At 40.6% G+C, this 143,398-nt stretch overlaps 9 protein-coding genes and 1 long non-coding RNA gene across 22 annotated transcripts; 7 read left to right on the plus strand and 3 right to left on the minus strand.

The window, feature by feature from the left end:
• Positions 1–34,649: 34,649 nt before the first annotated feature.
• LOC109204090 (uncharacterized) lies at positions 34,650–35,781 on the minus strand. 2 transcript variants are annotated; one of them, XR_003222307.1, is made up of 2 exons: positions 35,075–35,781; positions 34,650–34,902 (listed from the first exon to the last, which is right to left on the minus strand). It is a non-coding gene; the product is annotated as an uncharacterized LOC109204090 (long non-coding RNA). The 2 variants fall into 2 exon arrangements; XR_003222308.1 differs by lacking the exon at positions 35,075–35,781 and adding an exon at positions 35,038–35,054.
• Positions 35,782–44,239: 8,458 nt separating this feature from the next.
• Positions 44,240–67,331, plus strand: LOC102075674 (meprin A subunit beta). The gene is made up of 4 exons (XM_025911632.1): positions 44,240–44,247; positions 44,396–44,574; positions 45,138–45,356; positions 67,285–67,331. Exons 1-4 carry the CDS (start codon positions 44,240–44,242, stop codon positions 67,329–67,331), a joined length of 453 nt encoding a protein of 150 aa, XP_025767417.1.
• A 3,630-nt stretch (positions 67,332–70,961) lies between these two features.
• On the plus strand, positions 70,962–73,898 carry LOC102075759 (meprin A subunit beta-like). Its single transcript, XM_019364377.2, has 8 exons — positions 70,962–71,108; positions 71,277–71,507; positions 71,636–71,827; positions 72,279–72,518; positions 72,607–72,780; positions 72,904–73,009; positions 73,204–73,248; positions 73,658–73,898. Exons 1-8 carry the CDS (start codon positions 70,967–70,969, stop codon positions 73,731–73,733), a joined length of 1,206 nt encoding a protein of 401 aa, XP_019219922.2. The 5' UTR covers positions 70,962–70,966; the 3' UTR covers positions 73,734–73,898.
• A 9,121-nt stretch (positions 73,899–83,019) lies between these two features.
• Positions 83,020–92,043, minus strand: LOC100699674 (meprin A subunit beta-like). 12 transcript variants are annotated; one of them, XM_019365094.2, is made up of 24 exons: positions 91,908–92,043; positions 91,690–91,794; positions 91,329–91,347; positions 91,188–91,226; positions 91,041–91,066; positions 90,854–90,938; positions 90,353–90,470; positions 89,244–89,422; positions 88,725–88,943; positions 87,458–87,619; positions 87,047–87,277; positions 86,466–86,918; positions 86,205–86,378; positions 85,982–86,087; positions 85,713–85,757; positions 85,565–85,609; positions 85,389–85,433; positions 85,205–85,249; positions 85,028–85,072; positions 84,851–84,895; positions 84,674–84,718; positions 84,497–84,541; positions 84,320–84,364; positions 83,020–83,613 (listed from the first exon to the last, which is right to left on the minus strand). In XM_019365094.2, the coding sequence occupies exons 2-24, from the start codon at positions 91,756–91,758 to the stop codon at positions 83,535–83,537; spliced, it is 2,364 nt and encodes a 787-aa protein (XP_019220639.1). In that variant the 5' UTR covers positions 91,759–91,794; positions 91,908–92,043; the 3' UTR covers positions 83,020–83,534. The 12 variants fall into 12 exon arrangements, with proteins under 12 accessions (XP_019220639.1, XP_019220642.1, XP_019220640.1 ...); XM_019365097.2 differs by lacking the exon at positions 85,205–85,249; XM_019365095.2 differs by lacking the exon at positions 85,028–85,072.
• A 9,419-nt stretch (positions 92,044–101,462) lies between these two features.
• Positions 101,463–103,178, minus strand: LOC100711490 (apolipoprotein A-IV). The gene is made up of 4 exons (XM_003450491.5): positions 103,093–103,178; positions 102,936–102,987; positions 102,453–102,603; positions 101,463–102,335 (listed from the first exon to the last, which is right to left on the minus strand). Exons 2-4 carry the CDS (start codon positions 102,973–102,975, stop codon positions 101,759–101,761), a joined length of 768 nt encoding a protein of 255 aa, XP_003450539.1. The 5' UTR covers positions 102,976–102,987; positions 103,093–103,178; the 3' UTR covers positions 101,463–101,758.
• Positions 103,179–105,338: 2,160 nt separating this feature from the next.
• On the plus strand, positions 105,339–106,845 carry apoa4b.2 (apolipoprotein A-IV b, tandem duplicate 2). Its single transcript, XM_003450492.5, has 4 exons — positions 105,339–105,441; positions 105,531–105,582; positions 105,784–105,934; positions 106,049–106,845. The coding sequence occupies exons 2-4, from the start codon at positions 105,543–105,545 to the stop codon at positions 106,623–106,625; spliced, it is 768 nt and encodes a 255-aa protein (XP_003450540.1). The 5' UTR covers positions 105,339–105,441; positions 105,531–105,542; the 3' UTR covers positions 106,626–106,845.
• Positions 106,846–110,562: 3,717 nt separating this feature from the next.
• Positions 110,563–112,820, plus strand: apoeb (apolipoprotein Eb). The gene is made up of 5 exons (XM_005455259.3): positions 110,563–110,677; positions 110,940–111,005; positions 111,104–111,257; positions 111,351–111,638; positions 111,721–112,820. The coding sequence occupies exons 2-5, from the start codon at positions 110,963–110,965 to the stop codon at positions 112,064–112,066; spliced, it is 831 nt and encodes a 276-aa protein (XP_005455316.1). The 5' UTR covers positions 110,563–110,677; positions 110,940–110,962; the 3' UTR covers positions 112,067–112,820.
• A 3,406-nt stretch (positions 112,821–116,226) lies between these two features.
• On the plus strand, positions 116,227–117,481 carry apoc1 (apolipoprotein C-I). Its single transcript, XM_003450493.4, has 4 exons — positions 116,227–116,347; positions 116,829–116,898; positions 116,999–117,137; positions 117,226–117,481. Exons 2-4 carry the CDS (start codon positions 116,844–116,846, stop codon positions 117,284–117,286), a joined length of 255 nt encoding a protein of 84 aa, XP_003450541.1. The 5' UTR covers positions 116,227–116,347; positions 116,829–116,843; the 3' UTR covers positions 117,287–117,481.
• Positions 117,482–125,796: 8,315 nt separating this feature from the next.
• On the plus strand, positions 125,797–127,664 carry apoa2 (apolipoprotein A-II). The gene is made up of 4 exons (XM_003450494.4): positions 125,797–125,935; positions 126,155–126,199; positions 126,727–126,958; positions 127,220–127,664. Exons 2-4 carry the CDS (start codon positions 126,157–126,159, stop codon positions 127,374–127,376), a joined length of 432 nt encoding a protein of 143 aa, XP_003450542.1. The 5' UTR covers positions 125,797–125,935; positions 126,155–126,156; the 3' UTR covers positions 127,377–127,664.
• A 2,019-nt stretch (positions 127,665–129,683) lies between these two features.
• apoc2 (apolipoprotein C-II) lies at positions 129,684–131,135 on the plus strand. The gene is made up of 4 exons (XM_003450495.5): positions 129,684–129,799; positions 130,067–130,126; positions 130,524–130,683; positions 130,783–131,135. The coding sequence occupies exons 2-4, from the start codon at positions 130,078–130,080 to the stop codon at positions 130,865–130,867; spliced, it is 294 nt and encodes a 97-aa protein (XP_003450543.1). The 5' UTR covers positions 129,684–129,799; positions 130,067–130,077; the 3' UTR covers positions 130,868–131,135.
• Positions 131,136–143,398: the final 12,263 nt, after the last annotated feature.

The raw sequence follows: 143,398 nt of genomic DNA on the forward strand, positions 1-143,398 counted from the left end.
ACAGACAGAGGTCTTTTCCGAACAGCTCAATTCAGAATGGTTTCATTCATCAGGGTTATGCCCCTTCTCGCGTTCTAACAACATAATTTACATCTTAACAACATCATTTGTATTTTTTACAGACAATCATCAATTTTTAGATCTAAACTCAGACACTGAAGTTCCTCTTTCTAGCATCTTCTCCCAAATATGGCGATCATTTCAGGGCTTCGAGGTCCCCGTGGACTTGTCCTCCTTTTGGCCCCTCTTCTGTCACCTGTTACTAGGCAAGCTCAAATCCAGTTATAAGCTAAATGAATTTCAGGCCTTTGGCCTGACAGGTTTATGGATTCTATATGTCTGTAAGCATGTGCGGCCTTCTATGCTCTAAGTCTCCCTCAATATATCAACTGAGACATCGCGCTCAGTGAAGCTTACAACCCTCAATAGACTGGGCATCAACTCTGTTAATGAGCACAATCGCAATGTGTATAAAAAATCATTTCTACGTATATAATCTTCAATATTATTCATTTGGGTCAGCGACACTTCTAACACCCTCTTAAGAAGCTCTACCCTAGAAATAAATCTATGTACTATCTGTATTTGTAAGCCTGCATTATAACCACTTATTCTAGAAATCAAAAAGAAATCAAACATTTTCTACTCCTAAAATCTTCACTAGTTTCCCCAAAGCATATCTTTTATTCAAAGTGTTCCGCAATTCCCTTTAAGTTTGGTATACAGCTTCTTATCAACACCCCGCATTTTATCTTCTAAACAGGATTCAGTTCATTTTAATCCTTTAACTTAAACATGAAAATAACAATTTCTGCCCCAGAAGTCATAGAATGATCCTAAAACCCATTTCAAATTAAACCTTAAATCCCCCCTTTTTTGACACATCTTCCATCCATCTTCATCCGCTTTATCCGAGGCCGGGTCACGGGGGCAGCAGCCTAAGCAGAGAAGCCCAGACCTCCCTCTCCCCAGCCACCTCCTCCAGCTTATCCGGGGGGACACCAAGGCGTTCCCAGGCCAGCCGAGAGATATAATCTCTCCAGCGTGTCCTGGGTCTGCCCCGGGGCCTCCTCCCGGTGGGACATGCCCGGAACACCTCACCCAGGAGGCGCCCAGGAGGCATCCTTGTCAGATGCCCGAACCACCTCAGCTGGCTCCTTTCAATGTGGAGGAGCAGCGGCTCTACTCTGAGCCCCTCCCGGATGGCCGAACTTCTCACCCTATCTCTAAGGGAAAGGCCAGCCACCCTTCGGAGGAAGCTCATTTCTGCCGCTTGTATCCGCGATCTCGTTCTTTTGGTCATTACCCACAGCTCGTGGCCATAGGTGAGGGTAGGGACGTAGATCGACCGGTAAATTGAGAGCTTCGCTTTTACACTCAGCTCCCTCTTCACCACGACGGACCGGTGCAGCATCCTCATCACTGCAGCCGCAGCACCAATCCGTCTGTCGATCTCCGGCTCCCTTCTCCCATCACTCACAAACAAAACCCCGAGATATTTGAACTCCTCCACTTGGGGCAGGAACTCATCCCCGACCCGGAGTGGGCACTCCACCCTTTTCCGGCTGAGAACCATGGCCTCAGGTTTGGAGGTGCTGATCCTCATTCCCGCTGGTTCACACTCGTCTGCGAACCGTTCCAGTGCGAGCTGGAGGCCTTCACCTGATGAAACCAACAGAACCACATCATCCGCAAAAAGCAGAGATGAGATTCTGAGGCCACCGAAGTGAAGGCCCTCCGCCACTTGGCTGCGCCTAGAAATCCTGTCCATAAAAATTATGAACAGAACCGGTGACAAAGGGCAGCCCTGGCGGAGCCCATCACCCACCGGGAGCTAGTCCGACTTATTGCCGGCAATGCGAACCAAACTCTTGCAACAGTTGTATAGGGATCGAATGGCCCGTAGCAATGGGCCAGACACCCCATACTCCCGCAACACCTCCCACAGGACACCCCGAGGGACACGGTCGAATGCCTTTTCCAAGTCCACAAAACACATGTAGACTGGTTGGGCAAACTCCCATGCACCCTCAAGTATCCTTGAGAGGATAAAGAGCTGGTCCAGTGTTCCGCGACCAGGACGAAAACTGCATTGTTCCTCCTGTATCCGAGGTTCGACTAGCGGACGAACTCTTCTTTCCAGCACCCTGGCATAGACTTTCCCAGGGAGGCTGAGGAGTGTGATCCCCCTGTAGTTGGAACACACTCTCCGGTCTCCCTTCTTAAAGATGGGGACCACCACCCCGGTCTGCCAGTCCAGGGGTACTGCCCCTGATCTCCACGCAACATTGTAGAGGCGTGTCAACCAGGACAGCCCTACAACGTCCAGAGCCTTCAGGAACTCGGGGTGGACCTCATCAACACCAGGGGCTCTGCCACCAAGGAGTTGTTTAACTGCCTCAGTGACCTCACCCCCGGAAATTGGCGGGTCATTCCCCTCATCCCCAGACTCTGCTTCCTCCTCAGAAGACGTGTCAGTGGGATTAAGTATTCCTTCCACCGCCTGACAATTTTCTCAGTCGACGTCAGCAGCGCTCCGCCAGCACTATACACAGTGCAGGTAGAGCACCACTTTCCCCTCCTGAGACGCCTGACGGTTTGCCAGAATCTCTTCGAGGCAGTCCAAAAGTCTTTTTCCATGGCCTCTCCGAACTCCTCCCACACCCGAGTTTTTGCTTCAGCCACTGCCCGAGCCGCATTCCGCTTGGCCTGTCGATACCTGTCGGCTGCCTCCGGAGTCCCACAGGCTAACCAAGCCCAATAGGACTCCTTCTTCAGCCTGGTGGCTCGCTTCAGCTCTGGTGTCCACCATTTGGTTCGGGGATTACCACCACGGCAGGCACCAACCACCTTACGGCCACAGCTCAATGCAGCAGCTTCGGCGATGGAGACGCTGAACATGGTCCATTCGGACTCAATGTCCCCAGTCTCCCTCGGAATGCTGTTGAAGCTCTGCCGGAGGTGTGCGTTAAAGATCTCGCGGACTGGGGCCTCTGCTAGACATTCCCAGCACACCTTCACTATGCGTTTAGGTGCACCGGGTCTGTCCAGCGTCCTCCCCCGCCACCTGATCCAACTCACCACCAGGTGGTGATCAGTTGACAGCTCAGCCCCTCTCTTTACCCGAGTGTCCAGAACATATGGTCGCAGGTCTGGTGATACGATTACAAAATCGATCATCGACCTGCGGCCTAGAGCGTCCTGGTGCCACGTGCACTTATGGACACTCTTATGTTCGAACAAGGTATTCGTTATGGCCAAACTGTGATTTGCACAGAAGTCCAATAACAAAACACCGCTCGGGTTCAGATCAGGGAGGCCGTTCCTCCCAATCACGCCCCTCCAGTTCTCGCTGTCGTTACCCACGTGAGCATTGAAGTCTCCCAGTAGGATAACAGAGTCTCCAGGTGGAGCACCTTCCAGCACCCCACCCAGGGACTCTAAGAAGGCTGGGTACTCTGAACTGCCACTCGGTGCATAAGTGCAGATGACAGTCAGGACCCATTCCCCGACCCTAAGGCGCAGGGAACAAACCCTCTCATCCACTGGGAAGAACCCCAACGTACCGGCAGCAAGCCGAGGGGATATTAAACTACCCACCCCAGCCCGCCGCCTCTCACCAGGGGCAACTCCAGACTGAGACAGAGTCCAGCCCCTCTCCAGGAGACTGGTTCCAGAGCCCAAGCCATGCATAGAGGTGAGCCCGACTATATCTAGCCGGTACCTCTCAACCTCACACACTAACTCAGGCTCCTTCCCCACCAGAGAGGTGACATTCCATGTCCCAATTGCCAGTCTTGGTAGCCGGGGATCAGTCCGCCAGGGCCTCCGCTCCTGGCCGCCGCCCGGCACACAATGCACCCGACCCCTACGGCGCCTCCTGCTGGTGGTGGGCCTGCGGGAGGATGGGCCCATGTCCCCTTTTCGGGCTGTGCCCGGCCGGGCCCCATGGACTAAGGCCCGGCCACAAGACGCTCGCCCTCGGGCACCCTCCCTGGGCCTGGCTCCAGGGCAGGGCCCCGGTAACCCTATCCCGGGCAGGGTAAACTGTTCCCAGGTCGTTTTTCTCATAAGGGTCTTCTGAATCGCTCTTTGTCTTGTCCCTCACCCAGGACCAATTTGCCATGGGAGACCCTACCAGGGGGCAAAAGCCCCCAGACAACATAGCCCCTGGGATCCCTGGGACACACAAACCCCTCCACCACGATAAGGTAGCGATTCACGGAGAGGTTGACACATCTTATTTGTCAAAAACTCAAAATGCTTCACCCGAACTTAGGAAATTAAAATAAAAAGGTTAGTCATATCATTTCTCAAAACACCTCAGCAATCCTCCTCTCAGGTATATCTGCTCCGGCCCTGCAAACCTGTGTTTAAGGAATGAAATCAATTTAATCATCTTGTCACATCTTTTTGAACTCCTGGCTCCATCCAGAGCCTGCATCCTTGGAACTTCCTAGAAACAAAACCTGAACTTCACATTTCATACTCAGTTCTCCCCCCTTATGATCCAATCTGTGTTATAAGAAAGAAACCTAATACAGAACAGTTATCAGTCATGTGTTTAACCTTAGTCCAGTTTTTATCTCAGTGTCCAGTCGATCCAACCTTTAGTCCACATCGTCCTCCAGTCACCGTCCATTTACACACATCCATTCACACTCATTCACACAAGGTATTGCTGATGGTTGAGACTCCCGTGCAAATAATCAGATTCTCCACCCTCAGCAACATGAGCTCATTCCTTTGTTTTATTTTATTTTTTGTAAAAATGCTTCTTTATGCTTTTGGACTGGATTGGCTCGCGGTCCAACCTTTTAGACAGGGACTTTCAACCTGATCAGGTCCCCACAGGTAGCCTTCTCCTCAGCCAGTTGTAATCTGGAAAGCCCACCTTATACTTGTTCTCCCGAAAATTTTCAGCGCTGTTAATTCACTCTCTTTCAGGCCTGCTTAGAACAAAAATGAGAAAAAGAGAGCTGATTATTAGCTCATCAAAGCACAAAACAAAATCACCTGACAGGTTTTCTCTAAGTGCACGGTTACAAAAATAATGGGCCCCTCTAATACATGTCCATGTTTAATAAAAACCCCCTCTATTAAAATAAGAAAACAACCCAAACCTAACCGCCACAATCAACCCATCACTAAAACAACATCCTCAAACATCTTACACACAGAAAAGTTTTGCCACCGGTTCTTCAGGGTCCTGACACGCTTGTCAACTCAACTGACACAATTTCACCTGTTCAATACACCAAAAATCTTGTCAAAAGCTGCATCGTTTTGCACACCCTTAATATTCTCATTTAGCCCTTTCTACACACGTTATCAGGATCTATCATCACTAAATTCTAAATTTCTTCCCCAAATCTGGACTACTGCACTTAGTCACAGACTTGACCACCTTATTTAATTATCCTGTTACTTCACCATTATATATTTCACCAAATAATTCTCCTCAGTCACTGCTCTGTTTCCTCAATTGAAAGCCTCAGTCACACAGACACACAGGAAACTTCTTTGTCACCACTCACTTCAGCTAATTTGCATACTGAGTCATATCTCAAGAAGTTGCCGTGACAAGAGAAATACATGTTTAAACATTACCACATTATTCATTTATTTTCATTTTCTTTCTATACTAATCACTTGTTTTGATCAATCAGTACGAGAGCACTCCTAAGTCATTCTTATAAAAACTACTTTAATCGCTTTTCTTTTTTTCCATAACTCACTCCCTTGTCATATAGCTTCTCTGAGTTATTCCTCAACTTCAAGCTTTAAGTGTATCTTATTAAACATTCACACCATTCTATCACTCATAAAAGTAGCAAGCTGATTTTCATTGCGTATGTTTGTGTTCTTAGCCAGGATTAATCAATGTCTATGCATTAATCTTCATGAGCTCTCTTGTCTTTTTTAGGGTTAATGCATTTGCTGTTTGTGTGTGTATGTTTCTTTTTGCAGTGTTTCAGACCCCTTCACAATTCTCCACTTAAACAGTCACTTAAACAGTCAGTTTTCTCTTTCCCCGATTTGCTAACCCAAATTTTAATTTCCCACCTTAAATAACACCATTCCTTGTCCTCAGCCAGGAGTCAGAGCTTGCTTGTCAGGTTCATGGACACATCGCCCTGTTAACAATTCAACCAAAAACTTGGCCTCAACGTTTCTAATAATGTTAACCTATAACTTTCTTCCGACCGCTGCATGTGGAAATTTGATCCAGGTCTGCTTTGCCCCTGAAAATAACACAACTGAGACATTTTCATTATTATCATGAGTGCTTAAACGACCCGTTTCTCTCTCTCTGGTCAGAAATACCAATTTATGTCATGTATTCACATTGATAGTGTAAGCGTGTTCTTCCTTGCGTTCGTTATGTCTTCATGTTAATGTTCAGTGTAAGCATGCTTCTTCATTGCATATGTATTTTATAATCAGGTTTAATTCATGCATCTTTTCACTGAGTTTTGGATTCAAACTCTCTCACTTCTGATTCTTTCCAAAAACAATTTCACATGTAACAATGTGTATGTGTGTTTTCTACTCATTAATGTAATTGTTAGTTAGTTCCTCTCTTTATTTTACCTTTTCTTTTTTGTTTACCTCTTTTTTGTGATCTAGTGGACATCCCTAAACCTCCATGAGTTCAGCCTTCAATTTCAATCCGATTATATCCCGTACTCTTGCACTCGAACTCGTCCGGGCTTGACCTCTGACTGGTCCCTGTCCCTCTCTTCACAGTGTCCTGTATGGCCTTAAAATCTCCAACAAACACAGTCAGCTGTTTCTTCTTCTTCTCTTTTCCTTCTCCGTTGATCTTTTCAGTCTTTTCTTTTAGGTTAAACTCCCAGCATGGCAAAAATCAACTCAGTGTCCAGTGCTTTCACACAGTTCTTTGTCCCACTGTTCTTACCAGCCTGCAGTTCACCGTGCATGTTGCATCACGTGCTTTCTTTCATGCTGCTGCTGGAGTCGTCAGTGTTATGTTTCAGTTGCACTGTCTTTTGCCTGCTGTTAATTCTTCAAGTCCATGATGTTCTGTCGGTCTTCATCAGGAGATTAACTGTCCTTTAAGCTTCTTCTTAGTTTAGGGACAAAGTGAGAGGTCAAGCTGTAGAATTTTTGAGCCAAAGCCTGGCCTGTTTTTCATCCCAATTCTGTTAATCTATCCTTTTGCCGCTGTACTCAAGTTTCCATGTTGAGAGAAGTCCACCTGTATTGACACACTAAAGCATACAATTAATATCCTTTTCATTTCTTTTCTTAAAACCTCCATTTGCTTCATATGCCTAGAGTTTAACTCCTCTGTTTGTCTCTCTGGGTGCTCCCTTGACACAGTCAGTTCCTTTTATGGGCATGTAAAGTTCCTGTCACACACACAGCTACTCAGAGCCATATTTTCTGTTTCTATCTTTCCTGTTTTTACAGGCTAATCAAGCTCTTGTTTCTTTGTATTTACAGTCTACAAACCCTCTTTAGGTCTACTAAGTCTTGATCTAAAAACAATACACCCTTATTCCACGCACACACTTTTCTCTCAGACTTCATCTGTTCACGCACTTTCCTATGAACCCGTGTAGTGTGATTATTATTTATTTATTATTTAATACAACTCGCACAGAATCACTCAAAATACGCTTTCCTAAGAGTATTTTATCAGACATGCTTTTCAAAATCAGAAAGAGCAAGTCAAAGAAAAACAATTGAAACCTCTAATAATTCTCACAGCACACACATAAAAGAGAAAAAATAAAACACACCAGTATTTATTGCTGGAAATGGGTTACTATTGAAAGTAATATATTGATCTTAGGTGTTGTACAGTGCACTCAATATATATATCAAAACTCTATTGTGACAAAACTATTGTCACAATTACTACACATCCTGCAACAACTCAAAACTTTATTTATAGTCCTCTACTAAACATAAACGGCGTCTTAAACACACGCATTCAACAATGTTCGCAGCAGTATTTGTGAAACAAACTGTGAAGTGTGTGAAGCAAACCTTTAAATCCTTTTAGACCGGTCTTTACCTTTTGCTGCGATGTTCTGGACACTTCTCAACCTCCACGAGTCAGTCGGCCCGAATTTTGAATTCAATTTTCATGTGCTCTCACATTAACAACAACAGACTTCATTTTCCTTCCATGCTCTCTTCTCCCCACTTCTCACAGTTTTTGTCTCTCTCCCACATCTGCAGCAGCTCACAGTTGTAGCGTGTGTTACAAGTTCAAAGTATTGGAGATGGATACAAGAAGAAAACTAAAATAACAACACTGGTCCAGCCGGGTTGAGTCATACGATGATTTTTAATGAACACACGCGGGGGAGATGAACACTGTACGCAGACAGCATAAGATCTCAAAATGGTGGAGCATTGCTCAAACTCTTATAGCCTCTAGTGGCCCCCACCTAGTCATAAAAGCCTAAACATTCACATTCTTTCTCTCACACGGCGCCTAAGCTATGACCTTGGCTCCCTGTTTATCTGCTCCTGCTGAGATGGGGCAGAAAACCTCTCTGGTATATTCTGCTTTCTTCTAATCAGACAAATAAGGCGATGACTTTCTGAGAACAGTATTTCTTATAACTCAGCAGTATAATGCATCATAAAACAATATCATTCATTCACAATAAATCAGCAGTCTAATGTAATGCAAATCAGTTTAACAAATGTTATAGTTATCACCTTCTTCTAATTCAGGAGAATAATGCAAACTAAAACTACATAATATTTCACAATCTTTAATTACGGGTATAACATGGCATAAGGTAATATTATAATCCCACACGTGTCAGGGGCCGTTCTTCTTCAGCTTTGCCTTTTTTTTTCTTTCTCTCTTTTCAGTCTCTTCCTTTGCCATTTCAACTCCCAGTATGGCAAATGTGAAACTCAGATAGTCTTCTTAAGTCCATTCAGACACAGTGATGTAGCTGGTGAACATCCCAGCTTGTGATTGGGAGCGCATGCTTCCATTCACGATGGCATGCTGCTGAACCCTTTAAGGTTTTAGGGCAGTGGTGCTGTCTGTTTACCTGGTGTTGACTCTTTTAAGTTGACGCTGTTGTGCTGGAGCTAGATTTTGTCTTCAGGGAGAGATTGAGTGTTGTCGAAGCTTGTCCTTCAAGATGGGATGTTAAGATGTACATGGAGGTGAAGCTTTGGCAATATTCAGCCAAAACATGGGCTGGGTGTGGTTCCAATTATGTTAACAAGATTTTGCTCCGGCCGCTGTGCTCGTGGAGAGGGTTGATCCAGGTCCATAGCCACCTGCAGCGGACATACTAAGACGCTTATTTAATATTATTTTCATCACCGCTTAAACAACACATCTCCTCCCGTTGTTTGTTTTATTTATTTTTTTAAATTCTCCTTTCTCAAAAACAGAAAATGAGATTGTAGTAGTTCTTGGCTGAGAAACACAAAACCCTTTTTTTTCAAGACAAGAATCTAACTTTTCTGCCTTATCACCTAAAACAAAGCAGACAACCCAGCACTCAGCTGGCTCTGAACTTATCATTATCAAGGTCGCATGGTGAGAGCCACTTCAGATGTAACAGTACTCCTCACTCAAGCAACATGTCAAAAAAAAAACTCAGCAAACTACACAGAGAACAACAGCCACCAAATTAAGACAGAAAGGAAGGCACAACTGAAGATGCTGTTCTTCTTTGTTGTCCTTGAACTTTAGAATAAACTACGTCTGCATTAGTAAATCATATGCCTAATCATTATGTGCCACTGTGATCCACAAGTGTGATCACAAATTTATTTATTTTTCAACCCAACAAAACAAAACAAAACAAAAAACAAGTTGCTGATAGCATGAACACTTTACACACGAGTCAGGATGCAAAAAAGGCTGCTGCCAAAGACAAATCAGAAGTGTGAGGGAAAAAACTGAGCTCACAGACAGCTGCGTGTTTGAGCTATAATAGCTCTGTTTCCCTTCCTCTGTGCTCTCATGCAGCTCCTGCTCTGAAAATGTGTAACTTGCTCATCAGCTTAGCAGTGACCACATATTTAATTCAGCTTCTGAATTTTGTAGCTTTAGCTGTTGTATACAGGGTTTAGCTTATTAGTTGTTAGTATAGGTGTGCTCTATATCTCAACAATGTCTCATCTAGGATGACAGGTTTTCAAGCAGGTCAAGTGCCTCTATGCACTTAATTAGTTTGGATATTTCCTTTGTTTTCTTCATCAATAGTATATTACAATATTTTATTTGTATTTTATTTTGTTTCCATCAAGGGCTGCGGGTGATCTGCAGTTTCACCCTTTCCCAAGCTGGAGACATTTTCCTTTTCACAGCTGTGGGACTAATAAATCTTATCTTATCTTATCTTGTCTTGTCTTGTCTTGTCTTATCTTATCTTATCTTATCTTATCTTATCTAATCTTATCTTATTGTTACGTCCCTCTGCAGCCCCTAATCATCTTAATGTGTTCAGCTGGTGCTAATTGGCCACACCTAGTCAGGTGTGGATAAAACCATACCTGAGGCAAGCTTCCAGGGAGCTCACTTGTCTTTGCCTTGGTGGCACTAGTCATTTTAGCCAACCTGGTATTCCATTTTAAGATTAAACCTCTTCTCACCCACAATCTGGTGTTCATCTCCTTTTATGTTGCGGCTTTTGAGCCGGGTCGTAACATAAGTGGGGGCTCGTCCGGGATTATTTGGACATTTTAGTGGAGTCTAGACAGGTCTAGTTTTGTTTTTAGCCTTTTAGGATGGGAGTTGCTCACAGTTAATTAGTGGCACCAAACTTGGCAGGAGGTTAAGACATTCGTTAATTATGGTCTTGTAGCTGAGGCTGGTAGGTTGTTTTTAAGTTGGCATAATGTGTACTGTGTGTGCATGTGAATATGTCAGTGTTGATGGATGCTAATGAGATCCTCATGAGGTGAGTGTTTTGTGCTGTGACCTTTAGTGTTGTGGGGAATATGACTACTTTTGTTAGATCACTTGTGAGTGTTGCTGGCCAGGTGATGGCAATAACACTGTGGGGTGCTGAGCCACCCTTGATGTGATCATTGTGTGGCCATAGCTCTTCATTTTGTGGTTGGTCACTAGTGTGTTTGCTTTACTGAACTTTTTGGATTAAAGTAACTTGTTGTGGTATAGGGCCACTTGTATGTGACTGTGTGGTGGAGACATCAGATCACTTAGTTGTGATTATTTGTTGCTACTTTTGGTGTTGTGTTGTAGCAGGTCAGGTAATCATTTTGGGTTTGACTGTTGTGCTCCTTTGTGTTGGTCACATGTTACTTTTTGTGTGTTCAGTGTGGCAACTCCAAACCCTCATGCAGGGGCATCCATGCTTAAAGATGCCAACTACAATGTGAACACTGTGCTTCTGTTAGCTCTTACTTTTATTTCAGGTTTGTGGGTCAAGGACCTGAAGGCTTCAGAGGGGCTTTTAATAAATTTAGGGGTCCTAGAGGAACCCTTTTGAGGGAGGAGGTGTTACATCCCTCTGCAGCCCCTAATCATCTTAATGTGTTCAGCTGGTGCTAATTGGCCACACCTAGTCAGGTGTGGATAAAACCATACCTGAGGCAAGCTTCCAGGGAGCTCACTTGTCTTTGCCTTGGTGGCACTAGTCATTTTAGCCAACCTGGTATTCCATTTTAAGATTAAACCTCTTCTCACCCACAATCTGGTGTTCATCTCCTTTTATGTTGCGGCTTTTGAGCCAGGTCGTAACATAAGCCTCCTCCCGAGAAAAGATTTAGATGATGATGCTCGAGATGACGTGTGTCGGTTGATTGAGAATCATCTTGATCTTTTCTCGGACACTCCATCCTGTACTACCGTGTTGGAGCATGACATCGATGTGGGGGGCCATCCTCCAATCAAACAGCATGCCTACCGGGTGAATCCCACTAAACGTGCTCTTTTCCAGACAGAGGTCTCTTATCTGTTGGAAAATGGTCTTGCTGTTCCTAGCTCTAGCGCGTGGAGTTCCCAGTGTCTCCTAGTGCCTAAAGCGGACAAGACCCCACGGTTTTGTACAGATTTTCGGAAGGTGAACAGCGTGACCAAGCCTGACTCCTATCCTCTTCCCAGAATGGAAGATTGTGTCGATAGGGTCGGTTCTGCGAAGTTTGTCACTAAGCTGGACTTGTTAAAGGGCTATTGGCAAGTTCCTTTAACATCACGTGCAGCCGAAATCTCTGCTTTTGTCACTCCTGACCATTTTCTGCAGTACACTGTCATGCCTTTCGGGTTGCGCAACGCCCCCGCCACATTTCAACGGCTCATGAACATTGTGCTGGGAAGCGTTCGCAAGTGTGAAGTGTATCTAGATGATATTGTCGTCTACTCAGACACCTGGTCAGAGCATATGGAAACACTCGCTGATGTGTTCCACCGTTTGGAAAGGGCGTCCCTCACCCTCAACCTTGCCAAGTGTGATTTTGGTAAAGCCATGGTGACATATTTGGGGAAACAGGTGGGTCAGGGCCAAGTGCGTCCTATCTTGGCCAAAATCCAGGCCATACTGGACTTTCCTGCCCCTCGTACTAGGCGTGAGCTCCGCCGTTTTCTCGGCATGGTGGGCTACTACCGGGGTTTCTGTCGAAATTTCGCAGAAGTGGTCGCACCCCTCACTAGCCTCACCAGTGTGTTGAAACCTTTTGTGTGGTCCTCTGAGTGTCAGAGTGCTTTCCTGGCTGTTACAACTCTCCTGTGCAGTGCGCCAGTGCTGGCTGCCCCTGATTTTGCACGCCCTTTTAAATTAGAGGTAGATGCCAGTGCAGACGGAGCAGGTGCTGTATTGCTACAGGAAGACCGACATGGTGTGGATCACCCAATCGGCTATTTCTCAAAGAAATGTCCACCAGCGAAGGTATAGCACAATTGAAAAAGAGGCCCTTTCTCTGCTGTTCGCATTGCAGCATTTTGAGGTGTATGTCGGTTCCAGCCCTTCGCCTGTGATCGTCTATACCGACCACGATCCCCTGGTGTTCCTAATGCGTATGCAGAACTCGAACCAGAGGCTTATGAGATGGTCTCTCCTGGTGCAAGATTTCAACTTGGAAATCCGCCATAAAAAGGGTACAGAGAATGTGTTAGCGGATGCCCTATCCCGTGTTTTCCTGTAAACGTAACTGTCAAAACATCTACCGAGGAGATGCCTTTGATTTTGGGAAGGGGGGTGTTACGGCTGTGGCCATAAGATCTCTGTGTGGGCTGTTTTGTGCTGTCTCTTTACTGTGCTTAAGACTCTTTGCAGGTCCCTCCCTTAATGAAGAGTAGTGAGCAGCTGATTGGACTGTGGAACACGTGACGGCGTTCAAAAAGCCGTTCTGACAGCCCCCGCCGGGAAGAGAGAGAGAGAGAAGCGAGCAAGCAGTTTGACAGCCGACGCGGTCCTGGCCCTGGTTTCCAGCCTATACCCTTTGCTGTGTGTTTGTGTGAGCGTGCTCTGTGAGAGCCGCTCCTAGTGTATTAACTTAGTGCCTAGGCACCTCTAGGCTGAAGCGGAAGGGGTGAGCCGCCTTTTTCTTTAGAACAGTTTTCTCCTGTTTTCAGGGTTAGGGAGCGAGGGTTAGTATTGTCATTTGTTTGTTTTGTTTCTTTCTTAGGGTTTAGTTAGTTTTCTTTGGTGGGACTTAGTTGGTTTTGTTTATTATTTTGGCCTGGGTTCACCCTGGAGCTATGCTTCATTACCTTTAATAAAATCACCTTTTTTTATGCACAACTGGTTTTGGGGTGTTTGGCTTGGGAACCAGGGCGGGTATCTGTCTCTCTCTCCTCCAACTTTTATGTGCATCCCTACACGCCTAGACTAGGGGCGTAACACTTATCTTATCTTATCTTATCTTATCTTATCTTATCTTGGAGATGACACCACCATGGTGGCGCTCATTTCCAGTGGTCTCTCATAATAGACTTCAGAAGGAAAAAGGCAGAGATCCCACCACTAATCATTAATGGGGACTGTGTGGTGACAAACCTTTGCTTCCTGGGAGTCAACATAGAGGAGAACCTTTCCTGGAGCATGAGCACCTGTGAGCTGCTGAAAAAGGCCAACAGAGACTGTACTTCCTGAGAATTCTCAGGAGGAAAAACATCACAGAGACTGCTGGTGTCCTTCTACAGAGCCACCATCGAGAGTGTACTAACCTATTGCATATGCATCCGGTACACTAGCTGCACAGTGGCTCAGAAGAAAAGAAAAAAAAACCCCACCTGGATCACCTGTCAAGAGAAGAAAAAAAAAGAAGAGAAAACAAACAAACAAAAAAGAACAACATAATAAATACAACACCATCACAATAAACTAGCTAACCATAGATAACAGTAGATTATAAATATTAAATGTTATCGTGCAGCACGCCAGATCGACAGGGCACAATGTGCTTTGAGGTAGCAGCCAAGAAAGGTGTAGTTTGTGTCTGTGAACACCTGTGTGGATCAGCACGCTTGTATTCAAAAGGTTTCTCCATGTAATGATCTGCTAGGGAGTGTGGGGAGCCATAGCCCCGTCCCCCAGGGCATGAAGCAGGTATGAAGGAGATCCAGGCCCCAGAAATCCATCCAGACCCAAGGAGGACTACCAAAGGAGCAACCATGCCACCCTCCTGGGAAGGGCTGAGGAGAGCCCCAGGCGAGGGATCACCCAGCAGCCATGGAGCAGAGGCCAGAGGGGGTTGCAGTGACGGGCCCGCGGGCTCTGCCGGCAGCCAGCTGTGTCAGAGAGGACCGAGGCCCAGGCCCAGAGACCTGAGGCCTGAGGGTGCCCCACCCCCCCAGAGGGCGCCCCAACCCCAGCAGTGCCACAGGCACCAGGCCCCGCAAATCGGCCACCAGGAGTGAGCCAGTACATACATGAGCACCCAGCCCCAGACACCAAGAACCACCAACCCACCGACGTCTGATATAGCCTGCATGGCAGAGTTCCAAGCCAAAAACTACTGCTGAGCCAAAGAAACATGAAAGCTCGTCACAGTTTTGCCAGAAAAAAATCTTGATGATTCCAAATGCTTTGGAGCAAATATTACCTGAGCTGATGAGACAAAAGCTGAGCTTTGTGGAAGGTGTGTGTCCCATTACATCTGGTGTAAAAGTTAAACAGACTTTCAGAAAAGAAAGTCATACGAATACTAAAATATAGTGGTGTGATTGCCTGGGGCTGTTTTGCTGGACCAAGAAGACTTGCTGTCATTTTTTTCACACAGAGGCTTGTAGGTTTGGATGTTTGTTTGTTTGTTTGTTTGTTTTTACCTCAATAATAATAGTGGAGAATAACAAATATTAAAACTTAACTTCTATTTCTGGTTCAATCTATAAAATATCAAAGCAATATCAAAATAAATGGTCATTTAAGAAACTGTATGTAAAAACATGAATAATTTCATGTGTGTTTTTTTTTCAGTTTCTTTAAAAAATATACACACTATACTCTTCGGTCTTTTATGTTTTTTGTTTTATGTTTTTTTTATGTTTTTATGCTTAAGTTTTTTAATCACTCTTGGCATACAGCTTGATGTCATCCATGCACAGGAGATGGCTGACAACTGCTCCATTCCATCATCTGTATCCGTAGCCAGTCTTGTCAATGATCTCGTTGAGGGGGTTCAGGCCTATGCAAAACAGCAGTGGGGACAGAGCATCTCCTTGGTAGATCCCGCACTTGATGGTGACTTGTGCTATGGGCTTGAAGTTGGCCTCTAGTGTTGTACGCCACATCCCCATTGAGTTCCTGATTAAGGCTCTTAGGGTCCTGTTGATCTTGTATAGTTCTAGGCATTCCAGTATCCAGCTGTGGGGCATTGAGTCATAAGCCTTCTTGTAATCAATCCAGGCAGTGCACAGGTTGGTCAGCTCAGTCTTGCAGTCTCTGGCGACTGCTTGTATTTTTGTGCCTCTGGTATTCTTGGTGATCCCTTTCTGTGCCCCACTCATGTATTGAGCCATATGTCAGTTCTTCTTAGCCACCATGATGCCCTGACAGGAGCTTCCATGTGGTGCTGAGGAAGGTTATTGGCCGATAGTTGGATGGGACAGCCCCCTTCTGGGGTTTCTTGGGGATCAGGACTGTCCGCCCTTCGGTTAGCCATTCCGGGTGTCTCTCATCAACTAGCAGCTGGTTCATTTGTGCTGCCAGACGCTCATGGAGTGCAGTCAGCTTCTTCAGACAGTAGGCGTGAACCATGTCAGGGCCTGGTGCTGTCCATCTCTTCATACTGGAGACCCTTTCTTGGATGTCTGCCACTGTGATGGTTACTGGACCGTGTTCAGGGAGGCAGCTGTGGTCTGCTCTTAGATCCACTAGCCACTGAGCATTGCTGTTATGGGTTGCGTCCTTCTTCCATATGCCCTTCCAGTATTTCTCCGTTTTCAGCCTTAGTGGTACTGTTCTCATATTGTTCCCCTGCCACTGACAGTACACCTTGGGCTGGTACCGTGGAGAACAGCTGGTTTATTTTTTTGCCTTCTATCTCTCTGGTGTACCTCTTCAAGCGGCTGGCCAAGGCTGTGAGTATTTGCTTGTCAGTTTCCAATGCCTCAGTACAGCTTGCTGTACTTCTTAGGTACCTTGTTTGTCTCCCCTTTCTGCAGTTCCAGATAGTTGGCTTACCTCCATCCGTGCTACTTTGATCTTGCCCTCTAGTCTCGTTCTCCATGGAGGGTATTGCTTCTTGTGACTGTTCAACTTGTAGCCAAGCATCTCACTGATCACTGCTGCCGTGGTGTAGATCGGCTTGTTAGTTTCTTTTATGTATTGGTCACCTTGTTTATTAGTAATGCTTTTAGGTCACTGTTTGAGCATGTGTTACGAAATCAATATATATTCTTAGTTCTTAGAGAGAAAAAGAAGTAATGTGTGTTTAAGAGAATATAGGATAATAGGTAATTGGTCATTTGTTTGTGGGATTTAAGTCCCAATTGAGTATAAAGCCGGGCTTGGACATCAATAAAACTACTTGTGGGGTTTTGTGTGGGGCTTTTAAAGTAAATTAAAATTGTTTTAGAACTGGGGCAGGGACCCTTAAGAAGTGCAATTCTTCAGAGGGTTACGCCTCCACTCTGTCCCGGACGCATGACATTGACCTCCGGCGAGAGGGATAGTTCGGTTGGCGACCACAAAAACTGGGGACATTCATTAATAGCCAGTGGTCAAAGGACCATTTCTTTTAGTCCGGGATGATTTCATGCACTTGTTTGACTGAAAGAGACTGGGTTTCAGGCGTGAAACCTCAACTTAAGACTTCGGGTAAAGCCTTGGGTGTGAAACGCCTGAAATCAAGCTTTGGGTAAAGTTTGGGTTGGTTAACGCTTTTAAATTGACTTAGAGTTTTAGAAATCGGGCCACAGTCCAGGACTGATACTGGTTAATTGGTCAGAAAAAGGTTAAACTTTAGGTGAAAAGGTTGTTAAATTTGTCAAAATTGTTTAGGAAAAGTCGAAAAGTCTGGTACCTGCAGACGTTTGTGTAAAAGTATGTCTTGACATTTGGTGTCTTTTGTTATACTTATAAATGTGTGACTGTATAAATGAAGTGTCAAATTGTTCTTTGGATGAATGATCAAAAGTGCACATTGTTTTGAAAGTGTGAGAGAAAAGTGTGTGTGTGTGTGTGTGTGTGTGTGTGTGTGTGTGTGATGATTTTTTAAGGAAGCTCAGGGAAGTGTGCAAAAATGATGATGAAAGTACGGTGTGAATGGTGCTACAAAGCTGAGCTGAAAGAATTGTGGATGTGTGTGGAAAAACTGTGAATTGTGCCAAAAGAGCTCTGCTAACCACGCTGGATTTTGATGTGACTGCTTGCAAATGAAAAGAGCTGAGTATATTTGTGTGTGTGTTTGTGTGTGCTGAGGGTGCATTCTTTTTATATTAAAATTAGCAGAGTTACAGAGGGTGTATAGACTGTAAATACAAAATAAGAGTTCGGTTAGGCTGTAGAAACAGATGAAAATCCAGTGGAGCGAAATGTGTTTATGTGAAAACCGCCGTGTGTGTGTGTGGGTCTGTTACAGGAAGTGAACATGTCTGCATGCACATAAAAGGAAATTGGCTGATGTGTTCAGTGTGCAACGAGCAGTGTTGGGACTAACGCGTTATTAAGTAACGCGTTACAGTAACTACGTTATTATTGTGGTAACGAGCACGGTAACTAGTTATTATGCCAAAACCAGGAACGCGTTACTCGTTACTGGGATTTAGATAGGCTCGTTACTCGTTACTTCGTGTGGTGGATATCGCGGAGCTTCCACAGATTCAATAACATTAGCAAGTGGTGGAGGCCAGCAGGTGGATGAAGGAAAAGGGAGGCAAGAGGAGAGACCCGAAGCGGCCGCCGGTCCGCGTGTCAGGTGAACTGAACTTCAGGTAAGAAGTTATGACCTGCAGTCTATCTGAGTCAGATATAAACCAAGTTTAGGTGGAGTTTATTTTCGGTATGCTGACATTTTCGTACTGCGTGCTAGCTAGCATGACGGAGTTTCTATACAGCTGTGTGGGTGCTATGTTACTGATGTTGAACTTTATTTTGTTCATATGGTTAATTATTAGAGTTGCCAACCGTCCCCTAAAAAACAGAATCGTCTGGTATTCAGAGAAAATATTACGCGTTTCGTACTGAGGTGAAAAGGAACACAGTTTGTCCCGGACTTCAGCTACAATGAAAAAGACACAAAGCTGAAGCTGCACAGCTGCCTCTTCTTCTCTCATTCTCTCCTCTCCTGTTTCTACTTCAGTCACGAAACTGATCAATGATCAGCTGATCGGCTTTTCTCTCTTGTTTATTTATCGCCCACTTTGCGCCAGAAAGAGGAAACCAGCGGATGTCGCGTTAAACAACAGCAGCAAGTTTAAGCTTGATCAGCTGTTGTTAGAATTTATTTAATATTAATTTCTAGTATCAGCTGATGTTTGCTGGAGCCACAGCTGTAAAGCTGCTGGTCATGATATCGGTTTGGTTATCTGGTGAGAGGGAAACATGAAGATGAAACCAGGAGATGTCCTTACTGAATCATCAGAGCTGAACAGGTGATGGAGAAACAGGTTTACCTTTTAGGTGACATGAATGAGTTGAAGGGAAGTTATGAACTGTTTCTGAGAGACAAATAACACCAGGATCCTTTTCTAAGTAGCTGACAGCTGGTAACTGTGCAGGGGCGGGTCTAGCAAAGTGTTGCCAGGGGGGCAGGTAGGGCATTAACAGGGAAAGGGGGGGACAAGGAAATACTTTTCTTTATTATTCTCATTTAAAATGTCTCGCTTTAAAAAAAAATAATTATCTGAGTCTTACAACAAACAATTGATAGATTGATACATATATACCATCAGAACAGTGTACATCACTGTCACAACAGTGTTTATTTTCATTCAAAGGCTTTATGATTTTTCCTATAATGGCGGGCCGGTCTCTAGTCAAAATGCCCGGGACGATTTTTTTGTCCCAGTCCAGCTCTGTATGCAGTTCATCTGCAGTCTGGTGTTACCTACATCTTCCTATTCAGAAGGCAGAATTTCCAAGTTCTGAGTACAATCAAAAGCACCACGACTGCAGTTTTTGTGTTGGATGTAAAAAGCAGGCTAGAATCATGGCGGCGGTCAACGACGGTCCAGGCGTGGGATTTCTCTCGTGGAAATGTGCACATTATTTTTTCCTTTCTATTGGTAGGTGGCACAGTGCACTTGTGGCAAGTAAGCAAGATAGAAGACTGACAATCTTGCTGGGTATCCAGTTACGGAAGCAACACATTAACAAGAGAATTCTGAGTAAAACCAAAGTTACTTTCCCTAGTAACTAGTTACTTTGAAAGTAACGAGTAACTTGAAGTAACTGAGTTACTTTTTTAGAGAAGTAACTAGTAATGTAACTAAGTTACTAATTTAAAGTAACTTACCCAACACTGGCAACGAGTGAGAGAGAGACGTGTTAAAAATCTAGATAGAAGAATTAGAGAATGAATGTGTTAAAAAATAGTAATGAAATTGATATTAAGTAAATGTTTTAGTGTGTTAATACAGGTGCCCATGGACTTCGCTCAACCTCAAAACATGAGTACAGCGGCAAAGTGATAGATTAACATAATTGGGACGACAAACAGGCCAGGCTTTGGCTTAAAAATTTCAGAGCTTCACCTCTCATTCTGTCCTTATCCTGAGAAGAAGCTTGAAGGACAGTCAATCTCCTGATGAAGACAGAAGACAGACAGAACACCGTGGACTTGAAGAATTAACAGCAGGCAAAAGACAGTACAACTGACCTAAAACACTGAAGGGTCCAGCAGCATGTATGAATACCATTGTGTATGGAACATGTGCTTTGACCAGTGACAAGACTGGGTGAAAGCACTGGACAGGACTCTCTGAGTTTCATATTTGCCATGCTGGGAGTTAACCTCCAAGAAAAGACAAAGAGAGAAGGAATGGAGAGAAGAAACAGCTAATTTGGGCCTGTGTTTGATTTGGGAGGCCACACAGGAAACTGTGAGAACAGGGATTGGTGAAAGTTGAACCTAGACATGTTACAGTGACAGTATATGGGGAATTGGATTGAAAATTGAGGCTGAACTGGTGGAGGTTTAGAAATGTCCAGAGCATCACAACAGAAAGGTAAATTTAAAAAAAAAAAGAAAAAAGAGCGAGATAAAGAAATAAACTAATAATTACATGAATGAATAGAAAAGACACATATACAAAGTGTTATATGTGAAATTATGTTTGGAGAGAATCAGTGAGACAGTTTGAATCCACAGCTCAGCGCAAAGATGCATGAATTAAATCTGATTATAGAACACATATGCAATGAAGATCAGCTTACACTCAATATTAATCTGAATATAAAACATACACGCAATGAAGACATGCTTACATTCATGAATGCGAATACAGGACATAAATGGTAAATGGTGTAGATTTAACACACTTAAAGATTGAAGTTGAGGAATAACTCAGGAGAGTTGCATGACAATAGAGTGACTTTTGTGAAAAGTTAAAAGATAAACCAGTGATTAAAAGCTTAAAGTAGTTTTAGAATAGTGAATTGGAAGTGCTCTTGTGCCGACTGACCAAAAGAACTGATTACTCTAGAAAGAAAAAAAAAAAAAATTAATAATGTGGTGTGGAGGTAAGCATCAACGACACAGAGCTCTCAGTTCTCACTCCTTCTTTATTCGTCTCTCACATCAACTGCTCATATCGCGCCACAAAACAGAGGAACACACTTCCTCAACACTGGGTGTGAGTGGAGCCCTCTAGTGGTCCACCACACATGCCCCCCCGAACACCCAGCAGAACTAGTCCAGGACCCGGGGCTTAAGCAAACGGCCGGAACGGCTGAACCGGGGGGGTGGGGAACTGACAGAGGGCAACCCAGCCTGGAAGCGAGGCTGGCACTGGCGGTCAGAAAAAGCTGCAGACGACTCGGACTCCGTTGATTGTGGGTCGCTCCTGGGGGAAAAACAGAATCCATCAGCCCGGTGGCAGGTGGGCGGCCGCGGCGAGGGGCCTGGGCCGGGACCACCTGATCCTCATGCATAACATGTGCAGGCTTAAGTCTGTCAACAGAGACAACCTCCTGCCGACCGCCAAAGTCCAAAATGAAATGTTTGTTGCCTGGTTTAAGAACCCTGTATGGCCCGTCATATGGGGGACGCAGCGGAGTCCTATGGGCATCGTGCCTGACGAAAACGAAACGAGCGAGTCCAACGAACTCGGAACAAAAGTGTCAGGCAGGCAGTGGTGCACAGGACCAGGAACAGGAAATGAGTCTTGTGGGGGGCGAAAAGGCAACAAAGAGGTATCAAAACATGGGGGAGGGCTCTCAGGCAAGAATTCCCCGGAGACCCGGAGGGGCTGGCCGAGGACCAGTTCAGCCGGGGAAACCCCGAGGTCTTCTTTAACCGCGCTATGCAATCCCAGCAAAACCCACAGAAGACGGTCGACCCAGTCGCCACCTGTTAAGGAAGCCCGGAGCGCAGCCTTAAGAGACCGGTGAAACCGTTCGCACATCCCGTTAGCTTGCGGGTGGTATGCTGTGGTGCGGTGGACCTTGACCCCCAGGCCGTCAGCCATGGCAGACCAAAGCTCAGAAACAAACTGGGGGCCCCTGTCCAAGGTATTGTCAGCAGGGGGACCGAAATGTGAAACCCACATCGACAAAAATGCTCTGGCCACCGTCGCCGCTGTCGTGGACGCCAGGGGTACCGCCTCCGGCCACCTGGTCGTGCGGTCCACCACAGTCAAAAGGTGCGTGAAACCCTGTGACTGCGGCAAGGGACCAACCAGGTCCACATGAACGTGATCGAAACGCCTACCAGGGATACGGAAAGGTTCGAGGGGTGCCTGCGTGTGCCGGTGGATTTTCGAGCGTTGGCATGGGATACAAACCGCCGCCCATTCTTTCACCGTCTTGCGAAGGCCCGGCCAAACGAACCTGGCGCTGACCAGCTTGACCGAGGCCCGGACGCCGGGATGAGAGAGGGCATGCACCGAGTCAAAAACACGACGACGCCACGAAAGGGGAACCACCGGGCGGGGGCGGCCGGTGGAAACGTCGCAAAGAAGGTGCGGACCGCCGTCCCACACCGGGGTGTTGTCCAGCACGAGGCCCGTTTTCGTTGACTGAAGGGCCAGGATGTCCGGGTCAGCACGTTGCTCGGCGGCCATGGTAGCGTAGTCGATGCCGACATACACCGGAGAAACCAACACACGTGACAGACAGTCAGCAACGTGATTGGACTTACCAGCCACGTGCTGAATGTCTGTGGTAAACTCTGAAATGGCCGCCAACTGGCGTTGCTGGCGTGCGCTCCATGGGTCAGAGACCTTGGACATTGCAAATGTCAAAGGTTTGTGGTCAACGTACGCAGTAAAGTTGCGACCCTCGAGGAAAAAACGAAAATGTCGTGTCGCAAGGTGCAGGGCCAGCAACTCCCTGTCAAAAACACTGTACTTGCGTTCGGCATCCCAGAGCGTACGACTGAAAAAGGCGAGCGGTTGCCAGAGACCTGAAACCCGCTGTTCCAACACCCCACCCACTGCCACATCGGACGCGTCGGTGGTCAACGCGATCTCCGCCGACGGAAGCGGGTGTGCCAGCAGGGCGGTGTCAGCCAGTGCAGACTTGGCTGCGGAAAACGCATGGACGCGCTCCGGCAGCCAGTCAACCGGATCTTTGGCTGTTTTACCTTTTAAGGCAGCATAGAGTGGCTGTAGCAGGTGGGCAGCTCTGGGGAGAAAGCGGTTGTAAAAATTTATCATCCCCAAGAACTCCTGCAACGCTTTAACCGACGTGGGGCGCGGAAAAGCTGAAACGGCCTGGATTCTGTCGGGCAACGGAACCACACCTTCAGCGGAAATGCGGTGCCTGAGGAAATCCAGAACAGGCAACCCAAACTGGCACTTGGAAGGGTTGATGATCAGGCCGTGCGCTGCCAAACGCTGGAAAACCTGGGGCAGATGGGACTCGTGCTGGCTCGCTGAGCAGCTGGCCACCAATATATCGTCCAGATAAACAAAAACGAACGGCAGCCCATGCAAAACTGAGTCCATCAGCCGCTGAAAGGTCTGGGCGGCACCTTTCAGGCCAAACGGCATGCGCAAAAACTCGAACAAGCCGAAGGGGGTAATGACAGCGGTCTTAGGAATGACTTCGGCGCGCACGGGAACTTGGTGATACCCCCGCACCAAGTCAATTTTAGAAAAAATCGACGTTCCGGCGAGATTGGCAGAAAAATCCTGAATGTGGGGGATGGGGTAACGGTCATTCTCCGTGGCATTATTTAAACGGCGGAAATCTCCGCATGGCCGCCACCGACCGTCCGATTTGGGCACCATGTGGAGCGGAGAGGCCCATGCACTGTTCGAACGCTGTACAATGCCAAGGCGCTCCATGGCTGCAAACTCCTCCCGAGCGACGGACAGTTTCGCGGGGTCGAGGCGGCGCGCGCGCGTGCGAACACCGGGGGCCCGACCGTGGGAATATAATGTTCAACCCCATGCTTCGTTACCGTGCCAGAGAAATCAGGGACAGACAGCGATGGAAACTCTGAAAGCAAACGCTGAAAAGCATCCCCGGAGGTCACTACATTAGCCCGAATCAGGGGTTCAGCGGCCCGAGTAAAACAGGGTAGCGAAGAAAACAAGAGAGCATCAATAAAACATCTGTTAGCAACATCGACAAGCAGTCCATGAGCGCACAGAAAATCAGCACCTAAAATAGGTTCAGAGCTAGCGGCAACAACAAAGTTCCACTGGAAATCCCGGCCATGAAAACAAACAGTCACCAACCTTTCCCCAAACGTTTTGATGTGAGAGCCATTAGCTGCCAGGAGCTGCGGCCCACAGTTTGCTGCTAGTCCTTTGGCAGCGGTAGGGGGAAGGAGGCTCTTCTGGGAGCCGGAGTCCACGAGAAAACATCTCCCGGAGCGTGAGTCCTCTATGAAGAGCAGCCTTTCTGTATTGCCAGCGGTCGCGGCTGCTACGGCGCGCTGGCGGGTCCGTTTCCCTGGGCCGTGAAAGCGCAAGGCGGCAGGCAGCGACGCACTCTGTCGCCAAAACGCTGATGGTAGAAACAGATGTTCTTTCCGCGGTGCCGGCATGTCGCAATCCCTGCCGTCAGCAAGGGGGCGGATGCTCCGGGGGAGGCAGGTGGAGGCGTGGAAGGCGCCGCCGGCGCGTTGAAAGTGCGGCTAGCCAGGAGAATGCGATCCGCTTCTTCAGCCAGGGAGCGATAATCCTTCGCAGGCAGAAGCGGGGAGTTTTTGAGGACAGCTCTCACGGCGGCCGGTAGCTGGCGGAGGAAGAGGTGGGCGAAGAGGAATCCCCCGTCATCCGGCCCGAGCAACGATAGCATGTTCTCCATGAGCTTGAGCGCGGTACCGCCACCCAAGCCTGACAGGTTGAGGAGCTTTTCGGCTCGTTCAGCGTCGGAGAGGGCATAGCGCCGAAGAAGCAGCTCTTTAAGGGCGGCGTATTTCCCTTGGGCGGGTGGGTCCCGGAGGAGCGTCATCGCGCGACGGGTGGCCAGCGGGTCGAGCGAGGCCACCACATGGTGATACTTCATGTCGTCAGCCGAGATGCCGCGAAGGGCGAACTGAGCCTCCACGTGTACGAACCATGATGGGGGGTCATGGAGCCAAAAGTCCGTCAGTTTCAGCGCCACAGCGAACGTAGCTGCAACAGGAGGCGGAGGACCGGCGGCCGCTGATGCCTCCATAGCGGAGTCTGCGTTATCTGCGGCCCGTTGCATGCTCAAGTCAGGGGTCACCAATGTGGAGGTAAGCATCAACGACACAGAGCTCTCAGTTCTCACTCCTTCTTTATTCGTCTCTTACATCAACTGCTCATATCGTGCCACAAAACAGAGGAACACACTTCCTCAACACTGGGTGTGAGTGGAGCCCTCTAGTGGTCCACCACAGTGGTAATGTTTTAAATATGCATTTCTCTTGTCAAGGCAACTTCTTCTGACATGAGTCAGTATGCAAATTAGCTGAATGAGTGGCGACAAAAAAAAAGAACTGAAGTTTCCTGTCTGGCTGTGTGAGTGAGGCTTGCACTGAAAGAAACATGTCTGTGACTGAGAAGAATTGTTTGGTAAAATATATAATGGTAAAATACAGGATAATTAAATAGGTGCAGTAGTGCAGAGTTGGAGAAGAAATTTATAATTTAGTGATGACACATTGTTATAACGTGTTTAGAAAGTGCTTAATGGGGAATATTACTGTTGTGCAAACTGTGCAGCTTTTAACAAGATTTTCTGTGTATTTAGCAGGTGAAGTTATGTCAGTTGACCTTGGACTCTCGGGACGCTGAAGAACCTGAGGGCAACTATTGAAATATGATGTGGGGAAAAAAAAAAGAACAGAGGGAGTCATTTAAAGTCAGAGTTCAGACCATGTAAGTATTAGTTAAGCAGGAGTAGGGCAAAACTTTTGTAGCCCGGAAAGTTCTAATTCCCACAACATATTGTTAGATTAGTAAGCAAAACTTTTCTGTGATTAAGATTTTTGGGGTTGTTGTTTTAGTGAGGGGTTAATTCTGGCAGTTAGGTTTGGGTTGTTTCTTATTTCAATAGAGGGAGTTTTACTAATCATGGACATGTCTATAACTGGGGCCATTATTTTTGTAACAGTGCACTTGGAGAAAACCTGTCAGGTGACGATGCTTTGTGCTTTGATGAGCTAATATTCAGCTCTCTTTTTACTCATTTTTTTTCTAAGCAGGCCTGAAAGATTGAATTAACAGCGCTATAAAACATTTTCGGGAGAACAAATATAAGGTGAGCATTTCCTGATTACAATGGGTTGAGGAAAAGCCTAACTGTGGGAACCGATGAGCGTTTGAGTTCCTGTCCAAAAGGATTGCAGCGAGTAAATCCAGTTAAAAGATACTAAAGAACTCTTTTTCTAAAAACAAAAAACAAAAAAAAAATAAAACAAATGAATGAGCTCATGTTGCTGAGGGTGGAGAATCTGATTGTTTGCGTGGGAATCTCCACTATCAGCAATATCTCATGTGAATGTGGGTGAGTGAATGTGTGACTGGACTGACGATGTGGACTAAAGTGCTGACTGACTTGACACTGAGATAAAGACTGGACCAAGGTTAGGATGAGTAAATGTTGACAAACAATTCACCACGCCGGCAACAGATGGGGGGATGCTTTGCTTTGCTTTGTTTTGCTTTGCCATGAGCAGGAGGAGAAGAGAGACCAGAGCGGAAGAGTGTAGTTTCACATGAGTGTGGAGCTGCAGACTTAACCTTTCGGCTGCTAATTTTGGGTTGCTGATGTTTGCTTTAAGAAAATTCTGTTTTATTGACTGGGTTTAGATTATGGTATTACATTATATTGCTGGGAAAATGTCAAATGTTAAAGGGGAGAAAATTTTTGATATTACTCAGACTACCATTAACCAAAGCAGGCCACCGTAGAAATCAAATAAATTTTATAGAGGAAAATAATTAGAATGAAAGCAAAATTTAGGAATTATATAGGGGATTGGTAACTTCTTAGATTAAAATGCAGTTATGGAATAACAAACACTGGTCCAAGGACCGAGGTTTTTTCCTTTAAAATAGTAAATTATTAAAAGAACACGATCGGTAAGGGTATGTGATACTAGCTGGTACTGGAGGAGAACAGGAGCAAAGTAAGGAAAGCAAATCTATTTTAGTTAGCTTTGATAAAGTCAAAATTAAAAGAAGTACCATGACACTCAGAGGATCGATGTGAAATTAAAAAATATGCTAATTTTGTATGAAGCACATGAGTGATAACTGTTCTGTTTTAAGTTTTATTTCTTATAGCACAGATTTGATCACAGTGGGGAAAACTGAGTTTCAAATGTGAAGTTGATGTTAACACACAGGTTTGTTTCTAGGCAGTTCCGAGGATGCAGGCTCTGGGTGGAGCCAGGAGTTCAAAAGATTTAACATGATACTTAAACCAATTTTATTCCTTTAACACCGGTTTGCTGGCCCGGAGCAAATATACTCGAGAGGAGAATTGCTGAGGTGTTCTGAGAAATAATATGATTAACCTTTTTCCTCTCTTTTAATTTCGTAATTGTGGTTTTGTTTGACACATGGAAATGTGTCAGAAAGGGTGAATTTTAGGTCTAATGTGGAACAATGGATTATATGATCATTTTGTGACTTTTCGGGTGTTTGATAATTTAGGTAAGGTAAAACTTAGGCAGAAATAATTATTTTAATGTTTAATCTAAATGTGACCAAGTGGTCGGCGGGGTTATAAAAGAAATAATAAAATGACAACGCCACCTAGGGGAATTTCACCCCCAGGAAATATATTTAAGAAAAATAGATAAAAAAGAATAAAAGGAGGCCGCACAGATTCAAGGATGCACACTGAGGCAGGTTGGCTCCAATATTAAAACAGTTTTATTTATAGTAAAAATAAATAAAATATTTAGAAACCAAGATGTAGCGTCATTGTTGACAGTGTCCTAAAGTGAAAATAAAACAAACATGGAACTTGGACTTACCAGCAGCCGTGGACCCAAAAGAAAATCACACAAAACGAAAATCACTGCAGCCCACCCGGTGCTGTACAAAAGAAAGTGTGAAAACGACCCACCACCTAAGGTCCCAGGGCCACTGGTACGTCCTCCGTTCACTAAAAGAAAACACAGAAAAATATGTTAAAAGAATAAAAGGACACTGAGCGTCAGGCTCGCTACAGATGATAAAAAGAACTAAAACACACTTTAATAAAAGAAACCACACACACACACACACACACACACACACACACAGGAAGGCTTGTGCCCCACGGGTCCACTCGTACTGGTAGTAATGGTCCCAGCCTCAATCGCGAGCTGGTCTGGCTCCCCACAGGCTAAGACCAGCAACGGGGCAATTTAAAATCCCCGGCACGACACTCGGGCAAAGAATTGCTTCAGCCCGATCACAGAAGCGTGGGCACACGCAACAATCCAGAGATAAAATAAAACCAGGCGAACCAGGAAATGGTAGGCCTACTTAATAAAACCAAATAAGACAAGGTAAAACAATTCAAAACCAAACAAGACAAGACAAGACAGCAGGCTCCACTGAGGAGGAGCCCTCACAACAACGGCTAGGCAGATGTCTTGATTCTTCACTTAAGGCTGAGTGAGTTGCCACGGAGGTGAAGGCAGCGCTCAAACCCCCAGGACCGGAGGCGCTATACTCTCACTGGTGGAGGATCACACAAGCACCTCTCTCCGCAACGCCGGAACAAAACAACCTGCCGCGCTGTGGCTGTCATATGATCTACTCTTGCCGATCAGTCCGTCGCAGAGTGTCAGCATTTACTGCTGCTTTGCGCTGAATGCATAGGAGGAATAATCCAAAGAAGCACCGGCTTAGCTTTATACCTGGTGCCAGCCTGCAATCAATATGCAGGTGGGTTCCCAATTGACCTAGTTTTGCAGTAAGAGCGAGCGCAGGAGAGAGCGAGAGCAGTAGAGCGAGCGAGCGAGAGAGAGAAAAGAAAGGCGAGTAGCCCATCCGGCTACATCTACCCCCCCTTTTTGTATTGGCGCCCCGACAATAACTCAAGAAACCTAACACCATGGCCTGAATACGGCAAGCTGCGCATTAGCGACTGGTGCAGATTCAACAGGACGTGGCAAGTGATGTACATTCGAGTGCTGACCAGCTGTTGAACGTGCTGTTCTCCGCAAGTGTGACCCACTCACCTCAGACTGTTCAACAGAGCCTGAGGAAGAACCTGGGGGAGCAGAGGTCGAGGGTGCTACAATCACACTGGGAGTAGACCTGAGCTCCACCGATGGAACTCTAGAGGCATCAGAAGATGACGCCACAGGTGCCACAGGTTGTGAAGGTACCTCAGGGACAAGGAGCCACAACTCATCATCACTCAGAGAGGTCCGCTCCGAGTCAGCAGGCACAGGCGGGGGTGGAGCCTGTGGACCAGGTGCAGGAGGTCCCGGGCTGACCTGTGCCTTCAACATGTCGCGATGGACATGCCGAACCTTCTCCAAGTCTCCCACGGGGGCAATGGTATAAACAGCCCCATTCTCTTGGGGTGCCCTCAACACCTGATAGACCACAGAGCTCCATAGGTCCTGGATCTTGTGCCGACCCCGGGCGCTGTGATCTCGAAGATACACCAGCTGACCGACCTTTAAAGGAACAGGGTGGACTCTCTGGTCATGGCGCTCCTTGCGACGGTCAGCAGCCAGCGACAACCGTGCCCGAGCTCCCTCAAAAGCCACCATTAACCTGGCTTGATGCTCGGCCACCCAGTCCTGAACCTCTCCAGGCACTGGGTCCTGAACCCGGCCTAGAAGGAAATCAATAGGCAGCCTAGGATCCCTGCCAAACATCAGGAAAAACGGCGACTCTCCAGTGCCCTGATGGGGTGTGCTATTATAGCAAAAGAGCATGTGTGGTAAGCACGCAGCCCAGTCACGTTTCCGAGATGATGGCAGGGTCCGTAGGAGGTTGTGGAGGGTCCGGTTAAACCGTTCGCACTGTCCATTACCTGCTGGGTGGTAAGGGGTTGTACGGGACTTGGCTACCCGATACAACTCGCATAGCTGTTGCATCACCAAACTCTCAAAATTTCTACCCTGGTCAGAGTGGAGGCGGCTAGGAACGCCAAACTTAAAAAACCACTCTGTTAACAGGGCCTGGGCCACAGTAGAGGCCCGCTGGTCCCGGGTAGGGACTGCAACAGTGTATTTGCTAAAAACGTCAGTCATAACCAAGACGTTTTCAACTCCACTACGGGAAGGTTCCAACACTGTGAAGTCTATGGCCAGGATTTCATTTGGCCTAGACGCCAATAGGTGACCCATATAACTATGAGACCCCAACTCCGAGTCCTTTGCAACCTGACAGCGTTCACAACACTGAACCCATTGCTTGATGTCAGAGGACATGCCGGGCCAATAGCAACGCTGCCTGACCAGTTCAGTGGTACGCTCAATACCTTGGTGCCCATGGTCCTGGTGCAGTTGCCTCAAGGTCTCAGGCTTCAGAGCCTCTGGAAGGACAAGTTGGAGGGCTTCCTCACCTCCACCCGGACGCAAAATGCAGCGATAAAGGATGCCATCCTTCTCCACCAGACGGTCCCACTGACGCAGCAGAACCATGACTGGTTTGGGGAGCTGACTCCTTTCCTCCGAAGAGGGCGGGGACTGCCTCCTCCAGTATACCAAGAAATCCTTGAGGAGGGGATCAGCCTCCTGCAAAGCACGAATATCCCCTGGAGAATGAGACGGAAAGGCCCCAATCTCCGACTGAGTAACAGCGGGCAGCACTGCTGGACACGGAGCCTGCTGAAGCGAAGTGGGGATGGGAGTCCCAAGCAACACGCCCTCGGCCAGGCTGGAGCTCGTCTCATACTGTCGGGAGAGAGCATCAGCATTCCTATTACTGCGGCCTGAGCGATACTTAATCTCAAAGTCGAATGCCGCCAGCTGGGAGGCCCACCTCTGCTCGGTGGCACCCAGCTTAGCTGAAGAGAGGTAACTGAGTGGATTGTTATCAGTGTAAACCACGCACTTGTGCCCCAGCAAGTACTCCCGAAACTTCTCGGCCATGGCCCACTTGAGCGCAAGAAACTCCAGCTTCATAGAGCTGTAATTGTCCATATTGCGCTCATGGGGCCGGAGACCTCGACTGGCATAAGCCACTGGCCGGACAACACCCTCTACTCCTTGGGAGAGGACTGCACCCAAGCCACTGTGACTGGCGTCAATCTCCAATATGAATGGACGTGTGAAATCAGCATACGCCAGCACAGGGGCAGACACAAGTTTGGCTTTCAGGGCCTCAAAACTCTCCTCACACTGAGGTGTCCAGATAGCACTCAAACTCTGTCCCGAGCCCTTCTTTGTCTTGGTGCCAGCCAATTTAGCCACCACTTGATGCAGGGGAGCCGCCAATGTGGCAAACCCCTCCACAAAGCGCCGATAATAGCTGGCGAAACCCAAAAAGGATCGCAACTCTGACACGGAACGAGGACACTGCCACTTGGCTACTGCGTCAACCTTGGCTGGATCTGTGGAGACACCCTCACAAGAGATTACATGGCCCAAGTAGTTAACCTTCTGCTGGAAAAAGGCACACTTTTCTAGCTTAGCCTTGAGCCCCTCTTGCTGCAGCCTTTTCATCACCATCTCTAGCCGTTGCAGATGCTGAGAAACGGATGAGGAAAACACAATGATGTCGTCCAGGTACAGCAGTAGCGACTGACACTGCTGATCCCCGAACATCCGCTGCATTAGGCGCTGAAAAGTACCAGGAGCATTGCACAGCCCGAATGGCATTCGATTCCATTCGAACAGGCCAAACGGCGTGCAAAAAGCGGTCTTAGGCTTATCCTGCTCAGAGACTGGCACCTGGTGGTACCCGCTGGCCAGATCGATGGTAGAAAACCAGCGTGCGCCAGCAAGGGCATCCAGACTTTCCTCGATGCGAGGTAAAGGGAAGGCGTCCTTCCTCGTTTTGCTATTCAGCAAACGGTAGTCAACGCACAGATGGAGGCTTCCATCCTTCTTGCGGACCAACACGATGGGAGAAGCATAAGGACTGCTACTCTCCCGAATTACCTGGGCCTCCAATAGCTGATTGATATGGGCCCTGACGGCCTCATAATCAGAAGGAGGAATCCGCCTATACCTCTGCCGGACGGGTACATCATCAAGCAGAGGTATATCGTGCGAGATAAGGTTCGTGCAGCCCAAGTCTCCCTCATGAGTGGAGAAAACAGAGCGGTACTTTTGCAAAAGTAACCGTACCTCATGTTGCTCTGACTCAGCGAGAGCAGACAGGTCAATTGCATCCACCATGTCTCGAGCAGGGCTGCTGGTTGTATGGGAGGAAACTGTGGCGGGAAAAGAGTGTTCCTCACTAACACCAGCAGGGAGGCTAACAACAGTAGCTTGGCTGATCACTCCTAAATGGGTCCGTGGGTGGAGGACAGCTTCAGCTGTTCCCACATTAGTGACTGGGATATAGGCAACACCCTTATCCACCTGGACCAAACATGGAGAGGCCAGCAACCCAACTGGCAGCCCGGACTCAGGAGGCTCGAAAAGCACAGACTGGCCTGACAACTGCTGTGAACAAGTGGTGGCCACCAGCTGCATGACACCACCAGGTATCCGCACGGCCCGCGGGCCCTGTACCTTGACGGTACCAACACGGTCCTCTGGGGCTTGGGCTGCAGACTGGTGACACTGATGTAAGGCCTCCAAAACTGGTCTCGGTGCCTGTGACACAGAAGGAGAATTAAACAAGGAGCCACCGAAAGCCCCAAACAGCTCTTGATAACAGCGACGGATGACATTCATTCCTAAAATACCAGGAACAGAGGGCGTGGCACCAGGAGGGTCCTTCACTATGAGGATCCCACAAGAGGGCATTTCCTTGCCACACAGGAGTACACTGAGCTCCAAATAGCCAATGTAAGGAATGGCAAGCCCATTGGCAGCCCGAAGCTGTAACCAATGGCATGACTGAAGGCGTTCTTGTCCCCAAGGGGCAAAATGCGTCAAAAAGAAGCTCTCTGTAATGGTGGAAACCATGGAACCAGTATCCACCAAACAAGGGACAGTCACCCCACTAATCAGCACATCCATCTTTGGACACGATGAAATTAACCTGCCAATCCTATCTTTCTGTGAGCCAGTGAACTCCCCACCTGAACTGTGGCTCTGCAGCTCAGAGGGTTTTAGTTTCCCGACTGGGTAGCGGAAAGGTGATTGCCAACTGCCGTACGAGGAGGGCCTGAATCAGAACCTGCTCTGGTGCGGCGTGAAACCCGCTCCCCAGTGCACTCCCTAGCAAAGTGTCCTGGCTGCTGACACCGGCGACAAATCACCGAGCCAGCCCGTGAAGGCCGAACACCTCTTCGGGGTTCTGTAAAGAAACCACTGTCTCAGTGAGCTGATTTAACTGCTCTTGCTGGCGCTTTAGGAGTTCCTTTAGCTCATGCCACTCAGACTCGGGCATACCAACAGGAGCAGACCTAGGGCTAGTGCGCACCCCACACTGGAAACCATACGCTGATGGGTGGGAATAGCCACGGTCGCGAACACCGCCTGGAAACCCTTCTCTTTCCCATCTAATTGCTTCCCCACGCACCTCTAACAAGGTGGCAGTAGGCACACGGCGAACATATTGTTTAAGCTCTCTGCGGAGAGCACTGTCAGCAACATGTTCTACAAACTGGTCTCGGAGCAACACCTCTGCATTACGCATGCCATCAGGTGCACTTTGTTTCACTTGCTCCATCAAAGCCATTAGCGCTAAGGAAAACTCCTGCAAAGTCTCTCCCTCCCGCTGTCTCCTCGAAAAGAAAGCCTGCTGCAGAGTGACATAGGACTGCGCATTACCATACAGTTCCTTTAAAATGGTCAACACCCGAGCAGGATCCCCTCGCTCTGAATTAGGGCGAAATTTGATCTCCTCCCTTGCTTCTCCCTCTAAATGATCAAAAATAAAAAATGCTTGATCAGCAACAGACAGGTGCCGGGCACGCATGCACGCTTGAACCTCTTCAACCCATTCAGATATATTGATGCCCGTTCTGCCATTAAACATGGGACATTTACGGTCCCTAGGCACCACCACCAAACGCTCTGTAACAGCGGCTTGGCTACCAACATTTGGTATGCAACCAGCTGGTGCGAAGGAGGCCGACGCGGCACCACCACCAGACTCCAGCACAGCGCCTCTATCCCGGCGCAATTGCTCATTATCTGCTTTTAACTGTGCTACCAAGTCTCTAAGTTGCTGCAATTCTTCCTCCATAATAAATTTTAGACCAAAACAGGGAAAATTAAATCAGCAAGGTGCTAAAATCCTATTACTCTTCCTCCTAAACCTGGATACTGCTGTCTTGTCTATAATCACACTTAAAAAGAAATAGAGCCTTCAAACAGGTAAACTATGCTCTCTACAAAAATAAAACAATTTACAAAACCAAACATCTACCTCAAATGTGCATCCTGTCGACCAACGCCAAGTATGTGACCAAGTGGTCGGCGGGGTTATAAAAGAAATAATAAAATGACAACGCCACCTAGGGGAATTTCACCCCCAGGAAATATATTTAAGAAAAATAGATAAAAAAGAATAAAAGGAGGCCGCACAGATTCAAGGATGCACACTGAGGCAGGTTGGCTCCAATATTAAAACAGTTTTATTTATAGTAAAAATAAATAAAATATTTAGAAACCAAGATGTAGCGTCATTGTTGACAGTGTCCTAAAGTGAAAATAAAACAAACATGGAACTTGGACTTACCAGCAGCCGTGGACCCAAAAGAAAATCACACAAAACGAAAATCACTGCAGCCCACCCGGTGCTGTACAAAAGAAAGTGTGAAAACGACCCACCACCTAAGGTCCCAGGGCCACTGGTACGTCCTCCGTTCACTAAAGAAAACACAGAAAAATATGTTAAAAGAATAAAAGGACACTGAGCGTCAGGCTCGCTACAGATGATAAAAAGAACTAAAACACACTTTAATAAAAGAAACCACACACACACACACACACACACACACACACACACAGGAAGGCTTGTGCCCCATGGGTCCACTCGTACTGGTAGTAATGGTCCCAGCCTCAATCGCGAGCTGGTCTGGCTCCCCACAGGCTAAGACCAGCAACGGGGGCAATTTAAAATCCCCGGCACGACACTCGGGCAAAGAATTGCTTCAGCCCGATCACAGAAGCGTGGGCACACGCAACAATCCAGAGATAAAATAAAACCAGGCGAACCAGGAAATGGTAGGCCTACTTAATAAAACCAAATAAGACAAGGTAAAACAATTCAAAACCAAACAAGACAAGACAAGACAGCAGGCTCCACTGAGGAGGAGCCCTCACAACAACGGCTAGGCAGATGTCTTGATTCTTCACTTAAGGCTGAGTGAGTTGCCACGGAGGTGAAGGCAGCGCTCAAACCCCCAGGACCGGAGGCGCTATACTCTCACTGGTGGAGGATCACACAAGCACCTCTCTCCGCAACGCCGGAACAAAACAACCTGCCGCGCTGTGGCTGTCATATGATCTACTCTTGCCGATCAGTCCGTCGCAGAGTGTCAGCATTTACTGCTGCTTTGCGCTGAATGCATAGGAGGAATAATCCAAAGAAGCACCGGCTTAGCTTTATACCTGGTGCCAGCCTGCAATCAATATGCAGGTGGGTTCCCAATTGACCTAGTTTTGCAGTAAGAGCGAGCGCAGGAGAGAGCGAGAGCAGTAGAGCGAGCGAGCGAGAGAGAGAAAAGAAAGGCGAGTAGCCCATCCGGCTACATAAAGTATTAAAATAAACTGAATCCTTTTTAGAAGATAAAATGCCAGTGTTTATAAGAAGCTGAATACCACACTCAAGGGGAAACTGTGGGACAGCAGCTTGAATAAAACATATGCTTTGGTGAAAGGAGGGAAGATGTTAGGATTGAAAATGTTTGATTTCTTTTTGATTTCTAGAATAAGCATTTATAATCATTTTTCATACACACATTGCAATTGCACTGATAGGAGTTGCCACTCAGTGTTGTGAAGGTCATAAGCTTCGTTCAGCATGACTGTCTGGATTGAAATATCGTAGAAAAAGGACTTAGAGTGCTTACGGGTGAATGCAAACACGCTTACACACATAAATACTAATTAGGCTAATCCTTTTGATTAGATAGCCCAGAACATGATAGTTTGAACTAACTTAGGATAATTTAGAGAACAATTGATGACCATATTAGAGTATTAAGGCGTAGCAGAGAGAGGTGTTTTCGTTTTCTGTCCTTTACAGAAGAAGGAGCGGATTCCAGAACCAGAGCAAAACTACAAAGGGGTTGGCGAGAATCCAGGAAGCATCAGACTGAACAGATCTGGCCAAGAGAGAGGGACACGGATGTGACCCAAAAGAAGCACAGAGCACAGAGAAACCTATCAGAGGAGTAGTCGTTTAGATTGCAAAGAAGATCAAAAACATTTTAAAGGTTATAATGTGAGCATAAAAGTAATGAAGAGTAATGAGAGGGACTTTAGTAATAGTTTGTAGGATTTTTATGTTATGCAAATTCCCCCAAAACAGTGTTAAGGCCGGATGTGCACTACCCGTTAAAGGGGGTGAAGAAACCAGGAGAAAATTTTTGAAAGAGGAAACAGATTAACTCTATAGAGGCTGTTTCCAAAGAGTGACAAAAGTAATGTAGGATCTTTTACCAGAAAAAGCTAATTATATCTGTTTTTAGTTCACAGTAGTTATTGAGGGAGTCAGTTAAGTAGTTTAACTAATAAAATTAGTTAAAAAGGGGGTATGTTATGAAATAAATATATATTCTTAGTGCTTATTTTCTGATTATATTGTTTTATGTATTTTAATAGTAAAGGCTTGTAAAGCAAGGCCAGTTTTGACTCACAAACTAAATGCTTAGCCAGACTGAAAAACAGGAAGTTCAGTGCAGAGACATATTAATAAATACAGCAAACCAGACAGAAAGAGGAACTAGAAACATATAAGGAGTTGTTTGTATCGAGGCTTGGTGTGACATGTAAAGTACCAAAATAACACCTATATGAGACACATTTTTAGCTTCTAATGTCAGAGATTCTGCAACTGGCTTTGGGCTGTGCAGGGCTCTCTCTTCCGGAAGATCATTGAATAAAGAATTATAAATGTTTTTGACCACTCCTGAGTCGGGTTTTCTCTGTTCTATCATGGGAATCAAAGAATTGGGTTTAATACATGTCTGCCTCATACCCTATTCAAGCAGTTAGACAGATGGTGGGGGTCTGGTAAGGAAATGGGGACATTCACAAAGGCAGCATGGCAACACAGGTAGTGGAGCCTTTTGTCTTTTCTCCACTGTAAGAGGTAGCAAGGGAGTGTGAATTTTTCTTTGGGGGAAGACCAAAGGTGTGAAACAGCTGTGTACTGGCTTTTGTTTGTTTCTGTAAGAGGTATTTAAAGCCAGGACTGTGCTGGGTTCAGCAGAGTCTCTGCCGATCGTCTGCCCCATGAGATGGCTGCTCTCACCAAGCTTGGGTTTTTGTTCTTTTGTTTTTTTGATTAAAGGATGTTAGCTACTGCACACCGTTTGTCTGCAGGCTTTATTAAGTGGAAACTTCCACAACACACAATACAGAATACTTACCTCGTCAGGCCAGGACTCCACATGCAGTCTACTTACACCTACAGGCCAGTAGACACTCTTTCAATGAGGAGGATGTACATGTGAGAGATACAGATATTGACGGGGTCGGTTTGTGTTAAAAAGTATAAAATGTTATACTTTGTTCATTGGTTCAAAGGTACTCCACACTTCTTTTTTTTGCTTGTTTGTTCTGGTGTAATTTCCATTTGAAATGTTCATCTGCCAGAGTAGTCATATTTAAAAGATGGCATGAAACGCCCCATTGGTGTGTCAGAAAAACTCTTTTGACGTATGTTCCTTGAAGGGGATTGGAATCGTTCTTTCCCACCGTAGCGAAGGGCTAGGAGTTGAAGAGGAGATGCTGTATGTCAATGATCTGACTTTGAAATAAAGCATATGAAGTGAAAAAGCAACTCCCGTGGTCATCCCTGCAACATACACATGCTGGACAGGGAGCAACATTGGTTTGAGCGGGGAGTCAAGGAGGCCATTCATGACAGTCTGCCACAAGGTTTTCAATCACTTGTTTATTTGAAGACTTCTCTCCAAAGCCACTGTGAAAACTACACAGCATTAACAAAATACAACTCAACGTAAGACACAGACACAGCACAGCACAATACTGTACAACAAAACAAAGATAAATCAACAAATACCTTGTTGGCTGCATGATGCAAAAAGGGAATTAGTCACCGTTCTTTAAGGTTTCCTTATAAGTGTGTAGTTAAAGTCCATTCCACTTAACATGACTTTCAGTAAAGAACATTACAGGCTCATTCTTGCTGTGTGCTTACAGTTGTTTGGAAACTTTTTGGGAGAAAAAGCACGACTTGTAAGTGAGCTTGACTTTCAAAATAAAAGTACCATAACTTTAACTACATAAAATAACATAACATAAATAATGTACAGCTTAAACAATTTACAACAATGACATGGACCTTGACAAAATAAATAAATCCAAATTATATAAACACTGTCATGCCAACAGCTACAAAAAGAAAAACACAAACTCAATGCATGACAGTCTGATATGCAAAGTACATACCTTTATTTGTATAAACATTTTGGTAAGCATATGAGGGACTGGCAATGTGTGTAAAAGCAAAACTAAATATACTTCCTTTAGCGGTATGAAACCAGTCACGCCACTCTGGAAATGATCTATGCACTGACTGAGGCATGTGTGGGAATGTATGTGAATGTTTGCTCATACTGTTCTTATTAGCACTTTAAGTATTTTATTTATTGATTTTGTTAAAATTTAATGATTTTTTAAAAAATATTTTATGGATGATGCACTGACTGGAGACCACTTTTAATTTCGCTGAACCTGCAACAATGACAATAAAGACATCTTGATTCTGATTCTGTTCATGACTCCACCATAAGAAAGAGACTGGCCAAAAATAGCCTGAATGGTAGAGTTCCAAGACGAAAACTACTGCTGAGCCAAAGGAACATAAAGGCTCCTCACAGTTTTGCCAGAAAAAAATCTTGATGATTCCAAATGCTTTTGAGCAAATATTACCTGAACTGATGAGACAAAAGCTGAACTTTGTGGAAGGTGACAGTCTGATATGAAAAATACATACGTTTATTTGTATAAAAACATTGGTAAACATTTGATAATAGGAACTGAAAATGCTACAGCTACAAAAAGCAAAACACAAACTCAGTGCATGACAGTCTGATACGCAAAGTACATACCTTTATTTGTATAAACACTTAGGTAAACATTTGATAATAGGAACTGATAATGTGTGCCAAAGCAAAAGTATAATTCAAAGCACAGGCAGACGCAAGTGGTTTTCAATCACTTGTTTATTTGAAGACTTCTCTCCAAAGGAACTGTGAAAACTACACAGCATTAATATAATAAAACTCGACGTAAGACACAGCACCTAAAATAACACTATACAACAAAACAAAGATAAATCAACAAATGCCTCAGTGGCTGCATGATTCAAAAAGGGAATTAGTCACCGTTCTTCTGAGGTTTTTATAAGTGTGTAGTTAAAGTCCATTCCACTTAACATGACTTTCAGTAAAGAACATTATGGGCTCATTCTTGCTGCGTGCTTACAGCTTTTTCTCCCCAAAAGTTTCCTTTTGGGGAGAAAAAGCGCAACTTGTAAGTGAGCTTGACTTTAAAAAAAAAAGCACCATAACTTTAACTACATAAAATAACATAACATAAATAATGTACAGCTTAAACAATTTACAACGATGACATGGACCTCGACAAAAATAAAGAAATCATCCAAATTATATAAACACTGTCATGCCAACAGCTACAAAAAGCAAAACACAAACTCAATGCATGACAGTCTGATATGCAAAGTACATACCTTTATTTGTATAAACACTTTGGTAAGCATATGAGGGACTGGCAATGTGTGTAAAAGCAAAACTAAAGAGACTTCCTTTAGTTGTATGAAAACAGTTGCATCAATTATGCAAATGTACTGTTTGGGGAGATTGGGGAAACCTGCAGTCAGATGAGACGGAAGAAGTCACTTGGACGAAACGTTTCTCCCACTGAAAACGCTACGTCCAGATCAGAGGCGGAGGCAGACATTCGAAACACCCAGGACTTAGCCCTAAAGGGTAGTATCCATGTGGGATTTGGGGGGGGGTTAGAAATGACTGAAAGATTAATAGGCTGTGTTTTGAGTTTTGTTAAAAAAACAATGACTTCATATAGGGAAAAATACATATCACATATGCAGGACACCTTAAACTAGTTTTTTAATTAAGCAGCAAGGCAGAACAAAATCAGGGTTGTATCAAGACACGAGGACTAAATCCCAATTCAACCAGACCCAGAACTGATCCGGAATTAAAACAGGACTACAACAGTTCAAAATCAGGACTACTTAGGACTTAACCAAAACAGGACCAGAATCAAAACTAGATGATAGTAGCACTAAAATCATCATAGACCTGCACTACACTTATTTTTTAATTCTACCAAATTACACTATTTAGATTGTTGTTGTGCAAACAAGCCTGCATAACTTAATAAATATAGAATTTGAAAACTAACAAACCTAAAAAGAAACACTAGGTACGAGATACATGAGTACCTATGATATGGTGATACTTTTAGTGAACAACCATTTGACTAACATGTGTCTCACCTGCTCTTGTTCCATCTCTGTTCTGTCCTCATTCTCCTCTCTCTCTCCCTCTCTGTTCTCCTCTCTCTCTCTCTGTTCCTCTCTCCCTCTCTGTTCTTCTCTCTCTCTCTCTCTGTTCCTCTCTCTCCCTCTTTGTGCTGACAATCAAGCCAAACACCAACATCATCAAATATACAGTGGAAACCAGATATTTACATACTCTTCAGATAAAAACACAAACACTTTTTTAATTGTAACATCAAATCAGACTAAATGTTTATTTTTTTTAGATTGATAAATATAAAAACATATTTGTTAACTTTAAGAGTAAAGAGAGAAACTATCTGTATTTTTTAATTGTAAATGGCACCAAATTGTATTCCAAATTGAGCCACACTTATAGAGCTCCACAATTCTTTTCCTGGTGTTTTGGTTGACATCTCTTGATTTTCCCATGTCAAAGAAACAGGCTCTGTGTTTTGCCTTATATGCATCCACAGGTGTGCCATCAATTTACTCACATGGACTCTACTAACCTATCAGAAGCTTCTTCAGCTCAGAATGGAATCGTCTGGAGTTTTCTTATTAATGAACAATAAACTTAGTGTATATGTACTCCTAAATTTGATGAAAGGGATAAAATTAGACAGCTCTGTCTCTCTTTATTCTGACATTTAACTAATTCAAAAGATATTTCAATATTTATTTATCCAAAACAAAACAAGTTTACTCTAAATTGATGTTGTACAGTAAAAAATGTTCTTGTGTTTTCCCTAAAGTGTATGTAAATATCTGGTTTCAACTGTGAATATACTGCTGTGTATTGAAATTCCTCTTGTTTTGCATAGGAATATACTGAACAACATACAAAGCATAATATATAAAATAACATCTACCAGAGTTTTTTCTTTGAAAGAAGCCCCTTATGTCCATTGTTGCATATCAGTACATTACTGAAACCGATTTATTTAGCCGTGAAGGGTAACAACTGAAAATATGAAATAAATACACATGTAAGTTAAGACTAAAAAAACAGCGTAGTTGTTGTTCGGCTTTTCATTTTGCCATTTGTTGATTCACTTGAAGAACAAGTAACGTAATATGGGTCAAGTGATCAGTTTGACATCAATCTTTTGTGATACACCGTCATATTTATATTATTTGTACAGTACGAATGATTTGCTTTGGTACCTGGTCAAACTTCAGTTCTCCTCTGTCTGCCTGGCTGTGCTTCTCCAACAGCGCACTCCAAGGCAGCGGCTCCCCCCGCCCCCTCGCTCAGTCGCTAGTGTCTGAGCTCGGATCATACCAATATTAGGGGGGATTTACGCACAGTCGTAAATTCCCACAGTGTGCACTATGTGCTTCGAATATTGTGTGTAGTTTTTTTTTATACAGTTGTCAGCCAGGCATCTAACTATGAAAAAAATACACTTCAAAAGACCCCGGGCTTAAGCCCAGTAAGCCAATCCCCCGCTCCGCCACTGGTCCAGATGAACATAATCAATTTTTGGAGACAGTTGCATCAATCCTGTCACAGCCAAAGCTTCTCAAATGCACTTGAACATAAGATAAGAAAAAGGAGATGTGTGAGAAGATAAACACAAGGTAAACAAAAAAATTTCATATTTTTGTAAGAAAAAATTAAAATTAAAGATTAACTGAAGAAGTCTTTCAGCTGAGATGAGTAGATTTAGCTTTTATATTTTTTTTTACATTTTGTGATTGTGTTTCATGATTCTTGCCAAGCTCTGTATTGATTTATGTTTCATCAAAGACCCACCATGAGGATGAAAGGATATGTTTTTCTTATTGTGAGCACAGCAATTGCAGAAGCATTTTACTTAAACACAGTAAGTGATAAATTGTTTCCCTGCCTATCTATCCAAAGAAAGAATTAAATTGTATCCAAAAGAGAATTTCAATAGTTAAAAAAATGTTATTAAGACAAAAAATAATACAGAATATTAAAAAATAGGCTGCAAATGATTTAAATTTTTAAAAAGAGAAAACATCAAATCTGAATTTTACATGCTGACCAATAAGGGTTTCCTAACAGAATAAGAAAGAAAAGAAAAGAAAAGAAAAGAAAAACAGTTATTTACATTATCACATACAATATATGAAGTGATAGAACATTTATTTCAATATTACTTTGATATTTTTGCAGACTGGACCAGGAATAGTGGTTATGTCTAATATTTATTATTTTTTTATTTTATTTAATTATATTATATTTTCTTAATATAAAAGCTTCACTTGATCTGGTTTTATAGATATTGGTGAAGAAAAGAGCATTCTCGAAATAAACAAGGGTAAAGTTCAACATCTTATAAATGAATGCCTTCTGTGAGGAGATTTTTGTGTTTTCAAGTTCCTTCAACTTTACTTGAATATTAGTGAATTATTCCTAACTTTTAATGTTTGATCTTAGAATTTTTACATGATGATATTTTGGAGGTGAGTTTTTTTTTCTTTCTAAGATAATATATTTATTTTCAACCTCCTAGGACCTGGCGTCCACATATGTGGACATCACATTTTGGGTTGTCTAGACCAAAATACTAAATTTTGCTCTACAAGGGCCTGATATCCACCTACGAGGACATTATACTGCCTCTGTTTTATCAAAATTTAAAACGAATATCCTCATATGTGGCTCTCATTTTTCTTAGAAACAAAAATCGGGTAAAAAAAAAAAAAATCTGGTGATTCTTTGATTTTACATTCATTGGGTCCCAATATGCCCAAATTTCAAAGAGAAATTAAAAATGCATGCCATGGAAGAGTTCGGGTCTTAGGAGGTTAAAATATATACATGTCTAACTAACTTTGCCTTCTTACGTGAGAAGATATATAATTCTCATATTTTAGCCTACAAACATGCAGAGGAGTACCATCATTGATGACAGCAGGTTGTGGACATCTCCAATCCCATGTCTTGAGTAACAGCCTTGGTAAATATATTTTTCTGACGTATACATATAAAAAATATATTTATTTCTTTATTACCTGAAAATGCAATGTTGGTACATGCCATCTGGAGGCTGTTGTTGCATTTAAGTCACATGTTCAAGTGAACAGAGCAATTTGACTGACATAATTTTGTACAAATCAGTTATGCAAAATAACCCCCCACCCCCCAATCCACAAAAGCATCTGGAAAGAGTTTTAAAGCATTATGCTTTAAGTCTTAGAGTAATATGCATGAGCAAGGAGAGCACCTATCAGTTGTCTAACATATCTTTTTTTTGTCTCTATAACACAAATCTCATAAACAATGCAGGAATTAATTCTAAAGGAGTCATTTTAAGAGCTCTTGATCAGCTCAGGTTGAAATCATGCATTGATTTCAAACCAAGGGACTCTGAGGACTATTACATTTCTGTCAAGCAGTTAAATGGGTATGTTTATTTCTACTTTTTGTTTTTTTCTTTGCATTTAAAACAAAATTTTTAAATTTCAGACATTTTAAATAAAAAAAACAAGATGAATGCGTGAAATTTTTAATGGTTATGTTTTTTGTTCTGTTTCTTTTCTGATTATTTGTTTTTAGTTTTATATATTAACATTCATAAAACCAATTACATAAAACAGAACTTAATATATGACAAATATTGATTAGTGTTTTGCATTTATTTTCAGATGTTGGTCATACTCTGGTCGAGTAATTTCCAATGGACAGAATCTCTCCATTGGAACAGGCTGTGGTTACATTGCCACTGTTGAACATGAGTTCCTTCATGCTCTTGGCTTCTACCATGAACAGTCCAGATATGACAGAGATGATTATGTGACAATTCAATTTGAAAACATCCTAGAAGGTTTGGTTAATACTTATACTACATATTATGGTGTTAATATCTTCTTCCATATTTCTATTCACATGCTTATCTTAAAGCTGTATAAACCAGTCTAAAAAAACAACCCTTTTGAAATTATTAAAATAAAACTATGAGTAAAAGAATTATCTACAAAAGAACCTTTGAATTTATGAGTCTGCAAAATTGAACTTTCAATAATCTGTCAGATTGAGTAATATTGTATAATCAATACACAACTGATTATCCAATATTACTCCTCTTATGCTTTAACCTTAACTCATAAAATAGAAATATTTTCAATGCAGTATACTGTATGTGATGCGAGAAATGTATCAACCACATAGAAACAGTAAAAATAAAACTATGAGTATCAAAAGAAGATTTTTATTTATTATATTCTGCAAAGAATCTTATCAAATTTATTATCGAGTAATATTGTGTAATCAATATCATGAGTACACAATCTTACTCCTTTTATGGTTTGACCTTCTCTCATTGTATCAAAATCTTTTCAACGGAATATACTGTATGTGATGTTTGACTTTTATGTATGATTTTTATAGATAAAAAGAACAACTTTCGAATAGTTGGCAGTGATGAGAGCACCACTCATGGAGTCCCATATGACTATTTGTCAGTGATGCACTATGGCAAAGATGATTTCACCAACGGCAATGGATCTACAATTATCACCAAAGACCCCAAATTCCAGAATCTGATTGGTCAACGAGTGGAAATGAGTACTAGTGATGTTCAGGAGCTGAATCTACTCTACAAATGCAGTAAGTGCTTAAAGATGAAGAGGACCAACATTCAGTTTTAGGAATGTTTTGGGATTGCTTGTTACAATTACTAAGAACACCATGAGAATATTTTGCCCTTAACCAATGGAAAGTAACTTTTATTCTTTTCCAGACTCACATTTTTAAATAGTTTTTACATTGATTTTAGAGATACTGAGCTTATTCAACCTTAATAGGGCTCAGGAACTGGTGTTTTCTACATGTATGGATGAGGGCATAAATGTAACAAAATGGCTGTGTGTAGGCAAGATAGGACCCAAATGCAAATTTTGAATTACGAAACGTGAATTCAAAATACAGCTTTATTGCTGAGAACGGAAAAAGCGATACAAAAGCAAAACTGGGAAAATAACACAACCTATACAGCACTAAATAAAACACAACTATGAGGGAGATCACAACACTGGACAGAAGAAAACAAAAGGCTTAAATACACAGGGAATGACAAGGGAACAGAAAACTCATGGGAAAAACAGCTGGGGCAAATTACACACAACGAGACAGAGCATGCAAAGATAAACATAACACATGAGACAAGGTACCTTCAAAGTAATAGAAGCAAAATAAAACATGGTGCACACAGACAGGAGACTACCAATGTAAAACAGGAAGTAATGGGGACACATGCACAGAGGCGCAGACAGACACACAAAGACATGACTGGGGAAACATGGATAACATGACAGGCAGGGAGGAACAGAATGAAGCATGAAGGAAGCAAGACATAAGAACTCACAACAAAGATCATCTCTGCCACACAGAGGGAGACACAGAGGGCAAAGACACAAGGGGGAATCTATTAATCAAAAGCTATCACCTTAAGACTACCAAAGAGGACTTAAACATAAAACATAATACAAAATGACAAAAACACAGGAAAACTCAAACTGCTGGGTTAAATGAGCCAGGATCCTGACAATAAATTTATATATTGATGAGTTCCAAAAAGTCTGTTATCATTACTTTTTGAACTGGCACCATGGTCAAGTCTATTTGTCTTAAGAAAAGTTCTGCAAGTCAGAATGTTTTGACAAACTTACTTTGTTGCTTCTGTTATGGAAAATTGATTAACAAAGTCTACAGAAACTATAATTTCCTCGAAGCACAGGCAGACACAAATTGTTTTCCACACTCCAAAGCCACTGTGTAAACTACACAGCATTAATAAAATAAAATCTCAACTTAAGACACAGCACCTAAAATAACACTGCACAACAAAACAGATAAAATTAAAAAATACCTTGTTGTTCTGCATGCTGCAAAAAGGGAATTAGTCACCATTTTTCTGAGGTTTCCTGATAAGTGTCTGGTTAAAGTCGATTCCACTTAACATGACTTTCAATAAAGTGCTTTACGGGCTAATTCTTGAGCTCACATGTGTTTTTCTTAGGCTTCCAAAAAGGAAACTGTTAGGTCTGCACTCACAGGCCTCGCTAGTCCAGAGACTTATCACCATGAACGAAGCAAGACAATCAGAGCTCAATCGGTTTTACTTGCGCAGGGAAGCCCAGTCGGCTTCTCAGAGTTGCAAGCTCTGCAGCCGGACTCAGACAACTCCAACTCCAGGCTTCCCTCGCAGCCATTTTATTCAGTGAACACGCTAGCACCCCATTGTAAAACCCATACGGTGTGTCATAAAAGTTAAGGCACTGTCTGTGTGTGTGTGCAGGCACATGCAAGCATGTGAGTGAATGTGTGTATGTGTCTCTGTATATGTGACTTCCTGTTAGTCATATGTGGTTACAACCATTTTAACAACATCTCTGGTCATAAAAGGGTCATCTCCCCTGACACCCTGTATATGGCTCAACTCCTCACTCACCATATATGAGCACAGGTGAGCCCACAAATGGCAGGAAGTAAACATTCCTTACTAAATAAGCAACCCAGAATCTCTACATGCAATGTGCTTGTCATGGTTGACTGTGTGGCAGGCAGGCAGGAGTGGTGGACCCAAAATGCAGGACTCTTTGGAAACGAGATTTAAACTGAAAACGCAGCTTTATTGCTGGACAAAACTTCAACTAGTGATGGCCCGCTTGAAGCTGAGGCTCCGGAGCGTGTGTCGATAAAAACAACACACTGGTTCAGAAGCACTGGGCGTTTCTCAATATGCGTACTTGTGCGTACTTGCGTTCTCGTGTACTCGTGATACGTCATCAGTCGGAGACCAAGTACTGTTCCAATTCGAAGTGTGCATCAAGCCGAGAACGCGAAAAAGTCCCGGATGTGTTCTCGCTCCGCCCGTTTTATCGAGCATGCATCGGTGTGGACTTGGTACAGGTAAATATCCCAGAATGCATTTCGTCCAAAACTCAACAGCGGACTCTTCAACGCCCCCCCCCCGCCCGCTCGAGGTCTTCTCACTGCTCAGGTTAAAGAAACCCCAGCAGCTGTCTATAGTATTGAGTGTCCACTAAAATAGAAATAAAAGCGTTCTAACATCTCACCTGCTTGTTTTTATTAAGGTATGTACACGTATGTACATGTACACTATTTTTATTAATAGAGGTTTCACTACTGAGGTTAAAAATGATATATAAGTCACTTAGATCACTTCTAAATGTTAATGTTTGGTTTATTTCAGTGTTGTATTTGTTCCTGAGTAAACCGGTTTGGCTGTGATTACAGTTAAGCTTGATAACATGTTACTCACAGTTAAATTAAGAGGGGACTGCAGTAAAAACTCCAGACCTGTGACATCATCACGTACGCAGGTGTTCCAATTGTACATATCGCGAGTCCGTGCTCGCGTTCTCGGCGGGTACGTACTCCCGTGCGTTCTCGGCGAGAACGCGAGTACGTACTCGCGTACTTGAGAATTGAGAAACGGCCAGTGTCGAGGCTTGCTTCGTTTGGCAAAAGTCACGTGACCAGTGACGTCCGAAGCTTCATTACGCACGTAACTGCTTCGGTACCTGATTCAAATGGAACGAAGTGAATCATTTGCGGGATTTGTGGAGTGTCTTGATGGTGACAGATAGCGAACCACTGATCATTCTACTGAGAGATTTGGTTCTGTTGTGTGGGAGTATTTTGAGTTGATTCTGGTCAATCGGGTGGGTTTTCCAGCTTTGTGTTCTGGCTGTTTGCTTTTGTTTTGTGCGTCTTTATTTTATCTGAAAACGGGAAAAACTTCAAATGCAAAAAATCTGCTTTTCATAATATAAATATCATTAAATAACTTCCATTTGACTCGTAACATTTAATGTTATAAAAACATATATTTTATTTAAAAAAATAATCTTAAAATGTTAGTCTACAAAATGTGCAGCAATTTAATTTATTTATTCTCTTTAGCTGATAGTTTGTGGAGCCATAACTGCATCTCTACCAGTTTTTCTGCACTCCAGCCTCTTCTGTGCCATGTGAAGGGATTTTCCTTAAGGCAGGAGAAATTATCTCCACGAAAAGGAACAGATTCGGCCATCGCACAGTGGAACTAATTTTCTTCTTAAATAAAAATGAAAAAGGGGTTACCTTCAATGCATCATGTTTTTAATTTGCAAGTTCATGAGCATTTCCCTTTCCATTTCACAATCAATTCTACCCCCAGGTCAAAAATATGTATAGGAAAATTTCCCTAATATAATATTATTTATAAATATACCCGTCTAGAGATTAAATGCATAAGTACATGGAGGCAGGACCTCACAGCAGAAGCATACTGCATAATGTGCATTATTATATGTATGTTATATGTAACGTGGTATTTTTCAATTATTGTATTTACCAACATCAAGAAGTCACAAGCAAAGAAAGACCACACCATGGTGCATGTTCACACAAGGAAAGTTTACTGGTCAAAATTATTTATTAAACAAATAAACTACATTTTTTAACACCAAAAAATACACGTTCAAAGCAACACAACAGCAGCCCAATATGAGACAGAGTTCCACTCTGTAGAGTGGGCTATCATTATGAAGCAGTTGGTTTTATTTTGTGGATTCAAGCTGCTCTTCATATTTTTGGCCACCAGATGTCACCAGAGAGGACTGTGTTGAAAAGCTTCGAGTAATGAACCGTTTTTCAATACAAGTTTCAGTGCTTCAGAAAGCTTCATTTGGCCATCACTAACTTCAACATAAAATAAAACTCACGAAAGCAAAACAAAACTCTAAACTGAGGTGCTGGAGGACTGGAAATCATGAACACACAGCAAGTCGAGGGTGTACAAACATTAACGACGCGACACCGACACAAAGACACACTGGGCTAAAATACACTGAGGGAGTCATCAAGGAATTAGAGACAGAAGGGGAACACAGCTGGGAGGAATAAGACCTAACGAGACAGGGAGAGCAAAGCTGGAACACTGACATCAGACAGGAACATGAACCTTCAAAGTAAAACAGGAAACAAAACACACTAAACTAAGACACGGACTAGACAGAGAGAGGCAGACTTGACGCTGAACTAAACCGGCAATCATAACAAAATACAACCCGAACCTTATGGTGCGTTCACACCGAACGCGATAGACGCGAGCGAAAACGCCCCAAACGCCCCTATTTTGACGTGTGCACATTCGCACCTCAACGTGTGTCCAAGAAAAATCCATCGCGCGTGAACCGGAAATATGGGAGGAATGTGGGAGGAAGTTTTATTATGCTTTTTCTCCGTCTGCGCGCCACTTTCGTGCGCCTTTTTCCCCCGCGGTGCAGGTGTGTATCTCCGAATGAGGGTCATAGTTATGAGTGTTTTTGTGCTGTTTTTTCTATTGGACGTGATGGTTATCAAAACCAAACATAAGTTTGGCAAGTGCAGGAGACACGACACAGAGGAGATTTGTCAATCAGGCTGCAGAATGCAATGCGCATTGTTGAAAGCTGTACGGTGCAATAACAAAAATCAGCGAAATGTGACGGGTGAACAGCGGGACCACTGTATACTGTTTTATTAATAAACAAAATATATTCCTATATGACAACACGCATAAATTAACTGCCTACATTAATTCACTGTAAACCTTGTCCTTCTGACTGACACTCCCCTGCTGCCTCTCCGGGCTGTCCCTGGTCCTCGGGGGGGGGGAAGTTCTCCAAGGTCCGCACCATATTGCCGCTAGTCTCCCGCGGGGTGAGGAAGGGGTCCAGAAACCCCATGACCGCGAAGAACTTCCATCTCTTCCCCGATCCTGCTGCAGACCCACTCCTCTTCTCCTTCTCTGTCCTCTTCTCCTTATTATTTGTGTCCCTGAGGCTCTTCCACTTTCTCCTGCAGATGTCCTCTGAATAAACACATTATGTGTTAGCGGAAAGGTATTTGTACATCAGTGGGAAAATAGCGGGACAGTATGCGTCAGTACCTAGGTCAGAGCCACGTCACCAGCCTCCTGATTGGTTGTCGCGGCGCGAATTGACGCTGGAGTTCAGATTTTCCAACTGAGCGGTAGAGGCGAAACACGCATATGCACAAAATGCAACACAAAAACTCACGCACGTGGTTTTTTTTCGCGAGTCAAACGCGCCAGACGCGCTGCGCGTTTCACGAGTTTTGGCGTTTTCGCGCAAATCTGCTTCCGAATTTTCGCCGGACATCGCGCTCTTTCCATTGACTTTACATGTAAACCTGACGCTCTGGCTGCCTCTATCGCGTTCGGTGTGAACGCACCGTTAGTCATGCAGAAACATACCAGAATAACTGAAACACAGATCCATAATAAAAATCAACAAAGCACCAAAGAAACATAAAGAACAATCTTCTTGGTGCATTTTCAATCATCCAGGAAAGTAAATCTCCAAAAGTTGAATCTGTTCATCTGGACGTAGCGTTTTGTGGGAGAAACGTTTCGTCACTCATCCAAGTGACTTCTTCAGTCTCAGCTGACTGCAGGTTTCCTGACTCTGACTGACCTGCAGTCAGCTGAGACTGAAGAAGTCACTTGGATGAGTGACGAAACGTTTCTCCCACAAAACGCTACGTCCAGATGAACAGATTCAACTTTTGGAGATAAAGAACAATCCATCATTCAAAAATAAACCAAAACATAAGGAACTCAAAATACTGGGTCGATCCGACCCAGGACCGTGACAGTTAAACAGTTGTCAGTTTTCAGTTTTATTTGTCATTTGCAAGTTAGCACAGGGTCAACATTGCAATGAAATGTATTTGACGAGCAGAAGACAGTCACTCAGCAGAACGGTACAGTAAAAAATAGTAAAGAGCAATATATTAGTAAAACATAGTAAAAGAAAAAAGATTAACAGTTAACAGACTAAATATATATATGTATATATAAATATATGTACACACTAGTGATTAAATAAAGGAAATCTTAAAGGAATGTGATGGGGGGGGGCAAATGACATATTGCACAGTGGCAGGAATGAGCAGCAGTACAAACTGAACAGTACAAAATTTTTTAGTGGCAGCAGTAAAAAATTGCAAAGTATTGCACTTTTTAAAATATATATATATGTATAAATACCAATAAAGTGAAGTTACCAGTGCAGATTGTACAGTGTACTTGTGAAGCTGCAGGGCAGCTTCTGAGTGCATCCTGTGGAGTGTGTTGTGTGTGTTTAAGTGTTGTGGTTGAGGTGTCGTATAGCTTGATGGTAGAAACTGTTTTTAAATCTTGTAGTCCAAGCAGACAGACTCCTGTAACGTCTGCCAGATGGTAACAAGGAGAACAGCTGATGTGCTGGGTGGCTGTGGTCCTTGATGATGCTGTGCGCTTTGCGGAGGCATTGTTGAAGATAAATGTCCTGAATGGCAGGAAGCCTCGTGCCAGTGATGTGCTCTGCTGCCTTCACCACCCTCTGTAGTGATTTTCGGCTGTTGGCAGAGCAGCTTCCGTACCAGACTGTAATGCAGCTCGTCAGCAAGCTCTCGATTGCACACCTGTAGAAATTTGAGGTGATGTTAGCGTTCATGCCAAACTTCCTCAGCCTCCTCAGGAAGTAGAGTCGCTGGCGAGCTTTTCTGATAGCAGTGTCTGTGTGAAGGGTCGAGGAGAGATCCTCAGTGATGTTGACTCCAAGAAATTTGAAGCTGCTGACCCTTTCGACCTTGACACTGTTTATGTGGATGGGCTGGTGTTCCCTGACTGGTCACTTCCGGTAGTCCACTATCATTTCTCTAGTTTTGCTGATGTTGAGAGTCAGGTTATTTTCCAGACACCACTTGTACAGCGCCATCACCTCCTCTCTACAGGCGTCTCATCGTTGTCTGTGATGAGGCCTATGATGGTTGTGTCATCCGCAAACTTGGTGATGGTGTTGGACTCATGTTTAGCAACACAGTCGTGTGTGAACAGGGAATATAGGAGGGGGCTAAGCACACAACCCTGTGGTGTTCCTGTATTTAGGATGAGTGATGAGGAGGTGTGCTTACCACTAACACTATAGCTAATAGCTTCCTCCACCATCCTAGATGTATGGAGGAACAGAAAAATATCTGAACATGCAGTTCAGGATAGGGTTTACAGTTTTAAACACAACAATGACAACTTTGAACACGATCACTCTCACAGAAACAGTGAGACTTGTAAGCAAGCTTGACCTTCACAATAAAAGCACAATAACTTTAACTACATAAAATAACATAAATATATAATTATAAAATTATATAAACAAAGTTATCATGCCAACAGTTACAGACAAAATGAGCAGTAGCTAACACCTTTATTTCTCATGTGCTTGAGAGAGAGAAAGCATTCTGCAGGGCACTGATAGCAGTTTCTCTCCAGATGAATAAGACAATCCTCTTTAAATACAGTCAAACAGAAGTATTTTTACAGCTGCTGTTCACACCCTTGACCCTCTCCAGAAGGGGAGAGATCTTTACAACTATGTTTCCTCTTACAGTGATTGCCCCTCGTCTATTCCCCCCGTCCTCAGAGACATGGAAACAAAAAGTCTTCACTGCCCGTGGAATCCACCCCCACTGGGTGTCACCAACTTTATCAGGATGCCTAGCTGTGCGTGCAATAAAGTTGAAGCTGAATGATTCCCCCACATGTGTCCCAAAAGTTACAAAGTCACAGTTAACTGAGGACTCAAATGCAGGACTCCATTATTTGGAAGAAGTACAGTGGAATTTATTTGACATTTCATCAGGTCTGTGTACAACAGTGCAGGGAAGAGAGAGTAACCTGAGCTCCCAGGGCAGGACAGAACTCCTTCACAACTCACACCTCTCATGAGGTGAGTTGTGGGCACGGTCGGAGACAATGTCTGCAGGGATTACATGGAGGCGAAATAGAGGCTGTCAAACTTGAGAGCAAACAAAACAAGTGCTGTACCATGCCGTCTGCCATCTTAGCTGAATTGGTCACGACTGGATCATATGACTAAAATGTGTCATCATTTTTGTTTTTGCAGTCCACACTGCGACGTGAAAACAGCGTTTTCAAATTTATCCGCTTTGGAGAGCGTTTTCAAAAAGCTCAGTTTTCCTTGACCAAAAACGCCGTCTCAGTGTGGACGGAAGGCCAAAACGGAGAGAAAAACATGCGTTTTCAAACGAAAACGTATTAGTGTGGACATGGCCTTAGGTAGAGCGACAAAATGAGCTGCCTTAGAAAAACGATTGATGATAGTAAGAATGACTATGTTACCTGCTGAGGATGGGAAACATGGAGGAGACTTTGCAGGAGACTTCGCCCACCCATACTCCCTTCTTTACCGGCGGGCATGATCTTTTGGGGAGTGATGGTGTGATGGCATGCCACACATGGTAAGCTCCACACCTCACCACCAGTTGATTCACCTTAGTTTAATTTACAGTCACTACTTTAAAATATTCTACTTATTCTTAAATATTGTTTCTTTATCAAATGTATTTATTTTTCCATCACACCTTCCAATGTTTATATGGCGTGCACACATATTAACCTTGCAAGGTCAAAGTTCTGTTTTATGTTATATTAATACATCTCTCTTTGTTTGCGTTACCTGGGGGTTGGCGTCTTCTCCTGTCCGGCAAAAGGTGTGGCAAAGGGCTGGGAGAGCTGAAATACTACTGACAGCCTAATTGGACAGAACCACATGCTTCATTGCCTGGGGGGTGTTTCATGTTTGTTTAATTGTTTTCTATTAGTTGGTTATATGGCAGCCATTTTGTTTTCCCCCGTGTGTGTCATTTGGTTTAGCTAAGCCAGTATTTAAGTTCCCCCGTGTGTCATTTCAGCAGGTCAGTTTACCTTATGTTTGTTTGAGGTCTTGTTAACTATTATCTTGAGTTTAGTCTATTGAGTTGACCTCTTTTATTGGTCTGCCTGTTTAAGTTTTGGCTTTGTTAAATATATTTTCATTAGTGATGGGTAGATGGGGCCTCGTGAAGCGTTTCAGCACATTCCCCAAACTGTATTGATACTGTGTCGACACAGTTTTGCTGTTTTGCTCCATACTGACACCTGCTGGACCTTAAATATCATTGCAGGCAACTTACTTGAGACTCACAACAGACACTGATTCAATGACCTAGTCATACTTGTACACTGTAAGGTATTGTACTTTCCATGGAGTCATTTTATATCTTTTATATTGCAAATATTGTAGACATCTTTAAAATATATTGTGAATGACATTAAGTGAAAATTAAAATGAAAGTATTGTGAATGTAATATTACCATTTGACTCAGTTTATTATAAATTTCTATTCAGAAAAATAGGTTTATCCAATGTTTTTGCATTCAGTCTATTGCGTTTTTTTTTTGACACCATTTCCACAGCTTTGGAAAACTCACAGGCACAGATGAAGCTGGGGTACACAAAAACTGTAAAGCCAGGTGGAAAAGGTTCTGATAAGATGTCTTCCTATTCCCCCAGTACGTTAAAGGATCCTCTGATCTTGGAATGTTCCTCTCCGACACTCTCCACAATACTAAGGGGTTGGCAGTCCTTTATAATAAAATTCAGGACTGCCTGGTCCAGAGCAGTCTTCCTAGATGCTTGATTTGAAAATAATAAAACACATATTAATAAAAAAAATGATGATAAAGCTGTTCAGTGTCTATATAGGCCTACCAGTGTTCATTCTCGGTGAGTTTGTCTCCTCATTTTCATGTTTGGCTCTGTAATGCCTAAACACGGAGGAGGTGCTTTTGTTTGTGTAAGAAAGCAGAACAGATGCGACATTTGACCTGCATAAAATGAAATAAAAATTTACACTTCAAGTCACATTGCTGTTTTTCCTATTCTGATAGATTACACTGAAACAAAGACAGACAAACTATTACCTTATTTGCAGTTAAAAGATCAAAATGATCCCACACAGCAGAAACATTTCTTTTTCTTTCAGGCTCCATTTTATTATAGAGAGATGTGTATTTTTTTTATTTTTTTTAATCTTTGCGAGAGTAATTTTGTGGGTTTTTTTGGTGGCGACTCATTCCGTTGGCAGATGCGGATGCGGTACCTTTTAAACACAGTTTGGCGCGTTGGCAATGAGCGATACAGCAGCTGTATCGATCACGTGACTTTTTCTTAAAGCGACGCACGCACCGATACAGGCTTCGCTAGGTGAGCTTGATACATGCGTCGGTGCGTCAGTGTTGCAGGACCCATCACTAATTTTCATATTTTTGGGTCAATAAAACCTAGTGATGGGTAGATGAGGCCTCGTGAAGCGTTTCAGCACATTCCCCAAACTGTATCGATACTGTGTCGACACAGTGTTGCTGTTTTGCTCCATGCTGACACCTGCTGGACCTTGAATATCATTGCAGGCAACTTACTTGAGACTCACAACAGACACTGATTCAATGACCTAGTCATACATTGTAAGGTATTGTACTTTCCATGGAATCATTTTATATCTTTTACATTGAAAATATTGTGGACATCTTTAAAATACATTGTGAATGACATTAAGTGAAAATTAAAATGAAAGTATTGTGAATGTATTATTACCCATTTAAATGTAATTGACTCAGAGTTTATTATAAATTTCTATTCAGAAAAATAAGTTTATCCAATGTTTTTGCATTCAGTCTGTTGCGTTTTTTTGACATCATTTCCCCAGCTTTGGAAAACTCACAGGCACAGATGAAGCTGGGGTACACAAAAACTGTAAAGCCAGGTGGAAAAGGTTCCGATAAGATGTCTTCCTATTCCCCCAGTATGTTAAAGGATCCTCTGATCTTGGAATGTTTCTCTCCGACACTCTCCACAATACTAAGGGGTTGGCAGTCCTTTATAATAAAATTCAGAACTGCCTGGTCCAGAACAGTCTTCCTAGATGCTTGATTTCAAAATAATAAAACACAAATTAATAAAAAAAAAAAATGATGATAAAGCTGTTCAGTGTCAATATAGGCCTACCTGTGTTCATTCTTGGTGTGTTTGTCTCCTCATTTTCATGTTTGGCTCTGTAATGCCTCTGTAACACTGAGGAGGTGCTTTTGTTTGTGTAAGAAAGCTCTGCAGAAGAGATGCGACATTTAACCTGCATTAAATGAAGTAAATAATTTACACTGCAAGTCACATTGCTGTTTTTCCTATTCTGATAGATTACACTGAAACAAAGACAGACAAACAGTGACCTTATTTGCAGTTAAAAGATCAAAATGATCCCACACAGCAGAAACATTTCTTTTTCTTTCGGGCTCCATTTTGTTATAGAGAGATGTGTGTGGTTTTTTTTTTTTTTTTTGTCTTTGCGAGAGTAATTTTGTGTTTTTTTTGGTGGCGACTCATTCCGTTGACAGATGCGGACGCGGTACCTTTTAAAGACAGTTTGGTGCGTTGGCAATGAGCGATACAGCAGCTGTATCGATCACGTGACTTTTTCTTAAAGCGACGCACGCACCGATACAGGCTTCGCTGGATCAGAGAACACAACCCTGGTTCAGCAATGGAAGCAGCTCGGTTAGCTGATGTTTTTGTTGCTGCCAGAAAGAAGGGGCAAGCATGGAGCCATAATGCATGGAAGGCATCGAGGGACACCCGGAAGATACCTCAGCAAAACCATCTGGATTCAGCAAATACAAGCACTAGTAAGACCCCTCAGTCTACCACTAGACCACCAAAGGCCTCCGGTAAGAAGATCATTTGTTATCTTTGTGGATTAGAGGGCCATACGAAACCTATGTGCCCAAGAAATTCTGCTAAAATGGTACAAATGTGCTTCGCCCCCCGTTCTAATGTTGATCCTGAGCAGGAGAGTGACAAATCCATCAAAATGAGTCAGATTGAAGTGAATGGGGTTCTACTCAATGCCCTTCTTGATTCTGGCAGTTCTCGGTCTCTTATTCACTCAGATTTTGCTCCACCTAATATTGTTCGTACCAGTGATACAATTTCAATCTGTTGTGTCCATGGGGATGAGAAAAGATATCCGACAGCTGACATCTACATTAAAGTTCAGGACCAGATGTATCTGCTGAATGTGGGTGTTGTGAACAGTTTGCCTTACTCTGCTGTGTTAGGGCGTGACCTTCCTGTGCTTTTTGATTTGTTGGAGTCTGAGCAGACTGAGGAGTGTAATGTAGCCGTTACCAGAGCTCAGGCTAAGCAAGTCAGTACCCACTCTGAGACCCTGAGTGCCCTGCCCTTTTTTTAATGAGGAGTTTGAAACAACTGTGGTGAAGCCACGGAAGACCCGCAGACAAAGAAGGCAGGAGAAATTCAAATTTTCACCTGTGGAGACACTAACAGACGCTGAGCCAACATCGTCACCGCTAGGGTTTAATATTCCAACTGAAATTGCTGACCTCCAAAAATCTGATCAATCTTTAATATCTCTTTTCCAGAAGGCCAAAGAAAAGGAACCTGGAGTGGAGCAAGTTCTCAACAGTGAGTACATCTTGCAAAATGACATTCTCTATCGTCAGCAGGGGTCTGTGCTGCAGCTGGTTGTTCCCCAGAAGGTGAGAAACGCCATTCTCACCTTGGGGCATTCTATTCCTTGGGCTGGCCACCTTGGTAAACACAAGACCACAGCTCGCATCAAACATCATTTCTACTGGCCTGGTCTTAGCAAAGATGTGGCTCAGTTTTGTAAAAGTTGCCCAGAGTGTCAGATAACTTCTGCTAAAATCCCCCATAGAGCTCCACTCCAACCTCTCCCTGTCATCGGCACTCCTTTTAAGCGTCTTGGAATGGATATTGTAGGGCCTGTTGAGAGGAGCAAAGCAGGAAATCGTTACATGCTTGTTGTAACAGATTATGCCACAAAATATCCCGAGGTGTTCCCTTTAAAATCTATAAAGGCCAAGCCCATTGCATTTTGTTTAGTGCAGTTCTTTGCAAGAGTTGGGTTTCCACGAGAAATACTAACTGATCAAGGCACTAACTTCATGTCTACTTTGTTAAAACAAGTTTATCAGTTGTTGGGTATCCGGAGTCTGAGAACTTCACCATACCACCCTCAAACTGATGGGCTGACAGAACGCTTTAACCAGACATTGAAACAGATGCTCAGAAAGTTTGTCAACGACAGTGGTAACGATTGGGATCAGTGGCTGCCATATCTACTCTTTGCTTATAGAGAAGTCCCCCAAGCCTCCATAGGTTTTTCCCCTTTTGAGCTGTTGTATGGTTATGAGGTTCGTGGCCCTCTAACTCTGTTAAAGGAGATCTGGGAGGGAGACAAGGCGGAGGAGGGACCCAAGAACATTTTGTCTTATGTCATTCAGATGAGAGAACGGTTGGAGAAAATGAGCGAACTTGCTCAATCACATATGGTGGAGGCCCAGCAGCAGCAGAAGTCTTGGTATGATAAATCTGCTCGTCAGCGTTCGTTTGAGCCAGGACAAAAGGTGCTCGTGCTCCTCCCCAGTGACAACAACAAATTGTTGGCAAAGTGGCAGGGGCCATTTGAAGTCATGAGGAAGCTGGGACCCACCACATATGAGGTGTTTACCCCAGGGCAGTTGCGCTCCAGCAAGGTCTTGCATATAAACCTTCTGAAGGAGTGGGTGGAGCGTATTGAACACAAGGCGGATGCAATGCTCATACGGCGAGTGCCTGAAGAAGATGAAGCAGATGAGCAATATCTACCACCTGCTGGCTCTCTAGATTATGATCTCAGCCATCTCCCAGAGGACAAGCAGCAGCAGGTGAGAGAAATGTGTAAATCAGCAGTCTTTCAAGAGAATCCAGGGAGAACTGACATTGTCGAACATGATATTGTGGTACGAGAAGGTGCCTCTGTGAGACGATTAAGTTACAGGATCCCAGAACGTCTGCTGCCTTCATTGAAGAAGGAAATCGATTTGATGCTATCCCTAGGGATCATTGAAAGATCTAAGAGCGAGTGGTGCAACCCTGTGGTCTTGGTACCCAAAAAGGATGAGAGTATGAGGTTCTGCATTGATTTCAGATACCTGAACTCCATATCCATGTTTGACTCCTACCCAACACCAAGAATTGACGATCTACTTGAACGTCTGGGAAAAGCAAGGTACCTGACCACAATAGATCTGTGTAAGGGTTACTGGCAGGTCCCACTCACTCAACGGTCCAGAGAGTTCACAGCATTCAGAACACCATGGGGGCTTTTCCAATTTACAGTCTTGCCATTTGGATTACATGGAGCTCCAGCCACTTTCCAACGGCTAATGGATCAGGTATTACGTGACTGCTCTGACTTTGCTGCTGCTTACTTGGATGATATTGTTATCCACAGCAACACCTGGGAGGAGCATGTGGAACACCTGCGAACTGTTCTGGACCACCTGCACTCAGCTGGTTTAACGGTGAATCCGTCAAAGTGTGTTTTCGCTGCTGCTGAGACAGAATACCTGGGCCATGTCATCGGCAAGGGGGTTATCAGGCCACAGGTCAGCAAAATCGAGGCCATGGAATCATCCCCCCTGCCCCAAACAAGGAAGCAGCTGAGATCCTTTTTGGGCATGGCAGGTTTCTATCGTCGTTTCATCCCTCAGTTCTCCAACAGGGCAGCTCTGCTCACGGACCTGACGGGATCACGCTCCCCCAATCACATCCAGTGGACAGAGGAGGCAGTGGCAGCATTTCATGACATCCAACAGTCACTAAGTAAGCAACCGGTTTTGTACAGTCCCAACTTTGATGAACCGTTCATATTACAGACTGATGCTTCAGATCGGGGCCTGGGAGCTGTCCTCCTTCAGGAAACCATGGGAGGCCGCCATCCAGTGGCTTACATCAGCCGGAAACTGTTTCCACGGGAAGTTCGGTATTCCACAGTAGAGAAGGAGACCTTAGCAATCAAGTGGGCCCTGGACTCCTTCCGCTACTATCTACTGGGAAGAGACTTCACCTTGGAAACTGACCACAAAGCACTCCAGTGGCTTGAGCAGATGAAGGACACAAATGGGCGAATTACCCGCTGGTACCTGGCCTTACAGCCATTCCGATTCACTGTCCACCATGTACCAGGCAAGGAGAACCTTACTGCTGACTATCTCTCTCGCTGTTCCAGCGAGAGCTCTGAAGAGGGGAGGTGTGTGATGGCATGCCACACATGGTAAGCTCCACACCTCACCACCAGTTGATTCACCTTAGTTTAATTTACAGTCACTACTTTAAAATATTCTACTTATTCTTCAATATTGTTTCTTTATCAAATGTATTTATTTTTCCATCACACCTTCCAATGTTTATATGGCGTGCACACATATTAACCTTGCAAGGTCAAAGTTCTGTTTTATGTTATATTAATACATCTCTTTGTTTGAGTTACCTGGGGGTTGGCGTCTTCTCCTGTCTGGCAAAAGGTGTGGCAAAGGGCTGGGAGAGCTGAAATACTACTGACAGCCTAATTGGACAGAACCACATGCTTCATTGCCTGGGGGGTGTTTCATGTTTGTTTAATTGTTTTCTATTAGTTGGTTATATGGCAGCCATTTTGTTTTCCCCCGTGTGTGTCATTTGGTTTAGCTAAGCCAGTATTTAAGTTCCCCCGTGTGTCATTTCAGCAGGTCAGTTTACCTTATGTTTGTTTGAGGTCTTGTTAACTATTATCTTGAGTTTAGTCTATTGAGTTGACCTCTTTTATTGGTCTGCCTGTTTAAGTTTTGGCTTTGTTAAATATATTTTCATATTTTTGGGTCAATAAAACCCCTTTTTTGAATTAAACCACCTGTGTCCTTTATGCTTTACTGCTTGGTCCCTGACAGATGGGGCGTTTATCAATATGCGTACTTGTGCGTACTTGCGTTCTCGTGTACTCGTGAAACGTCATCAGTCGGAGACCAAGTACTGTTCCAATTCGAAGTACGCATCACGCCGAGAACGCGAAAAAGTCCCGGATGTGTTCTCGATCCGCCCATTTTATCGAGCATGCATCGGTGTAGACTTGGGACAGCTAAATATCCCAGAATGCATTTCGTCCAAAACTCAACAGCGGACTCCCGGCACATCCCCCCCCCCCCCCCGCTCGCGGACTTCTCTCTACTCAGGTTAAAGAAACCCCAGCAGCTGTCTATAGTATTGAGTGTCCACTAGAATAGAAATAAAAGCGTTCTAACATCTCACCTGCTTGTTTTTATTAAGGTATGTACACGTATGTACATGTACACTACTTTTATTAATAGAGGTTTCACTACTGAGGTTAAAAATGATATATAAGTCACTTAGATCACTTCTAAATGTTAATGTTTGGTTCATTTCAGTGTTTTATTTGTTCCTGAGTAAACCGGTTTGGCTGTGATTAAAGTTAAGCTTCATAACATGTTACTCACAGTTAAATTAGGAGGGGACGGCAGTAAAAACTCCGGACCTGTGACATCATCACGTACGCAGGTGTTCCGACTGTACAAATCACAGGTCCGTGCTCGCGTACTTGAGAATTGAGAAACATCCCACGAGTCCGTGCTCGCGTTCTCGGCGGGTACGTACTCCCGTGCGTTCTCGGTGAGTACGTACTCACCGAGCACGCGAGTACGTACTCGCGTACTTGGGCATTGATAAACGGCCATGGACATGCTGTGGCAATATGGCCCTTGCTGCCACAGTGAAAGCACTCACCAGCCATCCAACGGCAATGTTCCTCTTCCGGAGACAACCTCGAGTGCACTAATTGCATGAACCGCTCACCATTTTCATTTTTCTCCATTTCCTGACGGCTTCCACCTCCAACTGCGCCTCTGCCGGCGGCCATTTCTGCAGATGGTCCCCCACCTGGTTTCTTTGGCCAGAATCCAAAAATCGACAGAATACTCCACCATACTTCGCCTTACCTGCTTTAAATTTAACAAACGGTGGGCAGCAGCGGCGGCCCTGGAGCCTTTCTCAAAACGCTCCTGAATTTGGAAAGAAAGTCAAGGTAAGCGATTTCAGGGTTTGTCCTTAATATTTCCTGAGCTCATTTTAATGCCCGGTCTTGTAGTAACTGTATGAAATAGGTGATCTTTGCCCAATCACTCTCATAGGTCCTGCGCTGTTGTCTAAATTGCAACATGAGTCAGAAACCCCGCACACTTATCTAATTCAGCCAGAAAATGCTCTGCGGTGGGAAGAGGCTGTCCCAGGGACTCCGAAGAGGCTGGTAGTGGTGAAATGAAGAGCTGAGGTGCTGGGGGCGCCAAGGCTTATGGCTGTGGAGATGGAGATGAAGATTGTGAAGATAATGCTTACCAGTGGTGCGGGGCGAGGCCCTGAGTGAGCGTTGCCAGCTCAAGGTTAATATGTTGCAGCATTTGCTGGTGCTGTTCCAGTTATGTTTCTGGCAAGGCCATGGTCGGCTGAACTGGATCTGAATCTACTGAGTCCATTTGTGGCTGGATCGTTCCATCACAGTTAACTGAGGACTCAAACACAGGACTCCGATACTTGGAAAGAGCACAGTGGAATTTTATTTGAAACTTTACCAAGGTGTATGTAAAACAGTGCAGGGAACGGTGCTATATGCAGTAGTGTCAGGAGTAATGGCTCTGGGAAATCCAAGGTGGGGAAGACAGGGAAAAACACCCTCTTCAGTCACACGCTGGTCACCGCCAGCCTCACTCCACTCGTTCACAAAAAATCCTCTTGGGGAAACACAGGGGTGGGTCCAGGGAATCTATATACAAGAATATACAAGTTAACACGAGGGCACAAAATCAACAAGTGCTCTGAACTAATCTTGGAGCTACACTGACACGAGTCATACAACAATCCAGGGATGAGTAGCTTCATTTCCTTTGCTTAAGCAATGGCAGCCATAATGAGGTGCAGGTGTCAACTCTTCACAGGTGCGTGGGCCGATTTTCCTTTGTCATTTGAGCAAAGGGCACAATAGAGATTGAAAATGTGTTGTCATTCCTGGGTAAAACCGCAAAGGATTGTGGGAACGAGTGGCAAGCGGTACTAGCGCACGCAGGCTTTCACATGAAAACAGTCACACATCGATAAAAAGAAACACAAAAAATGGCAAGAAGGTGTTGTATTATTAACTGCAATAGCCGGTCCCCTGACAGCCATGGGAAGCCGACGGGTAAAGAGATCAGTTTTTAACGGATTACGTCGTGGAAGAGAAATAGTTCAAGCCATGTTTCCGAAGTAACAAAGAGCGGATGGCCTGGATTGCAGCCATTCGAAGAAGACCAAATATAACGTTCCAGAACACTCCAGCTCACATGTTAGTCTGCTCCAAGCATTTCCACAAAGGTAAGTCTTCTGTTGTAGTTATTACGTAATTTATCATAACGTAATTGTTGATGTAGGTTACAAATAAGTCTTATATTGATTTGAATTGAATTCGTTGCGCTATGCTGCTTTGTTCACTGTGGCTTTGCGGGCTAATGTTTGTTGTGTTTTGTAGGAAAACCAGCCTACAAAATGCAGGAATGCGATCCAGACTGGGCACCCTCTGTCAACCTGGGTCATACCGAGTTTAAAGCTGCTACCACAGCGAGATTTGATCGGTTAAGAGAGAGAGTGAGATCAAAACAGCCACGAAACGTCCCGCATATATGTGCCCAAGTGTTGTACTGAAGCAATCAAGTGATGAGTAACTGTTTTCCAGTATGTTGTTTTGCAATGGGTTTTTTTTTTTTTTGGTTGCATTGTTGATTTGTTTTTCACTGAAGCAGCTAATAAAGCATAATGGAATACAGTTTTGCCTCTTTCTCGTAAGATTCTATAATAAAATGTAACAATAATGCCAGTTATAAATAAAGACAATAACTTGAATGAATTACGAAACACTCATTTATTTCTACTAGATCTGAAAATGTTGTGTAATACTACAACCTGAAATGACAAATAGATTGCGTTGGCCTGTACAGGAGATAAAGGAAAAAAATTTAACAACAGCTGTGAAATGAAATAGTCCAAATCACCAAAGTAAACTGGACCTGGGCTTGTTGCAGGGATCTGAAGTTAATAAACATCTTGTGAGTGTATGCACTCACATTAGGACCATATAATAATAAATATGTGCGTGATGAAAGTTGGACAGCACACTAACGTCCTTACTCCACTCTGTATGCTCATATGGGTCTAACCCTTTCACTCCTTTGATTTTTTCCTCGTACTTTTTTTTTTTTGCCTTTTCGTCAAGTCTGTCTTTGTATGGACCTGCCATGTTCTCCATCGTTTTGTACATGACTGTACAAAAAGCATTGCGTGAAAGTCACGTGGTCTGTCAATCTCTACAATCCAGCTATCAGCTAGTTTAATTGTGTAAAAGACTGTAAAACACTAGAAACAGGGATACAGACATGACCTGTCTCTGTTAAAGAGTAGAAAGAAGCACCTCTACAATTTACTAATAAACTATTACCTCTTAGGTGGACAGATAATAAACCCAGGACATATTGCAAGGGGTAACACAAAAAAACAGACAACTATGCTCACATTCACACTTATGACCAATTTAGAACCACCAAATAAACTCACCCCATCTGTTTTTTTGTTTGTTTGTTTGTTTGTTTTTTGCCTGTCCCATTTGGTTCTTTAGCCGTCAGAATTGTTGTCTGAAGACCAACAAGGATACCCAATGGATTTACTTTGCCAAATGGATCATCACGGCCATGGTCCATTTGATCGACCTTTGTTGTTATTATTTATTTTATTTTATTTTCAGTTGTTACAGACGGGACAGACATGACTGGGGGATAGGAAAGGGAGAAAGAAAGATGAAGGAAAAGAAAAACAGAAGGGAAGAGGGACAGTGAGAAAGGGCACTTAAAAAGAGAAAGACAAAAAAATCTCCTGGATCACCTGTTGAGAGAAAGAGAAGAGAAAACAAGCAAAAAAAAACAAAGCAACATACTAAACACAACACCATCGCATTAATCTAGCTAAGTGTAAACAGCAGTAAATACTAAATATTGAATGTTGTTGTGCAGCACGCAGGACAGACAGCGCACAATGTGCTTTGAAGTAGCAGCCAAGAAAGGTGTAGTTTATGTCTATGAACAGTGAACACCCGTGTGCACACCAGTGTGGATCAGCGCGCTTGTATTCAAAAGGTTTCCCCATGTAACGGTCTACTAGAGGGTGTAGAGGGCCATAGCCCCGTCCCCCAGGGCATGAAGCAGACATGGAGGAGATCCAGGCTCCAGACATCCAGAGGCCCCAGAGTGCGAGAGCCTAGAGTTGGATGTCTCGAGACCGGTCTTGGTCTCGAGACCACTTTTACGTGGTCTTGGTCTCGTCTTGGTCTCGACGGACTTTTGTCTTGGTCTTGTCTTGGTCTCGACTGACTTTGGTCTCGGTCTTGGTCTCACTGTCTCAGTCTTGCGTTCTCAAATCGACATAGTGTTCAGGAGATTTGGAGTCAACCATCAGCGGAGTGGGATGGTGGCTTACTGGGCTTAAGCCTGGGTTATTTTTTCAGAAGCATGGGGTCTTTTGGAGTGTAATTTGTTAGTTAGATGCCTGACTGACAACTGTATAAAACAAAAACAACACACGAAGCACAGAGCGCACTGTCGCAATTTCCCCATAATTTTGGTATGATCAGAGCTCAGGCACTAGGCAACTAAGCACAGCACCCATGTGAGCGAGGGGGGAGAAGCTGCTGCTTGCGAGTTTGCTGCAGACAGAGGAGAGCTTTAGTTTGATCAGGTACCAAAGCAAATCATTCATACTGTACAAATAATGTAAATATGACGGTGTATCACAAAAGATTGATATCAAACTGATTACTTGGTTGCGTTACTTGCTCTTCAAGTGAATCAACAAATGGATAAATAAAAAGCCGAACAACAATGCTGAGTTTTTTAGAGTCTTAGCTTACATTTCATATTTTCAGTTCTTACCCTCCACGGCTAAACAAACTCTCTAAATTGGTTTCAATTGTGTACTGATGAACACAACAATGGACATAAGGAGCTTCTTTCAAAGAAAAAACTCAGGTAGATGTTATTTTATATATTATGCTTTGTATGTTGTTCAGTATATTCCTATGCAAAACAAGAGGAATTTCAATACACAGCAGTATATTCACAGTTGAAACCAGATATTTACATACACTTTAGGGAGAAAACATAAAAACTTTTATTTTTACTGTTAAACATCAATTTAGAGTAAACTTGTTTTGTTTTAGATAAATAAATGAAATATCTTTTGAATTAGTTAAATGTCAGAATAAAAAGAGAGAGCTGTCTATTTTAATCACTTTCATCAAATTTAGGAGTACATATACATTAAGTTTATTGTTAATTAATAAGAAAACTCCAGACGATTCCATTCTGAGCTTAAGAAGCCTCTGATAGTAGAGTCCATGTGAGTAAGTTGGTTGTGGATGCATATAAGGCACCCCCAAAACACAGAGCCTGTTTCTTTGACATGGGAAAAATCAAGAGATATCATCCAAAACACCAGGAAAAGAATTGTGGACCTCCATAAGTGTGGCTGAATTTTGAATACAAAATACAAAAGTTAACAAATATGTTTTTTATATTTATCAATCTAAAAAAATAAACATTTAGTCTGATTTGATGTTACAATTAAAAAAGTGTTTGTGTTTTTATCTGAAGAGTATGTAAATATCTGGTTTCCACTGTATATTTGATGATGTTGGTGTTTGGCTTGATTGTCAGCACAAAGAGGGAGAGAGAGGAACAGAGAGGGAACAAGAGCCAGGTGAGACACACATGTTAGTCAAATGGTTGTTTGCCAAAACTCATCAGAACATGTATCTAGTGCCTAGTGTAACTTTTTAGATACCATTTGTTACTTTTCAAATTCTATATTTATTAAGTTATGCAGGCTTATGAAGGCTAAACAATTATATAAACTTTTCTGAATCTAAATAGTGTACTTTGGTAGAATTAAAAAATAAGTGTAGTGCAGGTCTGTGATGATTTTTAGTGCTACTATCATCTAGTTTTGATTCTGTTCTGTTTTGGTTAAGTCCTAAGTAGTCCTTATTTTGAACTGTTGTAGTCCTGTTTTAATTCCGGATCAGTTCTGGGTCTGGTTGAATTGGGGTTTAGTCCCTGTGTCTTGATACAGCCCGACTTTGTTCTGCCTTGCTGCTTAATTAAAAACTAGTTTAAGGTGTCCTGCATATGTGATATTTATTTTTTTCCTATATGAAGTCATTCTTTTTTGAACAAAACTCAAAACAGTGCCTATTAATCTTTCAGTCATTTCTACCCTCACTTAATTTCCTTTCGCTGCTCAGCTCTCACACAGTGGCTAAGCTATGCTCCAGTCCCTCCATATTGTGGCCAATCAAATGCGAGGATATAGGATAATATCATTATGTGAAAAACAGAGAGGGTGAGAGATGCGACAGTCAAGTGGAGCAACAGGGTAACTATGTGAGAATGCTGTTTGTTGATTACAGTTCAGCGTTTAACACAACGCTGAACTGTAATCAACAAACAGCATTCTCACATAGTTACCCTGTTTCTTGCCACGTGGACAAGAAACAGGGTAACTATGTGAGAATGCTGTTTGTTGATTACAGTTCAGTGTTTAACACAATAGTGCCCAGCAGACTGTTCACAAAGCTGAGGGACCTGGGACTCAACAGCCGCCTGTGTGCATGGGTGTTGGACTTCCTCACCGGCAGAACTCAGGTGGTGAGGGTGGGTGGGTGTGTCTCCGACAGCATCACCATCAACACAGGAGCACCACAGGGGTGTGTCCTCTCGCCACTGCTCTACTCCCTCTACACTTCGGACTGTGTGGCCACCCACGGCTCCAACACCATTGTGAAGTTTGCTGACGACACAGTGGTGTTGGGTGCCATCTCCAACAGCGATGAGGCGGCCTACATGGAAAAAGTGAAGAATTTGGCATCATGGTGCCAGGACAACCACCTCCAGCTGAACGTCAGCAAGACCAAGGAGCTGGTGGTGGACTTCAGAAGGAGTCAGCACAGAGACTACAAACCCATTTTCATCAATGGAGCTCCAGTGGAGAGGGTGCAGTCCTTCAAATATCTTGGTGTCCACATCTCCTCAGACCTGACATGGGCTGCCCACATTCAGGTCCAGACCAAGAAGGCTAGGCAGCGCCTGTATCACCTCCGACAACTAAGGAAGTTCAGGGTCTCTCCAAAGATCATCAGGATCTTCTATACAGGCGCTGTGGAGAGTATCCTCACACAGAACATGACAGCGTGGTTCGGGAACAGCTGTGTGAAGGACCAAAAAGCTCTCCAGAGAGTGATCCGTACAGCAGAACGCTGCTGCAGGATTGCTCTCCCCCCACTTCAGGACACCTACACCAGGAGATGCCGGACTAGAGCAACGCAGATACTGAAGGACCCGTCCCATCCTGGCAACAAACTGTTCCAACTTCTACAATCTGGTAGACGGTTCCGCATCATCCGGGCAAGGACAGAGAGACTCAAGAAGAGCTTTTGTCCTCAAGCCATCCGGGCCCTAAACCAACACCCCCCCCCTACACACACACACACACACACACGCCATCTCACATCATCTATAATTGACTGAGACTCTCCTCCAGACACTCAAATTCCTTTAACTTCCTTTAACTTTAAATATGTTTATATTGTCCATTCTGTAAAATAGTCAGATGTCTATTCATATTAATGTACAGAATTCACCTGCTGCTGCTTCTACTGCACATTCACCCAATGTATATACTATATATATATTTATAATGTTATCCCTCTACCCCCCCCCCCCCCATGTTTTTGCACATGTCGAGGATCGTGTCAGGATACATTTCACTGTGTGTTATACATGTGTAACTATGCATGTGACAAATAAAGAACCTTGAACCTTGAACCATCCGTCTGTCCTCTCAGTAAGTGAGTGAGACAGTAGACAGCGGTGAGGAGGGCTGTGCGAAAGCAAAAACACATAAATATGCCTGACACCCTTAAACGAAGCAGCATCTGGCTGCAGTTTAAAGACTTTTTTTGTCTCGGTCTTGGTCTTGGTCTTGGTGTTGTCTTGACTTGGTCTCGGTCTTGGTCTCATCTCGACTTGGTCATGGTTTTGGTCTTGTCTTGGTCTCGATACCCTCTGGTCTTGGTCTTGTCTTGGTCTCGGATTAGGCGGTCTTGACTACAAATCTACGAGAGCCCAAGGAGGAGGGGTCACCCAGTAGTCACAGAGCTGAAGCCAGGGGGGGCTGCACTGGTGTGCCCGCCGGCTCTGCCGGCAGCCAGCTGTGCCAGAGTGAACCGAGCCGCAGGCCCAGAGGCCCGAGGGCCCCCCGTGCCCCGAAAGAGGCCTGACCGAGCAACAGGCGCCAGGCCCCGCGAAGTAGCCCCCGGGAGTGAGCTGGTACATACCTGAGCGCCCAGCCCTGGACACCAAGAACCACCAACGCACCGAGCCCTGAGGGCATAAGTCACCGGCAGGGAGTGTGGTGAGGGGAGATAGGCCTCCATACTTTGGAACGCCTGGGAGTTCCTAGAGAGGTGGAGTTTAAGACCCGACCTGACATATAGACACAGACAAACAGGCACACACAGACACATACATGCATTCCCACCCTCATGCACACATATACAAACACTCAGCACTCACCCAACGTAAGGATAGACATAAATGGACATGTACACACAATCACACTCCCCAAACATACTCTATACCCCGGGTCCAGATACCCTCGCCCCCAGAGGGGGAAACAGCACCTAGACCCAAGAGATGTTACCCTTTCCCCTGGGGTGGAGGCAAGCAGACTGCCCCAGGCTCCACAGCAGCAGGGAGGCCAATCGGACGGCCAACACCTCCTCCCAGCCCCCCCGCCCCGATGGCCAGCAGAGAACGGGGGCGTGTGAAGACCCCATACCTCCTTCCTCCCGCTCATGTGTAGTGTTGCTGCGTGTTGTTCTAAAGTGCATTTAAAACACGGGAGGGCATGGTGCTGCTGCCAGAGAGCAGCAGGTCTTAGCACGGCCCCTCTCGAGAACCCTCAATGTCTACATGGAATTAAAATTGAGAGGTGGGCACCGACTCCCATCTGTTTAATTCATACAAAAATTCAAAATGTCAGGATTGCTATATTTTAGGCTGCAATTTCACTGCTGAATATGTGTAGAAAATTGCTTGTGGCCAAACAGTCCATCCATTTTGGATGATTACAGTTCATTACAGACTATTTTGTCCTTTCTCTCTCCTTCTTGAGTTCTAGAAAATTACATTCCCATTGAAATGTGTCTTAGAAAATAAATCCGACTTCAAAACACACAGAAAAACTTTCATTTCAACAGGTATACAATAGTAAATGGTGTTACTGAAAAAAACCTATGCTTTATAATTTATTTCTACAGGCTCATACGTTGCCTTTAAGATGTGCTGTGGCTTTACTAATGGGACCATGTGTCAGATGAACCGCTGTTCAAAGAGTGGCAATGGCTGGGAAATGGTAACAGGTGTTTATGGGGGTTCCAGCTCTGACCATACCAATCTGCCCAATGGAAATGGTAATCAAGGTAAGGTTTCAAATATTGCATTTTTTATTGCAGTGTTTTATATACAGTTTTAAATAGAAAATCTAGTTTTCCACCTTAACCATGTTAACTTAATAAAAATTAAGCTGCTAGAAATAATAATAAATAATTTAATCATCTCATGTAATATAATTTTGAACCACATTGTAGGTCAGGATGCAGGTTACTTCATGTATGCTGGCACAGTATCAGGTCAGGAGGGTGACTCAGCCTGGCTGGAGACAAAGAGGATGAGTCCTCAGAGGAAGTGTCATGTCCAGTGTCTGCAGTTCTACTATTACCACAGTGGCAGTGAGACAGACAAACTTAACATCTGGATCAGAGAGTTTCAGGATAACTGGGACTCCACAGGAACTCTCTACCTCATGGGACAGATCACTGGTAATAATTCACTTGTGTGATTATCCATAATGATTTTCTCCAGAAAAAGTGTGAATTTTGACATTTTACATTTTGTCACAAAGATATACCTCGTAGTTCACCTATTACTCCAAAAATTCTCCCTTCAGGACCACCAACATCTCACTGGACTCTCAACCATGTTCCTCTAAATGCCACCAAGCAGTTCCAGGTGGAGTTTGAGGTTCGTAAAGGAGCAGGAAACTCTGCAGGCGGCTTCTCTATTGATGACATCAATCTGTCAGAGCTCGAGTGTCCAGATGGAACCTGGCAGATTAATGATTTTGAGAGATTTTGGAACAGTACTGTCAGGTTTCCTGGGTCGTTGACCCAGTGTTTTCTGTTTTGTCATGTTCAGTTTATTTTCACATCCATGTTTTCTATGCCAGCCTGTCTACTAGTGTATCATGTTCCAGTTCCTTCTATGCATCATTAGTTAGACTAAGTTCAGCTGTGCTCTCACCTGTCTCCAATCGTTGTCATTGTTAGTCATGTATTTAAGCCCTCTGTTCCCTTCAGTCCTGGTCGTGTCATTGATGTTATGTTGTTGCTTACACCTGCGTTCAGTCAGCCTGCCATTCAGCCTTTCAGTCAGTCCTTCAGTCATTCAGTCAGTCGTCCAGCCAGCCAGCCATTTCCTACCTCTGTTCTGTTTGTTCACTCCATCGGCAATAAATACCAACCTTCACCTACCTACCTGTGAGTCCAGCGTTTGGGTCCTCCTTCTCTCATCCACAACACAGATCCTGACAAGTACTCATACTCCAACCCTGATATATAGCCCACGCCAGTATTCCAGTGAGGGCTATGCTTACCGGGTAGTGTTATATCTCCACCAACCAGATTTTGGAGTATTTGTCCAACTTGTCTCTGGTGTCTATGATGACCAACTGCAATGGCCTTGCCTACAAAGGCAATTTACTGTCCAAATGTTGGATCAGAACCCCAACATCCAGCTACAGATGTCAAGGCAAATGAGTCTCACCTCCAGTGGTATGTTTGCAGAAAAATTAAGTAATGCTTCAAAAAATCTACTTACTAAATTATTAACCACTATGTTACATATGCTTTCTATAAACAGGTGTACCTGCTTGGGGCAAACCTCGTGATGTTGGAACTCAAATTGTTGATGAGAACAATGAGACCATCTATGTTAATAACCTGTATGGTAGATATAATTTTGCATCTTTGGAAGACATCCAATCCAGAGATTACCTCAAGGGAGGGAGTGCAATTTTCATCTTCAGTGTACAAGGCAAATTAAAATAATTTCATTCCTAAACTTATATATTGTACTTGAAACTTTTACAACAGAAATGTATGAAACATTTGAATCATTTTACACAACATCAAAATAAAGTTTTCTTTATTCCAATAGATCTCACACCTCTAGTTAATGGAAATTCACTGCCATGTCCTCAAGTAAGAACAGTAAAAATTACACATTCTCCCGGAGACCAGGATAAAGGAAACTGCTCATCACAGTAGGACATATTATTAAATTACGATTCATGTGAAGATACATATTAAACAATATATATGATGAGAGATACTGCAATTTTCTCATGCATTTTTGAGCACCTTGCAAGAATAAATGCCGTTGCTAGATGTAAAAGTTAATGCAGGTGAAACTCTAACAAGTTTTAATACCCCTCCAAAAATGCTTTACCTTTTACAGGATCTCACCCACCTCAATTCCTACCTCATACACAACAGATGGCAGGTACTGCAATGTTCTCAAACATTTCCTGATTTTTAATAAATAGAAAGTGTTTCTTTGAAACAGAAACACTAAAACTAACACTAAAAAGTTTTAACATACCTGTTAAGAAATGCTTTGATGTTTACAGGATCCCACCCACCACAATTCCAATTCCAGACACAACACTCTCAACACTTCTCAAACATGTTCTGTTTATAACAATGTGTGTGGAGCTGAAAAATTTAGATGTTATACCAATGATAGCGTTCAACACAAAAAGCTCTGTATAAGTATAGTCATCATTTGTTGCAGCTTGAAGCCCACATAGATTTTGCACAAACACAAAAGCAGTGATAGCAATTCAGAATTTCTGTACTTATCATGAGCTATCTGTACATGGCTTATTTAATTAATTCCTTTCTTTCTGCAGTAGCACTTTCTCTCCTGGTATGATGGCCTCTCTTGTCCTCACCCTTCTGCTAGCACTGATGCTTTTGATGCCTTGATGTGATCTTAATCATCCACATCTGGACTCATTACATGGACAGCACCAATGACTCTGGCAGATTCATTTTAGATATTGTTTATTATTTTACTGTATTGATTCATTTTTCATTTATTATAGATTTTCCTAATATAGTGATTTGTTTTTTTGGTGGAGGAACTTTTCATTGTGGTTTTTGTTTTTAAAATAATTTTCATTTGCAACAATATTTTTATTTTTTTCTCCACAATATAGAGAATAAAAAAAACTAAATAAAGCAAGCAAAAATTGAAGTCAGAAGTATGTAAAATATCTATCTATATCTAAGTTTAAAACTCCATTTGACTAATATTAGTTTTTAATCATATGACAGTTTTGTTTGCCACAATTTTCAATCACAAGAAATCTACATGAGTTTGAAGTTATTAAAATATAGTGAGGAAAAATATACTATAATGATTAGCCACAGTGTGCTTTCTCAGTTGTTGGTGTGCTGATGTTTAACAAAACACAAAATAAATAACCTTTAAATCAAAAACATTCTTGGTCCTCTATTTTTTGTGTGTGTGTTGCTTGAATTTTAATAAGAAGAGATCACTTGGAAGAACTGAAAATGATATACTGAGATACAGAAAATAATTTATTATTGTGCTATCTACTGTACAATATAAAGCGCCTTGAGGCGACTTTTGTTGTGATTTGGCGCTATATAAATAAAATTGAATTGAATTGAATTGAATTAATTTGGCAGTCCAATAGATCAGGCTTGGATGGACCTCTGAATGACTCAGGTAAGGTGGCGATGGGGAGGAAGTGGGTTGCATAAATGAGAGACTGAAAGCAGAACGGAGAGCACTGAGATTTAAATCACAAAGAGTAGAGGATGATCAGCTCAAAAGGGGTCAAGAAGATGATTGGATTATTGTAATGTTAGTATTGAGTTTGATGTTTGTAATGAGCTTTTTACAAAGATATCATACATATAACCACTGCAGAAATTGTAGATAATTATTAACAGGAAGTTTCTCTACCTCATTAGAATGAGCAAATGATGCAGACCAGACCATAAAAAGGTACGGCTGTTGTCACTTGGGAAGTATAAGACATTATGTCTATCAAACACACAAAGGCACACAGCCACACAAAAAAACAGATTGCAGTGAAGTATTCCCATATGTATAACAACAAAAGGTGGATGAAAATACCAGAAAGGGGGAAAACATAACTGATCACATTCTCATTTTACTATCGACTAGATCACAGGTGTCGAACGCCAGGCCTCGAGGGCCAGTGTCCTGCATGTTTTAGATGTGCCCTTGATCCAACACAGCTGATTTAAATGGCTAAATTATCACCTCAACATGTCTTGAAGTTCTCCAGAGGCCTGGTAATGCACTAATCATTTGATTCAGGTGTGTTGAAACAGGGTGATATCTAAAACCTGCGGGACACCGGCCCTCGAAGCCTGGAGTTCGACTCCCCTAGACTAGATGGTTGGCACCCACAAGTGTAAAACATAAAAGCGGCTGTGGCACAACTTGACATTGCTACCCTGACATTGCTAAACCTTTTTCACACCTCAGAACCCTTTTTTTTTTTTTTTTTAACCTGTCCCGTTTGGTTCTTTTGCCATCAGAATTATTGTCTAAAGGCGAAGAAAGATGCCCAACGGATTTACTTTACCAAATGGACCATCCCAGCCTTGCCGTAATGGTCCATTTGATTCACCTTTTATTGTTTATTTTATTTTCACTTGCTGAATACGGGACAGACTTGACTGGTGGAAAGAAAGGGGAGAAAGAAAGAGGGAAAGGAAAAAAAAAAAAACCTGAGAAGAGGGACGGGGGAAAAGGGCAAAAAACAAAAACCAACAGAATAAGCAGACAAAAAATACATATATCGATCACCTGGATCACCTGTTGAGAAAGAAAAAAGAAAGCAAGCAGAAGAAAACGAGAGTAATAAACAAGATCACAATGATATATGGGAATATGACAGTAAATACTAAATATTAAACATTATGGTGCAGCACGTGAGATCGACAGCGCAGTGTGTGCTTTGAGGTAGGAGCCAAAAAGGGTGTAGTTTGTGTGTGTGATCACCTGTGTGTACACCTGTGAGCATGAATGCGCTTGTTTTTAAAAGGTTCCTTCATGTAATGATCTGCTAGAGGGTGTGGGGGGCCACTGCCCCGTCCTCCAGGGCATGAAGCAGGTATGGAGGAGATCAAAACTCCAGACATCCAGAGGCCCCCAGAACACAAGAGACCAAGGAAGACCAACAGAGGGGCAGCCGCGTCACTAACCCAGAAAGAGCTGAGGAGAGTCCCAGATGAGGGGTCACTCAGCAGCCTGAGGGGTCACTCAGCAGCCTCAGAACCCTAAACTCAAGAATGGTATCATCAATGCATGATGGGTCTTCCTCACTGAGCGCTCAAAGGAGCTTGCCACAGTAAATATCAGAAGTTGAATGGAAGTTTGCACCAAACTCCAAACCCTGATCATTGAAGCAATTGGAAGGTACGTGTAGAAAAAAGCCACAACTCAGCCGGCTGCTGAGAGAAGTAGTTTGTTCAGATAAAGCTGACTGTTTCATAATACAAAGAAAATTATTCCTCTTTCAATTCCAAAGTTTTACATATCATACACTGCTTCTGCATTTTCCTTGCTTTTTAAATAGATTAAACCTTAGAACTGAAAGGTGGTTTACTTTCTTTTCACATAACTATAGGGGTGGAACATACTGTTACGTGCAAGAATGTACAGTATGTTGTACATATGGGAAGACATAAGGAACTTCCTCAAACACAACAATGGTTTTTTAAGAGGATATCATGCATATAACCACTGAGCTCACAATAAGTGTAGAAATTGTAGATAAATTTTAACTGGAAGTTTCTCTGCCTCGTTAATCGAGATAAATTCATTACAAAGCCTCTAAATAATTTGATTTTTTTTTTAATCGAGTCACACCTAGTTTTTATTGTTGCTTTTTCCCTTTGTAGTTTAAATGCACAAGTCATGTCATATAGTCACCACTGATTTGTACCTATAAGGAGAGTTGTTTTCTATCTTAGGCATTCATAGCAGAAATACTAATTAAGACGTACAGCAGAATATTTCTTTGGGAAGTGAGACTTTTTGTTTACTTTTTGTTTAGAGTGTATAGCTGTGGTAGAGTCATTAACTCTTTTTGTGATTAGACATTAAGGGCATACATGAGAGAGACACTTTGGAGATGAATGTTGAACTCACACATGCAGAAACTCTGAGAGGCTAGAACCAAAAAAGTTCTCTTCCTCCTTACACTGAGCTGATGTCACTTGGGAAAAGTGAAGCACTATGTCTATCAAACACACAAAGTTACATGGTCAAACAGTGTAAGACAATTTACACCAAATTACAGATTACAATGGACTATTCTCATATTGTCTGATACACTTGCACTGCAGTTCAGTATTAAGACATTAATCAACTGCAAGTGCTCCAAACTTACTTCAGTTTATCAGTTGGAAATCGGTATGTTGACAACACACATTGTGACATTGTGTCTGTTGGTACCAAATCATAATTATTTCCCGTAGTGATGAGAACTAAACTGCATTTTGAAGTATATCCTGTTTGATGACTGTTGAGCCAATCAGTCTATTCCACTGGAATTTTCTGTTTCATAATCAAACAAACTGCCAGTAAGTTATGTGCAAGAAGGTACATTGCATGTTTGGGAACACAAGTGAATTTCTATCAACCCAACAACTGCTGTTCGGATTGTATAATGAAAGACTAATGTGGTATTAAACAAATTATTTTACTGCTACTGTTTGTAACCATCATCATTAATCATTGCATTGATCATTATTTCAGCAAAGCATTTATTGAAGCTGTTGGCATTATGTATGACAGGTGTTATCATAATCAAATATTAACCTTTTTACACGCTTATAAAATATATATATATCAGGTTATCCATTAGTATTTCTTCATTCATTTATATCCTTTTTATTAAGCTTTGAGTAGTGCCATTTTATCAAAGCATTTATTCAATATATTATATATGTTTTTAGTTAAGTCTATTACACATATCTGAGCCTTTGTCTGGTAAGAGGTCATAAGTTTAGTTGGCAAGGTGAGAGGGGAGACAGAGTGCACTGAGGTCGAGACATACAGTCTGCACACACACTTATTTTTAGGTAGAAGTTCAGACATATTTTGCTTGTAACTGCATTTTGTGCCTGCATAAGTGACAAGTTTGTTGTAGGACGTGCTGCTGATGTTCCAGAAGATAAGCGGGCGTACGGCAGCTACAGGAAACACCTGGCTTGGAGGCGAAGAAAATGTTCTTTTCTAATTGTGTCAAAAGTTGCTAACAGAACATTTGTGGTTTTGAAAATGCATGTATTGTACCTGCATTGACATATGACGGGGCATCATAAAATATGCCTCGATGCTTTAAAATAATGGATGTGTAGTTTTGGCGGCATGATTGATGCTGATTGTTTGACAGTGTCCATCTCCCACGCTGCGTGTTGTTATTAAAATCATTGTTTTGATCTAACCCTTCTGTAGCACCCTCAAGGATGGACGTACGCACGATGTAGTTATAGAACAGGGTTTATTCTGGTCTTGGCAACCCGTGAGAACTGCTCACGGACAAACAATAAGACAAAAACATCACATCAAAATGCGCTCTTGTACTTAGTGTCAATCAATCAAAAATCCTTAATTACAGAAAATAAAACATTTAAACACACAAACCTCGTGAGCTGACATCCAGGAGGTGCTAAATAGTCCTTTATTTCCTTATTGCCTTATCCTCCATCTTCTTTCTCAATTATTTCCACTCTTTAAACGATATTTTCTCCATGTGTGGAGCTAACCGTGAGCTGCAGCATGCAGACACCATGTGCGCTAGCAAAGGAAAAAGTGGCTGGGTGGAGACCCAAACAGCAAAGCTGTACCCTACACAGTTCACCACCAGAGGGCGCAAAGGAACAAAATCCAGACATACAGCTTGACAAACATCAAATGCAACAAACATCAAATGCAACAAACATCAAATGCAAAAGACCGTTACACCTTCTGTGACCTGTGTTTTTGTACTCACCCTCAATATTTGAACCCGTTTAACACTAATAAAATATGATAGAGGTTTTTTATCTTAGCTTTTGTCTGTACCCAAACAGTTTAACTGCGCAAGTCATGTCATATGGCCACCACTGATTCGTGCTTATATTACACATTCATGGCAGAAATACTAATTAAGATATAAAGCAGAATATTTATTTGTGAAAAGAACTTTTCTGAATACTGACACAGAATACTTTGTTAAGTAGAAAAATAAAGTTACATTGAAACCAAGCACACCATTGTTTTTCTTGTGACATTACCAATAAGTTTGATGTGTCACATGGCCCTCTTCCTATTGAAAAAACAAAAGTTGTATCCAAGATGGCCGACTTCTAAATGGCCACCATGGTCACCACCCATCTTGAGGAGTTTGCCCCCTCACATATACTAATGTGCCACAAACAGGACTTTAATATCACCAACCATTCCCATTTTATTACGGTGTATCCATGTAAATGGCCCACCCTGTATAATAAGCATTTTTAAAATTAGGAATGTATACAATTTACCAAATCACAAAGCATCAAGGAAAATAACAAACGTATCTAAAGAGAGTCTGGCATCCCTTCTTCCTTCTTTTCTGCATTTTTAGGAACTAAGACCAGTTGCTTAACTTTTGGTAGAGGAATTTTGTTGGAGATGGCAATATAGCTGCTCAAAAGTCCTATGTCTACTTTGTTGTGAGGTTTTTTTTTACATCATGTGCCAAATGTTTTTAGTTGGAGAAAGGTCTGGACTGTAGGCAAGCCAGTTTAATTCCTCTATTATGAAGCCATGTTGTTGTAATAGATGCAGTATGTGAATTAGCATCTGTTTTACCTATAATTTTCTTTATCACAGCACTATTTACACTTATTTAACTTACTATTGCTTACTGCCAACATATAACTACTTCAGCTTTGTTCAGCAGTATTAAATAATTTTCTTTTGGGAGAATTAAAGATGCAAATGGAAAAGAAGATTCATGAAGAGTAATGAAGGATGACAAGCAGAGGTTTTGTGAAACAGAGGAATATGCTGGAGATGCTGGGTGAGAGAGAGGCAGGATGTGCTTCAGTGACTCCTAACAGTACCAAGAATAAGAAGATTTTCAGCATAAAATATTTAATTCATCATAAATACTATTTTGTTACTTAACTATTCCCTTATTTTAATATTGCAATTCTTGCCCATAACTTTGCTTAAAGTACATTCTGCTCCTTCAGCAGGAAACAGCTGAACAAACTCCTCGCAAAAGTTCAAGTTATAAAACACTGATGCACCACATCACTGATGTGAAATGCCTTTGGTACATATAACTCAGCTAAAGCTTTAAATGAGTTCTTTGTTCCAGACGTTAATAGAACTAGTGGGGCAAGTCATAGTGGGATCCTTTTTCTTGAAATTTTACGCTCACTTTTAAAAAATAAAACTATTGTTAAAAACTAACAATAGTCCGTTATCTAACAATAGGACTATTGTTAAAAACTAACAGTCAGATTTAAACAATAGTTCTATTGTTAAAAGCAGCAACAGTCTTTTTTTGGACAATAAAACAAGAAACAAACAGGATTTTAAAAAAATCTACACTTAAATAAAAATATGTGGTCCTTACCAGGTTCTAAAATTATTTAAATACAACCTCAGATACAGCACATAAAAATATACAGTCAGGATATATAAAAAAAACTGCAGAAGAATCAGAGGACGCATTTGATACATAAAACCTGCAATATCCACCCATGAGCTAAGCATTTCTACCAAAGTATTCTGTATTATTAGTAGTTTTACCATGAATGTGTAATACTGAAAACAACTTTCCCTATAGCTACACATCACTGGTGACCATTGGTTCGTTTAAACTGCTTTGTTAAAAAAAAAGAAAAAAGATCAAGATAAAAACCTCTACCATAGTTTGCTAACCTTTTATCTTGATATGATAATCCAAACAGTAGTCACTGTTACAGTTAAGGAAGTTTCATATCTCTTCCCAAACGTACAACATAGTGTACATTCTTCCAGGAACAGTAACTGACTGCCAGTATGTTCCACCCCTACAGTTACGTGAAAAAGAAAGTAAACCAATGTCAAGTTGTGCCACAGCACCATGGGCCATCTCTATGTTTTACATTTGTAGGTGCCAACTATCTTGTCCATGGTAGAATGAGAATGTGATCAGTTGTGTTCTTCCCCTTCCCCTTACATCGTGCTCAGGAGTTCAACACCCATTCTTTTCTTTCTCACATAGCTAACCATGATAAGACTGCCACTGAAAACCAATGTTCTGTAAACCTCCCTGAATTTGGAAGGCTTCATCAGAGGAGGGATGCCGACCTTGTCCTATTGTAGAGTCCCCACAATAGTGTCTCAAGAAGACTCTACACAAGAGGCTACTGCACAACTGCTGGACAGTGTTTTCCCTCAGATTCTTCTGTACTCCTTCCCCTGTTTGTCTCCCTGTATAAACCATTCCATCTATTGCATAGAGGATGCATGTATCGCAAACCCTGAAGGTCTTTAGGCTATACTTGTCGGACTTGTTTGGCATGAACAAAGCTGTTCGTCTCCGGTGACACAATCACTGGGGACGAATCACTGCCTGAAACCTAAATGAATGTTGTCTGTTAGTTATTGTTGTGTAAAATATTATTCTTAAGCGGTGACACTCTTTATGGTCCATTAGGTATATATTCCTGACAGAAAATATTTTCCTGACAAAAATGTTGTAAAATGTACAAAAGGTAATTTAAATATGTAAATGGCATGATATCAAAAACAATTTTTAAAAATGAAATAGCTAGAATATGAAATAATTACAACTTTTCATTACAAAAGTATTGCAAGCAAAAACAACCCCACAGGGTCATTTTTGACTCACTTATACATCCAAGGGTTAAGTTAAAATCCCTGCATTGTGAGTGATCCTGAGTGGAGTTGCATGATGTCATGGTTTAGTCATGCATATCTCCTGCATCACTTGAAAGCCAAAAGGTATCATATACGAAAATAATGTCACAGCTTAAGATTTTTTAGGAAGTGATTAGTAATCAACAAAGGCATACAAACTTTGCAGATATTTGTTATACAATAAAGATGTGATTATTAATGTTTTATTATGAAACTGCATTGCAATGAAGTATTACCATATGGGAATACTGCATTTTGGCGTAGCTGTGTGCCTGTGTGTGTTTGATAGACATAATGTCTTATAATTCCAAGTGACATCAGCCCCACCTTTTGATGGTTTGTTCTGGATCATTCAATCATTTTACTGAGGTAGAGAAACATCATGTTAATACATATGTAAAAAGCTCATTACAAACATCAATCTCAGTACAGACATTACTCTAATCCAATCATCTTCTTGTCCCTTTTTGAACTAATCAACCTGCACTCAGTGTGGTCTCAGTGCCCTCCATTCTGCCTTTCAGATTCTTGTTTATGCAATGCACTTCCTCACCATACCCACCATACCCAAGTCATTCAGAGATCCAGTCTTCATCTTCGTCTTCACTGCTACCAGTGTCTAGACCCTTGGGGATCCTGTCCTAAATCCTATCACCACTGGGATTCCATGCTGCCATGATGAGTCCTTGGACTCTAAATCACCAAAATAATTAATTTCTCTATCTTAGTAAATTATGTTCACCACTACTAAATGATCGGTGCATTTTAAAATCCAAGTAACACTGAAAAAATCATGAACTACGAATGTTTGTGTGTGGTGGAGCTGTGGACCCTGGGTCAGCTGCAGGGGAGGGGTGGTGCAGTGGGTTCAAGGGGTGGTGCCAGGGAGGCTGGAGGTAGAGGTGGAGGTGATTGGGCTAATGAGATTTTCCTTTTTATAGTGAGATGGGAGAACAGAAGCGGGGAGTGTGTGCAGCCAGCTGAAAAGTTGTCGTTCGTGGGTGCCAAACCAAAGAAATTATATGTGTGTAAAATCAATAAAACTAAATTGATCACAAGAACAGTGTGTTCTCTTCATTTACATTTTGTTTTAAAGGGTATTTATTTATTTATTTTTGTTGAACATCAGTACGCCAACATCCAAGAAAGAAAATTGTAGCTAAACATAGTAGTATAGTCCCCCCCAATATTATAGTAACTTCATACTATGTGGACTGCTCATGATTGAAAACTGCAGTAAACAAAACTGTCATATGATTATAAATTGATATTGGTCAAAAGCAGCTTAAAAGCTACACATATTTTTTGCTTGCTTTATTTTAGTCACTATATTGTAGACACAAAATGAAAACATTGTTGCAAATGATTATTATTAAACCAACAACCACAATGAAAGGTTTCACCACCAAAAAAGCAAACCACTACATTGGAAACATCCATCCATCCATTCGCTTCCGCTTATCCTTTTTTCAGGGTCGCAGGGGGCGCTGGAGCCTATCCCAGCTGTCATAGGGCGAGAGGCGGGGTACACCCTGGACAGGTCGCCAGTCTGTCGCAGGGCCAACACACCGAGACAGACAACCATTCACACTCACATTCACTCGCACATTCACACCTAGTGGCAATTTGGATTATCCAATTAACCTATCCCCACGAGCTGCATGTCTACATTGGAAACATCTATAATAAATCAAAAAGGAATGGATAATTATCAGGTCATACAGTAGCAAAATCCAAAAATAACAAAAAGTAATCTGGCAGAGTATATTGCTCTGCTCATGTAAAGATTCCAGATGTGGATGAAATACACATCAGGGTATCAAAAGCGGCAGCGCTAGCAGAAGTGTGAGGAAAGGAGAGGCCATCATACCAGGAGAGAATCCAAAAATGCTAAAACACAAAGAAAAGAATTAAGGAAATAAATGATGCACAGATAGCTTATGATAAGTTATACATTTCAGAAGAAGGTTTACATCGCCATCAGCACTCTTGTGTTTTACTGGGCATAATCTATGTGTGCTGCAAGCTGCAACAAATAATACACTCAGTTGTCTTGTAATTTTACACATTAGTACTGAAAACAATTCATTATTTTAGCAAAGGTGAATTACAGGCATTCTGATTGGCTGGTGACTATATTCTTATGGGCCACTGCATAAATCATTATTACCCCATGCAAGAAATACATGGGCTGAGATAAAAGACTTTAATATTAGCATTACTAGTGTCATCATCATCAAGGTCCTGTGTAAGTCAAAGCATTATATGGTATGTATGTGAAAGTAACACAATTTCAAATCCTGCATCAAATATTGAAATGATTATAGCTTCCTTTCTTCTTCTTTTGTCTACTCCATTAAGTGTTCACCACTGCAGATCAGCTTTCACCATCTCACCTTATTCCTCCATTGGTACACCAAGTCTCTGCATGTGCTGCTTCACTACAAGTTTTGCTGATGACTATCCTTAAATAAAGCTTTTTGTGTTGAACACAAAATTATAATATGTTCAGCAGTAGAATGTCTAAAATTTCAGGTACAGTAGAGTTTACAGCTTATGATAACAACACAATCTTACAAATGGAAGATTGCTGTACCTGTCATCTGTTGTCTCTGGAATTGGAGTTGTGGTAGGTGAGATCCTGTAAACATCAAAGTATTTTTAGCAGGTAGGTTAGAATCTTTTATATGTGTGAGAGTTTTAGTGTTTCTAGTTGCAAGAAACACTTTCTATTTATTAAAAAAACAGAAAAAGTTTGAGAAATATGGAGTACCTGTCATTTGTTGTGATTGGAGGTGGAATTGTGGTAGGTGAGATCCTGTAAGCAACAAAGTATTTTTAGCAGGTAGGTTAAAATCTTTTATATGTGTGAGAGTTTTAGTGTTTCTAGTTGCAAGAAACACTTTCTATTTATTAAAAAAACAGAAAAAGTTTGAGAAATATGGAGTACCTGTCAACTGTTGTGATTGGAGGTGGAATTGTGGTACGTGAGATCCTGTAAGCAACAAAGTATTTTTAGCAGGTAGGTTAAAATCTTTTATATGTGTGAGAGTTTTAGTGTTTCTAGTTGCAAGAAACACTTTCTATTTATTAAAAAAACAGAAAAAGTTTGAGAAATATGGAGTACCTGTCATTTGTTGTGATTGGAGGTGGAATTGTGGTAGGTGAGATCCTGTAAGCAACAAAGTATTTTTAGCAGGTAGGTTAAAATCTTTTATATGTGTGAGAGTTTTAGTGTTTCTAGTTGCAAGAAACACTTTCTATTTATTAAAAAAACAGAAAAAGTTTGAGAAATATGGAGTACCTGTCAACTGTTGTGATTGGAGGTGGAATTGTGGTACGTGAGATCCTGTAAGCAACAAAGTATTTTTAGCAGGTAGGTTAAAATCTTTTATATGTGTGAGAGTTTTAGTGTTTCTAGTTGCAAGAAACACTTTCTATTTATTAAAAAAACAGAAAAAGTTTGAGAAATATGGAGTACCTGTCATCTGTTGTGATTGGAGGTGGAATTGTGGTACGTGAGATCCTGTAAGCAACAAAGTATTTTTAGCAGGTAGGTTAAAATCTTTTATATGTGTGAGAGTTTTAGTGTTTCTGGTCACAAGAAACACATTTTATTTATTTAAAAAAAACAAAACAGAAAATGTTTGAGAAATGTGGAGTACCTGTCATCTGTTGTGTCTGGAATTGGAATTGTGGTGGGTGAGATCCTATAAACAACAAAGTATTTTTAACAGATAGGTTAAAATTCTTATATGTGTGAGAGTTTTAGTGTTTCTGGTTGCAAGAAACACTTTCTATTTATTAAAAAAACAGAAAATGTTTGAGAAATGAAGAGTACCTGTCATCGGTTGTGTCTGCAATTGCAATTGTGGTGGGTGAGATCCTAAGAGTGTCAAAACATATTTTTCAGAGGTATCTTTAAAATCTTACATGAATAACAATTCTGTTTCTGTTTAAAAGAAAAATGTTCGAGAAAATTGGAGTACCTGTCATTTGTTGATTTTGGAGTTGGAATGGAGGTGGTTGAGATCCTGTAAAAGCATTTTTGAGAGGTCTATTAAAACTTTCATGGGTGCAAAAGTCACTGCAAGAGTTTCTAGCATTAGCGTGCACTAGCTTTCAGATCTAGTAACAACAGACATTCTTACAAACTGCTTACTGCTATTTTCTTATGAATTTGTATATTTCCCATCATATATTGTTTCATATGATATGTTTTCTCTTCATATGAATCTTAATTTAATAAATTGTGTACCGTGATGAGCAAGGTCCTTTATGCTGGTCTCCAGGAGGATGTGTAATATTCACTGTTCTCACTTGAGGACATGGCAGTGAACTTCCATTAACTAGAGGTGTGAGATCTATTGAAAGAAGAAATTTAAAATATGTACCTGGAAACGTGCATCACTTCATGCGTTTCTGTTGTAAAAGTTTTAAGTACAGTATTTAAGTTTAGCAATGAAAATATTTAAATTTACCTTTTACACTGAAGATGAAAATGGCACTCCCTCCCTTGATGTAATTTCTGGATTGGATGTCTTCCAAAGATGCAAAATTATATCTACCATACAGGTTATTAGCATAGATCAGCTCATTGTTCTCATTAACAATTTGAGTTCCAACATCACGAGGTTTGCCCCAAGCAGGAACACCTATTTATAGAAAGCATTTGTAACATAGTGGTTAATAATTTAGTTAGTGCATTTTTTAAGCATTACTTCATGTTTCTGCAAACGTACCACTGGTGGTGAGCAGATTTGGGTCAGTGGTGAGACTCATTTGCCTTGACATCTGTAGCTGGATGTTGGGGTTCTGATCCAACATTTGGACAGTAAATTGCCTTTGTGGACAAGGCCATTGCAGTTGGTCATCATAGACACCAGAGACAAGATGCACATATACTCCAAAATCTGTCTGCCTTAGATATAACGCTACCCGGTAAGCATAGCCCTCACTGGAGTACTGCCTTGGGCTATATATCAGGGTTGGAGTATGAGTACTGTTCCAAAATCTCTCAAAATCATTAATCTGCCAGGTTCCATCTGGACACTCAAGCTCTGACAGATTGATGTCATCAATAGAGAAGCCGCCTGTAGAGTTTCCTGCTCCTTTACGAACCTCAAACTCCACCTGGAACTGCTTAGTGGCATTTAGAGGAACATGGTGGAGAGTCCAGTGAGATGTTGGTGGACCTGAAGGGAGAATTTTTGGAGTAATAGGTGAATGTGAGGTATGTCTTTATGACAAAATGTGAAATGTGAAACATTTATACTTTCTCCGGAGAAAATCATCATATATAATCACACAAATGATTCATTACCACTGATCTGTCCCATGAGGTAGAGTGTTCCTGTGGAGTCCCATTGATCTTGAAACTCTCTGATCCAGATGTTAAGTTCATCTGACTTGCTCCCATTGTGATAATAGTAGAACTGCAGACATTGGACATGACACTCCCTCTGGGGACTCATCCTCTTTGTCTCCAGCCAGGCTGAGTCACCCTCCTGACCTGATTCTGTGCTGGCATACATGAAGTAACCTGCATCCTGACCTACAATACAGTTCAAAATTATCTTACATCAGATCTTTAAGTCTTAAGTATCAAAAGTATTTATTATTATTGCTGGCAGCTTACTTTTAATGTTAACAATGCTGAGGTGGAAGACTAGGTTTTCCATTTAGAACTGTATATTAAACACTGCAATAAAAAATGGAATATTTGAAACCTTACCTTGACCACCATTTCCACTGGGCAGATTGGTGTGGTCAGAGCTGGGACCACCATAAACACCAGTTACCATTTCCCAGCCATTGCCACTCTTTGAACAGCGGTTCATTTGACACATGGTCCCATTAGTAAAGCCACAGTACATCTTGAAGGCAATGGATGAGCCTGTAGAGATGAATTAAAAGTGCAAGTTTTTTTTTTCCAAGGAAGATTGGAGGGAAAAGGCAAAATTGTCAACTCACAAAACTGTAGTCATCTCAAGTGAGTGAATTGTTTCGACGTGAGCAATTTTCTATACACATTCCGCACTTTAGGCTTAGTTAATTATTTACAATGAACAACAGAAAGTTGCTCATTGGAGTACAATATCATTGGTACTCCAATGAGCAACTTTCTGTTGTTCATGATATTGCTGAAATTGCAGCCTGAATATAGCAATCCCGGCATGTTGATTTTTGTATGAATTAAACAAATGGAGTGAGATTATTTGCTGATTTTAAATTGGCCATATGTGCGAATATGAGCATGGTTGTCTGTTTGTTTAAACTATTTTCAAATCATAATTGTGACTTGTTGAACTTTTCTTAAGACAAATAGACTCTATCATTGTGCCAGTTCAAAAGGTGATCATAATAGATATTTTGGAATTCAATAATATATAAATTTATGCCCTCCTAAGTTTAAATGAGCTTAGTAACTCTAAAAACAATATAAAAACTATCTACAAATGTGAGTGTGAGAAAGAAAACTGTTACTTTCTATTGGTTGTCAGGAGTGTTGTGTGGAGACGAGGAAAAGTGACCCAAACACAGGACTCATGGATAGTGATGAACTGAAGATGGGTTTATTATAAAGAGTGGCTGAACAAAAGATAAAGGAACACTGACTGGCTGGATAACTGAACACAGATGGGAACAACAATAACATCAATGACACGACGATGAACTGATGGAAACTGAGGACTTAAAAACACGCTGGATGATGAGTGATTAGAAACCGGTGAGTACACAGCTGAATTTAATCTGACTAATGATACATGGAAATAACTGGAACACAAAACACAGGCTGGCACAGAAAACAGGAAGTGAGAAACATGAATGTGGGAAATAAACTGAACCTGACAAAACAGAAAACACTGGGTCAACAACCCAGGAAACCTGACAATTGGTTAAGGCCGCAATATTCTCATGGTGTTCTTAGTAACTTTAACCAATAATCCCGGAGTATTCCTGAAACTGGATGCGGGTCCCCATAGTCTTTAAGCACTTACTGCATTTGTAGAGTAGATTCAGCTCCTGAACATCACTAGTACTCATTTCCACTCGTTGACCAATCAGATTCTGGAATTTGCGATCTTTGGTGATGATTGTAGATCCATTGCCATTGGTGAAATCATCTTTGCCATAGTGCATCACGGACAAGTAGTCATATGGGACTCCATTGGTGGTGCTCTCATCACTGCCAACGATTCTAAAGTTGCTCTTGTAAGCTATAAAAATCATATATAAAAACCAAACATCAGATACAGTATACTCCACTGAAAATATTTTGATAACACGAGAGAAGGTCAAATCATAAAATGAAATATTTTGTATACTCACTATAGTGATTTCATTGATTTTATGACTCAATCTCAGATTATTAAATAGTTATAATTTTATTTTAACCATTTCAGAGTGGTTATTACATTTATGCAGACTGCTTTATACAGCTTTAAGATAAGTATTTGAATAGAAATATAGAACAAAGACATTAACATTGTTATAATTAGTATAATTGTTAACCAAACCTTCTAGGATGTTTTCAAAGTTAATCGTCACATAATCATCTCTGTCATATCTGGACTGTTCATGGTAGAAGCCAAGAGCATGAAGGAACTCATGTTCAACAATGGCAATGTAACCACAGCCTGTTCCAATGGAGAGTTCCTGTCCATTGGAAAATATTCGTCCAATGTATGACCAACATCTGAAATGAAAGGCAGAACACTGATAAATATTTGTCCCACAACTGGTTATGTATTCTGTAATTTATTTAGTGTAATCTATAAAATCACAATTAAATAAATCAGAAAAGGAATAACAAAAACATAACCATTCTTAAAAGTTTCACAGTATTCATCTTGTTCTTTTGCTAGAACTGTATATCCAGGGGTGCACAAGTGGTCCGCAGGTGCACATACGCTGTCAAAATAAAAGACGCGCACCAGATAAGAAGTTGCAACGCGCGTTTGCGTACATAAGATTTTCTGGAGGAGGACAGACATTTGTTTAGAACTCTTAAAAATGTCGAAGAAGCAAGCTCCTTTAAGCAATTACTTTGGTGTTCCTCCACCTCCAAAGAAATGTCAGAAGGAGTCCGAACCGCAAAAGAAGCGCGTATTCTTGGAAAAGTGGTTGCAGGAGGTGAGCGGGCTTCGAACAAATGATGAATGCACAGAGATGTGGTGCAGAATATCCCATTTTTGTCTGCTAGAGTGGAATCTAGCGGCACCACTTTTCCGAGAATATGCGCTTCTTTTGAGGTTCGGACTCCTTCTGACATTTCTTTGGAGGTGGTGGAACACCAAAGTAATTGCTTAAAGGAGCTTGCTTCTTCGACATCTTTAAGAGTTCTAAACAAATGTCTGTCCTCCTCCAGAAAATCTTATGTACGCAGACGCGCGTTGCAGCTTCTTATCTGGTGCGCGTCTTTGATATTGACAGCGTATGCGCACCTGCGGACCACTTATGTACACCCCTGTATATATCACAAATTAAACTAAAGGAACAAAAAGTCTAATTGAAAAATCAGCATAGTCATTTTTAGAATATTTATGCTAATTGCGGCTAAGTAGGAAATTTTATTTTTAAAAACAACAACAACAACAACAACAACAAAGAGCAGAAAAAAACATACCCATTTAACTGTTTGACAGAAATGTAATAGTCCTCAGAGTCTCTTGGTTTGAAGTCAATGCATGATTTCAGTCTGAACTGGTCAAAGGCTCTCAGAATGACTCCTTTAGAATTAATGTCTACCATTGTTGTGTTATAGAGATTAAAAGAAAAGAAGAAGATATTTTAGACAACCAATAAAGGTCCTTTGCCTGCCCATGCATTTTGCTCTAAGGCGCTAAAGCATACAGTTATAAACATTTTTTCCGGTTTTAGCAAAGGCGTGGGTGGTTACTTTGCATAACTGGATGGTACAAAACTATTAAATTAAATTAGCTCTGTTCACTCGCAGATGCTGCTGTTTTGATTTTTTTTCATTATGTGGCTTCTACGTGTCAAAAGCGTCCAGCTGACATGGGAAAAAAAATGCATTCTCCGGTATGACATCACAAAGATATGTTCCCATAGAAATAAAGAAATAAAGATTTCTTTCAGGTGTATTTGTAAGAAAACACATATTTACCAAGGTCATTATTTAAGAGGTAGGGGACTGGAGATGTCCACAGGATGTTTTCATTAATGATGGTACTCCTCTGCTTGCCTATAGGCTAAGGTATAAGAAACATGTATACTGTGACATAATGCAAAGTTACTATGCACACAGATGCTTTTAGAATAAATAGATTTTTATCTTCGTAACAAAGACTCACCTCCAAAATATCATCATGTAAAAATTCTAAGATACAATTTAAAAAATGAGAAACAAGTTACTAATATTCAAGTACAGTTGCATGAAGCCAAAAGAACAAAAATCTCCTTATAAAAAGGTTTAGTTATAAGTACATGTTGAACTTTACCCTTGTTTATTTCAGGAATGTCCTTCACTTCACCAACATCTACAAAAACAGATGAGGCACTTTTGTATACAGTTTTTTAAAATATTTTTTAAAAAATGAATTTCATCAAATAAAGTGGAAAATTAATAAATTAGAACTTACCCACTATTTCTAGTCCATTCTGTAAAAATATCAAAGTAGTATTAAAATAAATGTTCCATCATTTAACATACTTTATGTAGTACTGTGAATAAATGTTTTTTCTTTTTTCTTTTTTTTTCCATTTTAAGCTTTGATAGAAAACACACTATACTTGTTGGTCAACATGCAAAATTAAAACTTTGTTTTTCTTTTTGAAAAACCAAAATCATTGTTAGTAGCTGATATTTAATATTCAATATTAGTGTTAAACATCTTGATTACAAAACAAACCAGACAAATAACTTTAAAAAATCTCTTTAAGTTCTCTTTGCATATTGTTATTCACGATTTCTGAAATATCACTATGCAACTAATCACTTACTGGGTTTAAGGAGAATGCTTCAGAAATTGCCATGATGACAAATATAAAAACACAGCCTTTCATCCTCATGGTGCGTCTTTGATGAAACCTAAATCAATAGAGATTCTACCAAGAATGAGGAAAAAGCAATCACAAAATTAAAAAATATATAACTATTAAAGATTTGTATATATCAAACTTTATGTTTGTTCTCATAGAAATATGAAACTTGTCTTTACCTTGTGCCACACTTGTCTCTTCCTCATCTGCATGAGAAATTGTGCCTGTGACAGGAGTGTTAGAACCAGTTTTATACAACTAAAGCTACGTGCTTGACACATTAGGGAGTCACACATATTCTATCTAGATTTGGTCCTGCTTTAGCCCACGTCATCAGTTCCTGTTATCTGATGTCTGTGACATTAACAAATCCTGAGTATTTGCATTACTTAAAGACATTCCACTTCACACCTAGTTTTTACCAGGAAAACATGAACAACAGTTGATAACAATAATAGACTCAACATTTGACTATGAACCTATGTCTTTTACTCTTAGTGGAGAACATATATTTTTTTCTGTGTGTAATTGATAGCTGACCTAAGGTACTATACCGTCTTTCCTCTGTCTCTGCTGTGAAACAAATATTTTGTTGTGGGAGTTGGCTGTGGCTATGCATCTAAGTCATCTACTTCATCAAATCTTCTGTTTTCTTTTATTTGTAAAAATGTTTGAAAAGAGGACTGATCAATGAAATCTCTCAACTTTGACTGTTTTCAGTTGCATAACAAGGCTTTGTCTGTCAGGCTTGGATGCTGCGATATTATTCCATAATGGCCAACTCATTTCCCTGATGATGATACTTATTAGAAAGTCTACAAAGATCTTTTCAGCTCCAGTTTTTGCTGACTTGTTAGGTGAAATGATCCATAGCAACTACAATGTACTTATATCCTCCGTTGCAAACTTCCAGATGCAGATCCAGTGATGCTCTGTTCGACTTGTTTGGAGCTTTCTGCTCCAGGCAGCTAATGATCACCTAATAATCCAGATCTCTTTGCAGATGTGTTATTGATCACGCTGAGTGTCTGTTCTACTCTAAGATGACACTGTGGATTTTATGCGTTTGTGTTCTACATCCAGGGCTTCCAGAATATTACATCTCCTGGAAGTCACAATATACCAGTCACAATATTCAAAAATGGAAGATAACGAAATTAATTATCAATATAATCCACCGTTGCTTGTTGTATTTAAAAGTTAAACTTTAAAGTTTTGATTTTAATTGTGATCATGACTTACTGCTATGATAAAGACTATTTAACTTAGACAGTAGGATGTTATTTCAAGGATTTTCCAGAATTGCTTACTATCATAATGTCACCCTCCATTAAATCCAAGCCTGAAGGAAGATGGAGTATTACAATTGTTACGGAAGCTACAACAACAACAACAAACTCTTGCTCCCAACTCTCAGTCTGATGCTTGGTCAGGAATCCCTTATCAATTTTTAGCAAGAAAAAACTTGATCACTTTTTGGTTTAAAATACACAGTATCTGATGATAAAAATGTTTAGGCAGTAATAGACAAAACCAGCTAATTTTTCTGATTTGTAATCTACTTCAAGCATGGCAAATTAACAGGGTGTAAAAAGTAAACAGTAAAAGTTAGAGCAATCAGCACACAAAATAGCTTGTTAACTTACCAAGCCTTTAGTATGACAAAGATAATACAAGACGCTTCCTTCAAAAAACAACATAGCAGTACAAACTAGGTATAAAGAGCATAAGGAGAATGTATATTATGATAAAAGGATTAAACCATTTGCCACACACTGAGTAAGGACATGTTCAGCCTGGACAGTTGTTCTGTGAGGACGCATTCAGAAATTGGCTGCTTTATCACAGTTCTGCTTTATAAAATTGAAATGTGTCTAAAAGACAATGAAACACAATTTTTTTACTGCCAGATTCTGACTAATCTATTACTGGCAAGAATGTAAACCGCAACCGGCTGTTGGCAAAAACAGAAAAACAGAAAAATTCAAACAGTATTCTAACACCTTTCAGATTCAACAAATAAGAGGGTTAATAACAGTTTTTTTTTTCAAGAAGTTGTAAAACAGATACAGGTCTGTGCCTACAAATGCCCTGCTGACTAATGTACTGTGACACGATCTCTGTGCAGAAATGCAATGATAAACCAGAAATACTGGAAACCACATCGTAAAGGGTACTTTTTTTATCCTGTACGCCTCAAGCCTTTTGCTTTGTTACATTATTGAGGAACCTAAATGTTGTTCTAAACATTTGGCACCAGGACTCAAACATGTGCTTAGAAGTAAAGTATACATAGCTCATAAAAAATGAACTTATATGTGACTGTGAATTTTCCCAAAGACAAATAAAAATCCTGTGATTGTTTTTATCAGATCTTTTGTTTAGTCTTCACAAGTGTCTCCTGCTGGATTAAGAAGACTAACATAATGTCAATGTCTAAAGTGTGAAACTTGCAGCTTTACTAACTGTGTGTAAAACTATACGTCAAGTGAAAGTAAGCTACACATGTGTGCAGACTACCAAAAATTAAAAAAATGCAAACCCATGTCTCCCCTTCGCGGCACACACTACTTTCTTAGTGCCACAAAGCAAACACAGGGCTGTAAGGAATGAACCGCACATAAAAACAAAATCCCAAATCTTCAATACAATAATAATTGTAAAAATATATATATTATTTATAGAACCTGCATACAAAGGCAAAACCTTGTTTATATTAACATTTATTTTCAGTCATATTTCACTTGTGAACTACTTCATTTGATGTTTTTACATTTCTAAACTTTTGACTTTTGACAGTTAACACTAGTGCACTCAGAATTCGCAGTAGCAGCTGCCATGACACCGTCTAATAACAAAAACCAAAGATGCATGTGACAGTGGTCTGTTCACCTTTCTGACACAAGGAAAGAATTTTATCTTGTTTTGAAACCAAGCTGTTCCACATTCTTTGAAGCAACATCCTCATTTGCACTTGTTTTTTGTTGTTGTTGTTTTTTTCCCCCTTTAGTTAAGGCATGTATGTCTGTCTGCTTTAGAGCCACATGGTTTAGACTAGCTCACACGTGAGGAAAGTCTCACTCAGATTTAGTAAAAATAAACAGTAAAAGTAAAATAAAGATCTATGAATGTTCATCATGTTAATAGAGTTTAACATAGGTGCAAGTGCCTATGCTTTCCCCCACCTCCCCACCCCCCGAAAACAAACAGAATACAAGGACAGACCACTGGCTGTAAAAATATGAAAAGAATGAGAGATGTGCATCAGAGATAAATAAAGGGTCATGTGCATATGTTGGTTCCTGGAAAGGGGGATAATGGTAAGTGTTAATGCTGGTAATTTGCACAAACATCTCTGATGTGGTGGATGATTGTCATTACCCAGAGAAACGCTGTTGAAACACTCAGGTAAAATTATTTCCCTATGTTAGAACAAAGATAGGCATTGCTCTAGAGCAGAAAGAACCCATCTGCAAACATACGAAGAGGCAGCCAACTTTATTGGTTAACACAGAATAGGCCTAATAGTTAAGGCCTTATTCTGGCTTTTGGTATAATTTTGAATAATAAAAATTAGAGGCAATGTTGATATGGTGAACAACCATCATTGCAAGCATTGAAATAAGTTTTTTTTTTCAATTGCTGCCATTTTATTTTGCCCGCACACATTCAGTTCCAATAATCTCTGCCTATTTTCTGTGCATTCACTGAGAAAAGAAAATACATTGTTTTAAATGATATTCAAAAGAAATTATTATTATCCATTGACAAAATGTTTTTCTTTGCAAATCCTAAATTTGCATCCTAAATGTTGAGGATGTTGTTTGATTAAGTTTGAATAATATGAGAGGCAGGCATGTGGAAAAAGCTAAAACGTGTACCTATTGAAACAAACTGAAAATGTATGAATTCTATTTCAAAAAGTGCATTTTCATTGTATATTTATATTTTAATTTAATTTCATTAACATTACAGCTTTATTCTTTGTAAATTAGATAAGTTTATCTCATTGTACTTGTAATCATATAACTTTGTACAGCAGCATTTGTGTGCATCTTAACCTGACCTAACTGCAGTCCAGACATTTGAACCACTAAAAACATTATTTTATTTACGTTTTACAATAACAACAAATTTGTATAACATTTACTAAATAATGGTTTATTTGATCATTAAAATTAAAATGATAAAATAAGCTTTTATTAATAATTATTAATGATCTAATAAAATAATGCTTCATATCAACATCATGTGCACTTATGGTGATGTAGCTTAACCTAGTTTTGTACTGAGAATTCTCAGTAGCAGCTGTCATGACATGCAACAATGACAAAAGGGATGGCAAGACAATGACGTGCATGACTCGGGCCTATTTGCCATTCTGAAGAATGAGGAAAATATTTTCTTTTGCAGTCAGACTACCAGCATTTCCACATTATTTTGTTCAGCACAACCCCCAACAGTATCACCAGCAAAGCACCCCCACAAATTATCACACCTCCTCCTCGATGTTTCACTGTGGGAGCCATGCATGTAGAGGCCATCCATTCACCTTTTCTGCATCCAAAAAAGACACGCTGGGTGGAAATAAAGATCTCAAATTTGGACTGATCAGATCAAAGGGCACATTTCCACTGGTCTAATGTCCATTCCTTGTGTTTTTTAGAACCTGCATACAAAGGCAAAACCTTGTTTATATTAACATTTATTTTCAGTCATATTTCACTTGTGAACTACTTCATTTGATGTTTTGGCCAAATAAATATCTTCTGCTTGTTGCTTTTCCTTAGTAGTGGTTTCCTAGCAGCTACAGTGGCTTGCAAAAGTATTCGAACTTTTCCACATTTTGTCACATTACAGCCACAAACATGAATCAATTTTATTGGAATTCCACGTGAAAGACCAATACAAAGTGGTGTACATGTGAGAAGTGGAACGAAAATCAAACATGATTCCAAACATTTTTTACAAATAAATAACTGCAAAGTGGGGTGTGCGTAATTATTCAGCCCCCTGAGTCAATACTTTGTAGAAGTCTGTGAAGGTTCTCAGTCATCCAGGTCATCGTAGTCAAAGGAGTTTGCAAAGAAAAGCGTCTGGACTTCTTTGAGTTGCTTGAAGACGTTTCACCTCTCATCCGAGAAGCTTCTTCAGTTCTAAGGTCAAATGGCCGAGAGTCCCAGATTTAAACCCAGTGGGAGTATCCCCAAAAGGGACAAAGGACCCCCTGGTGATCCTCTAATCACATGAGCCAAGGTGTGAAAGCGGGTGTGGTACCTAATCAGCCAGGGTTTCGGGTGAGCTCATTGTGAAACCTGGCCCCACCCTATCACGTGAATTCCTCAGGAATTCCTCAGGAACTTTGTAGAACCACCTTTTGCTGCAATTACAGCTTCCAGTCTTACCAGCTTTGCACATCTAGAGACTGAAATCCTTGCTCATTCTTCTTTGCAAAACAGCTCCAGCTCAGTCAGATTAGATGGACAGCGTTTGTGAACAGCAGTTTCAATAAAATTGATTCATGTTTGTGGCTGTAATGTGACAAAATGTGGAAAAGTTCAAGGGGGCCGAATACTTTTGCAAGCCACTGTATTTAACCATAAAGGCCTGATTCACACAGTCTCCTCTGATCAGTTGATGTAGAGATGTGTCTGCTACTAGGACTCTGTGTGGCATTTATCTGGGCTTTAATCTGAGGCACTGCTAACTTGTGATTTCTGTCGCTGGTGACTCGGATGAATTTATCCTCAGCAGCAGAGGTGATTCCTGTGAGTCCTTTACTCAGGCGGTCCTCATTGTGAGCCAGTTTCGTCGTAGTGCTTGATGATTCTTACAACTGCACTTGGGGACACATTCAAAGTTTTAGCAATTTTCTGGACTGACTGACCTTCAGTTCTTAAAGTAATGATGGACTGTTGTTTCTCTTTACTTAGCTGATTGGTTCTTACCATAATATGAATTCTAACAGTTGTCAAATAGGGCTGTCAGGTGTGTACCAACCTGACTCTGCAAAACACAACTAAAGTCCCAAACCCATTAAGAAGACAAGAAATTCCACAAATGAACCCTGACAAGGCAGAGTTGTAAAGTTGAAACCATTTCAGGTGACTACATCATGAAGCTCATTTAGAGAAAGCCAAGGGTTTGCAGCAATGTCAACAAAGCAAAGGGTATCTACTTTGAGGAATCTAAAATATAAAACATATTTATATTTATTTATCATTTTTTTTCTTTGCTACAATTCATATAATTGATGTCTTCAGTATGTATCTACAATGTAGAAATCAGTGAAAGTAAAGAAAAAACATTGAATGAGAAGATGTGTCCAAACCTTACCACTGGATGGCAGTGTAACCTTGCTTTAGGACAGAAAACCTTCATGTTTACAGTGTCACATGGGGCATTGTAGTTGCTAGAAAAACGCTGTTGTTGTTTTTTTTCTTTTATAATTCACAAATGAATATGACCTAAAACGTAATATGTAACAATGTAACAAAAGTATTAGACTTGAAAGTTTTTTAAGGAAAATGACCCAGTATGAGGTATATCTGTACGTATTTCAGTATTATATCTGTAATTATCTAAGCATTTTAGCCTGTAGGAGTAGGAGTTATATAAAAAAAGACAAATCAAGTAATTTTAACAAATAGAATGACAGTCATGTAGAAAAGGTGTACTATTGATATTCATACATATTCTGATTTTAATAGCAGAAAATGAATTATGAACAAACCATGAACAAATAAAATTTATTACCATATCATAACAGCTTCATTTATAAAGCACTTTAACATAAAACCAAGGTTCATAAACTGCTGTACATATACAAATAGCATAAACACAATAAAATAAAAATAAGATAAAATAAAATAAATAACTAAATGAATAAAATACAATAAAACATGTTAAAGCAAATTGAGCCAACCCCTTAAAGAGAGCCAAAGGCTTCAACAAATAAATATGTTTTAAGAAGAGTTTTAAAGTCAGAAAGAGAAGTTTTCACAAATTACCTGAGAGGACTCAACACCAACAGTCTGTAGAGCATGTCAATAGTTTTAAATAAGGCGTGAGGCTTACAGGAATTTGCCTGAATAATAGCAGCAAAATGTTTTCTCTTAGCACCTTTAACAGTTTTCTGATATGAATTCTAGTAATACTGTAATATTTGGTATGACAGCTGAAGTTTATCCTTCTTCCATTTACGTTCAGCTCTCCTACACTTTCTTCTGACAGCACGGGTGGCTTCATTCAGCCAGGGTTCAGGTTTGGCTTTAGCATGCCTAAGCTTAAAGGGGGCCACCGACTGAGTAAAACCATAAGCTGAGCTCTTCTGAATCATTACATATAGAATCAGGAAGGCTGGAGTTCTGATTAAAAACAACAGAGAACTGACCAGCAGTGAATGGGTTAAAAATACGACCGCACTGAGCAACAGCAGGAGGATTAACTTTAGTACAAGGAAGGGAAACCTCAAACAAGACAGGCTTATGGTCCAACCATACAGCATCACAAACCTCTAAGTTGAAGACCAGTAAACCGCGAGTTAAAATAAGATCCCACATTTTTGTGTAGGCACAGACACAGGTTTGGCGATTATATACTAAAAGAGAGTTAACTCTAGCACTAAAAAAATAGCACAAATAGCACAAACAAACACAGCAGGAACAGAGCTAGATGGCAAGCCACACATCTGGTGCCATCTTGGACGCAGGACCAAGATGCTTGATACCCATCATGTGGGAACGCCACAGCCAGACTGTGTACAAAGGAAGGAAATTCAAGAGGGCCATACAATAAGACAACATCCCCTTGGGGCAAAGAAAACTAAAAGTCAGTGCTTTGAAATGTTCTGGTCAAAACCATGACCTGAAGGGTTCTGGACGAGCTGCCCATGTCAGAAAAACACCAGCATGGCAGAATCGAACATAAATGTTTAGTTGCATTTACTGCTGCACAAAGTGTTAAATCAAATATTTAAATAATTGATCAATTGCCTCAATTATTTAAAAAAAATCATATTTAGTTAGTTTTCCTTAATATACTCTGAAAACCTTTAGAAAATCAAAAAAACACAAAACAAAGCAAAAACCTATGAGGATGTTTTATGATGTATTTCTAGGGGACTCTTCCAGAGCTGTAACAAAACGTTTCCAGCAGAGGTACAGTTGGAGGTTTAAACACTGGCATGGAAAATGTGAAAATGATGATATGCTGCATACAACAGTTTTCTCATGGCAATTTCAAATGATTCTAAATTCCAAGTACTTGGTGAAATTGTTGTGTTACATTTTTCTTTCTTGTCAAGAACGTCTCTTCATAACAACCCTGCTCTAAAGCATGGCCATATTCATATGATTGAGAAACAACCGACATGACCTGAGATCATTTATAATGATCCAATGGCATGCGATACCTATCTTATCACTGCTTGTCAAGGAGAGAAGAAAAGGTCTAGTAACAACCTGTTATCTACATCAAAACAAAATCAGATCGCTGTTTGCTTTTGTGGTGTACAAGGCAAGATGTGTCTTGTTTGGGGGGAAAAAAAGAAAAAAGGAACCTAGTGGACTGTGTTGTAGAGTTTAATGGGAGCAGATACCAGCCAAGGCCCCTTAACAATACCTTTTGGCCATTTTGACTGATAAGAAGATCTGAATAGTCCTTTTTGCTCCCCACACAAGTGCTAATGAGGTATAAAGACAGGCTGAAACACGAACATTTGTGATCAGATTCGCATTTCAAAAGTCTCACGGAGCTTTTACAGCAATTTGAGTAGCGTGTCTCTCATTGAATGCAATCCTTATCCCTAACTGCATTTAGGGAAGAATGCATGCTAAGGATTTAGATTTATGTAGGACAGACCTTTAGACTTAAAGGTAAATTAGCCATTGAATCAGTCAAAAACAAGGCAGAGCAGTAGTAAATAATCAGGAAACAGATGTTTTGTGTGTGTGTTGTGTGTGCATGTGAGTGCGTTGTTATTGTTATTGGACTCTGATCCTCCACGTTGGATGCTGGCACTGTCAGTAGGGGCAAGATAACAGGGTTAAGACCAGGCGTTATACAGTTACAACAACAGGATGATACACAGTTTCAGGGTTTTGCAGGGGGTTTGGCTGGGGGGTTCAATAAATGCAAAATATGTCAAATTTCATGACAATATAAATCCTAAATTCTTTGAATCAAAGGGATTAACTTCTTAGTCTCTTGGATTACATTGGTCAGCATTTTTTTCAGTTTTGCTGTTGATATGATATGTAATGTGTAGTTGTAATGGCAAGCATTGACAAGAACAAAAGTCTGCCTCTGGGAAAACTAGAAGCCGAAACTCTTGCAGAAGCCAGGACATGTTAAGACACTGGAGTCAGAATACTTTTTGCCTCCTGGGGGAAAAAAGAAAGAAAGAAAAAAAGCAAACACATGCATGCACAGACACAAGCTCTCTCTCTCTCTCTCTCTCTCTCTCACACACACACACACACACACACACACACACACACACACACACACACACACACACACACACTACTGTTTCTTGTGATCCCGTGCGGTCCCTCCATCTATGTGTGCATCACTCAAACACATGGAAGAATTCACTGTTGTGTGCTTTCAGAACAACTTCTCATCATACTTTGTCATAGTTTGTGTTGAAACAAGATGTGTCGTGATGACATTTCTTTCTAGAGTTTCACTTTGTGTAAAAGAGAGAAGTCAATACAAAAGTTAGCCAGATGAATAATTTCCAGATTTTTGTATTTATTTCAGATAACTTAATGAAATTACAAAAAGGTCACAGTTTCAAACTTCACAACACAATAAAAACAGAATATTTACATTTTTGATAAGTGCAGGGGTTTGTTTTAATATGTTTGCACTTATCCATAAATAATGTGGTGGAGGGTGGGGTGCAAAGACTTTAATATTGTTTACAGTACAAGTCAGATATTCAATTATTGTATTTCATGCTTCAAACAGAGGTAGACCAGCAAGTCCGGTATCTTTGAAAATGATATAGTAGATGGAGGGTGACTTAGTTTGTGTTGACAAAGGACTGGTAGAGGGACATGAGTTGGGCCTGGAGGTCTTGGGCATAAGGGTCGAGCTTTTCCTTAAGGTCTTCTGCATAAGGGGCAACCATTTGTTTCACCAGGTGCGCTCTGTGAGTGAGCGCCACATGGACTTTTTCAGTCATGGGGGCAAGACGTTTTTGGAAGTCCCGCAGGTGCTGGTCCACTTTCTGCTTCAGGTCATCTGTGTAGGGACCCAGTTGAGACTGCAGATCCTTTACACTCTGCTCCAAGCTGGTCTTTAGCTCCTCACTCTTCTGCATCAGGGTGGTCCTTAGGGCTTCAGAGTCCAGGGAATCTGCATAAGTGACCAACTCTTGCTTGAGCTGCTCCACTCTCTGATGAACCTGGGCCTGCATGTTCTCAGTGTAGGGCTGGAGCTTCTCCTTGACTGTGTTTAGTTCCTGCGTGACACGTTCTCTCAACACATCAGCCTCTGTGGTAACTTTGGTGATCAGGTCCTGGGCTGCAGGCTGAAGCTGTTCCTGGAGGGTGACTGCATACTTGCTGGCTAAGTCAGCGCTTTCTGTCAGCCGGGCACTAGAGGACAGATAGTGATTGCCAGATCATCAGTGGCTTGAATGACCCCATAACAGTCATGAGGCATATGCCCATCATAGGGCCAGTCATACTAGTGCAGTGTGTCAAAGAACTTACTTGACTTCTTGTCCAATTGGAGAGTTTCTTATCATCTGGAGTGTATCATCAGCTGTTTGTGTGGCCTTGGCAATGTAATCCCAGAAAACATCGGTCAGCACTTCCAACTGTGGCTTGGGAGCATCAGCATAGAAAAGGCTGGCATGGCAGCCTGTTGGATGGAAACGTGGTGTGAAAAGAGTACAGATGTTGAGTTAATTATTGCCATTGTATTAACTTTGAACTATAATCAGAAAGTCTTGATGCATGCTCAATCATCCAAGTAAGGAAATCACAAAAAGTTGATTCTGTTCATCTGGACGTAGCGTTTTCAGTGAGAAAAAGGTTTGTCATTCATCCAAGTGACTTCTTTAGTCTCTGTGAGAGACTCATCCAACTGAGACTCATCCAGCTGGATGACACTTGGATTCTTTCAGTGAAAATGCTATGTCCAGATCAACAGAATCAAGTTTTTGGGATATAATTAAGAAGCTTGGAAATTACCAGAGAGCGCTGCGACGACTAGTACCATAAACACCTTCATGACTGCAACTAGCTGAAAAACAATAACAGTCTGATTAAGTTTTAAGTAGTCTTAAAAAGGTCATAACTTTTAGATTTGCCTCTTAAAATGTTGCTTAAAACGTAGTGAGATTCTCACCTGCTTTGGGCTTGTGTATCTCTTGAGGTTTAGTGTATGTGTGAGCGTGTCAGAACAGTGCTTCCGTGTATATATACTGATGTCAGATGACAGTAATAGTTAAGAGCACAAAGTCCAGAAGTCCTTGCCATGTTGTAACACCACTTTTCCCCCTGTTTCTTCTGGTTACTATTGTGGTAGCACTTCTGGATTTTAGTATTCTCCTAATGTGATTACATTTCTCACTCAACAATAAATCTTGTATTAGTTCTTCTCTCACCCCTCTCTTTAAAGTCTTTAGGGTATCATCGGCTTATTAACTGCCCTCATTGCTGTTCAGCACTACCAGCCTCCAGATAACTTCAGATAACTTTGGTATGCTAAGATTAGTGGACTTTGTATCAGGGTCAGTGTGACTTAAATAGTATGAGATGCTTGAATGGTTCCTTAAATTGAAAACTGTGGTTTAAAAAGACCTCAAAATAATCATGTATAATAAGATTTTCTTTCACTTCTACTGAACACTTCATAGGTACATTATTTTTTAGCTACTGACATAGTGGCACCTTATTCCTTTGATTGGCATAGATACTAGGGCATGTTAAGTTATTAAAAGAAACTGTTAGAAGAAAGAGTAAGTAAATGTTATTTCCAACTCTCTGGAATGACTTAAAATTTTCATCATAACGACAAGCAATCATTAAGGGTGGAAGCAAATCTGACATATTTACATGAAGCACGCAAAAAGCAATTTTTTGTAAATAAGCCCTGTCTATGAGATGTATGCATAATGTTGTACATCATGAATTGAGCATAATGAATTGACCTGCAGGACTATTGAAAAACAATAAGGTTTAAAAAGAGAAATCTACTGCTTTTAGTGTCAAAAACAGCTAGAAACTGTTTGATATTTGATTTCCTTAATGAAATATTAAGGTAGGGGTTAATAATCTACATTCAGTTACAATACAATATGCCAAATGTCACTATCCATAGTAATAATGTTTGATTTTCTATAGCTTAGAAAAGTAAGTGACACCTGTGGACGTAACCATTCTCCCACAGGTAGTTTCAGTTGATGCTGATATTGTTTATATTGTTGGTGAGACCTGAGCCCTATTACTATTATATGACTTATCTGTGCAGACCTAGAAGTCTCCAGTGACAAGACCTAGAAGACAATGACATATGTCTCTACAAATCACAATATACTGTTTAACAAGCTGTTATACGTTCACCAGCAGTTTTATTGGTTGCCCAGTTTCTAGTACTGGGTTAGATTCCATTTTAAGTACAGAAATGTCTTAATTCCTCATGGCATTGATTCAACTGCTGGAAACATTCCTCTGAGATTCTGGTCCATATTGACATGAAAGCATCACACAGTTTCTCCAGATTTGTTGGTTGTGCTTCCATGATGCAAATCTCATGTTTGACTATATTCAAAATTGGATTGGATTGTTGGACGGAAACGTTAATTTGTACTTTTGTCAGACAATTTTTTCAGCTTTATAAATAGTCAAACTGCACTCACAATAGCTTATAGAGGTACCATTTTCAATAAAAAAAAATTCTGGTAAAATTGAGATTCAAGTTTCATACACATAAACTTGAGAAAAAGAGAAAAACAACAGGAAAAAAATGAAATAATTAACTCAAGACTCCAAAGTGGTTTCTGGCAGTTGGACTATGGCATGTCTGACGTGAAACAGCAGCTACTTTGGCCTTCACAAGCTGACAGTGCTCAAGTCTGCTAACCTTTGGTCAGACTTACACATAGGCCTGCTGAACACTGCCCTGACACAGAAGCAGTGTTGCTGGCAAAATGTAAAACTAAGAGAGACAATAAAATACCTACTGTACACGTAATCAAGTAGGACAACAAAGACATTAAAGCAATAGACTCTATCTGTCTTGGCAGAGGGTTATCACTGACTTGGAAAAAAACCTATCAGCTAAGTGATTACAGACTAGCCTGTGTGGGTCAGTTGAGGTTAGACTTATGGATTTTGTATCACTCTAACAGTGGTGAATTATCAAAATACAGCATTTGAGTAGTTTTTAAATTGAAGACAATAAGTGTTGTTGGTTTTTCTTGTTTTTTAATGGAAAACTCACAAACGATGACTAATGTGTACTTGTGTATATTGGGGTATACGCTCAGTGTGTATTCGTGTCAAAGAGGTGTGCTGCATGGATTATCTGGCACAAGATGTCAGCAAAGATAGCTGGGTGAGGCAAGGTGACAGCAAAGCACTAATGTTTGGACTTTGTGATCATTGCTGTCTGCCTTGCTATATAAGCCTCAGTTTCTCACCAGTTTAATACAAGCACTACCAAGTGGACTTACAGATACACTAACAAACTCAGGTAAGATGGAGAGCTAAAAGAAACTTTCTTTGACTGTTAACTGTGTTGTTAACATGCTGTGGTAACTAACTGGTCTTTTCTTGTTACAGTGTCTAAGAGCCATGAAGGTCCTTGCTGTGCTCGTCCTAGCTGTTTTCACTGGTGAGTATAAGAAAAATCATTATTCTACTATAAATTTTGGCTCATGAGAACATATATACATAATTAGCAACTATTCTGCTCAAGATAAAGAAGAACTTTGGTGAGCAGTGAATATGACCTGTATAAATGTCAAATCCCAGTGAATATGCAGTGCTTAAATATCTGCACTACTCTGAATTTATTCATGTCTCCATTAAACAGGCTGCAATGCCAACCTTTTTTATGCTGATGCACCCAAGCCACAGCTGGAAGTGGTGAGTGATGCCTTCTGGGATTATGTTGCCAAAGCTACACAGACAGCTGAAGAAACTGTGAAGATGATTAGATCATCTCAGTTTGGACAGGATGTGAGGTAGGTCATACAAAACTTGCTAATTATGTTAATAGACAACAAATCATAGTATTGGCTAAAATATTCAGGATAAGCTAGAATTGTATTCACTGTCTTTTTTTTTTTTTTATCTAGTACCCGTCTGACAGAAGGTGTTGATGCTGCCAACAAGTATGCCGTCACCCTCCAGGGGCAGCTTCCACCCACAGCCCAGGACCTGATCACCAAAGTCACAACAGAGGCTGATGTGTTGAGAGATCGTGTGATCCAAGAGCTGAGCACAGTCAGAGAGAGGCTCGAGCCTTACACTGAGAACATTCAGACACAGGTCCAGCAGAAGGTTGAGCAGCTCAAACAGGAGGTGGCCATATACACAGACTCCCTGGACACTGAGGCCCTGAGGACCACCCTGACGCAAAAGAGCGAAGAGCTAAAGACCAGCCTGGAGCAGAGCGTGAAAGACCTGCAGACTCAGCTTGGTCCCTACACTGACGACCTGAAGCAGAAGGTGGACCAGCATCTGCAAGACTTCAAGCAGAAAGTGGCCCCCTTGACTGAGCGGGTGCAGAGTCAGATTGCACAGAGAGCCCAGCAGGTGAAAGAAATGGCCACCCCCTACGTTGATGAGCTGAGGGAAAGGCTGGACCCATATGCTCAGGACCTCCAGGCTCGTCTCACCTCCCTTTATGAATCCTATGTTAAAGCCAATTAAGTTAACATCCACCTCACATGAAACAGAAAAAAGTGCATCTAAAGAATTCCAAATACCAAGGACATGTTCCTGGTATCTGGAATTTAAAAAAAATTCAGATGTTGTTTGATATATTTACAGTTTTAAAAAAAAAGTTGATAGATACAAAAAATATGTGTTGGTCTGTGACCACAAACTGTTTTCATATGTTCTAGAAAATAAAGTGAAAGCAAAACTAGAATTTCTGAGTCTGTTGTCTTATTTGAGTCAAGGTGATGTTAGATAAGTGTGGCTACCTGGAAAATATACTTCTTTAAAATTTAACACAAGAAGTAACTAGCTAGAATTTTAAAAAATGATTTGTATCATGACCTAAGAGATTTATGGTTTGTTCATGTTAGTTAGCTTTAAAAGCACATTTTTTTCAGGACTGGTGATTTGATGACTCATTAATAGCTATTATAGAAAAAGTTTCATGCTATAAAGTACATTGATCTGTATGAGGTTTTTCTTGGAGATTTGGGCTACTTGGACAGCTGGAAGGAAGCTTGTACATTATCATTTAGCAAAAATCACTGGGTAAGCTTTCTTGTTTGTTCAGTGGCTGCTTGCAAAGGTTTGGCCCCCCGGCACACCCCTGTGAGATAAAATTGTGGGTATTGGACAGGGCATGTTCAGGTTTGTTTCTGCAAGTCTGGAACTTCATAAACATCTCCAGCTCCCACTTTGTTTTCGCTTTTGTGTCTCCATCCCTGCTGCCAGATTGCTCCCACGCTGCCTTACCCAGTGGCAAACAACATTCCTCTGCTCTGCCCCCCAGCTGTCACAGACTTTCCACACTGTTAACTCTCCAAGATCAGTTTAAAGTTTCTAATATCATTCTTACTATTATTAAAACATAATGTTTTGGTTTAAGAAAAACTGTATGACAATGGAAGAAAAAAATAGGAGAAAACAAAAAATGTTTTGAGCTCCTGGCTCACTTTTCATTTTGTTCACTTTGACACAGAATTTGGTTAAAAAAAATACAACATAGACAAAAAAAAGTTGTGTCATTCTGAAAAGCACATACTCGTACATTTCACATGAAATGCTTTCAGAATTAAATATGAGGCGGGGTTAACCACTCTCTGAGGGACTGCACTGGCAAATTGTTCAAAAGTGCAAGAATGACTTTTCTCAGTGTAAAGCTCCAATAATTACTCCAAGAACTGATTTATTTAATCAGGTAATTAGTGATTGGCAGTATGAAAGTATGAAAATTTAATTATCTTTCTAGTGATATAAATAAACCACATATAAGGCTTTATAAATTTAACCTGAAACACTGAATGCAATGTTGGCTTACACTTTCACTCTCAGAAGTCTGCAGTGTAACTTCTGGTTATTCAAAATCTGCTGTTGCAAGCATTCGATTCGAGTCAGCAAAGCTATATATATATACACATACACACACACACACACACACACATATATATATGCATGCTACGGTCACGCCACTCCCCCTATCAGGAATTCAAACCAGAGATGTTGAGGTTATGTGGTTTTATAGCTTTTAACGTGAAAACAGACATTAACTACAGTAACCTCACTGACTCATCTAAACAGATGACTGCCTATTTCATGGAGTGAGATCATCCCAACCAAATTCCTTAAACTTTATTCAAGAGAACAACATCAGGGTTACTTTTGTTCAAACTGTCTGTTGCTGTGAAGCAGAAAAGGAGAAGCAGTTACAGTCTGGATGATTGTGCCAGATGTTTTATTGTATTACCTCATAGTTCCTCTTGTTTCTCTCTCTTTCACTTCTTCGTCTGTCTTGTTGATCTTTGTCCTGATGGCACAGCAAAGTTAGGATGAGACTGAGTTCCTGCAGTCTGGCCACTTGTTACACGCATGGTCAAGATGGTCTATTTTATCTGCAAGAATAGTCACAAAGCCTCTTGTCTGTATTTGTAATCACCAAGATGTAAATAAGTCTTAGTAGCTAATGTTGGAGACTGTTGCATACAAACTGTTGAACATGTTCCTCATGGAAATAAGATCCCAAATGTTGCATGACAACATGGAGAGTGTTGCATGACAATGTTTTTGGTAGAATGGTGGGATTAAATGAATAATTGTAATTGCTTTGTGTTTGAACAAATGAACTGTAGTTGAAAATACAGTATTTTAGCTTGTGACTCCTGCAGTGACATACACTATACCCCTTTTTGTCTTGGAATAAGTATCAAAGGGTCTTTATTTTAACACAGCTGTACCTAAACATACTGAGTTTAACAAAAAAAAAAAAAAAAAAATCCCAGTTTCATGATTTCTTTCCTCTCATTGTTCTCCCCTTTTTAAGGAGAACAAAGGATTTTTCAAATACCTCTGTACAGACTGACCTCTTTGGGTTATCATATTGTAATGTTGTCACGTAAACATGTTAATTACCTGACCAAACCCATTTGAACTTTGGCCCTGTGTAAGATTGAGCCGCTAATTACAAAAGAGAAAAAACAAGTGGGCTGACAACAAAAAAGACAAGGCCCAAAGGGCAAATGTCATTATACGTGGGCAAGAGTGAACTCAGACTGCAACTTGTTAGGCAAAAATATTTGAATTTTATCAGATGTAACAATAATAATTCACAGTCAATGCAACAACAAACCTTTAAAGCTTTTAAAGTAATGTTAATGCAGGAAAAATATGCACAATGTCCCATGACTGTTCTGTCCTGCTACTAAACAAATATTTGGTGTTTAACAAGCAGGGGTAAGTAACTTCTTTCTACACCAAACTTCCTCTGACTTACACCAGTTTCAAAATCCTGGAAATTTTCAGAATACGATTGGTTGTGAAAACCTTCAACATAAAACCCATATTTTTTTATTAATCCTCTGTCACATCTGTATAATTTAGATCTTTTGTTCAATATGCTCACTTTGTTCATTGGATTTATTATCTGTAATCCTTCTTTTGTACAGCAGGCATGTTGAGGGCTACCTAATGTGTCCTCGAGTCTGAACATGCTCATCGTGTTGGGGTAACGCCTTCTGGCACTTACTGGATATTTGTTTTATTTTATGTGTCTGCACTGAAAAAAAAATTAGAACCTAGAAAGTGGAAAATACAAGGAGGTGCATATGATATGCAAACAGTAAAATCACTCATACTATATTCATTTGAATGTGAGAGCAGGATTGTCATGCAAATGTGCCATGTGTTTGGGGGTAGCATGTCTATATGGGGCGAAAAGGTGAGGTGTCAATACTGTCTGTGTATTTAGATTGAAATGCATATGTGAAAGGCTGCTTTACATCCTGGAGCCGAAACATGAGGATTTGTATTCAGGGAGCACATGGTGATAACATCAGAGAAAACATGCAAAGTTGTGAACAGCCTGCTAAGTTATTCAAGCATCTGTAACAAACCTACAATGAGCACTAGAGGGGGGAAACTATTTGCCAATTAGCAATACTGCAATAAAAAGATGACAAAAATTTGCGAATTTGATTTGTGAAATAAACAGCAATGACACTATCTAAAACTTGCGTTTCTGCATGCTCACAAAATGTTCAATTATTTTGGCAACTGTTCAAAACAATTAAAAACGTATGAGCAGGTTACATAAGCTCTTTTTGATACATTATGGATTTATTTGCATTTCATTTTGCACTAATAATCTATACGCCAATAATGGCATTAAATCTCTGACGGAGAAACTTTTACCCTAAAGTTTTTATTTTTATAGATCCTGTGTTTGCTAATAAATTTAAGTATAAAACGTGAAAACGGAATACTGTGACGAATATTTGTCGTTGCGTTGAACGGGGAACTTTTACCCCGTTTATTCTCGTGACAACCAGATTGCTCAATCCCCCCTTCAACAAAACACACCGTTTAGGTTTCGGTGGCACGTTACGCAGAAGAAAACATGATTATCTGCAGACAAATCAACATCATCATCACCATCGCGTGAGCGTGCCCGCGCGATCGCTCTCTGCGCAACACGCGCAGAGACAGCCTCCCAGGGCTATAAAAACCCCCAGTCACCAACTAAAGAGCACGGAGGAATCTCAACCTCACAGGTGAGTGAAAGACGATAGAAAGAACGGAGAAGCATGCTGTCTTCTTTTTTTGATGCCAAGTCTTAGAAATTATGAAGTTTCACTGTAGTTATTGGCTGTGTTTATTTTGCACATATGTGTTAAACCTGAAACTCGAGGTGTATATTTTTTTAATTTCCAGTTTATGTCGTAGTTTATAAAAATACAGTAAATAGTGTGGAAGATGCAAATGTAAATGTTATTTTATTGCTGATTTTCTGAGCTTTCCTTATGCTTTTCATAGGTGTATCTGACTCTCTAACAACCATGAAGGCTGTAGCCCTGATCCTTGCTCTGGCAGTCATCACTGGTAGGTGGACTTACTTGCTGGTTTAGTATTTATCAGTCACACTTTATTATATCTGAGTTACTTTATTTATCCATGCTTTCTATGTGTGCCCATTATAGGCTGCAATGCCCGTGCTGTTCGCCAGGCTGAAGCCACTAAAAATCCATGGGAGGAAAGTGTGGATCGCTTCTGGGAGTACATTGCCAAGCTGGGCCAAAATGCTGATGGAGTTGTGGAGAACCTCAAGGCCTCTCAGCTCAGCAGGGAGTTAGAGTGAGTGAAGTTGATCAATTAATCACTACTTTCCTTTGTTTTTTCTTGCACTGATCTTGCATTGATTAATGTTTCTTGTTCTTCTGCTTCTAGCACTCTGATCACTGACACCATGGCAGAGCTTGAAACATACAAAAATAACATTCAGACCAAGCTGGTTCCCTACACTGAGACCTCCACTGCCCAGCTGTCTCAAGACGTTCAGCTTCTGATCAACAGACTGCAGAAGGACATGCTGGATGCCAAAGAGCGCGGCACTGAGTATCACAGTGAGCTTCAGGCCATAGTGGACCATAACACTGGTGATCTCGAAAGCCGCATCAACACCTTCATCCATAAGCTGCAGAAGCGCCTCAATAAGGACATTGAGGAGATTCGCAAGTAAGTTGGGCAGAAACTTTTAGAATTCTCTCTTGCCTTTAGGAATATAAACTTTAATCCAACCGTTCCTTTCTTATTTTAGCACTGTGGCCACCTACATGGGTGAGATCCAGTCCCGTGCCTCCCAGAACCTGGATACAGTGAAGGAGCATGTTGAGCCCTATGTCCAGCAGGCCAATGACAACACCAATAAGAAGCTGAGTGATATCACCGCTATGTTGCAGACTCAGGCTGAGGGCCTGGGTCAGCAGCTGGAGACCCAGGCTGAGGGCATCAGGACCCAGCTGGAGGCCACTGCAGAGGAACTGCGCACCTCAGTTCAGGGGAAGATTGAAGAGATGACAGAATTGTTCTCCCCCTATGCCACCAAGATCCGTGAGCAGTTTGAGGAGATTGTAGACAAGATCAAGGAGTCAACCACTGCCTAAAGAGAGACTCTGAAAGTGGTAGATGGTTGGTGGAATGGCTACACTGCTGATTTCTTTACACCCAGGTAAAATGAGAAAAGGGGAAAGTTGCTGATGATCTTTACACTAAGTGTTCTAGTGTTCAGGATATGGGGGTTGAATAGAGAGACAAGGGAGGATAAGGTGCAGAACAGTCAGCAGGTGTGTTCTTCCTTCTGCACAGTCACCCTTCCTTATTTTCTCATTGACTCCCTTGATCAGTGAACACAAGCACCATAGTCAATAACAACCTTTCTTATGCAAAAAGACGACAATTATTTGTAATATCCTTTGCTTTTCTACTTTGAATTAACTGTTATATCAGTCTATTCCCACAAGTTTTGTATTCAATTTCTACATTTTGTTTGGTTATTACCGCAGAGTTTCAGCTTGAGCTTGAGATTTCATCCCGTTATCCTCCGATGCACATAACAACATTGTCTTTCATTTCAATAAATGCAGTGAACAACGATGAGTGCTATCTAGTTTCTTCTAGAAGTGATACCGAACCAACAAAAAGGAGTCCTGTTTATTGTTGTTTCTGTGTTGCACTTCACAGAGAAATGGATTGTAAAATTACTTGATGCAAATAATCAGTGAGTAAAATGTAACACCTGTCTGTACTTCACAAGTGTGGTTCACATGTTGTATGCCCACCATGCTGCTCTCTGTAAGTGCACTTTCTTTAACTGCAGTGTGCTGAACAGTGCTGAGAAAATAAAGAACCTAGAAAAAACATTTCCTTTCACTGTTTGTTTTTCTTATCAAACATTAATGAGCAATCTATTATTTAACTTTGGGTTCAGTTACACCTGATGAGTGGAGACAGCTGATGCTGTTGCTGACTATTTTACATAATTACATTACTGCTTTATAATGTAGACGAGATGCAATTAATGTCTGGAAACTGGATTATTTTGCATAACAGTGCTATGGCATTATAAAGTATAAAATCATCTATAAAAGAATAGCAGTCTTGATGGCTTTCACTAGTAAGATTATCAAGCCATTTAAAAAACATAGCGCCCCTGTGCTGCTGTCACATTGTTAGATTTGGCAGTGGTTACATAAGACCATGTGGGTATTTATATAATGGCTTATATAAAGCAGGGGTTAGCACTGTTGCCTCATGTTAAAAAGGTTCTGGGTTCAAAGACCAGCTGGGTCTTACTGTGTTGCTTTTCCTTGTGGTTAAGTTTCCTCTGGGTGTTTCAGTTTCCTCCCACAGTGCAAAAACATGCTTATTAGGTTACTTGACTAATCTAAATTGCTCATTGGTGGAACACATAAAGCATGATGACTTTTATGTCTCTACTTGTCCACTTTGTGATTGACAGGTGACTTGTCAAAAGGGATGGGCTTCAGTTGCAAATCCCCCCACCTACATCTTCCATAGCAATTGCAATAACAAGAACATTTCAAATTAAAGCCAGGCTCCCTCTCTGTACCTCTACTCCACCCTAAGCATCAGTATTTTTTGGTTTGCCTTCCTTGTTCAGCCACCCCCTTACATCCCCCAGTTTACCCTTTTCTAGTCCAAACTTGTTAAAATCTCCCTTGAGATTCCTTTCTCTTGATCCCAGCAGGCATTTGGGAACATTCTGTGCCACAGATTAAATTACCCTTGTGGTGATGGTTATCTTGCCTAAAATTTATTTTATAAGTAAACCACCACCAATATAGAATAAGAGACTTTGACATATATAGAAAACTGCTTATTTTTCCCACCTTTCCCCGTATTTTGCCCAAAACTTTTTTCAACAAGCGGTTTTAGTAGTGGAAGAGGATTTAAACAACAAAATTATGTTTTTTAAACTTCAGTTCAAAGGCACCATTCACAGGAAAAAAGGTGGCGTCAGCTGTCATATGCTGAAAATTGTCCTTTAAATGAAAAAGGGTAAAAATGGCTGTTTAAGCACAGCATGATTTTCTCTTTGAAGTTTGAGCCTGAGGCCAGTAGGGGACACCATTTGTCCCCTGTTCATCTTTTCTTCTCCACTTGAATCCAGGGAACACAAAGATACAGCTGTGTTTTCTTTATTGGGAGAATAAGTAAACTATACGTGCCACATAAAGAAACATAAACGGTGCTTCGAGAGCACACATTTTGAGGATTAAGTTTCTGCAGTCGAGACACAAAATGACTTTAGAAATGTCACTTTATTAGAAAAAAAATACAAATTATTGTGCATGCAACCTGAAATTAAAAGCAATACAAGAATAGTGAAACACAATAAAAATGACTCTTGATGAGAAGTGTAAGATTTGTCCATGTTCCTGCCACACCAAATGTTGGACTCTAATGGAAAAGCTTTGCTAACACTCTACTTACTTTCCCTAACTTTCTACTTTACATCTTTCTTTCTTTTTCAAAATAATCATCACTTCTCTCTGATACAGAAAGTTATATCTATTTTTTTTTCCTGAATTGACTAGATTTAATCAGTTTCTTTTCTCTTCAAAACATGTTTACCCTTTCTATCAGTGCTAAAGGGCATTGCATGTAAACTGAAGAGTGACTAATGATATGACTACGTGTTTATCCTCGGTGAAATCACTTCTTTCAGGAACCAGGGTTTATTTGGAAACAGACAAGTGAAACTCCTACAGTACACACTCAACTGTGTTAAAGGATCAGTCATGGATGGTAAAAACAGGAAAACCACAAGCATCCTGCTACCTCAGCAATTCTGCTCTGTCTGCTGTACTATAGGGTGTCTGCACTCTAAGTGCTAAGAGTTAAAGGAAAAGAAGAAGAAGGAGGGGAAAAAAACCGCAGCTATTTAGCAGGTGCTATCTAGCCCATGACTGCTAGTAACCCCCAAAACATCCCTGCAGAGATTTTACCTCCTTTTAAAACCCCCACTCTTCTCACCATCCTTTTCACCCTCTTCAGAGCTGGCACACAGCATCAGTCACCACAGGGGCCTTGGCCAAACACAAAAACAGCCCTCCTGTAAGCTTGTTATTCCAAATTGTGAGCACACAAGACATGCACTTTCACGCCCTATGCCTCCTACAATTATTCAAGAGGAGTTTCTGTGCACGCAAGCTCAAGCTCATAAATAAGCCCACCAGCCACTCCATTACAAAAGAGATGGAGATGCTGAGGCATGTTAAGTCTCATTTAAGTCAATTAGGCCATTCATCATAGCAGTAACACCTTATAGGCCAAGTCATCAGCAACAAATGGACATTGGCCTTTTGCATCAGACTGCTTGCTGTGAAAACAAAATGTTAAGCAATGAGGTCTTTGAATTGGTAGATGCAGACTTCCTGGCTCTAACTCGGCTCATAATGGGGATTATTGTAGTTCATTCAACTGTACTGTTTTTCCGGTGCAAACTGACAAATTGGAGCATGTATAGTTTTGTCCACTCACTCCTCTTATAAGCAAGGGGAGGTTTGTATAAGACGGATATGAAAAGAAGAACTTTATCTGAACACAAAAGCTGCTTGGGACTTTCTAAAACCAAATAGACAACAAAAGTTGTCATGGTACATAAGTGTTAATGTCCATTAGGGTTGAGCTATTATGACATTATACAGTAGGACTAGGGTTGGGAAAAAAAAAGTTTAGTGTTAAAAATGTGCACCATGTATCATAAGCAGGCGGATTTAACCAGTATTCATTGCAGTCTAGTCACTCTACATTAAAAAGTATTAAAGGCAAAGTTTTTTCATACAATTTAAAATTTGGCCAGAGCTTCAGGTCCAAAGGTGGTTCCATATGGTCAGTTGGTGATGATTATATCACTATTGAACTATGTTCTTCTACGTCATATCGCACCTTATCTATTGAGCTGATGTTGCTTCCATGAAACCACATATCTTCATAATCTTGTGATTTGATTTATTTATTTATTTTAAAAAAAGTATATATACACGTATTGCCTTTGTGCTTTTCAGTGTCTCTTATGCTTTTTTCTACTGCTTGTAATAATAATTACACATTATATTACACTTCATGACTGTAATCTAGAGTCTCTCTCTCTCTTTCTCGCTCTCTCTCTTTTATCACCGCGGTGGATATCACACCATCTTGCTGCATAATGAATTTGAGCACGTCTCTATCACAATCAACATCTCTTCATGTAACTCATGTGCTGGTCAATAAAGGGGGAAGAGACGACTCAAGGTCACCACTTGTACGTGTTGTCTGGTGTTTGCGTCACTCTCCTAAAACCAAGTGCTTATAAAGCAGGACGCACATAGGCTTTTAAAGGCACTTGATTTTTTTTTCTCTTCTGAGACGGAAAAGAGGTATGTATTTTAACTTTTTTAATTCATATTTGTATATGTTTTATTTTATAGGACTAAAAAAGAATCTTTTGAAAGTTTATTAAAAATTCAAGCCTGGTGCAGAGACTTGCGCTTTAATAGAGGAAGAACATGAAATAATTCAAAACCTTTGTTTTTTGTTTTGTTATAGGTGTTTTGTTTTGTTTTGTTTTGTTTTGTTTTGTTTTGTTTTGTTTTGTTTTGTTTTGTTTGAGTGTTTTCTTTTCTTTTCTTTTCTTTAATATAAATATCATGACCAAATGTGTTTTATCGGTAAAATGGTAAATTTTGTAAACTCAAAGTAGAGAAATAACAGCAAAAGGAGCTGTCCAGTCACTTTGGTGCTGACATGCAGAGGAGCAATTTTTAAAGAAAGATTAACGTTAACTGTTTTCCACTTTCATTAGTGATCACCAGCAACTGTGAGAAAAAAGAGAAAAATCTTTCTCTTTTATTTTCTCAGTCATTTACAGCCAAAATGAGACTGTACCTTGCAGTTGCCGTGCTGATGCTGGCTTTTGTGGCATACACAGGTAGGCGACTGTTGGCCTTGAACATATCCTGTTCCAGCCATGCTGTTCTTATTTCACATGATTGAAATTTTCCTCTCATTGAATATGCTTCCATCTACAGAGGCCCAAGATGATACCAGCATTCAGGAAAGGTTTGACAGGTTTGGTCAGAAATTGACTGAAATTGGCCAGTCCCTCGCTGAAAAAACTAAGACTGCCTTCCAAGATCTACACAACAGCGAATTTGGAACCAGCACCAGGTACTCTCACCTACAGGAAATAAGCAGATTTATTCATATAGGCGCACACAGTATTGTATGCCATCTAACTCGTGTTTATTTTGCCCAGGAACTGGTTCACAGATGCCTTTCAGAAGATGAAAGACAAATTGGGGGAAATGAGGCAGTAGAAAAGCAGACAGGAACCTGTCGCTAGCCAGCAACCAGCCTAAGATGCTCACTCTGCTCATGGGTGGCCGATATTTCACATATCACGTTGCTCTACACAGACTAAATAATTATGTTACCTGTAAAGACTGTAATCTTTAATGTTTTTCTTTTTTGAAAAGTGCAATAAAGAAATTACAAATATTTTAAAACATAAATTGTTGGTGATCCTCAATTTGTAGCCATGCAAAGAAAGAAAGAAAGAAAGAAAATATGACATTTGTAATTAATTTATACAAAAAATTATCTATCTATCTATCTATCTATCTATCTATCTATCTATCTATCTATCTATCTATCTATCTATCTATCTATATATATATATATATATATATATATATATATATATATAGAGAGAGAGAGAGAGAGAGAGAGAGAGAGAGACAGACAGATGTATATATATGTATATATATATATGTGTGTGTGTGTGTGTGTGTGTGTGTGTATTGGAGTATTCATTGATTAAAATGTTCTTGATTGTACTGTGGAATGATAGCAGTATCATCTTATAGGCCACATCATCAGCAACAAATGGACATTGGCCTTTTGCATCAGACTGCTTGCTGTGAAAACAAAATGTTGAGCAATGAGGTCTTTGACTTAGACTTCCTGGCTCTAACTCAGGTCACAGTTGTAACAGGGATTACTGTAGTTCATTCTCATTTTGTCATTGCAACTAACTGCCAAAATGGACCACATAAAGTTTTTCCCACTTACTCCTCTTTTAAATGAGGGGAGGTTCGTCTAAGACAGAAAAGAAGGAGTAAAAGTCTGAAAAAGGTAGGACGTGAAAATAGCGAACCAAGACAAAAAGTATAATTTTAGCAAAACAAAAAACAAAAACATTCACGTCTATTAGATAAACTGCTCAGCACTGTATTAAGCACTCAGTTAATTTAAAAGTATCATCTAACATCTAGGTAATGGCGATTACATAATTCAGCACAATGTTTCAATACCTGTTTTTTTCCATTAAAATTTTACTGTTGCTGATGCATAAAAATAAAAGGTGATACAGAACTATACCCTATTATTAAATATGTGTGTGATACAATGAGACTTTTAAGGAAAGGATAATAATATTTATACAATTGCAAATGTTTGTAAGTCAAACCTCTAAATTCCTGAATCAATAAACAACAGAAGTTGCAAAATGCAAGCAAACAAACAAAAAGAACAACTGAAAAAAGTATTTTCAGAGACAGTCTGATCTTAAATATTTACATAATGTTTACATAGACAAATTTCTATTTAGTATTCAGTGCAGTCTAGTCATTAATTATTAAAATGCAATAAAACATTTTTCTTTTTACATAGTTTGAAATGCTGGCCACCCCTCCAGGTTTAAAAGAGCTCCCAAATAGCTCAAGTCAATTGTTAATAATCATATCACTACTGAACTATGTTCTTTTACATCATGAACTTATCCTTTAGGAAGTACATATCTGAATATACTCAATATACAATTTAAATGTGATACATCTTTCTTTCTTTTTTGATCAAAGCATACATTAGAATACATTTCATTACAATTAATGTCTTTCAGAGAGTGCTGTAACTGAGCTCATAGATTTAATTCCTCCACTGTTGCCATGTGCCAACACAAGTCAGACCAGGTACTTAAACTCTACTCCCAAAGACACTGATTATTTTATTAATACAGTTACATCCTCGCTGCATATGACCCTGGAAACTCTGGATACTCCTCTGAAAAACAAAACCTCAAATCAGAAATTCTTGTCTCTCCTGGTATAAACACGCCTTAAATGAGAACCCAAAAGGTGAAGATGAAATTCTGTCTCATTAATGTAGAAGATCCTCATTTACCCTGGAAAAAAGAGTTTGTTGCCCTATAGAAAAAAAAACCCTGTAAAGCTGACTGAAGACAATAAGGACAACCTCTGGGTTTTTTGTTGTCAGGCTGACAAAAAGTCATAGCTCTGTTGAGCTAATGATCAATAAAGCCACTAGTTAAGTCCTCTAATATTAACTAGTAATGACTTCATGAATAACCACACAAATAAAATCCTAAAACTATTAGAAAAATGGATTTAAGATCTTATTTCTGTTGGGGTTTTCTCTTTATTATTGTAGTCTTCACCTTACAAAATAAAATGTCTACAGCCTATTGTTGTGATTTGTCATTTTATAAATAAAATTGAATTGGACTGAATTTTTTTGACATCCTTGTGACTATCGCTAAATGATAATTAAACATTATCCTATACAGTAGTGGTTAATGACTGTAAACTAGAGTTATTTTTCAGCACACAATGTTGTTGAATAATGAAATTGAACACGTCTCTATCGTAATCAGCACCTCTTCATGTACAGAGGCATGAAAAAGTGTCTGTCTCCTTCCTGAGTTCCTATTCCCCTTAATCATAAAAACCTTTATTTGGAAACGGCATTTTGCATTCTTTGTCTAATATTTAAATTTGTCTGATGATCTGAAACATTTAAATGTGACAAACATAGAAAGAAATAGCAAATCGGAAAGGGTGCAAACACTTTTTTTCACACTACTGTAACTACATCAATGCTGGCCACTAAAGTGGGCAGAGACGACTCAAGGTCACCACTTGTCCTTGTTGCATGGTGTTTGCGCCACCCTCCTGAAACTGAGCGTGCTTATAAAGTGAGATGCACATAGATTTTTTAAAGGCATTTCTAAGATGGAAAACAGGTATGTTTTTCATTTTTATTACTAAAACTGAATTTAAAAAAAAAATTAAAATTATTTTACAAGCTGAAAAAGAATCTTTATTTATTACTTTATTAAAACTTTATATACTGGCACAGAGACTTGTAGGTTAATGATGAAGAGCATGAACTATTCTCAGGAAAACATCAACTTTTGGTTTGTTTGCTCGTTTGTTTTGTAGTTATTCATATAGTAAACTTTAATAATTTTAAAAATCAAAATAAGCATTTAACATATGAGACATCTTGTCCAGCCACCTTGGGGCTGACATATAGAGGCGCTTTTTTTTTTATTAAAGAAAGATAAACATTAACTACTTTGCACTTTGATCATCAGAAAAGGCGAAATCAGATAAAAATCTGTTTCTTTTACTCTTTCTCAGTGATTTACAGCCAAAACTGTACCTTGCAGTTGCCATGCTGATGCTGCCTCTTATGGCATACACAGGTAGGCCACTCTTGGCCTTAAACATATCCTGTCTCAGGTGTTCCTTTCTTTGCAATCCTTGTAAATGTTCCTCTCTGTGATTATCACCTCCATCTACAGAGGCTTTTCCAGTTAAAAGTTAGCCGTCTTAACAAATATCAAGTAGAAATATTTTGATTGAAAGTAGAAAAGATGACAAGATCCTGTCACTAGCCTGCAGCTAGCCCTCCAACAACAAGATGCTCACTCTGACCATGGGAGGCTGATATTTCAGATATCATGTTGCTCCACACACATAATTATCTTTGAAGATTTTTTTTCAAGTTTTATTTAAAAAAATGAATTGGTAGTTTCACTTTTTATCCATACAAAAAAAAGAAAGCAGGAAATTCTGTAATGGATTTAAGCACTGAATTAAACGCTTCTTGCCTATTACAGGACGCCATCTATATGCTATGCACACCATTAGATCCTAACTGGAAGTTTTTAAACTCTCACTTATTACTTAAACACCATGGAAAATCAATAACAACCTAAGAGGTATGATTCATTTTAACAGATGAAATTATTTATGCAAAAGATGAAGTCTTGATGAAGATCAGAGAAGATAGATAGATAGATAGATAGATAGATAGATAGATAGAGAGAGAGAGAGAGAGAGAGAGAGAGAGGGAGAGAGAGAGAGAGAGAGAGAGAGAGATAACAAGCCTGAACCATGAAATAAGAAAATTGTATTTTTTGACACTGTGTTTATTGAATTTATTAACAATTAAAAATCAAATAGGAATTTGTATATATGATTTAAAAATTACATTGGTTTCAGTGTTGTGATTTATTACATTGACATACAAGCTTCTCCCATAGAGATTGGGTGTGGATCTCAACCATTCGGGAGCGGGTTCTAAGTAGAGCTGCTACTCGTCCACATCAAAAGGAGTCAGTTGAGGTGTTTCAGGCATCTGACAAGAATTCCTCCTGAGCACCTCCTGGGTGAGGTGTTCTGGGCATGTCCCACCGGGAGGAGGTCCAGGAGCAGACCCAGGACACGCTGGAGAGATTATATCTTTTGGCTGGTGTGGGAACTGAGAACCTTGGTCCTTGGTGTTCCCCTGGACAAGCTAGAGGAGGTGGCTGGGAAGAGGGAGGTCTGGGCTTTTTATGCTTGGGCTGCTGCCCCCGCAACCCAGCTCCGGAAAAGCAGAAGAAAATGGATGGATGAGTGAATGGATGGATGGATGGATTATTGCTCACATTTTGTTTATTTTAAATTAAATAAATGATCTAAAACACATGTTTCAAACAAGTGCCAGAGACTGTCAAATTGATTAAAATAAATAAACACATAAATGAAAATTATGTTACAAAATAAAACTGGTTGGAGTATCAAGTGACTAAAACCAATATTGTTTTGATACATCATTTCAATGTGTCTGCTCAAATTATTTTTGTTTTTTATAGAACTACATAACTGTGCTTTCTGTGAAACTAAAACTCTGTCATAACATTTACATATTCCAGTTTTGGCCATTCTAAAAACAAGAAAAAGTCTGTTAACCACCTTTGAAATACTTCCAGAATTCAGGCCTGCATATTGTTATATGAACTTTTTTAATCACCTACCATTACTATATGTGGAATGTCTAAGTAAATTTAGTGAATTGTTTATTTATTTACCAATGGCCATTAAAAATCTAAGTTTTTCAAAGGCTACCAAGTAGCATCTAATAGATATTAATGAATTTGTGTCAGAAATTTGTACCAAAGGTCAAGTGCCAGCATGGCTTTGTGCATTTCACAACACCTGGGATAAACCACTGTTTATGATGAGTTAATAATCAACCAGTTGTTCCAGTTCATTGATTTCTGTTTCTGTGAAGAGAACAGCCTGACAGAGGTCAGCTGCTGGTGCAGACATGGGCACGCAGGTAAAGCTGCAAAGCTTTAATGTTCTTGAAGGTGAGATCTTTTGCAAAGCATACATCACTTTGATCTTACTGCACCTTATAAACTGGCAGTTTCTGCATTGTAATAGTTTTTCTTCTAAGTTCTTTTTTTCTAAGTTGCAGCCTTTTCAGGGACACACATGCACATTGTTTACTTTGCGCTGTCCAGATGTTTAACATAAAGCAATTTAATGACAAGGGCAATGGAATCTTGATCCAGCGTATTTAGACAGCTGCAAGACCAGGTTTGTGAGTACAGTGCGCTTATGAAACATAATCTGAACATTAGTGTTGAGCTGTTTCCATATGGAACAATCTGCAAGAGAAGACTCTGAGTACTACAAGACAACATCGATTTTATGGTGGACTCTGGACACAGAAATGTTTTGCTTAGCTGAAAATGTTTATCTATCTGAACCTTTTGCTCCTGATTTTCACTTAAAATCTGTGGTGCTGGAAGAGAGACTTTGACTTCTCTGTAAATACAGCGCATATCAGCATCTGCCAAAAATGGGGTGAGATATCTAAATCAAAGCATGTTTGCTCAGTTGTTGAACTCAGCTTAGGTTGATCATAAAAAGATACCAAGAGTTTGGGATTTGATTAAAAAAAAAAGATTTTACCAACATTCACAATGCAATACAGTGTTATTCAACAGGAAAAAGAAATTATAACACATTGCAAATGGTAGATCTGTGTTAGATGGATGAAACCAAGCAAAAGTTCCAACTTTCAAAAAGGTATAAAGCTTGGAAAAAAACCCCCAACAAGAACTAAAACTTAACTCAAAATATCCCTGGCAGGTGTGAGTGGTTTTCTTACCTAAGACAACAAAACATTTTAAAGTCAAATTAGGGAGAAAATAAAACCATAATAAGACTTGTTTATTTGCTGCCGGTGAATCAAAGAAAAAAAACAACTGAGGAATGATCATCCGATCAGGACCAATGTTCCATTACCAAGGTTACCAAATACAAATAAAGTGGCTAGATAACATTTGGTTCATTTAACTCCTGTTGACCAGAGCCAGAGGAAATGGTAAAATATACTCTTTTGATCATGGTAGTTTTAATGACAATGCACAAACTGACAAATTTTATTTTGAAATCTGTGCTTTTGTTTATAGCTGTTAAAGAAAAAGAAACAGTATGTTTTGATATAATCTGCTGAGAAGTTTGTTGTTTTGGCATCCAACATGAATTGCATATGGACTGTGCTGACAAAGAGTTCTGTTATATTGATAATAATATGATAAACTGTTATGATGTCTGTTTTTTTTACTTCTCCATGACAGCCCCATATAAAAGCACTTCTTTTCAGTCTTTTCTTACTAATGCAAGGTATGACTTTACAAATATCTAACTACATCTTCAGGATTGATTCAGTCATTTCTGATCTCTTTTTGTTTTGTTCTAATTGACTGACAAGCATCTTTTTTTGCAGCATGTGGGCCACTTCTGGCCCAAATAGAGCCCGCAAAAGAACCTGACTCACCAGGACTACTGCAGAAGCTGGCAGCGAGGGTCAGGTATGTCAGAAAAAAAAAAAAAAAACTGCTGACGACTGAATACAGTTCATACAGTTCATTCATAGAACTCTTTGTAAATGATCAGTCAATTAGCAGAATCAATTATCAGAATTGTTAGAATATTTAGTTTGATTTCACTGTGGCAAAAAGTTTGCACAATAACATATTTGCTTGTGTATTACATGTACTTTGCTGCTTTTATCTCACAGGGCAGCCAAAAATAAAGTCCTGGCAATTGGGGAACTAGCGCAAGGCTTTGCTGCTGCTTATTATGAAGACCACATTCAACCGGTGACTGACAGCTATGTTGAATGGGCCTCTGGTGTCAAAAGCTCAGTGTGGGAGAAGATTCAGACTACCATCGACCACTACACACCGTTTAACACAACTCAAGTTGATTAACTCACTCAAGACAAACGAAAAGCTGAGAGTAAATCAGTATTCTTACTAAAAGTCATGGCTTCAAATCTTACCCATCACTGCTGAAGTGATCATATTTTAATGTTTATCATTAGGCTTGTACTAATGTACGATGCATAAAAAATCAAATGAGTTGTTAATAAATATCCTTACAACATCATCTGTTTGCCTCTGCTGCAGGTTTTAAAGGTTTTGTATTTGTTTGTTTTTCTTAAACAAAGAGCACACCAACTGAATCCAATTAACCAACATTTTGGTTTTAATCAAAACTGAAAAGCTTGTCTTGCTGATTATGTGGGTACACATAATCAGCAATTGAGGAACAAATTGTGTTGAGGAACAAATAAAACAATAATCTACATTTGAATAAGGGAATATCTTGGATATCTTGTTGGATATGTTTGGTTTTTTTGTTTTTTTGTTTTTTTAAACAAAGTTGAAGCCTTAACTTTGTATCTGTCGTGCTGACCTTTACTCCAGAAAAATGGATCCTGGGCGGTAGGTAGAAAAGGGCACCTGTAACCGGAAGGTCGCCGGTTCGATCCCCGGCCTCTCTGTCCTGGTCGTTGTGTCCTTGGGCAAGACACTTTACCCTACCACCTACTGGTGTTGGCCAGAGGGGCCGATGGCGCGATATGGCAGCCTCGCTTCTGTCAGTCTGCCCCAGGGCAGCTGTAGCTACAACCGTAGCTTGCCTCCACCAGTGTATGAATGTGAGCGTGAATGAATAATGGCATTATAAAGCGCTTTGGGTGCCTTGAAAAGCGCTATATAAATCCAATCCATTATTATTATTACAAGTCACACACAGGTGCATTAATTGACAAGTAAAACAGTTTTCAATCACTACTTGGTAACGCTTCCCTTTACCAAAACTCAAGCATTAAATGTATGTGGATATGTGAAAAATAAGCTTAAAAAGAAGAAAGAAACAGTGAGATGAACAGATACAGAAGATAAACTTTTTAAAAACACCATTGAAAAGAGAACTGATCACATTGCATGCAGGGTATTAGGATGAAAGGTGAGGACAGAATTCCCAGCAGATATTGCTCAGTACAATGCGTCGGGGCAGGTTCTAGATGATTGACCTGCTGACCATTTGACACCAATATCTGAGTACACATTATAAAATCTGCTGTTAAAAAAGTGCTGATTATCAAGAGCCAATACAGTTAACGTTATCTTTTGTTATAACAGATACAGACACACGAGCTGCTTTAGTTTTTTCTATGAAATGAAATATAATTGCTATGACATTCTGCAAACACACAACTTCCACAGTGCCACAGTGCATCCTGCCATATGGATAAGGATAAATGTACATTTCCGAAAGATTACATAACAACTAAGCCATATTTCCACATTCTGTATTTAAGGAATGTCATGTACACTGGACTTTGTGTAGGTGTATGTCTGTGTGTGTTTGCGTGCATGTGCATGCAAGCATGTGTGTGTCTGCTCATCAGATGACGTTTGTTTGCAGTCCCCCCCTATATCTTCCTGTCCAGATGTGCGCTCTGAGTTACAGACAACTCGGTTTGAGAGAAGACTGTCACTTCTTGGATCTGTGCATCCAACGCAACAGCAGGTAATCCCTTTTTTCTTCCTGCAGCTGCCCTTGCAGCTTCTCTTCCGCAACTACAGAGTAGATTTCACTAAAACAGCTTTTCATGAAAAATTTGGGAATGCAGCTTTACATGTTAACAATTTCATCACCTTGTTCATGATCTTCAGCTGTTAAAATATGAAAACTATTCAATAAGTTGAAATGTGAATTTCATGCACTTTTTTTTCTTTTGTCTTTCAGAAATGAATGCAAAATACATTTTTGCACTGATCTTGGTGCTGCAGGGTAAGTCACCCTGTAAACCTTAAATGTTCTGTAACAGTTAAGATTCAGTCAGGCTTTTGAGCAAATCGAGTTTGATGTGACTGTTTTTAATAATGTTTGATTGGCCCAGTCTAACATGCTTTTATTGCATTCAGGGATTTAATGGACACTGTTTCATGGATGACTGCTACACGTATTTATATGTAGCTGACATGCAAGACAAGTGCTTAATTTTATAATACAGTGGGCTGCCGTAGCAGAAAAAATTTCAACTTTAAATACTGACCAAGGAAATCTGATACTCAGAGTGAGGTGCCAAGATATGTGGGACAGTTTTTCTTTGGCTTTTAAAAAACATTTACGCACTGACCCCCTAAATAGTTGTATAGAGAAATTTCCCAGTGCAAGAATTTATATTTATTTTTGTTGTCTTTTTTTTTTTTTTTACATGTGCAAACATCAGTAATTATTGAATTTAATTGCAACTGTTTTTAATACTCCTGGTTCTCAAATCTCTCTCTAAAAATCTCAACTCTATTGCCTTCCAGTCTCTATGAGCCTGTGTACAGTTGTCGAACCATCGCCAGAAATGGTTGACTTGTATAACACCCACAAAGCCACATTCATGAAGAGACTGATGAACTTTTACAACAAGGTGCACGCTGCTGCCACTCCTGTTTTGGAGGGCATACGTGACAATGAGCATGCACAGGATGCCAGGGAATTTGCTGAAAATCTGCAGAGCAAGCCTGAGTTCCAAACCTTTATGAAAGTTGCCACGTAAGTTTTGACCTATAACTATCCTGGTAATGTGCTTAATGTTTCACAGGCGGCTCAAAAAAAAAAAAAACCCTTTCTAAGCTGCTAATGTCATGTCAACTTGAAACATAATTTGCTATTAGATGCTACTTAATTAATGTTTAGATTTCACAGTTTCTGCACAAACACATACACACAGTTTTTATGGTTTTGCTGATTTGTTTGGTAAATTCTTCAACCATGGATACTTTTAAAATCATCCATTTTCCCTCTTTTCATCAGTGCCATCCGTCAGGAAGCAGGTCCCTTAGTGGACAGGGCTCGCACAGCAGCACTGGGTGTCTATGAACACTACCTGCGCCCCCACATTGGCATCACCCTGGGCAGGGGCATTGACCATGCTAAATCGTTCCTGGACGAAGTCCTGCCTGCTGAGTAAAGAAGACCAACTGGAGCAAACTGCCTCTCAGCAGTCCTTGTTAGATGATAGTTCATAGTAACTACACCGGAGAGGAGCAAAGAAGAATACAAATACAATTCTTTGCCTCCTTTAAATCAAAATATTTGTCCAATCATGCAGAGTTAAAACCATGAAAAACATGTCAACACCACATATGCAAATTGTGCATGTACAGTATTTTATGTTTGAAACACTAACCAGAGTTTGTGTGTGACTGTGTATGTAATGTGGGTGTGTTCAATAAAATGAAGTGAAAACTCTCTGAAATATGTTTCTTCATATATACAGCTTAATTTTGTTGTACAAATGATCCTCTCCTGTTATGATATGAGGAAAAAGTTCTAGGCTTTAATAATTCTGTTATTTCACAATCTTCTAATGTATTTTTTAAAGTATGGATAGAGTTTTTTTCATACATTTCATACTTTTAATTATGAAGAAAACACATCATTTATTACAACATAAATTTGAAAAGAAAACTTAATTAAACACCTTGGGTTTATTTTTTACCCACAATGCTTTTGCAGTGAGCTGTCACCTTGATAAAACTGGAAATATGATGAAAAGGTGGTGCTTTAAACACATACTGCAAGCTAATGATATCATTAATACTCTGAAATAAGTCAAACTCTGTCCCCTGAACAGTGAATTTGTATAATCCCATATGAAAACTTTTTTTAGTGACAGAAATACTGAAAACACATTATTAATGTGTCTTTTGTATCTTTACATAAATGGATTATTAACCTAAAATTGCTGGGGAAAAAACTGTACAATAACCTCAGACATTTTTATTTTAATTACCTTTCCATAATTTGAATATTGATACAGGTTTAGAACTTTGCAAGAACATGTGGAATATCTGCCTTATTCTACTCATATGAGTAGCAAACAAATACTCTTCCTGCGTTCACAACATGACAGCAGAAATCACTGATTGAATTTATAATGCAACAATACAGCAATGTTATTTTCAGCTACAGCGATAACCATGCCGAGATGAGCCATCACAGCGTTTATTCAGTTGGTTTGAATCAAAAGTGCAAATTCTCAAACAGTTTGAACCCTACTGCTGCCCACAGCTGCACTCAACTGACCTGAGTTCTTGGGGTCGCACACAACATGACATGTGAGACTGGAACACATGATTGGATTGAATGTTTACTTAGGCCTCCATCAACATGCAGACATCACAGGGGAAAGCTCTTAACTCCAACAAATAAAAGAGATAAAACAGGTTTTTTTGTCACATTAACAATTATTCCCAGCACAAACTGAAATGTTGATAAACCAGTCTCCTTGTGAATTCTGGCAAATTCTGTCTGCTCCAAAAAGAGATCGAAACATCTCACAAATTCAATATTTTCGTAGGTCAGAATTTTATTTGAAATTGTTTCCTCATAAAATCGTTTTTACTCTGGCTGAAAAAAAAAAGCAACAAATCAACAGCATGTGATTGATGTTGACAAAACTGTCTGGACTCTGAATTCTGTTCACCAAATGTTCACCCATGGCAAGCAAGAAACTGTCACTTATTACCCAGAGCCACAATATTTACTTTAATATATAACCACAGCCTCGAGGCTAAAAAGACAGATTTTGTCTCAAGAATGAATATTATAATTATGTTATAATTATTAGGGAAAATAGGAAATAAAGAGCACCAGCTTTAGACTTGCATTTTCATTTCAAATTGAACAGAATCAAGGAGGGAATTCAATGTTTTCCACATGCAACTGTGACCAAACTTCTCCTTTTCTGAAGGTTTTCAGAGTTTCTCTTTGTTCTAAAAAAAAAAGATATTCTTAAGAGTTTTCAATGCGACATCATATATTCATTAATGTGGCCTAACTGTTTCATAACCAGAATCAGTGTGGGGGACGTGTTCAGCACACTTTAGACTTTGGGCCATTTTAAAAGGACTTGGGACAGTTGCAGTGTGTCATGAATGACTGAGTCTTGTTATACAAATCTAAAGTGCCTCCTTATGTAGACTGTGAACAGCACAAGGAGTAACAGTCTGCTGATACTGACCTTATCAATGGAAAATAATTGACTGGGCCACATTTACATGTCAGTATTCTTCTACAATGCTGTTTTTAGTCTATACTATTAAAGTCACTCCTGACCACAGCTGTGCTTACCACTGTTACAAGTACCTTGTCATGCTTTATTTACTATCCTTGAATTTGCATTATCCCAATATCTGCTTTATCAAGACACAATGATGAACAACTCCAAAAAAACGTACAGCTGACAGCAGTCCAGGTTTATCTCCCACAGAGTGCACTTTGGCTCTGAGAGCAACAAGTCACCACTTTTACACTCCTATATAAACAGGCTGGGCCGGCACTACCTCTTACTTTGTTTTCTTTTCGCAGTCACTTCTGCAGAGGAATAGAGTGAGTACCAACACTTTTGATTCATTCACTGAGCAGTTTTAAAATAGATGCATGCTGTTTCACTGTATATGAGAAAAAGCCGAAAGATGACCTAACCTTTTGGGAGATCTTCTGTTTTTTAATGTTAGAAGTGGACTAAAACAACATATATGCACAGTTAATATAACAAATACATCTGCTGGATGAGTGGGTAAATCTTGGACAATGTCTCACCCTAGTGGATGGAAAGAAGGGAGCTTCAAATGTTTTTTTCCTCTACACTCACAGATCCAAGGACCATGAATAAGCTGCTGGTTATCACCGTGGTTGTTGCACTTTTTGCACTCAGTAAGTCTGTTCTCAGAGAATAAAACCAACAACACAAAATGTATAATAGGCCAGGAGGTTTTTATGAATCAGTGATAATAAAACTGTAAGCTTTTCAATTCTAACCTGTTTGTAACATAAGTGAGATCTCTACAGAGTAATAATGAGTTCAAGAAAATGGATACAAACCAAATGACTAAATGATATGTTGTTTTTCATAGTGGTTAAAACTGAAATTCACATCACATATTCGGATATAGAAAAGCTATTGAATGCAATGACATACCATCTTTAGCAGGAAATGCAAGTTTTGTTTTTTTTAAGTGAAGACATTAGGGTGAAAGACTTTTCTTCTTCTCTGTCTTTTTTGCCTCTCGTGTCTTTAACCCTCTAACTAATGTGGCCTGTTTTTGCATAGGTGCTGAAAGCTTCCGTGTGCCAAGGCAGGTTGATGAGGAAGAGCAGGGGACCATCACAAAAATAACAGATACTGTCAAGTCCTACTATGCAGGTGCGGTCAACACTGCCAGTGAATACCTGGAACAGATCAAAGGCCTGAAGCTGGAGGAGAAGGCAAAGTAAGACATTTTGATATTAAGATATTTATATAATAAACATGAATTTAAAAAATGTTCATTTTAATCTAAAACTGCTCTCATTCTGTGTTTTTACCACAGGAATCTTTACACTGAAACTTCCAACATTATGAGCACCTATCTTGGCATTGCACAGGACCAGCTTTACCACATTTTTCACCATTAATAGTGAAAAAAAAAGTTAGCCAATGACCTCCACAACGTTACGTGGCTGTGTAAGGACTTTCAACCCCCACAAGAAAGGTTCAGAATTCATTTTACATTCTGTGCTTGGCGATACTCTCCCCACACGCAAGTGTCACACTCTCTAACACAATGGACGAGGTGCATTTTGTAGCACTTTCTCAATCCACTGCATTGGAGGTAAATAATGATAACCACCCAATGGGGACTTTAGTCCTTTGAAAAACAACTAAGAGCTTGGAAAGAGAAAATGGACATGAGAATTTGGCAAGTACAAGAAAGGGAGCATTTTAAGATCTGCTACCACCTGCTGATATGCTTCTTTCCTCACAGTACCATGGCATCTCTGAATAAATTTCAGTGTTTGTTATATCTTGAAATAAAATATTTATACTAAAAAAAAACATAAACAGGTGTCTGTGGTTGGTACATGGTATTTTTGTGAAGTGTTTGATGTAGTAAATTCAGCCCATTTTGCCCCCGTCTGTTTGTGTAAGATCAGTGTCATCTTTCAACTCAGTGATGCAAAAGGTCGTGATTTTGTCTGAACGAATCTGCAGTGAGACACAAGACTTTTATCGGCTCAGGCAGCAGAAGAACAGAGGCTTCTGTTGTAATTAATAATGGATGAAAAGAAACAACATGCAAAATGTGAGCGGTGGGAAATTGACAGAGATGAATAAACAACAAAGACTCTGAAGTTTGTTTTATGGATACTGACAATCAGTGATGCAAGAGCAAGTGATTTTTAATTAATGCACAAATCTACAACATGCAGCTTCCTCTGAAGCTATTACCAACAGAAACAAACCAAGCAAAAAAAAAAAATCTGCTTTAAAGAATCTTGTCTTGTGTAGTCGTTGCAAAGGATATAAACTGCATCAGAGAACCACAGAACAAATTACACATTTGTGTGGGTTTTAAGGACTACAGTGTTCCAACGCTACCACTGCTGGTTTATCTACAATGACTATAATCACTGGAACAAAAAGAATAGACAAATATCAATATTAAAATAATGGTTTTAGATCCTTGAGTTGCAACTGAACATGCATACAGATCTGTCCAGAGTGGATGAGTGTGAAAGGAGCTGCATTCTCCAGTGTTTTCTCCTCTATCCATTAGTTTTCTTAACCTTCTTGTCCAATTGAGGCTCACATAAGGGGAGCAGCCTATCATAGGTGGCATAAGGTGAAGGCAGATGACAGTCTGGACAGGCTGCCAGTCAACTGCAGGGTTAACACATAGAGATGAGCAGTGATTCCCAGTTACAGCAGAATATAGAATCTCCAATTAACCAAACGCACATGTCTCTGGGCTGTGAGAGAAAGCTGAAGCACTCAGTGAGAATTCATGCAGGCACAGGCAGAACATGCAAACTCCACACAGAAAGGCCCCGGCTGGCTGGTGGCTTCAAACGCAGGACCTTCAATTCCAGCTTTGATTTGGAAAAAAATCGGTTTCCACTTGCTCTAAGCATGTATTGATATTGAAAATATATATCAAATTTTTGTATATCAAACAAAAAAAGTCATTTGCACTTATTAATTAAACATCAGACAGCTGAATAACACTGAAAATATTGAATACCTCTAAAGCTATTATAATGTCTGCAAAACATACATTAACATTTCATCAGTCAGTTATTTGTTTGCCTTGAATGTTGATTTTTCCACAAAACAAAGTTTTATAAATATTTACAAATGATCATTTTATTAACTGATAAAACAAATCTGATATCTTTTTTAAAGACTTATAGGACAAATAAAATTATAAGCAAACATTTTGTTTTCCCAAGAGGACATGCAGTATTTTAAGGGTTTTGAAATGATATGATAAATATTCAATTTATAAACAGAAGCGGGAATCCTGTCGTATTGTCTTTTTTTTTAACTTTTTCTTTTTTTTTATTACTTCTTGTACTGTTGCAAAAGCTTTTCCCATTTATCTATGACACCATTGTCCGTTATAGAGTCCACTTAGCATGGCCTAACCTTAAAAAATGGCTTTAATATTGCCCACTGAGCCAAAAGAGCCTGTGCTGCAGGTCTTGTGTGTTATAAAAGATATTAACTTGACCAAAAAACACAAAAACTGTAACTAGAATCTGTTAGGTCTGAATAAAATATGTGATAAACCACAGACAAGAGTCTTTTTATGGTTTTCAGGAAAGCAACAAATTGGCACAGGAAGGAAAGCATATCACCCTAAATGAACTGATAACATTGTTACAAAGGTTACAGCTGAGCAGGAAATGATGCTGGAAAGTGATAAAGCAATCTGTTCCTCCAACTGAACCCTAAAAAGCTTGCAGATATATATATTAAAAAAAACAAAAAAAACAAGAACTGATCAAAGTGCCTTTACAGACTATACAGAAGAAAACTGCATAAAATACGTATAGCATGAATTTTGTGCTCATTATATCCATATAGTCAGGCTCACAGGTAGATATTTCCAATTTTGTGTCTACAATAAAGTAAATAAATATTATAAAGGACATTTATATTTTCTCTTTGATCTTTTTGATGGGTTACAGGAGCCTCTCCCCTGAGGGACAGCAAGATGTCCCAGCCTCTGTCTAGACCCTGGCATGTCTATCTATCTGACAAATGCCCTGCGTAGTAACCTTGATTGATTGTGAACCCATGTATTTATTAGTGAATGAATTTGCCAAATAAAACCTTAAAATTGAAAACATAATTTTTACTTTACTGGTCTGATTTGTTAAGAAATTAACGTCACTAATCAAAGTCATTCAAAACCACTGTGGAAATAGCAGTGAATGAATTCAGCGGCATTCCCCCAAACAATCACATTTGATGAGTTGGGAAAATAATTTTAAGAGGACGTGTAATCTGTCTGTGTCAGATGAGTCAATCAGTCATTGTATTCAGCTTTGTCATTTCGGTTTTGCGTAGTCAGTGTTAGAAAGACTCAATAATGCTGACAGAACTGCTGCAAATCCTGGTTGGGATTTTGCTTAATTAAATCACATTCATCAGCCTGCTGTTCATGTCTGATTAAAGCTCACTGTTCTTCAGTCATGGACCTATTCCTGCCAGTGGCCTAAGAAGTCTGCCTGAGCTTAATAAATTGGATTTTCTCTTCTGTCCTTTGCACATCCTACCACACCGCTGCATCTCTTGGGGAGCATGACAAAGGCACAGAGCAGAACATTTATGTTGCTTTGGGATCATTCACAGTCCCTACCATTCAACTCTCCGGAGCCTAAGTTGTTGTACGTCTGGCTGAACCTGCCTATTTGCAGCCTATTTCTCTGACCAGTCACTTGCCTGGGGAGTCTTGCCATGTCAGTGGTTAGGGCTCCACTATCGCAAATCAGCGTAAGTGGATTTAAAAGTGATACTGTTGCTTTTATCCCTCATTAAGAATTTAGCATAGCTGCAGATAAGCTGTTTTTTCTTTTAATCTGGTCCTCAAATATGCTTTTTAGCTAAATGTCCCAGGAGTTTCATTTTTTTAAACAATTTGGGAAATGAGCTTTTATATACTTTTTTACTGAGAGTGAGATAAGAAATCTTGATTAGGTAAACAAGACATATTAACTAATCGGTGAGCATGTTTCTTTCTGTACTCAGACTATGAAGGCAAGCCAGCTGCTAGACCCCACTGGTCTATTCAGTGTCCAAATCTGGCTCATGTATATGAAACACAAGAATGTTCTCAATCCTGATCTGTGAATGAAGTAACAGTGTGAGTACTTTGTTTCAATCCAGCCTCCTCACATGATCGATGTGCAACAGTTTAATCCTCTCTGTAGTTGTATATTATGCTACATCGGGTTTCAGTTGGTTCAAAAGTAAACAGTATTCATTTTAGGCCAATGGCTTGTTACCATATTGTAGTGAAGAAAAAACTGCCATGAACAGACACAGCAAGATATGAGACTGAAGAGCTCTCAGCTTCTGGTGTCTTTGATTTCAGAGGAACGAGAAAATATTTGGGGAAATATGTTTTTTACAGATATACAGATATACAGTAAAAGACTCTTAAGCTCTTAAGCATGTCCACTTAGTATAGAGCCACAGCCAGCAGTCTTATGTTAGCTTACATCAGCTTAGCATAAAATAAAGAAATAGCTTCTGTCTGAAGGTCACAAAAACCACCTACTGGCACACTTAAAGCTTCCTAATCATCATGTGATTTCTTGTCTGTCTATTTCACGCAAAAAGCTGAATTTAAGAAAAAAAATGACGTATGGTTTTACAAGTGTAGAGCAAGCGATGTCACTGTAACTCCATGATTCTCTGTACTCTCTCATTTCTATCCAACTTGAGCTTTTTAAATCTATCTTCAAAATAAATACACCAGAGAACACGCAGTGTCTTCAGAGCAGAAAGCACAAAATTTGGACTTAATCTGGAGAGATACACAATTCAGCAGGTATATTTTGGGGGAAATGTTGGGTTCATCAGCAGGTGGGAATGTATGCGTTATGAAGCTCATTAATATTCTGGTCATCGCTGCTTTAACAAGGCATGAACATTCTATTTTAATCATGGCTTTCTTTAATCAGGGGAGTTTATAATTGCCTGCCAAAATGCCCAGTCAGTGATCAGGACTAATTAAAAGAGGTAGACCTTGAAAATAGTATTTACTCAAGGTTTAGACCTTATGCTCCTGTGAGAGAAGTGGCAATGCATAAAAATAGGAAGCAATCCGTAGACCTTCTGAATAAAATGAAGGAAGTTTTTGTCAAAAAATAGGTAGTTTGATAAGAGATGGCCTAGATTATACCACAAGTACTGCATTGTTATTGTTCACCCTGGTAGAAATCCAGATGGGATAAAGAACCTGCTTGAGTCTGAACGACTCACTAATAGCTTTCATCCTTTCTCTCTGAAACAGATGAGCCCACTCACCACATGAGGAGCATAACTGTACCTGTTGTGGATGATCAGACTTGCATGAACACTTTGCCTGAGTTTGTGTACTGGGGCCCATTCATGGTCACAGATAACTGCTGGGTGAGCATGGCCAGAACCTCAGGAAGCTGCCACTCATACAGCTATGTTCATTCCCTTGACTTCTGTTGCACCACTTACTCTAATTTGTCATTTGTGTGTCTTTCCTTTTCTCTTGCAGTATCAGAGAATTTTTATTTCATTTTAATTCAATTATTTGCATCTGTTTCCTGTAAAAAGCCCCAATAGAGAGCTGTGTTCTCTCCCCAGAAGAAAATGGGCAGTGTGATGGTGTGTGACCACCAGCTGCAGAGTGTGCAATGGTACGACCAAAGCTGCAGCAACCCGGTTGACCCCACCGTCAACTGGGTTGACACCAAGCTGTGCATGTACACTGATTGGATCAAGCGTGTGATGGATGGCTACACATCACCTCTGCCAACTGAAACCACTCCAGGGATGATGGCATGAATGGGGAAGCAGAGCGACACATTTATCTGCAGATAAAAGCACTATTATAAATACTACTCCTGCTCTCTGGGGTTGGATCAGTGACTGGACCAATCTAGAAGCTCCCACTCCAGTCATTTCATATATATGAATTTGGTACAAATATTTACATATATTTCCTCAGAAACGTTTCCACAGCTAAGTGTTGTTCACCAGCATAAATCCACATGTGTTGTTACGTAATAGCAGCAGTAAACCGGACCTGTGATTCAAACAAATGACAGTGAGAGTTTGTTTTGGTCCATGAGGAGAACATTACCCTAAAATGAAAGTTATGTTGATGTTGTGAAAAACAAGAAACAGATTCAATATCATAAACTTGAAGCTGTGCTCGTCAATACTTATATCAATAATAGATCAAAGTAAATGACAGCTCTAATTCTGTAATGTGTAATATGAAAGATGGTGCCCATAGTGAAGCATCCAAAGAGAATTATAACCCAGTTCCGCTCCCTCAGATCAACATTTTTTTTTATTTATGTGTTTTTTTACAGTCCATAGCATTTGATTCACTTTCCCCTTGGTGTAGTTTTAAACTGAAGCACACAGCTTTTTTGATCTGATAAATTCACACTGCACTACCTTTCTTGTGCTAAACTGCAGGCAGACAAACCGACTGGTGATTATAGTGGAACATTTAGCAGCTAAAGAGCCAGATATTTTTCTTCCCGAGTTAAAAGAGGAGCAAATGTTAAAATTACATTTGTCAGGTGGTTGGGGGCACGATTATACATGCATTATAATGTTCTTCCATTTGCTGGCTGTGTAACTGCCCATATTGCACTGTTATTCATAATAATAATACTCCATCCCACTGTTATATCTCACTGCTGGAGCTGCAGTGCCACAACTGGCCAACAAACTAATTTCATGCAATTGTACCAATTTAGTACTTAATAATCTCCAACTGATAAGTAAACATAATGTCATTAAGAGCAAGCAGACATTTATGGTTTGACTGAAACGCTACTTTGAAAACAAACTGTAAAGTTACAAACTTTGTAATTATATTTATAACACTAAAATCAAATTAGGTGAACCTTATTTTACCTTATAATGAGGTTTGCAGGACATTATGCAACTGCTCCAAAGTGTAAGCAATAATAACATGAAGCACCACTAGATGGGGGTAAAGCCCAGTAATAAAGAAGCACAGAGCGAGAGAGAGAGAGAGAGAGAGAGGTTGTCAAAGTGTGGACAGGTGACCTGAATCTTACATTCCTTGCAAGGTTTTGCCTGAACTCTGATCTGACATTTGAGCTCTGTCAAGACACCAATATCTCAGAAATATGTACAGCCATAAACACGCAGCTGCAATGCAACATTACCAAGACACACTGAGAACAAAGGAACTGGAGAACACATGGGGGAGTTACAGGCACATACACACAAAATACACTCACAACGACACAAGTACTGACACAAAATCAAACCCACACACGCACGCACACTTACATGTGAAGTGACTGACAGCTGTGTCCATAATCACCCAGGCAGTTGAACATAGGGGCCACTCTGCCATCTGTTCTTAGAATTTCTCTCCCATTGCTCATCCCCCCCCTTCCTTCTCTTTTCCCACCTCAGTGGGAGACAGAAAGCGAACTGGGGGGCTGACTTTGGTAGCTGAGATGTCACTTTAGAAAGCAGTGTGATATTAATTGCTGTGGGGATTTGAAGCCGCTGTTTGTGTTTGCTTCTTTCTTTCAATTTGGATAGCCATTGTTCGTAATGTTGGGGGATTTGACTGAAACCAAATTGATGTAATAGCCGCTATGTCACTAATTGCTGGCTTTTGTAATTGATACAATAGAAACTTCACTTATTCCCTCAGGCTGGATACTCAATATAGCAAACCTCAAGCCTTATGGGATTTCACCCCAAATATATTTTAGGTTGCTTTCTATGCAGAATGCCAAATAACATGCAGTCTGGAGGTTTGGAGTCTACCTACCCCCAAACAAGGCGTGGTTTCTGGTGTATTTTGAAGATCTGAAGCACCAAGCATCAATAATAATGCTACCTGAACTCTCTGTCAACTGAAACAGATTATCATATGTGCTTTTGCAAACACCCCGCGCCTTCTTTGTAAACTCCAGTTTCAACCTTCAATTTTCTCTTCAAATAAAGAGAATCAAGGTCTTTCAGTAAGATTTAACAGGGATATGTACAGAGGGTTTACGTCATTAACAGCAAACATTAGGCTTGGCTCGGTGAGCTCATGCAACAGAACAGATAATACAACATTTTTCACGAGCGTCAACTAACAAAACCTTTCGCATTAGAATATTTTCAGCTAATGACTACTTCACTTCACCCTAAATGTGGCAGGTCAAAAGTTAAAAAGTTAAAAGTTGTTTTTTTTTTTAAAAACATGCTGAGATATTACAAGGACAACCAGCTAAAAACGACATCATCCTTAACGTGACACAGATTTACTGTTAATGGGTCAAATAGCCTCAGGAAATGTACTTCCTTTAAACCACTTGCATATAAATCTCTAGTAGAGCAGGAATGCCTGAAATATTATACTGGATAAGAGCCAAATGCATCTTTTAAGGTACAAATATTCATATTCTATCCAGAATTTAACAGTGCAGAGAATCTACAGCAATGCTAGCGACTATGGTAAGGGACAGGGACTATGGTAATTTATGCTAACTGCTAATGTAATTATGCTAACATCTCCACAGTCACAAAGCTAATGTTGTGATGTTTAGCATCCATCTATTCATTTTCTTCCGCTTATCCAATTCAAGGACCATATTTACCATCTATGTCTAGCATTAGCATTCTTTTCATTAGTGAGTTGCTGTGAATGTGTTCGCAGGTACCTGGTCAGAAACTAAAGGAAAAATTCAAATTTAGATCCAGTGAGGCAGAATAAAAAGTTGATGGGTACCTGTAATTATCACATCGTTTCATTCCAGAGAGAATGCCTTCAAACTAAGCAGCCACTTGTCATCTATGTAGCCCCCAATTTTGTTTGTAACACAATTACTGGGATTTGCAAAATCACACAAACAAACACACATACATAAATAAAACTGCATAACCAATTCTAACCATGGCATAATGCAACTAACTTTAAAAGTAGTAAAGTTGTTTGCTGTACAGAAACATACTTGAGATCTTGGAGTTTCCTGGCCTGCAGAGGTCAAATGCACCTTCCTGATCTCCCACTTAGAATTTAATAGGCCAACACAATCAGAAGTTGTGCAGATAACATAAATATCACTGACTGATTAACAGACTATGGAATTGTTTCTCTAAGCCCAGTTCGCTCTAATATGTGTACCTTTATTAATAGTTAACCATCACACTTGTCTTTCCTGCTATACTCCCTGCTACATTCTATAAATTATTTCCCAATTTCAAAAGGTCCTCCTTAGCTCCTACTCTCTCTCGGGGCTTTCATAACTCATGCATGCAAGCCTGGCCCACACTGAAAACAAATATCATCTTCAACTGCCCAAACACTGTGGTATAAACTGATTAATGAGGGAATTAAAATGAACAATGATTCATATGGGGGAATCTTTTTCCCGGGGTGTGACAGAGTTTATCAGTGGTGGGTACAATATCTGTAGAGTAAAGGAAGACTTCTCTCTCCCTTGCACTGTTTCTCTGGCAAACTGTCACCATCACTCATCGCCAGCTTACATTCTCTGCATTCCCCTGTGGCACCTGGCTCCTGAGAAGCAAAAAGTGGCAAACACGCACTGAACTGCATATTCACAAACTGAGAGAAAGTGCACACTGCATGCACACCTTCACACTCACGTCCCTCCATCATGTAATTACTCATCCTTACAACTGACAGGTCTTTTTCCCAGAGATGTAAATGAATATGGTAAGCTGACATGGAGTACATTAGCACAAGCCTGTGTGTGTACGTGTGTGTGTCTGTGTGTTTCTTTGCACTAGACTAATGGCTCATTGAGAAAAGCATAGGCCAAGTCAATCATGCTGGATCTCTCCCTGTCGCCCCATTGAGACCTTCGGCTCATCGGGGGAGATAATTAGTCTGAAGAGCTTTAATGATGCTAGCCTAATAGCTACAACGGCACACTAAGCGGCAGCAGTGTGTTTGTGTGTGCACATGCATGTGTGGGCTGTGGTGTGGGCAAAGGTGTGGGACGTGCCTCCAAGAGTGGATGAGTAAGCGAATAAGTGATTAAAATCATGTTTTGTTAATGCATATGTTTATGTGTGTGGATGGTGCTACTAAGGGAGCTGATGGGATAATGAATGTTGTGGCTATCAGTCTCCAACCTGCTACACACACACACACGCATACACAACATCCCTCACTCAGCTTTTCTCCCACTCCCTGCATCATTGTTAGTATGACAGTGAAGCAGGGAGTTCGCTTATAGCCTCTGAAAAACACAACACTGACACACAAAACACCACACTGGTGTGTGTGTGCGTGTGTGAGAGTGTATGTGTGTGGGTGTCCATGTGAGAGAGAGAGGCAGAAAGACAGAAAGATATATAAGCATTTATACTGGAATTTATTGTGAATTTAAATGAGCATGTGCACATGAGCAGTTTAGTAAATGCTGCTACAAAGTGCTCTGCAAATAAATGAATGAATACATAAAAGCAGAGACTCAATATTCAGCCTAGAGTGCTAAAAGTATCCTACTAAACACAAGACCTGACAATCTGAGTGTTTCTAATAATCATTTTTTAAATCTGTGTGCACCCTAATAACTTTAATTTTTTTAAACTGTTTTATAGAAGGTAAAACCAATGCAGTAGGACCCAAAAACAGCAAATACACAACTCCTGACTAAACCCAGTTTAATGCTAAGTTTTAAGAATTCATAAAAAGCTACAACATAGGCAAACAAAAAAAAGGAGTAAAATATACTTCCATCTAATAACCACTGTTTCTCTAAAATGATAGACAATGATATTTATTATTCACGCTGTTATCGATTTTTTCCCCTAGAAAAGCAATAAAGTGCGACCAAATCTTGCCTCAAATAATCCAATTTAAGCTGCAGGGAAAACCTATTTAAAATTCTAAGATGGAGGGTATGACAAATCATTTAGTCAATGCTCCAGTGAAGAGGTTTCAGATGATTTCAAATAATAAAGTTTCTTTGCAAGCCGATATAAAACTGTTTTTAAGGAAAAACAATATCTCCATGTGTTGGATATGCTCAGCATGGGTTCAAGTTTCAATATTACATCACTTCTTTGGCAAAAAACTCAAAAACAATTCCTGCACTAAAGCAGAAATTTACTTTTTAATTTCACATTCACATTCACATTATTAGAGCACAAGAGCACAAACAAAAGCCTCAAGGTGGTTTTGTGTTGTAAAAACCAACTTTTCTTCAGATAAAAAGAATAAAGCGAGCAATAACTGAGCATATTAGTTTGTGTGCATGAGGATACAACTGCACATATGAAGTAATGGAAGTGCATCTAGTAATCACGTATTGTCTTAAACTGGGACGTGGAAGAAAGAGATCACTCTGCTAATGCATTAGTACACCTATATAGGCCCACACATTCAGTGATATGACAGACATGGATTTCAGTAATTGCTTTTCTCAAAAAAAGAAGCACTGCATACAAAAAGGCAAACCCCACAGGGACTCCATTTGAGTTCACTTGTAATCATCACACACTTCTGTAAAAAAACACAAAAAAAACACATTACACTAGACTGGTGCCGTTGCCATGGATACACAGCAATGCATTCAGCCTTTTTTACGATCTTATATTTCCAATGCAACATTCTTTCTCTGGAAGGTTTGTTAACACTTCTGTAGAATACCAGAACGTGTTGTTTCATGTTTGTAAGTGTGTCCCGAAGGGAAGAAAATGTACGTCTGCCTTAGGAATACAGAGAAAAAAGCTTTACCTGAAGGCACGCTTTACATCAACAAGGCAGAAAATACATCAGTCAACAAATATACAACATGTTATCGTATGAGCTGCTGAATACCACAGTGATTAGGTAATTTCATACCTTCCACATACACATACACACAAACTGTGCCACACGCACCACATACATAAAGATGTCCAATGGTTAACACCAGGTAAGCCCGACAAACTCCCTTGAGCTATGCTGCGGCTCTCTGATAGGTCTGTCACAAAGAAGTCGACTCATATTTCACCTCAAATCTGGAAAGTCCCGACCTGCAGAAAAAAACGACATCAACAGAGGACTGGAACTGCCACAAATTGTGTTAATGGTTGGTACTCGTGATTTCAGGAGTTTTTGGAGGGGGGTTAATATCGGTGGTCCTGCTGTAAACAACCATTCCACCTTTATGCCAAAGAAGCAGAAACACAATTAAGTCAACAGTTTGTTGGAGAAAGACACAGTTTCTGTAGTAAAATCCACAATGGATTTTAAATCAAACACTCAATATGTAATTGAACACTTTGAGTTTTTATCCAATGGGTTTTTACAAAAAACCTCTAACTACTTAGGAATTATAACCAGTGTTAAAAATACTCTGAGATTGTCAGAGACTCATAAAAATGGGTCTATTAATTGACAAGTTCCATGGCTAGGTGAGGCCTTTTCCCTAGTTATATGTGCTATATATTACTATTCACTCAGATGTCTTAATGTGCCATAATCCAGTCTGTAGCAGTTGATTTAAACAAATACCCAATAGGTGTAGACTATAAAAAGAATAAGAAAAGATGCCAATGTAAGAATAAATATAGTAAATCCTTTCCCAAATTATACAAGTTTGCCAACTGCAAAACATCTCGAACAAAATGTAACACAGCACGTTCCACAGTATTTAAAATGAATTATCTGATTGGGCATTCAGATTACATTTTTGCTGTTTTGATTTTTGATAAAAAAAACAAAACAAAAACAGGCATTTTGTGACATCCAGATGAAAGATAAACAAACATGGGCATGCTGAATGAGATATTGTTGATTTGGGTTCTTTTTGCTGATAGGAAAAGATATAAAGTCACTCAGTTGGGCTGTTATTGTGGGCCAGTTCAAGCAAATTTCCTGTCACAGAATAACATTCACATCAGCATTATTTGTGCTTCACATCTATAATGCAGCATATTTACAGCAG

The sequence above is a fragment of the Oreochromis niloticus genome, linkage group LG11, assembly GCF_001858045.2.
Source record: "Oreochromis niloticus isolate F11D_XX linkage group LG11, O_niloticus_UMD_NMBU, whole genome shotgun sequence".
Taxonomy (NCBI): domain Eukaryota; kingdom Metazoa; phylum Chordata; class Actinopteri; order Cichliformes; family Cichlidae; genus Oreochromis; species Oreochromis niloticus.

Coding starts and splice junctions, on each gene's coding strand:
- LOC102075674 (XM_025911632.1), top strand. Junction 44,575..45,137: donor ATTTGAAAACATCCTAGAAG/GTTTGGTTAATA, acceptor TGATTTTTATAG/ATAAAAAGAACAACTTTCGA. Junction 45,357..67,284: donor GAATCTACTCTACAAATGCA/GTAAGTGCTTAA, acceptor CTTGATTGTCAG/CACAAAGAGGGAGAGAGAGG.
- LOC102075759 (XM_019364377.2), top strand. CDS start 70,967: ATGTGCTGTGGCTTTACTAATGGGACCATGTGTCAGATGAACCGCTGT. Junction 71,508..71,635: donor CCTCATGGGACAGATCACTG/GTAATAATTCAC, acceptor TTCTCCCTTCAG/GACCACCAACATCTCACTGG. Junction 73,010..73,203: donor AAAGGAAACTGCTCATCACA/GTAGGACATATT, acceptor TACCTTTTACAG/GATCTCACCCACCTCAATTC.
- LOC100699674 (XM_019365094.2), bottom strand. CDS start 91,758: ATGAGGATGAAAGGCTGTGTTTTTATATTTGTCATCATGGCAATTTCT. Junction 89,423..90,352: donor TCTGTCAAACAGTTAAATGG/GTATGTTTTTTT, acceptor CTTTCATTTCAG/ATGTTGGTCATACATTGGAC. Junction 84,896..85,027: donor CCAATCACAACAGTTGACAG/GTACTCCATATT, acceptor TGTTGCTTACAG/GATCTCACCTACCACAATTC.
- LOC100711490 (XM_003450491.5), bottom strand. CDS start 102,975: ATGAAGGTGTTTATGGTACTAGTCGTCGCAGCGCTCTCTG. Junction 102,604..102,935: donor AGTCGTCGCAGCGCTCTCTG/GTAATTTCCAAG, acceptor TCCATCCAACAG/GCTGCCATGCCAGCCTTTTC. Junction 102,336..102,452: donor CCAATTGGACAAGAAGTCAA/GTAAGTTCTTTG, acceptor TCTGTCCTCTAG/TGCCCGGCTGACAGAAAGCG.
- apoa4b.2 (XM_003450492.5), top strand. CDS start 105,543: ATGAAGGTCCTTGCTGTGCTCGTCCTAGCTGTTTTCACTG. Junction 105,583..105,783: donor CGTCCTAGCTGTTTTCACTG/GTGAGTATAAGA, acceptor TCCATTAAACAG/GCTGCAATGCCAACCTTTTT. Junction 105,935..106,048: donor CAGTTTGGACAGGATGTGAG/GTAGGTCATACA, acceptor TTTTTTATCTAG/TACCCGTCTGACAGAAGGTG.
- apoeb (XM_005455259.3), top strand. CDS start 110,963: ATGAAGGCTGTAGCCCTGATCCTTGCTCTGGCAGTCATCACTG. Junction 111,258..111,350: donor CAGCTCAGCAGGGAGTTAGA/GTGAGTGAAGTT, acceptor TTCTGCTTCTAG/CACTCTGATCACTGACACCA. Junction 111,639..111,720: donor GACATTGAGGAGATTCGCAA/GTAAGTTGGGCA, acceptor TTCTTATTTTAG/CACTGTGGCCACCTACATGG.
- apoc1 (XM_003450493.4), top strand. CDS start 116,844: ATGAGACTGTACCTTGCAGTTGCCGTGCTGATGCTGGCTTTTGTGGCA. Junction 116,899..116,998: donor GGCTTTTGTGGCATACACAG/GTAGGCGACTGT, acceptor TTCCATCTACAG/AGGCCCAAGATGATACCAGC. Junction 117,138..117,225: donor GAATTTGGAACCAGCACCAG/GTACTCTCACCT, acceptor TATTTTGCCCAG/GAACTGGTTCACAGATGCCT.
- apoa2 (XM_003450494.4), top strand. CDS start 126,157: ATGAATGCAAAATACATTTTTGCACTGATCTTGGTGCTGCAGG. Junction 126,200..126,726: donor ACTGATCTTGGTGCTGCAGG/GTAAGTCACCCT, acceptor ATTGCCTTCCAG/TCTCTATGAGCCTGTGTACA. Junction 126,959..127,219: donor ACCTTTATGAAAGTTGCCAC/GTAAGTTTTGAC, acceptor TCTTTTCATCAG/TGCCATCCGTCAGGAAGCAG.
- apoc2 (XM_003450495.5), top strand. CDS start 130,078: ATGAATAAGCTGCTGGTTATCACCGTGGTTGTTGCACTTTTTGCACTC. Junction 130,127..130,523: donor TGTTGCACTTTTTGCACTCA/GTAAGTCTGTTC, acceptor GTTTTTGCATAG/GTGCTGAAAGCTTCCGTGTG. Junction 130,684..130,782: donor AAGCTGGAGGAGAAGGCAAA/GTAAGACATTTT, acceptor TTTTTACCACAG/GAATCTTTACACTGAAACTT.